A 144,179-nucleotide genomic window follows, 5' to 3' on the forward strand; every position below is an offset into this window, starting at 1 on the left:
CGACCAAGAGTGTCGAGATGCTACTGAAGCCAAGAATACGGCATATAGAGCAACCCTGCAATCAGTAGCAACAGATGAAGGAAAGGTAACGGGAGAAAAGGAGAGAGGAGAAACGTCTATTCCGCAGAAAGAAAAAGGAAATGGAAAGACGTGAGTGTGAGCGAATTGAGATATACAGGAGTCAAAATGAAGTCCGGAAATTCTACCAAAGAATTAAACATCAAACCGATGGCTTTGGTGCAGGGACAAAGAAGGAAATCTGGTAACTGACACAGATAACATGTTAAGGATATGGAAAGAACATTTTACCCAACTGCTAGTGTCCGGCGTTGGTGGCGAAGAGGATACCGCAAAACCAATCCCTGATGATGGTATAGCATGTTTACCTCCTAGTCAGAATGAGTTCCAAGTAGCAGTGACCCGGCTAAAGAACAACAAGGCAGCAGTAGCCGACGGGTTACTCGCTGAATTATTAAAGACCGGAGGCGACACACTGATAAGGCGTATGCATCAGCTTATCTGCTCAATCTGTCTAAAATAAAGCATACCCGATGATTGGAACCTCAGCACACTATGTCCCTAACACAAGAAAGGAGACAAGACGGAATGTGCCAACTACAGAGGAATAAGTCTCCTCCCCATCGCATACAAGATACTCTCGAGCGTACTGTGTGAAAGATTTATCCCTAAAGTCAATTAAATAATTGGGCCCTATCAATGCGGCTTTAGACCTGGTAAATCAACCCTGGACCAGATATTTACACTGCGCCAAATCCTTTGTTGACTACAAAGCCGCCTTCGATACTCCTTGACATTCAAAGGTATTTCCAGCCATATCTGAGTTTGGTATCCCTGCAAAATTAATAAGACTCTGCAGGATGAAACTTGCTGATACGCGTTCCTCAGCAAGAACTAGGAAAAAATCTCTCCGAACCATTTAATACTAAACCAGATTTTAGACAAGGAGACAGCCTATCGTGTCATCTCTTTAATATTCTGTTGGAGAAGATAATACGAGATGCAGATGTGAATAGATGTGGCACACTAATCACAAGAGAACACATACTACTCGCCTATGCCGACGACATCGATATCATAGGTCAGTCATCGGAAGTAGTAACTGCAGCCTTTGAAAGAATCGAAAGAGAGTCAGTGAAAATGGGTCTGGCAGTTAATGGAGATAAGACGAAATGGATGGTTTCAACTCCAAAAAAGCCTTGCACAACCGAGCAGACAAAGAAAATGGAGAAAGTTGGGAACCACAACTTTGAGACAGTCAATAACTTTATCTACCTCGGCACCGCCGTAACCGAAAAGAATGACTCCACTTTTGAGATTAAGCGAAGAATAATACTGGCAAACAGATGCTACTTTGGACTAAGTAAGCAGTTCAGAAACAAAGCCACCTCTCTACAGACGAAGATTACACTATACAAGACACTGATACTACCCGAGCTCTTATATGGTTCTAAAGCATGGGTACTTGTGAAAGCAGATGAGACAGTACTTGGAGTGTTTGAAAGAAAGCTTCTTCGTAAAATATATGGACCAGTTTGCGATAATGGATCTGTATGGGCTGTATGAAGAGCATAGTTACACGCACCAAAATACAACGGCTGCGTTGGCTAGGTCATGTTGTCAGAATAGATGAAGAAAAACCAGCAAAGAAGTCTTTTGAATGCAAACACGGTAGTACACGAAAAACGGGAAGACCAAACGCCCGTCCCGACGACCAAGTGGTGGGAGACACCTCAAAACTTGGTGCCAGAGATTTTAGAATGAGTGCAGAAGATCGAGGCGCTTGGAACGTTATTCAACGTTCGGCTAGTGGAACAAATATTGTGTCATAGCCAATTAAAGTAAGTAAAGTAATTAATAACATCACCATTTGGTTTCAAAACAAAATGTTTTCAGGCTACCACGTATTTTCTAGGCTACCACGTGATTTTCCCCACAACTCCGAACATTCCTCGGGTATTTTGTATGCGGATGATTCCCTTTTATACTCTCACAATGAATCGCCAGCATGTGCTTTGGTCCAAGTCTCGCAATACCTCCATGAGGTTAAAAATTTTTATGATAAATGGGGTATAAAGATAAATACTTCAAAATGCGAAGCCATTTGCATAAGAAATGCATCGGGAAAATGCAAGCGCTTTGTTGTACCTGAGAGCAAATCCTTGAAGCTATTTTTAAATGGCATTGAAATTCCATTTAAAGAGAAAGTTAAATATTTGGGTGTAGAGTTTAACAAACTTTTTAAATTCAACGTACACGCGCGGAAGGTCCGTAATAAGGCCCAGGGAATATTCGCATCGTTTCAAAAAATTCTTGGATACAAATCTTTGCCTGTAAATACGAAACTTTTATTGTACAAGACTTGTATTAGGCCTGTTATCTTATATGGTTTTCCAGTTTGGTTCAGTATATCCCCCATTGTTATGAAAGAACTTGAGATATTTGAGCGGAAAATTTTGAGACTTTGCATTGGGAAGAATTTTAAGCGCATTAACAGAAGATATTCAAATAATTTCATTTATTTGAATTCCAAGTTGAAGCGGCTTTCTTCCTATGTGTGTGATCTTTTGGAGAAATTCAATTTAAGATTAGGGCTTCATGAGAATTCTCATATGATTGACGCTATGAATAGTCAGGCGAACATTGGTTGGTATAATGCTCAGTATTTATCTCCCTTGGGATATATAAATGAACCTGAATCGGGTACTATCGCTTTTTACGAAAAGGCACTAGCCGGCACTCACCGTGGGTAGCTACATCTTAACCTACTTTTCCTTGTTTTTTTTTTTTTTGTTTTTTTTTTTTTTTAGTTATAATTGTTATTATTTTTTGTTTATTTTATTATTTGTAGCTTTAAGTTCAAACCCTAGATTAAGATTTTTCTATTTAATGTAGTAGTCTCGGGAGCAAGGACGTCAATAATTCTAATTTCATGTATCCATATTACATTTTACCTTTTATGCTAAAGCCAGGTGCTGAAACTACCTAATATGTTATTGCGATAATACATTATAGTCATAAGTTTTCTTTATTATGTTTCTAATTCTACTTCAATGTTTAAAAAAAGACTCAATAAATATAAACTAAAAAAACTAAACTAGGCTACCACGCTTTGATCGTCTCGATTTTCTGAGTCAAACTATCCATGTTCCTCTATCTGTCGAAATCACGATAGCGGTCGAACGCGTAGAGCCAGCCGTTGAAATTTTCCACAGATACTTCATATTGATGTAGGTCATTGGGTATTGCAAATGGGCCATATCGGTTCAGACTTGGATATATCTCCCATATAAACCGATCTCCTGATCTGACTTGTTAACCCCTTACGAGCCGTAATTTTTGTCCAATTTGGCTGAAATTTTACATAAGTGTTCTGTGTTATGACTTCCAAAAACTGTGCCAATTACGGTTCAACTCGGTCTAGAACCTAATATAGCTCCCATATGAACCGATCTCTAGATTTGACTTCTTGAGCCCCAGAACCCGTAATTTTTGTCTGATTTGGCTCAAATTTTGCACATAACTGTATTAAGTATGGTCTAAATCGGTCTATAACCTGATATAGCTCCCATATAAGCCGATTTCCCGATTTAACTTCTTGAGCCCCTGAAAGCCTCAATTTTCATCCGATTTGGCTGAAATTTTTTACATAATGTTCTGTTATGACTGTACGGTCCAAATCGGTCAAGAACCTGATCTCGATCTGACTTCTTGAGCCCTAATAAGCCACGACTTTTATTCGATTTGGCTGAAATTTTGCATGTAGTGTTCTGTTATGACTCTCAATAACATGGACTCCCATATTTAAGCAGAATCCATGGTGGTGGGTTCCCAAGATTTAGCCCGGCCGAACTTAGCACCCTTTTACTTGTTATATCCTACAACACCACTGTGGAACTGGGTATTATAACTTTGTGTATTTGTTTGCAACGCTAAGAAGCAGAAGATCTAGACCCATTGATAAGTATACCGATCGGCTTAGAATCACTTCCTGATTCGATTTAGTTATATCTGTCTTTCTGTCCATATGTGATTGTAATCAAGGAGAAGGTCGCATTTATTGTCCGATTGTCACAAAATTTGGCACATGCCACTTCTATGGCCCTAGGACAAATGCTATTGATTTCTAACAAAATCGGTTCAGATTTAGATATAGCTCCCATATATATCCTTCATCCGATATAGCTTTTTAAGGATGTAGAAACCACAATTCTACAAAATTTAATGTGAGGTGTTTTATAGGGTGATTTCTTGAGAGCTATAGGAAAGTTAAAAAAAACATAGAATTCAGGAAAATGCATGAAATCGTTATTTTAATCGACAGTATGGTCCATATAATTTAATGTTTGATGATTATTTCATGCAAATGTAGACCGTGACTGCGCCTCAATGGTCCATCCGCTCAGTCCAATTTTGGCATACTCCTTCCAACATTTCGTCCGGTATCTCACGAATAAATGCTTCAATGTTGTCTTCCTATGCGTCAATTGAAGCGGACTTGTCTGTATAGAAACCAGCTTTAACATAGCCCCACAAAAATAGTCTAAAGGCATTAAATCGCACGATCTAAGTGGCCAATTGACCGGTCCTGAATGTGAAATTAAATGTTTACCAAACTCGCCTCTCAATAAGTCCATGTGTGGCATATGGCACCGTCTTGTTGAAACCACATGTCATGCAAGTCAAGCTCTTGTATTGGGTTGCCCAAAAAGTAATTGCGGATTTTTTAAAAGAAAGTAAATGCATTTTTATTAAAACTTTGAATGAACTTTAATCAAATATACTTTTTTTACACTTTTTTCTAAAGCAAGCTAAAAGTAGCAGCTGATAACTGACAGAAGAAAGAATGCAATTACAGAGTCACAAGCTGTGAAAAAAATTGTCAACGCCGACTATATGAAAAATCCGCAATTACTTTTTGGGCAACCCAATATTTTGGGTACAAAAAGTTGGATATTCTCTCACGGTAGCGCTCACCATTCACAGTTACGTTATGATTCGCATCATCTTTGAAGAAGTACGGTCCAATGATGCCACCAGCCCATAAACCGCACCACACTGTGACTTTTTCTGGATGCATTGGTAGCTCTTGCAGTGCTTCTAGCTGATCTTCACTTAAAAATCGATAATTTTGCTTATTTACGTATATTGAGCCAAAAATGGAAAAAAATGCAAGCCATAAAAAGGAAGTATTGCGCGATGAAGTTTCTTAACTTAGCACGCATTTTGATAATAATATTCAATAATTTGCAAGCGTTGTTCGTTTGTAAGTCGATTCATGGTTAAATTAAAGACCAAACTTTTGACAGTGAAAAAATAAACGTGAAACGTGCATGAGCTGTTTATACCAGTATTGCCAAAAATATAATAGGTACAAAATCACCCTTTATATAGGAGCTATATCCAAATCTGAACCAATTTTTTCCAATTTCAATAGACTTCGTCTCTACGCAAAAAATGTATGTTCCGTGTTCGACCCAGAACGGTGGTGCTCAATTCATATATATTCTTATTCTCTTGACTTCAGACTTTGTTGAGACAGCAACGAATGAGTGTACACATTATATTATACCCTCCACCAATGATTGGGTGTATACTAATTTCGCCATTCCGTCTGTAACGCATTGAGATATTGCTCTGAGACCCACAAAGTATATATATTCTTGATCGTATTGACGTTCAAAGTCGATTTAGCCAGGTCCGTTCGTCTATCTGTCGAAAGTACCCTAACTTTCGAAGAAGTAAAGCTAGGTCTTTAAATTTTGCACAAAAACTTCTTATTAGTGCAGGTAAGTTGAGATTGTAAATGGGCCAAATCGGTTCATGTTTTGGTATCGCTGCCACATACCGATTTTTAATCTCGCTTATTGACTTCTTGAAACTCTAAAGGACGCAATTCTTATCCGATTTGGCTGACATTTTGCACGTAGCGTTTGGCTGACATTTTGCACGTAGCGTTGTTGGTGACTTCCAACAACTGTGCTACATATGGTCTCAATTGGTTCATAACCCAATGCAGCTCCCATATAAACCGATATACCGATTTGAATTCTTGAGTCTCTGGAGGACGCAATTCTTATCCAATTTAGCTGAGGCAATCCCATGGCAGCCGGTTGTACGTACCGGATTGACCCGATGGAGTACTTCATCGGCAAGGGCTGCCACCTCAGTGTATAACCCACTGCTACAACAACAACAATTTAGCTGAGACCTTAAACAATGACTTCTCATACGACCTTCAGCATACATGCCAATCGGTCTCATACCTGATATAGCTCCCTTATAAACCGATTTTACAAATGCACTTCTTGAACCTCTAGATGACGCAGTTCGGATCTGATTCGGCTGAAATCTTGCGCAAAGACTTCTCCCATACAAACCGATCTCCCGGTTATACCTCTTAAGGCTCTATAGCATTATCCAGAAATTTTCATTAATGACTTCTGCTATGATTTCCATCATTCAAATTAAATATAGCCCTAATTTGTCCTTCACCTGATAAAGCTCAAGTAGCATAGCAATTCTCATCCATTATCCTTTGTTTGTCTATAAAAAGAAAGAACTTGACAAATGGTATCCAAGGTGGAGGGTATACAAGATTCGGCCCGGCCCAACTTAGCACGCTTCTACTGTTCTGTTTTCAATCTAGACTCAATGTTTTCTTTTGATTTAATGCTAAACAGAATAGAAAACTTTACATAATTTTCTTTTTTCTTTCATTGAGAGTCATGGAGAAAATTTGAGTAATTTTAAGAGAGTGGCTCACGCATACAATCTCATTTTCATTTTGTGAACATCTGATTCAGAACCATTCCTTGCCAAGGACTACTTCCCCCAAAACTAAAAAAATTTCTGGTTTATATGCTTTTTGTGTGTGTTTACCTAATACTAAACCACTAATATTTTTAAAGGACGAATTTAAATATGACAGATTATCTCGTTGAAATCTGACATTAACATCATCCTAACAGTGTGCTACAGTTTACAAATGTATTCGTTTTAATAACAAAATTATATGTTATATTTACAACAGCCCAAAAATATGTTACAAACTTTAATACGAAAATATTCCAGAGATGAATGCACGGAATGCTCCAAATCTTAGCATAGATAAATTAAAGATAATGATTTTGTAGTTCCCAAATAACCTGATTGATGGCGCTTGTGAGAATAGATAAATGGGAGCACTTAGATTAGTGCATGCCTTAAGTGAACAATATTTTTTTCCGGGATATTGGTCTCTATCGGGTAAGGATGTTGAGAGAGCCAAAACTACTCACTATTCTAAATTTTGTTAATTTGCTTTATGGGTTCTAATACAACACACCATATAAATACAGTTCGATCTTGACCGTACTCGGCACAGGTATCGAGGGGCCTAATTCAACTCAAGGCCACCGTGGAACAGAGGTAAGCCTGTCCGCCTTTGATGCCGAAAGCCTGGTTTTCTCATTCGAAAATTTAACTTTCTTACTACGTAAGAAAAATATATGTGAACCTGTCTCCAATTTACACATAGGCATACTGCGGGCGGACAGGCACACGGGCATCGTTAAATCTTCTTAGAATTGTTACGACAATAAAGTATTGTTAGGGTCGGAAATGGATATTTCGATGTGTTTCAAACGGAATGACTAAATGAATATATGCCCCCTATTCTATGGTGGTGGGTACAAAAATGCAAAATCTACCAAAATCGAAATGGGTCCATCCGACCGAGCTTTAAGGTTGAAAGTATATCCTACCAAATTTGGTAGAAAAAGCCCAAAGGGGCAACGCTGGTTTAGTGTCTCGTGACTTCTGAGTATCTCGTGAGTTGTAGGCGTTTCGTAAATAATGAATTTTCTCGTGAGTGGCTCCTCCGTCGTAATTTTCTCGTGAGTAAAATTTATGTTTCGTGAGCGTTAGTCGATATAGAATAGCCATGTGTGAGTAACATTTTTTCTCGTGAGCATGAGCGAAAGTTCATTCACGTGAACATCTCTAACACTTACCGAACATGGCAACATGGGGGTGGGGCGGGCTCCCAGACTCTTGGCACCAGAATACCAGGATACCAAATCCTTGTTCTACTTCCAAATACATTTTTTTCGAGTTACATTTTACCAAGGTCGATAAATATGGTAGGCTTGTGAGGTGTTTTGGAGGTGGGCGGCCAACAAGACTCTTGGTCCTTAAAATATACATCAGTTTCCTGCTCTTATTTCAAATACCTTTAATTTGAGTTTCAGTGTGTAATGATCGGTCTGTATGACTGATTTTAAGGGGTTTTGTGGAAGGGTGGCCCCAGAAACTTTGGTGCAAATTTAAATACCATATTCGTATTCTACTCACCAAGATCTTTCATTTGAGTCCCCAATTGCTATTATCGGCCAATATGGGTGTTTAAAGGAGAGTTTAGGGTGGAAACGGCTCCCTAAATACTTGGACACAATTTTTAATATCAAATTCGTACTGCACCCTCAAATATCTTTCATTTGAGTTCCATATTGGCCCGATCGGTCCAATTTTATTTTTGGGCGGCGCCTTTGTGGTAAAAGGCAGGGTCCGCCCCCTTCCGATATCAGCAAATAATATGCGCATTACTTCTTCCAGACCGTATTCGTAATCTACTCTTGAATACATTTCACTTGAGCCCCATATTGTCATGATCGTCCAAAATGCCTATTTAAAAGGGTTTTGTGGTCGGGGCGACTACCTAAGTACTTGGACCCAATTTTTAATATCGGTCCACTTTTATTTTTGGGCTTTGCTTTTGGGTAACCTACACAATCTGTGGAAATTTCAAGAAAATCGGTTCAGCCGTTTTTGAGTTTATACTGAACAAACAAATTTACAAACTCGCTCCCAAATTCCTTTTACTTCAATCTCACATTGACCTATATGTTCGTTTGGGATTCTTTGGATGCAGGGCGGCTCCCCAGACAGTTGAGTCCGAAATTCTTTTGGCATCCTTTTCCCCAACACATTTGCCCATTCTGTGTTGATGGGTACAACAGAACATAATGAAGTATTTAAAAATATTCCCTTTGAAAGTTTAAGGCTTAAATCAATCAACCCTAGAGATGGGTTTCTGCTGGGCAAACAACCAATGCTTGAGTATTTATTGGGTTAATACCCAATAACGATGTCTCGGAATTTCCTCTCGGCCACTAGCACATCCGAGGGGGATGGCAGTTCACTGAAGCATCGATTGGTATACTCTCTGAAGCCAGCCCAATCGGCCTTCTTCTGATTGATAAACGTCCGGCGTTCAGAGATTATGAAGTCGGGCGGTCGGTCGATGGTGGGAATTATGGGGAGAGGGTCTGACCCCAAAGAGATGACTGCCTGCGAGGATACGTCACTCAGAAGATCAGGGGATGCAATGGATATGTCTGGCGAGCTGCTGCACCTCCTACTAATTCTAGTGGGGGCATCCTCATTCACCGTGCAAAACGTGGATCCTTCAATCTGCTCTGCCAAAGCTATACCACGCTGGTCGTTACCTATGGGAGAATGCCATGAAGTGTGATGCGCATTAAAGTCCCCCAGGACCAGACGATTATGGCCAGATAGTAACCCACATATGTCGGGGTTGTAAGCTTGGCCATTAAACGGGACACAGCTACCAACCGGCGGTATGTACACGTTGTATAGCTCTATCTCGGCAGTACCGAACCTGACTGCTATCTCCATGCACTCCATGTAGGGTTCACTAGCGCCAGGCGCAGGCGAGATGGGTCTACATTGCACGGAATGGTGTATCACGAAGGCCAATCCCCCACCTCCATTCCTTGAGCGATCCTTACGTAGTTTATTGTTGGCACGAAAAGCTTAATAGCAAGCTACAGGACGCGTCCACAGGTTGCGGATACCTGCAACGGCAGTCGCAGACAATCAGCGGTATCGAGCGGAAAGTCACAGTGAGAGGCCGGGCGGCACCGGCTTTTGCACAAATACTGAGTGGCTATGATGCTCGATATGACAAAGCGGGTTATTGGCGTCTTTAAATAACCAATGGCCACCCTTTTCCCTCGGCGATCGGTCCTTTGAACTGGAATGAGCTTGCTCAACTGCAGGAACTTGACGAGGATGGCCACCTTCACATGAAAATGTGGCTACAACAACAACAATGTATGCGGGAAGTCTCTTATAATAGATACAGATTTTATCCTTAGGATATGGAAAGGATATTTTTCCAGCAGGTGATATTCGATAGTAGCGACGATGGGGATTCCTCAAATCCAATCACTCAATAATTTTAGTAACCCCTTTTAAAGCTTATTTTACCTCTCCCTCTCCCAGTGTTGTTAAAATATAATTTGGACTTCATGTTTAAAAATGGAATTTTATTCCTTAAAAATATTTTTAATTTAGGTATGCGAATAAAAATATATTAACACAACTTTTGTAAAATTTAAAAAAATACAGGCCTTGCAAGTACTTAAACTAAGGAATATAATATTAAAAAAAAAACTTTTTTTTTAGTTTTCTTCAACACAAAACGTATACAAAATGTGAGCAATCTTTTCTATCAAAAGACATGAAAATGAATGGATTTGTCGTAGTAAAAATGAATTTTCAAAAAAAAAAATATATTTTTATCAAAATAAAAAAATTAGAATGTGATAAAAGTGTATCTCATAACGAATGCCTTCTTAGTTTTCACTAAAATATTTTTATTTTTAAAAGAAGATGAATGGACAAAGAGAGAGAGAGAGAGATACGGAAATTGAGAAGTTTTTCTTTTAGTTTTGAAAAAGCTCTGTAAATTGAGAGAAAAAATGTAGAAATTAATACATTTTGTTAAGTTTATTTATTTTACATTTGTTTCGATGTATAAAAACAATAAAATAATTAGCAATAGATTAGTTTTATAAATACAGTTTGCAGAGTTATTGGTCTTTGTAGATAGGATCTCATGTCGTTATAAAAAATAGAGTTTATGCGTTATTATTATTATTTGTTTTATGTATAACTTAAATGACTATAAGCGGCGTTTATTTTGTTTTGTAGTTGTTAAATTAAATTTTATATATATGCATATATACAAACAGTGTTTTCGGATAGGGGAGGTTACGAGTTTAGGAAACATGTTTTTTTTCAGCCGATTAAGCGGAACCCATCAATGTTTCATTGCCCAGCATTTCTCGTGACACCAAAGCGCCGGGCGCAACTCGTGTTCGAGATCGCGGTCGACTCAGTTGTGCTCGTCGTTCGGCTCCGGCCGGTCGTTGTCTTCTTTGCTGTCGACTATTGCGATTGCCAAAAGCTGAACCAGTCTGTAGTGCTTCTAGCAAACTATCCATGACACCTTCTTGGGCATGGGCAGCATCCATATCGACCAAAGCCAATTTACGCTGCTGCCTTTCCATTTGTTCGCGAAGCGATTGTTCACGAGCCTCCTGTAGGCGTCTCTTCTTTTCCTCCTCTTCACGTTGGCGTACGATTTCCTGGTGAGCATGTACAAAGGCATCCTTAAAGGTTTTTATATCGACAAAGAATTCCTCCATGGTATATTTAGCGGGATCAAATGCAAAGTACTCGCCAAGCTCTTTGTAAAGTTTCTCCATTTGCACTTGCATTTTACCTAAAAATAGAAAAACAATGCAAGTTATTACAACAGTGACATTTTATTTAAGATTAGCGCAAGACGATAAGCAATCCCTGCACGGGATAGCTGTGAGATTCACACAGTCTGGAACTTTTTTGAGTTCCAATCTGTGTGGTGCTCACAGCTGTCACGAGACGCTTAGCTGCGAGCTCTCAGGTGCGTACAAAAGTTGCAAATAGTGTAATGCTCCATACGGAGTAGCTGCAATTGCAGTCACGGACAATCAACGGTATCGAGCGGATAGTCTCAGTGAGAGGCCGGGCGGCACCGCATCGTTCTCGATATGTCAAGGCGAGTAATTAGCACCTTTCAATAACCAATGGCCAACGTGTTTCCGCGGCGATCGGTCCTTTGGACCGGAACGAGCTTGCTCACCTACAGGAACTTGACGAGCATAGCCATCTCCGTATGCAAATGTGGCTACAACGTCAACGACGTCGATAAACAATCTAAAAGAAGTATTAGACAATAGGTCTGATCGCGTACTTTTCCTGTAGCTACATTTACATTTTTTGATATCCGAAGGGGGCGAGGACGCTCCCCCTTACCCCAATTTTCAAAAACGCCAGATCTCGGAGATTTAAGCGAAATTTTGCATACCACCATATGGTACCCCAAAAACACAAAATTGGTATACAATTTTGGGGTCAACTTACTTGGGGGGACGCCCCATCTCAAAACCCACACGAACGGACATGTTTACCGACTAGGACAATATGTGGGGGGTCCCCCACCCCCAATAACACCACCCAACAGGACACTTTTACCGCTTTGCAAATGAGAGGTATATAAGAGCAGAGTACGAACTTGGCATAAAAATGTCACCCTTAGTGTCGGGGGATTCTCCACCCCCAGAAACACCACCCAACAAGACACTTTTACCGCTTTGGGCAATATGGGTATCAAATGGGAGGTATTTAAGAGTAGAGTACGAACTTGGCATAAAAATGTCATCTTAAGGGTCGAGGGGTTCCCCGCCCCCAAAAACACCACTCAAACCAAATCGGGACATAACTACCAACCGGCGGTACATACACGTTGTATCTCTGCAGAACTGGACCTGATTGGCATCATGATACATTCCATGTAAAGGTCACAAACGACAGGCGCAGGCAAGATTTGTCTATATTGCATGGAATGGTGTTTTACGAAGGCCAATCCTCCACTCCTGTGGGATCTGGTTCTAAGTCGAGTAGGATTGGCTGGGCAGTCAAATAGGTATCGTGTTGGCTCTGGTTACAATCGGGACCGACGTCTAACACATTGCCATCATCTACTGGCACGCAGTTGAGTCACAACTACTATGGTTTCCCGAGGGAGGCTAACTTCTTCAAGTGCAATGGGTGGCGGTCGATCTTGAGCTGTTCACCACTTCTGCTACCGCGTCTGCGTAAATTACATTCAGACCCGCCGCCTGATTAAGAGGGTTTCTCTTGTAGCGCTAAAACTCACGCTCTTGATCAAGTAGATCCATCTTGATATCTCTGGGTGATGAACACCTATCCAGAAGGTGGTGTTTGGGACTGTATCTGCGATATCAACCCAGTAAATACTGTTTAGACAGCATATAGTTGTGTCTTCGCATGGGTAGGATCTTGGTTTCCTGATGGAAGTAGTACACAAGAAAATTGACGAGTCAGCCCATCGCAGTACATAGGACAGATAGAGATCTGATAGATCTCAATGTTATTTCACTGCGTGTCAAAAATGTCAACAGTTATAAGAAAATTACGAGTATATATGCCAATTTTCGTAACAATCGGTTGACAAAAGACAACATTATTGTACAATAAATTACTGAAAATCGAACGATCACATATATCTAAATCCAAACCGATTTCGACCAAACTTTTTAGATATTGTGTTAGCCGTTAGGAAAGCGTTGTGCAAAATTTACGCAATATTGGTCAATAAATGCGCTTTCAGTGAAAATCTAGAAGTGAAAATCGTGAGATTTGTATATATGGGAGCTGTATCCAAATCTTTACCGACTTCTATGAGATTTATCAGTAATGTCGAAAATCATGAAAAAATTCTTCCTGTCAAATTTTGAGAGAATCGGTTTACAAATGACCATATTATTGCAACATTGCTCATATAGCTCACATATCTCTGTGAGCTATATCTTAATCTGAATCGATTTCGAATCGAATAAAAAAGTGATTCTGAGTCGATCGGTATACTTATCAATGGGTATAGCTCTCTTCCTTCTGGGTGTTACAAACAAATGCACCAAGTTATAATACCCTATACCACAGTAGTGGTGTAGGATATAAATATGCCGTGTGAGAACGGGTAGAGAAATTTCTCTTTGAAATTTGGAATAGTTAGAGCTGAAGCGCTATCGAGATCGTGCGCAAAATTTCAAGGCACTAGGTGGCCCGGGCGCCTCGGCATTTCGAAAAATTGTTCGGGCTGCCAAATCTCCACTCCATTTGCGAAGTAATTTTTGGTTCGGTTTTCATTTATATGCATAACTTGAATTCGTGACAAAATTTGCAACGAATTCGCCGCAACAATCGTTCGAATCTGATTATTCAATGAAAAGTTATACAGTTTGGAAGCCAAAAAATGTGAAAAAAGTGTATTTTTGCATTTTTTGGTCAAAAAAAAAAATATTTTCATTGATTAGTCTTTATTGAAACAACTTGCTTAAATACCTTAATTTTTTCTTTTATTGTTTGTAAAAAGGACATATTGTAGATGCTTTTTAAGTGAAATTTTAACAAGATATGCCGACTTAAACGGATGCTATATGTACTACGAAATGGGCAATTTTTTATTATAAAAATGGAAGAACTCCTCGAGCTCGAAAATTCCAAACCCTAGGTCCTCCAATTGGGCAAATGTTTTTTTTACTCAAAATGTCCCCTAAACTCATGCAAAAAAATTTTTTTGCACCTCACAATATTTGTAGTCTCCACAGCAAATTTACTAAAAATAAAGTAGATTTTGAAACCATCATTGCCCGAAAGGGGTATTTTGGGGATTTTTGTTAAAAAGTCTTTAAAAATAGAGATATTGAGCTGAAACTTTGCACAGCTTCTTTTTCTCTTTTGTCCATAAGCAGGTTAAGTTCGAAGATGGGCTATATCGGACTATATCTTGATATAGCCCCCATATAGACTGATCAACCGATTTAGGGTCGTAGGCCCATAAATGCCACATTTACTATCCGATTTTGCTGCAATTTGTGACAGCCATGTGTTAGGCCAATCGATATCCTTTTCAATTTGGCCCAGATCGGTCCAGATTTTGATATAGCTGTCATATAGACCGATCTCTCAATTTAAGATTTTGGGCCCATAAAAGGCGCATTTATGGTCCGATGTCGCCGAAATTTGGGACAGTTAGTTTTGCTTGGCTCCTCGACATCTTTCTGTAATATGGCACAGATCAATCTAGATTTGGATATAGCTGCCATATAGACTGATCCCTAGATTTAAGGTCTTGGGCCTATAAAAAGCGCATTTATTGTCCAATTTCGCCAAAAATTTGGGAATTTGATTTGTTAGGCCCTTCGCCAGCCCTCTTTAATTTGGCCCAGATCGATTTATATATAGATGTCATATAAACCGACCTCTCGGTTTAACGCCTTTTACTTGTTCGAAATGCCGAGGTGACCAACTTTAGGGTCCTGCCTAGAGGCGCCCGCACAACTTAGGGCCTTGCACTCGATCTCGATAACACCTCAGCTCTAACTACTACGAATTTCAAAGAGATATCTCTACACGTTCTCATACGGCATATTTTACTGGTTTTTTGGATTTTCTGTGCTGTGCGTCGCCTCTCGATAGGTAGGAGTTGGGAAGTTGAAATTAAACTGAGAAACGAGCTTCAAAATACGACTGAATGCGATGCGTAAGAGGAGATTGGATCGTGATGATTAGTCTGGGATCAGGGATCAGACAGTTATGCCGTGCGTAGAATAATGAAGAACGTACTCAGCGACGGTACTGATCGCGTGGCAAGGGGAATGCGCCGAGAGAGGCGTAAGTAGTATGACGTACTCAATCTAATGCCTTTGCGCCTATGTTTTGAGAGAGCGGCACGAAGTTGTCCCCTTGCACTTAAGTAGTTGTGAAACTGGAGTTACCCGTACTTTGGATTGGATACTCTATCGTTTTGTTGGCAGCTTTGGGGTATATTAGACAAGATTGACTATGTACCATAGGAGTCTTTCCTCGCTGAAGGAATTGTAGGTTTTTCTCTAGGAGGGTGATATGGGATACACCATCTTCCCCTGGACCATCTGTATACACGGACATAATTGGTATGAATAAGAATCTTTAAGTTCTTATGAATGAAGGCTCTAAAGCAACATGTCTTCTTCTATTATTGCAAATTGCAAATTTTGCCCATGAACATTCCGCTAAAGAACAGGGGCAAACTTCTCACATATCAATGAGTGCAGTCCGATTTAAGTTAAAGCTCAATGATAAGGGGCCTCCGAACGGCGTGCCGCAGTGCGACACCTCTTTGGAGAGAAGTTTTACATGGCATAGTACCTCACAAATGTTGCCAGCATTAGGAGGGGAAAACCACCGCTGAAAATTTTTTCTGATGGTCTCGCCAGGATTCGAACCCAGGCGTTCAGCGTCATAGGCGGACATGCTAACCTCTGCGCTACGGTGGCCTCCACCTGTGTTGATTAAAACTCAAGACCAAGTAAAGTTGACTTTTTTTACAAAGTTTTTATTATTTTTTTTTTAATCCAATATTTGGTACTTTCGTTGGAAAACATCATCAGGATAAACCGCGCTTACGCTTTGGTTGTTTTCGTTGCAACGAAACAGCGGCTTAATCACAGAGCATAGAGAAAAGCTCTGTGATTAATTTTGTATTGTTAGCGCTTTTTATCCCAAATGATGTCCTTCAGTGAAAGGACGAAATATTGGATATAAATAAATACCAAAAAGATTTTGTGAAAAAAATCAACGATACTTGGCCTCGAGCTTAAGAATTAATCTACAGAGGAATAAGAATATATAACAATACTCGTTGGTGTTGCATTTCTTCCACTATCATTTCTTGAAATCAAGCTGTTATACCCCTTGAATTCACATGATTATTGCAGATTGCAACTAAAGACTTGCTTACAGTTGTTTCCACTTACCCAACACATCGACTTGTTGCCTGCAATCCGATGCAAATTTACTCATCACCTCGGAAAACTTGTCATCCTCACATTGTGGCACTTTGTTGTTTTGTAAATCGGTTTCCAGATTCTTCACCGCTGCATTAATTTGCCTCATAGATTTTTGAATGGCATCGATGTTGACACGAGAAGCTTTATCCACATGGGTCATATCATCGTAGAAGGACAAGGCATCGGGGAATTTCTTCTCCACCACATCGACTAAGTAGTGTAATAGAGTCTGTTTGTTCTCCGCATCCTTTGTGTTGGTCAATTTGGTCAGATAAGAAATTTCAAAACCATATGCTAATTCATTTTTCGAACCAGAATTCATGAAGTTGCCCATAAGGAGAATGAGTTCAAGTATTTTGGAGAATTTTTTGTTATTTCGTATTTCTTCGCAGGCAGCTGTGCCCGCCACAATATCGGGTTTGATGTCTTGGACCATGTCAGTAAATGTTAGCTTAAAGTTCAGATTGTTCAAGCGAGGCGACAGACGCTTAATTTCACCTGTGTTGAGAAAATTAATTAACAAATTCTGTTATGGAATATTAATCGAACTCACCGATTGTTGCAGCGAATTGTTCAATGGCCGGCAATGGTTCACCCTTCGCCTTGATCTCTTGCAAACGTTTCAATTGATCTGGAGGTGGTAGATATTGTATGAGTTGTTGCAGAATATTGGAAGACAAAATCTCAGTATCACAGCGTAATAGGTTCAACTTTATCTGATCATATGACAAGTGTTTGAGGGATCCTCCCAAGAGAATTGAAAGATTTTGTGCCGATTTGGCATCCAGCACACGCAAATCGACAGTCTTTTTTGTGAGCGTTGTTGGTTTGTCCACAGAATCCTTTTGATCCTTCTTTATGGGCTTCGAAGAGAATTTCAACGAGAGTTCGGCAAGCATGTCGTCCGAAGCCAACTTTTCTTCTTGGCACTTAACCCAAAATGATTTTTCCGACATCTTTTGGGGGACAATGGGTTTCCAGTTGGCACGTTTCATGGGGTTCTTTGCTTCCCACTTCTTCTTAGGCTTCAAGCCATGAGGCAGCACAGGCGCCATGGGTATAAGCATGGGTGGCGGTGGGGGACCTCCCGCCATGCCAGGCATAGGTGGGGGTGGGGGTCCTCCCATACCTGGGAAGGGTGGAGGTGGAGGAGGTCTCGGTCCACCGCCCATACCTGGCATTGGTGGTGGAGGAGGTGGTGGTGGTCCTCCCGGACCGCCCATTCCCGGCGGAGGCGGAGGAGGTGGAGGCATTCGCACTCCTCCTCGAGGAGGCGGCATTGGTATATTAACCTTTGGCAATTTGCTTGGCGATCCAGCCACAGCTCCATTTGCCTCCATTAGTTTTATTTTCTCTTCCAAATGTGCCACCTTTGCTTCAGCCTCCTGTTTGGCAATTTCCAATTGGCCGATTTTCTTTTCATATTCCTCCGCCCGTTTGGTTTCTTTGGCCTTGGTCTTCTCCACAATGTCGTCCAACAACAAAGAAGTGTCTATATTGAAATTTCGATTTTCGAAATTGGGATCACAATATCCCTTGTGAAATACAATTTGAGATATGCACTCCTCGATGAGTTGATAGTAGGCTGGCCGGTAGTAGAAATCATCGCGTATATACAACAGATGTTGCATTATCGACAGGAAATATGGCTCCGCCCGAGTGTCGGTAACTAAGTTCTTAACCACCTCAAAACAGTCCGTCACGTCCTCCATGTTGTAGCTGACATTTTCGAAACGCTGGATAAATTCTTCGAAGTCATCTTCTCGAATTTCATTGAAAATTTTAAAATGCTGTTTCAACGAATCATTGTTACTGGCCTCCACCATCCTCTTGAAGTCATCGAATTTCGCATACAGACCCATACGCATAATTTCGCAACGTAAATGCAGACGAAAATTCAGCTCATTTGGAGTATTTGTGAGAGTATTGATGAAAATTAAGCTATGGCACGCCAGTTCTCTTCGTGGGTCATCCTTTTCCGGTATGAATAACGAATCGACTATGGGTCGAAAACGTTCACTGGATTTGTAAGAAGTTGAGGCTGCTGTTGTTATAGCCCTCAGCACCTTATCATAGCCATTGCGTTCGTGCACCAGACAAAACGAAGCCAACAATTTGACGGCTTCACACATAGTGGTGACCTTACGGGGATCCAGAGACTGTGCCAACAGCAGTACAACCTGGTGTTGATCGGGTGTTAGAACTAAATTTAAACCCCATGTGTTATTCATGATGGCCTTGAGACAACGAATACATTCCAATTCGATGCGATCGTATAAACGATCCCTTTTGCATCGACTCATCATTTTGATGACTTCATCAATGCCATCTTCGCCGAACTCTTCAATCCACGATAGGGGATTGTTGGTGAGCGCCACCCGCAAGCTTTCCAGGCAGGCATAGATTTTAGGCTCACTGTGTTCACTATTGCGCAGGTATTCGATGTAGTCAAGAGGTTTTTCAAATTTTGAATTCGCTCGATGTTCCAAAGAGTTTTTGCCTGTAAAGAAAGAAAATATTCAATACGTTCTGCTGTTATGTTGTGAATCTTATAATAACGACAAATCAGTGGTATGTATGATGTGACGGCTATATCAAAACGAGGACATAGTACTTAAAAACGTCAATATATAGTTTGAAACGAAATCGATTGACAAATGAGACTTAACTTTAGATGATAACGATAAATTAACTTTAGGTGAAATACAAGCAGCAGGAGCCGTTGTATTCTCAGCTCCTTATAAAAAGTCCTTCTCAATGCGACCTAGAAAATCAAAAAGATATTCACACTATGACAAATCCGTCATACAATTCCGGAAGTAATCATTTTTTCACTTAACTTAAAGGCACTATCTCACACATCCCAGGGGAATTGGAATCTGTGGTATGCTATTGGGTTGCCCAAAAAGTAATTGCGGATTTTTTAAAAGAAAGTAAATGCATTTTTAATAAAACTTAGAATGAACTTTAATCAAATATACTTTTTCACACTTTTTTTCTAAAGCAAGCTAAAAGTGACAGCTGATAACTGACAGAAGAAAGAATGCAATTACAGAGTCACAAGCTGTGAAAAAATTTGTCAACGCCGACTATATGAAAAATCCGAAATTACTTTTTGGGCAACCCAATACTAACGACATCTAAACTATGTCTTCTTGATGAGGCTCGAAGAACGAAGTCACAAAGTGGGGATGGGGAACATTCAGCAAAATTATGTAAACAAATCTAGACTTGAAGAGATCTACCGTTTTGTTGTCGTCGGCTAGAACAGAAGTCTCAGTCATTGTGTCCGTCATGACAGGTCACTGTCTGATAGGAAAACATGCTGACGAATTGAAGGTTGCAAGTAACAACTTCTACAGAAGCTGTGAGGACGTCGAGGAAGAAGAGACAATAGAACATTTGCCGTGTCCGCACTGACAGTCAGAAATAGGTAGTTCCTGTGATATCACAATGGATGGAAACGTCCAAGTGAGTCTGATGGCAGACAGGCCAAATGCTTTGTACGTCGTCACAAGTGCTGCCGTAAGTGAATTGAGGACCTCGTGGTGGAGGTGGTTCACATGAGAACTGAGGAGACGGCCCGTCGCAGTTTGAAAGGCGGCATTCTGGCATATCTGAATATTATTCCACCGCTGATGAAACCACACTCGCTGCATAACTTACCACAGTCCGGCCAAATGCTTTGTACGTGGTCACAAATGCTGCCGGTAAGTGAATTGAGGACCTTGTTTCTACTTTTGACTTATGGGATGGAGGATAGATAGAGGTTAAACAGTACCGTAGATATCACCCCACCTTGGGGAACTCCCTGTTTCACTCTACGGTGCTTCGACTTCTGATCCCTTAATTCCACAAATGAATGGCGATCACACAGATAATTTGCAACCCAGCGTTTCAGTCCTGGCTGGACGTATTGGGGATGTCCTCAAAGCATAGTTTGGCATGGCGAATCGAGGTTAAACAGCACCGTAGATATCACCCCGCCTTGGGGAACTCCCTGTTTCACTCTACGGTGCTTCGACTTCTAATCCATTAATTTCACAAATGAATGGCGACCACACAGATAATTTGCAACCCAGCATTTCAAATGTGTGCGGTGATGGCATGCAAAGCAGATGTTGTGCTATACAGTCTTCGAAATCTGTGATGCTGCTCGGCGAATGGAAATTCTCGTACGAGGCTCGGAAGGAGTAGTCTCTCAAGCGTATTGGCTACTGGTGAGAGAAGGGAGATCGGTCTGTACGACTCCCCCTTACTCGGGTCCTTTCCAGGTTTCAGTACCGGAATCACTCTGCCCATCTTGCAGACATCGAGTACTATAAGAGTTTTCAAAGACAGGTTAAGGACAGTAGTAAGGTATTAAACTCCAGTTAAAACCCGATTCTTCAGCGTCAATGTAGGGATTCCGTCGGGGCCCAACGCCTTGGATGACTTGGCGCCACGGAGGACATTCGTCTACTGTAGATTGTGATGGCTGTCCATCGGCTTGGAAACTACGGATTCGACGAATGGCTCTCCCGCAAGCCCTGTCACTCTCGGAATGCACAATTAGTTGACGGTTGAACAACCTGGCGCATTTCTTCGGATTAGTCACAGCTACGTCGCCAAAAGTGACTGAGGTCCTGTTCGAGGGTTCGAGAGTGACTTAACAGTAGACCACAGCTTGTCCAAGCCGGTGCCTAAATTATTCCGGCCGCAAATTCCGCTTATGTTATGTTGACTACCCTCTTTATATCTAGATTCAGCTCGCTGATTCTTGGGGCTAGTGGAGTCTGTGCAATGAATTCCATCACGTTCGTCTGCGAGTACCACTGCCTGCGCCGGGAAATTGGGCCGCACTTGGGGTATAGGAACGGCTGGTATAAACCGAGCGGTTGCTGCATTAATGATGTTTCCAAATTTCCTCTCGGCAACTAGCACATTTGAAATGGGCCTTCTTTTGATTGATTAACGTCTGGCGCTCAGAGGGTGGTCGGTCGATGGTGAGAATTATGGAAAGGTAGTCCGATCCCAAAGAAATTACGGCTTGTCAGGATACGTCACTCAGGAGATCAGGGGATGCAATGTTGTTGTTGTTATAGCAGTGTATTGTATACTGAGGCAGCAGCCTTTGCCGATGAAGGACTCGATCGGGTCAATCCGGTACGTACAACCGGCTGCCACGGGATTGCGAAATGTCTGGCTAGGTGCTCCTCGTAATCCTAATGGAGTCCTCTTTGGCAGAGCATAAATAAGTTATGCTCTGCCAAAGTTATGACCCGCTGGTCGTTACCTAGGGGAGAATGCCATAAAAAGTGATGCAAATTAAAGTCTCCTAAACCAGACGATTATGGCAAGACCACTTATGTTGGGCTTGTAAGCTTAGCTAGGTAGCTACTACCAACCGGCGGTATGTACACGTTGTATAGCTCTACTCGGCAGTACCTGACTGCCCTGACTGCTTTCCCCATGCACTCCATGTAAGGGTCACTAGCGCCAGGCGCAGGCGTATAGCTCTACTCGGCAGTACCTGACTGCTTTCCCCATGCACTCCATGTAAGGGTCCTTAGCGTCAGGCGCAGGCGAGATAGTTCTATACTGCACGGAATGGTGTATCACGAAGGCCAATCCCCCTCCATTCCTTAAGCGATCCTTACATAGCACATTGTATCCTCGACAAGGCTGCAGTCGTTGATCAGCTTTGCCTCCTGGATCGCTGCAACCAATATGTTCTTCCGAATCATAAAATTCACTATCTCGTCGATCTTGCCATTGCAAATCAATTGCAAAAAAAGATACACATAATATTGGGGCTGGGATGCTGCTGTTATGTATATTGCCGCACGGGAGAGGTCGGGGAGGTCACATAGTCTGACGAAGAGGACGCAAAAGGCGACGGCGACGACGCTTGTGACTTACTGCTGTCTATGCTCGCACAGCACCTTACAACATATTTAGTGTGACTATACTCCCGTAGTGACGTATGGAAATGTACCCACTCCATGCGCAGGTTACACCTCACCGACCGATGATGGAGGCGGTTCTGGCAAGCCGAACAGAACCGAGGTCCGGGGTACTTTTCAATCTCGGCACGGACCAGAAACGTGCAAAGAAGGCACTCCAGGGTGTGCCTCTCCCATGAACAAAAAAAAGGACGAACACGTACACTGAGGCGGTAGCCCTTGCCGATGGGGATTCCATCGGGCCAATCCGGTGCGTACAACCGGCTGCCATGGGATTGACGACTCTTTGTCCTTACATAGAACGTGGATGTCACGGAATAGGGATGTCATCAGCATGTAACTATGATTTTTAATGATTTTATATGAATCGGACCTGACATGAATTACTTTAAAAATCCTAGAATAACAAAAAAATTTCAACCAAAATGTCACGTATTTTGTTTAATTATCGCCTAACATGGATTTCCATATATAGCAACAAAGATTAAGAAAATAAATCTGCATAAATTCTCAGAACACTCATTCTTGCTTAAATAATCTTTATTTGAAATACATGTCCAATGAGTTTGGCAAAATTGCCTTACAAGCAATACAAACAGAATAATACACGAAATAGGTGCTTTTTTGGACATCGACTTGTTTAAAAACAAAAAGCTTCAAAAATCCAAATGTTGCAGAAACGGGCAAAACGTTTTTAAACATATATATAGCAGAAGTGGATAGATTAGTATGTCCGCCTATGACGCTGAACGCCTTGGGTTCGAGTACTGGCGAGAAAATCAGAAAAAAATTCAGCGGTGGTTATACCCTTTTAATGATGGAGACATTTGTGAGGAAGTATGCCATTTAAAAAACTTCTCATCAAAGAGATATCAAAAGGAGGCCCTTTATCATTGAGCTTAAAGATGAATTTGACAGCACTCATTGATATGTGAGAAGTTTGCCTCCGTTCCTTAATGGAATGTTCATGGGTAAATATGCATAAAGTCGAGGATCACCTGAATTAGAACAAGTAAGAGCGTGCTAAGTTCGGCCGGACAGAATCTTATATACCCCCATGGATCCCATTTGTCGAGTTCTTTGCGCGGAATCTCCTTTCAGGCAAACAAAGAATAATGAATAAGAACTGCTATGTTATTGGAGCTATATCAAGTTATAGTCCGATTCGGACGATAAATGAATTGAATGCTGAACATTGTGGAAGTCATAGCGTAATATTTCAGTCCATTCAGATAAGAATTGCGCCTTGTAGGGGCTTAAGAAGCAAAATCGGGAAATCGGTTTATAGAGGAGCTGTAACAAACTGTTGATTGATTTAGATCATATTGGACACGTATGTTGAACGTCATGGGAGAAGCAGTTCTACAAAATTTCTGCCAAATCGGTTGAGAATGGCGCCCTCCAGTGGCTCAAGAAGTCAAGATCCAGGATCGGTTTATATGGCAGGTTATGAACCGATTTTAATCATACTTAACACAGTTGTTGGAAGTTATACAAAAACACTACGTGCAAAATTATGAAATCGGACGAGAAAAGCGCCCTCTAAAGGCTCAAAAAGTCAAGAACCAAGATCGGTTTATATGGCAGCTATATCAGGTTATGATATTATACCAAAACACTACATGCAAAATGACAGCGAAATCGGACGAGAATTGCGCCCTCTAGAGGCTCAAGAAGTCAAGACCCCAGATCGGTTTATATAGCAGCTTTATCAAAACATGGACCGATTTGGCCCATTTACAATCCCAACCGACCTACACTAATTAGAAGTATTTGTGCAAAATTTCAAGCTCCTAGCTTTACTTCTTCGAAAGTTAGCGTGCTTTCGACAGAGAGACGGACGGACATGGCTAGATCGACTTAAAATGACATGTTGATCAAGAATATATATACTTTATAGGGTCTTAGAGCATATTTCGAGGTGTTACAAACAGAATGACGAAATTAGTATACCCCCATCCTATGGTGTAGGGTATAAAAAAGGAGGTCCCTTATCATTGAGCTTATATTTGAAACGGACAGCACTCATTGATATGTGAGAAGTTTGCCCCTATTCCTTAATGAAATGTCCATGAGTAAAATTGCTTAAGATTTAAAGGAAAACTTTGTCACAGTGGTTAATAAAGGTGTTCAGTTTGTAGACGAAAAGTTATAATCATGGGAAAGATAAGTTTTTCATTACATTTACAAATATGTAACTGTTAATCTTAGAAACTAAGTGTGATTGCAATTACTAGCCATAGCTCAATATTCCTCATTCTGTGCATTGTACTAGTTATATAAAAAAAAATTTTGCTATTGAAAATGTATTTCCGAAGTAAGTTTAATGACATCAGTCATTACTCAAGTCCACATGAAACGCTTAACAGTATAACACGTACAAAATCAGTATATACCCCACCGTCTACCTTAAGATAATTTTCGTAAAATATTGCAATATTAGTCATCTATTTGTTGTTTTGTATATTATATGTATATATAAGTATTTTTTGTTTTGCTTATTCGTTATCTGCCTGGTGTCATTTCCATTTTAAGCCGAAAATGTTTAGATGTTTAATTTAAAAGATGAATTCATAAAATTACATATTAAAACAGATGAATACTTTTTTTATTCGTATGCCAAGCTAATTAAGAAAAAATATTATTAAGGTTAAGAATTGAAATAAAAACAAGTAAAAAGGCATTAAGTTCGGCCGGGCCGAACTTTGGATACCCACCACATCGGGTATGTATGTAAACCCCCTTTCGTCACACTCCGATGAAAATTGGATAACTTATCCACCCAAATTCGGCACGGGCATTGAGTGGTCTTATAAATATAAGTCACTGTTGAATTTTGTATTTCAAATTTCAACAAAATCGGGTAATAAATAAAACTTTTATGAGCTTCAGACCCTTAACCGGCATATCGGTCTATATGACAGCTATATCTAAATACAGTCCTATTTTTACCATGTTTGGGTCGGATGGCGGGTGGTCTAAAACTACTCACTGTTTCAAATTTCAGTGAAATTGGATAAAAAATAATGCTTTTATGGGCTTCAGGCCCTTTATCGGCAGATCGGTCTATATGGCAGCTAAATCTAAATATAGTCCGATCCAAACCATATTTGGGTCAGATAAAACTACTCACTGTTTTAAATACCAGGAAAATCGGATAAAAAATAAAGCTTTTATGGGCTTCAGACCCTTTCTCGGCAGATCGGTCTATATGGCAGATATATCTAAATATAGTCAGATCTGAACCATATTTGGGTCCTATGTTAGGAGGTCTAAAACCACTCAATGTTTCAAATTTCAGCGAAATCGGTTAAAAAATAAAGCTTCTATGGGCTTCAGAACCGTTATTGGGGGATCGGTCTATATGGCAGCTATATCTAAATATAGTCCGATCTGAACTATATTTGGTTCAGATGATGGTAGGCCTAAAACTACTCACTGTTTTAAATTTCAGCGAAATCGGATAAAAATAAAGCTTTTATGGGCTTCAGACCCTTTATCGGCAGATCGGTCTATATGGCAGCTATATCTAAATATAGCCCGATCTGAACCATATTTGGGTTCGAAGTTGAGAGGCCTGAAACTACTCACTGTTTTAAATTCCAGCGAAATCGTTTAAAAAATAAAGCTTTTATGGACTTCAGACCCTTTGTCGTCAGATCGGTCTATATGGCAGCTATATCTAAATATAGTCCGATCTGAACCATATTTGAGTCAGATGTCGGGAGGCTAAAACTACTCACTGTTTTAAATTTCAGCGAAATCGAAAAAAATAAAGTTTTTATGGGCTTCAGACCGTTTATTGGAAAATCGGTCTATATAGCAGCTATATCCAAATATGGTCCGATTTGGTCCATTCAAGAACTTAACCAGCGTGCATATGTGCCAAATTTTAGCTCAATATCTCAATTTTTGAAGCCTGTAGAGTGATTACAACAGACGGGCGGACAGACACACGCACATCGTTAAATCGTTTTAGAATTTTACGATGTGGTGCAAACGGAATGACTAAATGAATATACACCCTATCCTACAGTGGTGGGTATAACAAGTAAAAGCTTGCTAAGTTCGGCCGGACCGAATTTTATATACCTTTCAACATGTATCACATTTGTCAAGTTCTTTGCTCGTATCTCTTTACAGGCAAACAAAGGGTAGTGGATAAGAGTTGATATATTATTGGAGCTATGGACCGATTCGGGCCATACTTAGCTTGGAAGTTGCAGACCATAGAAGATGTCATTGTGCAAAGTTTTAGCCAAATTGGATAAGAATTGCGCTGAATGGGCAGATGAAGTACAATCGAGATATCGGTTTATATGGAAGCTATATCAGATTAAAGACCGATTCAGACCATATTTGGCACGTATGCAAAAAGTCGTAGCAGAACTCGTTGTGCAAAATTGCATCCAAATCAGACATGTACTGCGGAGGTCAGATCAGTGATCAGTTTTTTTTTTTATTTAAGTCTATAAATAATAAATACCCTTACAGGCTAATAACAATATATTTACAAATGTATTAACCTAAGAATTTAAAAATAATATAATTTTCTTTTTACATTTTCTCGATTCTCAGATAGATCTATTATATCTTTCAGTTGATTAAAATGATAACATAATTGGGTCTATAATAAGAAATTTTCAAAAGATCAAAATATCTGGTAGGTCTGATAGGAACGTTAAAGAAAATATTGGAGCAGTATTATGTACCTTTATAAAATGAGAGCGACATTGAGTTTGAACATAGTATGAAATAATTTGACTATTTTAAAAAGAAAGTGGTTTTTTCTAACAATTTTTGTACAAATTATTACTTTTAACGTAAGTTATACAATAACTATTTATATTTGTAAATGAAAAATAAGGGCAAGTATGGAATAGTTATGGAAGTAAGAACTTATACATACACAATAAGTTTAAATTAGGCCATATCATATCTATATGATATGGATATCCATATGATATGGATCAAAGACATAGCAAGGATTTTATTTTCAGGGGCCCACCCCACCCCTCATTTTTTTTGAAATCGAAAATTGCCAAAATTCTTCTTTTACTGTGAAATTGGTAGATACCTTAATTTTTTTTTTTTATTGTGGTCTCTACTTGTTGCAGGAACTGGCCCATCGGCGGTGACCTGTGGTTAAAGTCAGTTGAATTTTGTACTGCTTGCCAACACACTATTTATAGGCCGATCCAAATCTTTCAAAGCCTCCAAAATATTGTTGTCTTTGCGAATATCTTAGTTTTATGGCGATAGTTTTGACGAATCAGTTTCAGTATTTTGATGAAATTTTTTCACTTGCGTTCATTTTAATTTGCTCTCAAACTAGTTTTATGATTTTAAAAGATTATTGTTTGTGTCGGTCAATTGGTTTTAAATGACTTTTATTGTCATAAAGTTTTACGCAAACAAATTGAAAAAATTAAGCAACTATAAATGTTAAATATTTCAAAAAAATAATTATTTTTTTTTGATCATCTTAAATGATGCCGCTAATTTCTCCTTCGAATGGCTATAATTGGCATCATGTTTTTATAAGTCCTAAAGTTTTCCTATATGTTTGTTGGTGTCAGTTGTAGAAGAAAATATTGTGCAAAATTTTGAAATTGATAAATAATAGAGGTTGTAAAGGCTCTAGAATTTAAATATGGCGATACATATACATGGGTGACATACAATTTAAATGTCAACCGATTTCTATTCTATTCAGTAAATATTTCAAGTGCCATAAAAGACTTCCATGAGCCAAGTTTTGTAAGAATCGGTAGACCTGGGACCACATTATTACAATATTAGCTTAAATTGGACAAAAAAACATATAAGAGCTATATATATATCTCAACCGAGTTCGACCGAATTCTATGTACATAGTAGGAGTCATAGAAGAAGACATTGTGCAAAATTTTATGAAGGTCGGTTGATAAATGTGCTTGCAAAGGCTCTAGAAGAATATATGTACATATATATGTGATCTATATCTAAATCTGGACCGATTTTTGTAAAAGTCACCAATAATCTCAAGAGTCAAGAAAATATTGCATCCCAAATTTCGTGAAGATCGGACGAACATATATAAGGAAGTCATATCTAAATCCAAATAGTTTTCAACCAATTTTTGTATGGTCTGCCACTAGGCCTCACAAGGACCAAAAATTCGATCTGTAGTTTAATGTAATTGATGATGTAATTGCCTTTTTATTGAAAACTAGCCTTTCAATAGTTAAATATGCTTTATTGAACATCTAAAACTCTATGCAGCGTGGTCTGTTGATTGATTCATATTAAATGTTCATTTCATACGAACTGAACTATACCTCCGGGTGACTTCGGGTTGTTGGAAACCAAGCAAATGTTTTGATTGGTTTCAACTTGACAAAATCCAGGCTTATCTTGGTCTTCCCTCATCTCAAATGTGAACAAAACTCCCCGCGGTTTCACCTGGGTAGCTACCTTTAATATTCCTTAAAGGTAGTGAGCTAAAATTTGCTACGAGTTCACCTGTAGAACGATAAAAATATGGGTTGAGGCGACGGATTGTGGTGATGGGCAACCGGAAACTTAAAGAGATTACTTTAAAAAACGAAGATTAAAAAGGGATCCCCTATGTGAGCGACGTCCGCCAACGCTTTGAGAACCATGATTTGCGCCGATGATATAAAAATCGTTCTGGCAGATTGTAATGTGAAAATAGGGAAGGAAACTTCCGATAATGTATTGAGACTAATAGAGTTCGCCCACTTTTCAACGCAACGCTCAATAACAAAGCTCCACGCCAAACAGACCAATAGATCTCCTCCATAACAGCCATGTAAAAACTTCGGCACGCCATTCGGATTCGGCTACAAAAAGAGGGGCTCTTACCATTGAGCTTAAACTTGAATCGGACAGCACTCATTGATATGTGAGAAGTTTGCCCTTGGAACGTTCAAGGGCAAATTTGCAATTTGGATAGATCCCATAAAAACCAATCTATTTATCGTCTTTAACTTTTTTTGACCCTTAAAAAAGAAAGTGCAATTTCTATCCGATTTAAGAAACTGAAAACTTTCAATATTCATATGATGCAGGTCTATAACCTATTGGGTTGCCCAAAAAGTAATTGCGGATTTTTCATATAGTCGGCGTTGACAAATTTTTTCACAGCTTGTGACTCTGTAATTGCATTCTTTCTTCTGTCAGTTATCAGCTGTTACTTTATAATAATAATACAATAATATAAAAATCTTGAAAACCCACCACCATGGATTCTGCTAAAATATGGGAGCTATATCTAGTTATAGACCGAATTGGACCGTACTTGGTGCAGTTGTTGAGAGTCAAAACCGAACATTATATGCAAAATTTCAGTCAAATCGGTTAAAAATTGCGATTTGTTAGGGCTCAATAAGTCAAATCAGCAAAATCGGATGAAACTTGCGGCTTCCAGGGGCTCAAGAATTCAAATCGGAAAATCGGATTATATGAGATCTACATCAGGTTATATACAGATTTAAACCGTACTTGGCACAGTTATTGAAAGTCGTGCAAAATTTCAGCCAAATCGGACAAAAACTGTGGCTACCATGGGCTCAAGAAGTCAAATCGGGAGATTGGTTTATATTGGAGCTATATCAGATTGTGGACCGATTTGGGCCATACTTGGTGTATGGTCCAAATCAAACCAAAACGCTTCATGCTAAATCTCAGCAAATTCGGATAATAATTGCGCTCTCTAGCTGCACAAGAAGATTCGAAATCGGTTTATATGGGAGCTATATCAGGTTATGAACCGATTCGAGCCATACTTGGCGCAGTTGTTTAAATTAGAACAAAACACTTCATGCAACATTTCAGCCAAATCGGATTATAATTGCGCCCTTTAGCGGCTCAAGAAGTCAAGATCCGAAATCGGTTTATATGGGAGTTATATAAGGTTATGAACCGATATGGATCATATTTAGCACAATTGTTGATGGTCAAACTAAAACAATTCATGCAGAATTTCAGTCAAATCGGGTAATAATTGCACTTTCTATCGGCTCAAGAAGTCAAGATCCGAAATCGGTTTATATAGGAGCCATATCAGGTTATGAACCGATTTGAGCCATACTTGATACAGTTGTCGATGGTCAAACCAAAACACTACATGCAAAATTTCAGCCGAATCTGACAAAAAAAAATGCGCCCTCTAGCGGCGTAAGAAGTCAAGATCCGAAATCGGTTTATATGGGAGCTATTTCAGGTTATGAACCGATTTGGACAATACTTAGTAGAGTTAGAAGTAAAACACTTGATGCAAAATTTCAGCCAAATCGGATGAGAATTGCGCCATCTAGAGGCTCAAGTCAAGATCCGATTTGGCCCATTTACAATCCCAATCAAACTGCACTAATAAGAAGTATTAATTCAAAATGTCAAGCACCTAGCGAAAGACAGACGGACGGACATGGCTAAACCGACTAAGAATGTAAAGACGATCAAGAATATATATACTTCGTTGGGTCTCAGATCAATGTTCCGATGTGTTACAAATGGGATGACGAAATTAGTATTGCCCTGTCCTATGGTGGAGGGTATAAAAAACATTTTAAGTTCATTTTATGATGTTCAATTAAACAGGGTATAAAAGATTCGACCTAGTCGAACTTCAGGCACTTTTACTTGTTCGTTTTGGTTTTTACTCAAACAAAAATGCTTACGTACGTATTTTAAAATTTCTCACGTTTCATTCATTCTTTGCCTATACTACTTCTCTCTTTAATGATGTTTTTATTTGTTACAAAAAAAATATCATTTCGTTTTCTTTGTTTTAATGTAATTTATTTATAAATATATGTTTTTGTTTTACGATAAAAAGTCAAGGTCATTGGCAAAGTGGCATTGCTTATGATATTTATAGCGCAAGAAATTTATTTGTATGAAATTTATATGTATGTATGTGTCCCAATCATATGTTTACTATGATTTATATGGGACATTCCAACTCAAATCGGACAATAAAAATTTTAACGCGTTTCGAGCCTTGAAGCCCTTTACACTTAAAGATTTAGATGTTAACCCCCTTAACTTAGGTAAAAACGCGTTCGCGTTGAAAATTTATACAATTCTATGAAGGGGGTTAGCATGTCCGCCTATGACGCTGAACGCCTAGATTCAAATCCAAGAGAGACCATAAAAAAATTCAGGGGTGCTTTTCCACTCCTAATACTGGCAATATTTTTGAGATACTATGCCGTGTAATATTTCTCTCCAAAGAGGTGTCGCACTGCGGCACGCCGTTCGGACTCTGCTATAAAAAGGAGGCCCCTTATCATTGAGCTTAAACTTGAATCGAATTGCACTCCGATTGATATGTGACAAGTTTGCCCCTGTTCCTTAGTGTTCATGGGCAAAATTTGCATTTGCATAAAGGAAATCAGTCAAATAACCCTACTGTAACGCTACTTTAAGTATTTTAAATATGGGCATAAAGATTTATTGATTTTTCGTTAACATATTTGCTAGCCTAGAGACGAAGCTTATTGAAGTTGGAAAAAATCGGTTCAGATTTGGATAAAGCTCCCATATATATGATCGTCCGATTTGGACTAATATTGCAATAATTTGGTCATTTGTAAACCGATTCACTCGAAATTTAGGAGAAATGATTTGTCTATGACTTCCGACAATACTGGGTAATTAGAAATCGGTTCAGATTTGGATATAGTACTCAAGTATATACATATATCGTCTGATTTTCACTTCTAAAGCCATTGCAAGCACATTTATTGACCAATCCACCCAAATTTTTGCACAACGCGTTCCTCTACATCTTCCACAATATCTAAGGAATTTGATCGAAATCGGTACACATTAAGATATAGCTCCTATATATAGGTTAATGAGATTTGGACTTATACTGCAATTATGTGCCCATTTTTGAACCGATTTATTTTAAATTTGGCAGGAAAGATTTTCTTATGGCTCTCGACATTAGTATTGACTTTCCTAAAAATCGGTTAAAATATAGCTCCCATATATTTTTTGCCAGAGTTTTCCTTCTAGAGCCACTGCAAGCACAACGCTTTTTATACCCACCACCGAAGGATGGGGGTATATTGATTTTGTCATTCCGTTTGCAACACATTGAAATATCCATTTCCGACCCTATAAAGTATATATATTCTTGATCAGCGTAAAAATCTAAGATGATCTAGCCATCTCCGTCCGTCTGTGTTGAAATCACGCTACAGTCTTTTAAAATAGAGATATTGAGCTGAAACTTTGCACAGATTCTTTTGTTTTCCATAAGCAGGTTAAGTTCGATGATGGGCTATATCGGACTATATCTTCATATAGCCCCCATATAGACCGATCCGCCGATTTATGGTCTTAGGTCTATAGAAGCCACATTTATTATCCGATTTTGCTGAAATTTGGGACAGTGAGTTGTGTTAGGTTCTTCAACATCCTTCTTCAATTTGGCTCAGATCGGTCCAGATTTGGATATAGCTGCCATATAGACCGATCCGCTGCTTTAGGGTCTTAGGACCATAAAAGCCACATTTATTATCCGATTTTGCTGAGATTTTGGACAGTGAGTTGTGTTAGGTTCTTCAACATCAATTTGGCTCAGATAGGTTTAGGTTTGGGAATAGCTGCGATACAGACCGATCTGCCGATTTAGGGTCGTAAGACCATAAAATCCACATTTATTATCCGATTTTGCTGAAATTTAAGACCTTGAGTTGTATTAGGCCCTTCGACATCCTTCTTCAATTTGGCTCAGATCGGTTCAGATATTGATATATCTGCCATATAGATCGTTCCGCCGATTTAGGGTCTTAGGCCCATAAAAGCCACATTTATTATCCGATTTTGCTGAGATTTGGGACAGTGAGTTGTGTTAGGCCCTTCGACATCTTTCTTCAATTCCAGATCTGTCCGGATTTGGATATAGCTGCCATATAGACCGATCTCTCGATTTAAGGTTTTTGGGCCATAAAAGGCGCATTTATAATCCGATTTCACTGAAATTTGACACAGTGACTTATGTCAGGCTTTTCGACATCCGTGTCGTATATGATTCAGATCGGTTTATTTTTAGATATAGCTACTAAAACCACCAATATTTTGTTATACACAATTGAACAATGACTTGTACTTATTAGTATTTGGTCTAAATCGGAACATATTTCGATATAGCTGCTTTCACCGGATTTTGATGAAAGGGTATCCAAACTTAACGCCTTATTACTTGATTTCACGGGTTTCACGATGTCTAAAGAGTTTGGTCGAAATTGATTTAGATATATATATATATGTTCGCCCGACTTTGAGTAATTTACAATAATGTGCTCATTTATCAACCGATTGTCGTAAAAATTAGCACATATAGTTTCCACATAAATCGCCCTACTTGCACATAGAGAACCTTAGTTTTTAACATATTTGCTCGTAACTGGATACGGTTTGTTTTATAACCCATCTTTAAATCTCACCAGAGGTCCATCAAATTCGGTTCAGAATTAGATATAGTTCTCAATTTCCACTTATAGGGTAGGTGTAGGGTATTATATAGTCGGCACCGCCCCAATTTTGCCTTTCCTTACTTTATATAGAATAACTCAGAGATGTGCTAGGCAGTGCTGCTAGGTTCTTTTTTCCTAAAAATCGTTAAAATTAAAAAAAAAATATCGTAAATTTTTTTTTGAAAAACGTCATATAATGGTCATACTTAAAATTTGACTTTTTCGTATAGTTTTCGTAATTTTCGGAGGGTAGAAGACCTCTGGAAGCTCAACTTAGTAAACTAATATTTGAGCCAAAAATAACAAAGGACTAAATTTAAATATGTCAAATTTTCAAAGTTTTAAGGAGTAATGCGAGAATCAGTCAGCGATCGAAATTCAAAACAGAAGTTTGGGTCCATTAGTTTATAGCGATTTAAATTGAAAGATATCATCCTTTTTCTGCTTCTTGACTCGCAATCATTAACAAAATTCTTCAATCAAGAAAAAATCCTCAATTTTGAGTAATCTTTTTTGCGTATAAGTGTAAATCGGAAAATCCATATATATGGAAGTTATACCTAAATCTGAACCGATTTCTATGAAATTCACCAGTATTGTCAAGAGTCATAAGAAAATTATTGAATTCTTTCAATGCAAAAATTATGGCTTATATCACATGGATCCAACTTTTTGTAGAGCATTCAGCTCTAGATCTCACAAAAGCTGTGAAAAGTGTGAGGATCTGAGAAATCATCGCAATTTCTTCATATAAAGTCAAACATTTTCTAATCTTTCGATAGAAAATGGTCAGCAGTTAGCAAGGTTAATTTTTTATATGAAATGTGATGTCAGGTCCGACTGTAGATTAACAGCATCTAAAAACCAGTCCACTTGAGAACAAACTTTAAGATCATCCACATAAAGCAGGAATTGGTATCAGATAAAACAAGACGAATTGTCAAGAGATAAATTAAATACCATGAAACGCTCCACTGTGAGACGCCAGATGTAATACAGTGGCACAGATAAGTCTACTTACCTTTTCGTAAATCCCAGCTTTGTAACGGCCGTATTTATTTACCTTGATTTTTATGAATGTTGATTATTATAATTATATGTTTGACAATTTGAACTTAATTTATATTTTCCTTAACTGTCCCAACTACCCTCATAAATTGTAATTTTTGTTGAGAGAAAATATGTTTTACTTTTGTATTTCATTGTTTCAAATTGTTCCATTTTAATTCCATTGGATACTAGATTGTTTTCATGATTTTACTTGTCCCTTTATAAGTCAATACATTTAGCTATAAGTTGTCATTCTTTACCGTATCTTGACAAATAAAGAGACTGCAAACCTAAGTCTTCATCGTCTTGTTTTCCTTTTTATAAAATCATATTAAACATAAAAATAAAATTAATACCAAGACACTAGCTGACCTTCGGGACTCCAGTGGCTGGTAATAATCTGAGGACAAATACTGATTATTATCTTATTTGAACCAGATTAATAAATAATAATACTCCTCTAAATAATCATTTATTACAATTGGCGCCCACCGTAAAATTTTTAAATATTTTGCTGAAAATTCTACAACAGTTTTGCATAAAATATTTAAATTTTTGCAAAACATAATTTTCGCAAAATAAAAGAAGAAACGTGTTTCGCAGTTATTCAATTGCCGTCCACTTATGCTGCTGTTGCCGTCGCTATCATCAGGTTGAGTTGTTTGTTGTTGTTACAAAAAGGGAATCACCATACGTGAGTCATCGCCCACGGTTGGTTGTTGTTGTTGTGACTCCCGCATGTTTTAACTCCACATCTCATTGCTGTTGCTTCAGCTCCAGTCTATCAACAGTCTAGGCAAAGGGTTTTGTTGTTGCGAAAACATTTCTTCTTCCCAGCATTTCGTTTTACCAGTGTGTTGTTGCTTTGCTGTGATCATCACATCAAGAGATATACACATTGCCTACCAAGCCGCTGTTCCAATATCACTTCGTAACTTGTGCTTGTGCATATGTTGGTTTCGCTCATCACACACAAGTTGTTGTTGGAGTAAGTCTTGCTTAAAGCTTTAGCTGTTTCTCCCATTGGTGTCGATTAAATTCTCTTGCTCTCACTGGAATTCGAAGTGTTTTACGTTCCATCAATCTTTAAGATTCGAACATACATACATACTCTTCTGGAGAAAGATATTCTCTTAGATAGACTCAACAGGGTTACCATCAAGCCTTAATAAAGAAAATTCTTGCAATGAAGAAAACGCCAAGAACAACCATGAATTCTTTAAGCGCAGGTATTGTGGATAGCCAAAACCCAAATAACACCATGAATTCTAATGGAAATAATGCAGTTTCTACGGTAAATAACGATCAGAATTCGAACATGGGTCAAGTGGCAATTGATCAGTCTGCTAATACCGAAACTAGTAGGACTATGCCATCGACCAGTTCACATCAAAATAATTTCCAATTTCAAGGCTCAGCCCCAGCAAATATGCATCAATCGTCATCTAATATTCCAAATGCTAGTACGGCTTATTCAGCACTGAACGCAGATTTTTCCGATCGGAATAGCCAGAGTTCGTCAAATAATAACAACTTAAACGAGCAGTTAATTGCATCATTGTTAAGTAATGTCCAAGTAAGACCGCAAATTAGCGCCACATTTAGTACTTGCAGCGCACGTTTTAACGGCTCAAGTGATAAGGAAAATGTGGAGGATTTTATTGCAACAATCCTGGTCTACAAGGAATCGACACACATTTCTGATCGTTTGGCTCTTATTAGTATGCCCCTTTTGTTAGAAGGATATGCATCATCATGGTGGCAAGGAGTTAAAGATGAGGCTAGCACATTCGAGGATGCTATTAATCTGTTAAGAAGTGCATTTGCGCCCATCAAATCTGATTGGAGAATTTACTCCGAAATTTTTAAGGACAAGCAGAAACCGACTGAAAGCACTGACAGTTTTATCTGCAGAAAACGGCGGTTATTTGCATTGTTAAAAGAAAAAGTTTCCGAGCGTGCTATTATTGATATGATCTACTATCAAATCAATGTCAACATTCGGGAGAAAGTGCCAAGAGAAGCTGTGAAAACGTTTCAGGACCTTCTCAGTAGCGCTCGAGAAATAGAGCTATTCATGACTGAAAATAAGACAGAAATTGTCATTAAACCCCAACTTTCTCGAGAAAAGACAAATGTTCGTTGTTCATACTGCCGTAAAAAGAACCACACAGCCGATGTATGTTACAAGCGAATAGAGGTCGAAAAGAGGGGAAAGACCAAAGATGAAGTAAAATTGAACTGCTATGGCTGCGGTGCTGCAGGATTTTACAGGTCAAACTGTCCAAAATGCAACTACAAAGAGATAATGGAAAGCCCAAAGGAACTAAACTTAAATAGTATTCAAACCACAATTGTTGGTAGAAATGTTCCAACCATAAATATAAATGTCAATGGATCGGACCAAGAAGCTTATCTGGACACAGCTGCCAGGACAAGCATAGCTGGTTACGAACTTTTTATGTTATTGAAGAAAAAGGAGGTCCCATTTCAAGAAGTATTTGCAGAGGTGACATTGGCTGACGGAAGTTCGAGAAAAGAAATGGTCTTATCGACCATAGCCTGTATTCTTATAGGCAAACGTTTTAAACGAATTCGTTTTGTTTGCTTGCCAAAGGCAAGAAACAATCGAACCCTAATTGGTATAGATTTTCTGGAGCAATGTGGAATGGTTATGGATTTAGCACAAAGGACTTGGCATTTTGTTGACGAACCATCCAAAATCTTTGAATTTAAATGTACGCCATCTAAGGCTATTGAAAAACGTAGTCAAATGAATGCTAGTACAACAAAAACCGAAAGGGAGAAAGAAAACGTTCAAGATTTTTTATCATGGTTTGTAGCATATGGCGAAGAAGACCCAACACATCCAAATAATGTTGCTGAATTTCCCGCCAACGACTACTCTCCAGGAGGTATCACAAAAATATTTGCTGATGCTATACCACAGGATTTTGAAATCCCAAATGAAAATAATTTATTCCCTCCATTGAAGAAAATGAAAAAACAAGCGGAAACTGAAGTTTTACCGCAAGCGGTTACATTAAACGCGATCGATTTTGAATTTCGAGAAAACGAAGCTGAACATTTGACTGAAAGTCAAAAAGATTTATTGAAAAGCGTTATCAATAAGCATAACGACATATTTGAAAATATTGTTGCTCCAATAGCCAACATTGAGCACAAAATTAATACCGGAAATCATCTGCCAATAGCCAATCCACCATACCGGATCTCACCAGCTATGAAAGTGAAGTTGAAGGCAGAATTGGATAAAATGTTGCAAGATGGAATCATAGAAGAAAAGGAATCTCCCTGGGCATTTCCAGTGGTACTTATACCTAAAAAGGATAATGAAATTCGACTGTGCGTAGACTATCGCAAATTAAATGCTATAACTGTCACCGACACATATCCATTACCTCGAATTGATGACCTACTTCATGCAGCTAAAGCAACACCGTATATGTCGACATTAGACTTAAAATCTGGGTACTGGCAAATAAAACTTGCAGAAGAAGATAAGCTTAAAACAGCTTTCACCACACCATTCGGTATATTCGTATTTAACCGAATGCCATTTGGACTCAAGAACGCTCCGGCCACTTTTCAAAGAATAATTGACAAGTTTCGCTCAAGTCTGCCAAAGCTCTTAATACTGGCTTATCTTGACGATATTATTATTTGCTCTCCAAATTTTGAGACCCATTTGTCTGATTTAGATCAAACCTTCGAGAAGCTTAAAAAGTTTGGTTTTCATTTGAATGACAGAAAATGTTTTTTCTGCAGATCAGAGGTCAAATACTTGGGACATATTTTGACTACAAGCGGTATTAAAATTGACCCAGAGAAATCTGCAGCCATAATTAATCGGCCAAAACCGAAGAATTTGAAACAGCTCATGTCTTTTCTTCAAACATGCTCTTGGTTTAGGCGATTTATTCCCGATTTTTCCAAAGTTGCCAGACCCCTATCGAATTTGACAAAGAAGAAAGCTACATGGAACTGGGGGAACGAAGAAAACCAGGCATTTAATAAATTAAAGCAGCTGTTAAGTTCTCCTCCAGTATTGCAACAAGTTCAAGAATCGGCACCATTCCTTCTTAGAACAGACGCGAGCAACTACGCGATCGGGGCTGTACTATTGCAGGGGGAGAAAGATAAAGAACACCCTATAGAGTACGCCAGCCGTCTGCTTATACCCGCAGAACGCAATTACTCAACAACTGAACGTGAAGCTCTAGCCGTTGTTTGGGCTATACAGAAATTTAGAGGCTATGTAGAAGGTTCGGAAATCACCATTTTAACTGATCATCAGCCGCTGAAATGGCTCTTTGCTTTAAAATCTCCAACAGGAAGACTAGCACGATGGTCTTTATTTCTACAAAGCTATAATCTACGCTTCGAATATACCCCTGGAAGGCAAAACGTCGTAGCAGATACTCTTTCTCGTCCACCATGCGAAAGCGAACAATGTTGCATTTCATGCGAATGTAACTCGATTGATATCGATTTTCCTAGAAAAGGATCCGAAGAATTTCGCAAATCCCAGCTTGACGATCCCGAGCTCAAGAAAATCATTGACTCATTTGAACAAAATGATGAAAATTCATACAGACACGCAAGTCGTGGCTACATAATAGTCGACGGAATTCTGTATCGTTATTGCTCTGAACAAGACTCGGAAAACGGCCAGCTTGTCATACCAAACTCTTTACGAGAAGAAATCTTACAAAAATACCACAAAGACGCCACAGCAGGACATTATGGCATAGACAAAACTATTGCTCGTATTGCCCCATTGTTTTATTGGTCTGGAATTAGATCGGATATCACGAAATATGTGAAAGCATGCGACGAATGCAAAAAGTACAAGCCGAGTAATATGAAACCAGCTGGATTGTTGCAAACCGTCAGTAGTAGACAGCGATTTGAAATTATAGCCGTTGACTTATTTGGACCATTACCACGAACTAGCAATGGACATCAATGGATCCTCGCCGTCGAAGACATCTGCAGCAGATGGATGGAATTGTTTGCCCTTAAAGAAGCATCGGCAGAAAATTGTGCTTTAATCTTACTGAACGAAATCATACTTCGATATGGCGTTCCACGCAGAATTCATACTGATAACGGATCTCAATTTATATCTGCCTTGATGCAAAAATTGACTTTTTGTTTGGGAATCCAGCAGACTTTCACTCCAGTGTATCACCCAGAAGCGAATCCTGTGGAAAGAAAGAACAGGGATCTTAAAACCCAACTGTCAATTTGTGTTGGCAAGGATCATACCCAATGGAATTTAATGTTGCCATCAATTCGTTTCGCAATGAACACTGCAAAATGTGATAGTACAAAGCACACTGCGGCATATCTTACGTTTGGAAGAGAATTGAGATCTCCTACCGAAGTGCACTATGACTTCAAAGCCATAATCAAAAGTGAGAACTTTATACCGCAAATCACACCACACTTATTGAGATTAGCAGATACCCTTGAAATCGCTAATGAAACACAAGAGAAAATGCAAGACAAAAATAAAGAAAACGTTGATCGAAAACGCAAATCTCAAAATGATTATCAAATTGGCGACAAAGTATTGGTCTCAACGCATGTCTTAAGCAAAGCAAGTCAAAATTTAACTTCAAAGTTTACACCACGACGTGATGGGCCATATCTTATTATTGGGAAAAAAGGATCAGCTTGTTACACAATAGCTAAGACTGATGACCCAAACACACCAATATCAACACATCATGTTTCAGCGCTCACACCATATGAAGGCGATGCTTCTGCACCAATCTACCCGATTCGGAAAAGAGGTCGTCCGAAAACAACAACCAATACAAACGCACATCAGCAACGGCTGCACACACCAGCAACCCAACACAACAATCAACCGAATGCGGGCACTACTGGAAGAAGCAACCAACACAACACTCACACTTCTACACCCAGAAGGTCCACACGATTGACGAACAAGACTAACCATTAAAGTCCTGGTGACATCATCGAGGCGATTAATGCACCAGAGGGGGAGGATGTAACGGCCGTATTTATTTACCTTGATTTTTATGAATGTTGATTATTATAATTATATGTTTGACAATTTGAACTTAATTTATATTTTCCTTAACTGTCCCAACTACCCTCATAAATTGTAATTTTTGTTGAGAGAAAATATGTTTTACTTTTGTATTTCATTGTTTCAAATTGTTCCATTTTAATTCCATTGGATACTAGATTGTTTTCATGATTTTACTTGTCCCTTTATAAGTCAATACATTTAGCTATAAGTTGTCATTCTTTACCGTATCTTGACAAATAAAGAGACTGCAAACCTAAGTCTTCATCGTCTTGTTTTCCTTTTTATAAAATCATATTAAACATAAAAATAAAATTAATACCAAGACACTAGCTGACCTTCGGGACTCCAGTGGCTGGTAATAATCTGAGGACAAATACTGATTATTATCTTATTTGAACCAGATTAATAAATAATAATACTCCTCTAAATAATCATTTATTACAGCTTCTTAAACTGAAAGTCATGTAATGAAGATATGATATAATCCCATATATATTTTTACTAATTTTTACTTTACTACTATTTTTTACTTTACTAATATTTTTACTAACATTGTAGGCCATGGAGAACAATTTTAGCAACATTCGATACTTGGCAGAAAACTGAGTGGGGTATGTAGACTTTTCTGTGCCACTGTATGTATATTGCAAATTACTTTAAAAAACATTGCTCTCTAATCTTATGTAAAAACAAATTAAAGCGTACTAAGTTCGGCCGGGCCGAATCTTATGTACTACCCTTCACCATGGATCGCATTTTTCAAGACCTTTGAATTACATTTCAATTATATATAAGCTCTATAATGTAATTGACCGATATGGACCGTACTTGTCATGTTGAACAAGTCATAGAAAAATATCACCTCAAAAATTTCAGGCAAATTGAATAATAATTGCGCCCTCAAGAGGCTCAGAAAGTCTAATTGGGAGATCGGTTTATATGGTAGCTATATCAGGTTTTAAACCGATTTAGATCATACTTGACACAGTTTTTGGAAGTCATAATAAAACGGCGTATGCAAGATTTCAGCCAAATTGGTTAAGGATTGCGCCGTCTAGGAATCATGAAGCTAAATCGGGAGATCGGTTTATATGACAGCTATATCGGGATATGAACTGATTAAGACCATACTTAACACAGTGGTTGGAAGTCATAGCAAAACGATATGTGCAAAATTTCAGCCAAGCCGGATAAGAATTGCGCCCTCTAGAAGCTCAAGAAGTCTAGTCGGGAGATCGGATTATATGGCATCTATATCAGGTTATAGACAGATTTAAACCGGAAATTATAATTGACACAGTTATTGAAAGTCATATCAAAACGATATGCAAATTTTCAACCAAATTGGATATCAATTGCGTCCCCTAGAAGCTCAAGAAGTCTTATCGGGAGATCGGTTTATATGACGGATATATCAGGTTATAGACAGATTTAGATCATACTTGGCATAGTTGTTGGAAGTTATACCAAAACGACATATCAAAATTTCAACCAAATTGGATAATAATTGCGGCCCAGAGAGGCTCAAGAAGTCTAATCGGGAGATCGGTTTATATGGCAGCCAGGGACGTAGCCAGAATTTTATTTTGGGGACATTTTTTCAAAATCGAATATTTCAAAAATATTTTCTGTTAATGTGAAATTGGTAAAGATACCTCAAATTTTTTTGAAAATTGTCATCTCTAATGTTTCTATACTATTTTCAGGCTGATCCTAATCTTTCAAAGCCTTCAAAATGTGCTTGTCTTTGCGAATATCTTTTCGTTTATCGTTTTATAGTGATAGTTTTGACGAACCAGACTCATTATTTTGATGACATTTTTTCTGTTGCGCACATTTTAATTTGAACTAGTTTTATGAATTCAACAGGTTGTTGTTTGTGTTGGTCAATTGGATTTAAATGACATTTATTTCCACAAAATTTTTCTCAAATAAATTGAACAAATTAAGGAACAATAAATGTTAAATATTTCAAAAAAAATAATTTCGATCAATTTTTACGACTAGCCATCAACATTCTGCTTAAATGATGCCATTTGTTTAACAACCACAAATCCGCAAAAAAAATGGGTGAGTTTGCTGAGAATGTAAACACAGAACTGACATATTAATATCGTCAAACTGGCCGGCTATTTTCAGCTGTTCGCGTGAGACCACTTTCATTAATTCATCTTATTCTTCTCCAAACTTTATGAAAATCGATCGAAAATCCGATTTCGAAGGAAAAGATGTTCGGTAAAAACTGCATCCAACTATTGCCGTATATGGCTATAATTTGCATCATATCTTTATAAGTCCTAAAGTTTTCCTAATTTATTGGAGATAAAATAAGAAAATGTGGTAGAACTAGAAATCAGAAATACGAGGACATTTCCATGTTATTGCGGTTGGAAACTTTTTTTTCTTTGCCCACTGTGGATGAAATAAATAAATAAATGATGTCAAATGACCTGGCGACAACCGTGAGTGTAAAATAAAACTTGTTCTCATAAATAAAATTCTGCCGACTTATATTATTTTAAATCATTTCCTTACTAAAGGGGGTATTAAGTTCCTTTCGTTGTAATCTCTTCATTGTAAAAAGATTTCTTTTTGAAGAAAATCAATAATTCAAAAAGTAAATTTAAAATTTTTTAAAAAAATATTTCACTGTGTCAAACTCTACGGTCAAAGCCTACAGAACTAATAAATTTCTACTAGAATCAATGCTGCTTGCTATTTTATCCCAAAGTTGTAAAATCCGCCTTTCTTCGCTAAATGGTTATAAAACATTAAAAGCATTGTGGCTTTGGAAATACTAAAAGATTTTTTATTTCTCAAAAATGTTTAAAAATTTCTTTTTAAAATTTTCTTAAAAAAATTGTCGTTAAAGAAATTTAAAAAAATAACTACGTCAATATAAATGCTCTAAATTATGAATATATGGAATTTCATCTAATTTGGACAAGGGAGGCGATGGTCAAGCGTAATGGATTTAAATTTTGTCATCGAGAGAGAGGGAGATATTGAAGCCATAGAAACTGGGATCTGTGGGACAGTAACAAAGGCACCAGTAAGCCCATTAATGTCCAAGTTTGTTGAACATCTATTAGTACCTTTCCCAATTCCTATGTCTCGAATAGCCTTCCAAGTTCTCTTAGAGCCTATTGCAGAAGAAAAGCGTCTGTAATAGTAGTCTTTCTTGGCCATCTTAATCAACTTATTGACGTGGTTTCTTGCTGAGCGAAAGGCATCATGTAACTGAGGCGTCCTGAAACGCCTCCACCTGCGATGCGACATATTCCTCTCGTGAACAGCCGAACGAATATCCCGGGAGAACCACAGTTTTGTTCTGTAGGTCACGGATATTACTCTGTAGAAAGTTAGTTTGTTCATCGATAGTTTCCATACGAAATATCAGATCCCAGTCGATGAGCACAGCACTCGAAAACAAAAAATCATGGTCGAGACTGACAAAATCTCTATATGAATAAGTTTCCTAGTCCTGGTGAGCTCAAATTCATAACATAAAAAGATCAAGTCATGGTTCGAAAAACATGAGGCTGACAGTTGGTCGTATAGGAGGACTTTAGAAGTGTCACTAGCAAAGAACAGTTTGAGAAGCGTGCTGGAGGATGCGGAAAAATGCGTGGAAATTGTTGAATTGACAGGCAAAAAATTTTAGGAAAATATTTTTGTTTGAAAAGATTTTATTGATTTTTATCGATATCTTTCACTAGAAAAAATGATTTCAAGGATGCCCGGCCCTGAGAAACATTTTGCCTTTAGACATATTCTATTGAAATTTTGCATTTAGAAAAAATGTCTTTCAAGTTTTACCTTTACAAAGAAAAACTTTCATTTTGTATTTTATTGTGAGGTTTTCCATTTTGTTTTTGTTTCTATTTGAGACAATAGAAACAATGCATTGATCAGGCGCAATAATTTTATTGAAATTTTGGCTTTATTTAACAATTTGGATATAGGCAGATCAAAAGTTTGTCTTTAGAAATCTTATCACTGGAATATTGTTCTTAGAAAAAAAAACATTAAAATGTAATTTTTAGAAAAACGTTGTCTTTAGGAAAAATTTAAATGAAGTTTTGGGGCCTGGGATGATGAGAACATTATGCTGAATTATTATCATTTTGTGACGAAGTTTTGTCTTACGCTGAAATTTTGTCTTTAGAAAAAATTTCATTAAAATTTGTTTCATTTGCTTGTTCTTTAAATTTTGTTTTGAAAAAAATTTCATTAAAATTTTGAACTTAAGAAAAATAATTTTGAGGTGGTCCTGGTCTGATCAAAATGTTTTCTCTTTTGTAATTTTAAAAAGTTTTACTAAAATTTTGTGTTTAGAATAAATTTAAAATATTTTTTTTCTATAGACAAAATCATTTTGCGGGGGGCTCGGACCCGAAGGTCAAGAATATATATACTTTATGGGAACTTAGAAGAATATTTCGAGGGGTTACAAACGGAATGACGAAATAAGTATACCCCCATCCTATGGTGAAGGGTGAAAAAAAAGGAAAAATAGCAACGCTTTAATAGAACTAAAGCCCTTGACTATAAGCGTGTGTAAATTTCGTGACCTGAAATTATTTCCTACGTAATTTAAAAATTGAAAAACATTTCTTGAGTCATAAAATATTGAAATTTGTAAATAACAAATGCAACCAGCACTTGTAACTAAAACAACAAGATAAATGGCGAATGAATGTGGCTTCTAGAGACTCTTAACTTTATCTATTACGGGATCTGTAATTGATTTTGGTGAGGAATCATAAGTTTACTATAGAAACCAAATTAATGGCAATTCGGAGAAATGTGTAGGCTTCTGTGGTCTCAAAAACTAAATATATAATTGAATAAAGTGTTTTCACATTTTCGAAATTGGTCTCAATTTTTGTTTTTATAACAGAAATAGTGATTTTATTGCACTTTTTCAAATTATTTATGGATTTTCTCACTATATCGCATAAATCTTTTATAGAAAGGTTTCGATTTGGTACGGTTTCAAGGTATGGACATTTTAAAATGCTGTAAGATTTTTATACCCTCCACCATAGGATGGGGGTATACTAATTTCGTCATTCTGTTTGTAACACCTCGAAATATGCGTCTGAGACCCCATAAAGTATATACATTCTTGATCGTCATGTCATTTTAAGTCGATCTGGCCATGTCATTCAGCCTGTCCGTCCGTCCGTCTGTCTGTCAAAACCACGCTAACTTTCGAAGGAGTAAAGCTAGGCGCTTGAAATTCTGCACAAATACTTTTTATTAGTGTAGGACGGTTGGGATTGTAAATGGGCCAATTCGGTCCATGTTTTGATATAGCTGCCATATAAACCGATCTTGGGTCTTGACTTCTTGAGCCTCTAGACGGCGCATTTCTTGTCCGATTTGACTGAAATTTTGCACGTGGTGTTTTGTTGTCACTTCCAACAACCGTCCTAAGTGTGGTTTAAATCGGTCCATGTTTTGATATAGCTGCCATATAAACCGATCTTGGGTCCTGACTTCTTGAGCGTGGTGTTTTGGTGTCATTTCAAACAACCGTGCTAAGTATGGTTTAAATTGGTCCATGTTTTGATAAAGCCGCCATATAAACCGATATTGGGTCTTGACTTTTTGAGCCTCTAGAGGGCGCAATTCTTATCCGATTTGGCAGAAATTTTGCATGAGGTGTTTTGTTATGACTTCCAATAACTGTGCTAAGTATGGCGCAAATCGGTACATAACCTGATATAGCTGCCATATAAACCGATCTGGAATCTTGATTTGACTGAAATTTTGCACGTGGTGTTTTGGTGTCACTTCCAACAATCGTGCTAAGTATGGTTTAAATCGGTCCATGTTTTGATATAGCTGCCATAGAAACCGATCTGTGATCTTGACTTCTTGAGCCTCTAGAGGGCGCAATTCTTATCCGATTTGGCTGAAATTTTGTACAACAGCTTCTCTCATGATTTTCAACATACGTGTCTAATATGGACGGAATCGCTCAATAGCTTGTTACAGCTCCCATAAAAATCGATCTCCCGATTTTGCTTCTTGAGCCCCTACAAGGCGCAATTCTTATCCGAATGGACTGAAATATTCCTCAATAACTTCTACAATGTTTAGCATTCAATTCATTTATGGTCCGAATCGGACTATAACTTGATATAGCTCCAATAGCATAACAATATTCTTTGTTTGCCTAAAGAGATACCGCGTAAAGAACTCGACACATGCGATCCATGGTGGAGGGTATATAAGATTCAGCCCGGCCGAACTTAGCACGCTTTTACTTGTTGTTTTTATAATTGAGGTTAAACAAACAGAAAGTGATAAGAATGCAAGTATTTTAAAAATGCGTAGGCAAAAACATTGGTGAGTTCTTAATCTTACTTGTAGACCTGTTATGTGGTAAGCTTACCATGAAATACTCATATCATAGAATTCATTTAGCAATCACTTGGCTTTCAAAAAGTGATTTTATCTACTTATATTTTCTTGTATAGATGACCGTGGCTTATGTCAACAAACTGTTTAGGAGTTTGACTACACTCTATAGCATGTTAGATGTAGGTCACACGATGAAGGTCATTTGGGCAATAATATTTGTAATAAAAAATAAAAACTTTTTAAATGTTGATACCGAAATGACAAATATTATCAAAAAATTTATTATTTAAAAAATATGTATTCATAACATATTTATGGCATTTTTAACATGGGTAAAATACAAAATATAAATCTTTTTATGCCAAAATCTAAAAAGAAAAACGGCGCAGAAATATGCCAAAAATACATTTGTACAAAATATTGACCTCTGAAAGTTGAATATTTTTGACTTTTTTTCTAAATATTTAATTAGGTGAATTGTTTGTTTTCTATATCATGTACACTAGGAACAAGTTAGAGTGTGCTAAGTTCGGCCGGGCCGAATCTTATATACCCTCCATCATGGATCACATTTCTCGAGTTCTATGCGCGGTATCTCCTTTAGGCAAAAAAAGAATATTTATTAAGAACTCTTATCCTATTGGAGCTATATCAAATTATAGTCCGATTCGGATCATATAGGAATGCTGAACATTGTAGAAGTCATTGTGTAATATTTCAGTTCATTTGGATAAGAAGTGCGCCTTGTAGGGGCTCAAGAAGCAAAATTGGGAGATAGATTTATATGGGAGCTGTATCAAGCTATTGATCGATTCAGACCATGTAAGACACGTATGTTGAAGGCCATAAGAGAAGCCGCTGAGCAAAATGTCTGCCAAATCGGGAGACAAATGCGCCTTCTAGAGGCTCAAGAAGTCATGATCCAACATCGGTTTATATGACAGTTATACCAGATTATGGACTGATTTGAATCATACTTAGCACAGTTGTTGGAAGTGATTCCAAAACACTGCGTGCAAAATTTCAGCCAAATCGGATAAGAATTGCGCCCTCTAGAGGTTTAAGAAGTAAAGATCGGTTTATATGTCAGCTATATCAAAACATGAACTGATTTTAACCATACGTAGCGCAGTTGTTGGAAGTGATACCAAAACACTACGTGCAAAATTTCAGTCAAATCGGACGAGAATTGCGCCCTCTAGAGGCTCAAGAAGTCAAGACCCCAGATCGGTTTATATGGCAGATATATAAAAACATGGACCTATTTGGCCCATTCATAATCCCAACCGACCTACACTTATAAAAATTATTTGTGCAAAATTTCAAGCGGCTAGCTTTACTCCTTTGAAAGATAGCGTGCTTTCGACAGATAGACGGACGGACGGAAATGGCTAGATCGACTTAAAATGACATGACGATCAAGAATATATATACTTAATGGGGTCTCAGACGCATATTTCGAGGTGTTGCAAACAGAATGAAGAAATAAGTATGCCCCCATCCTATGGTGTAGGGTATAAAAAGATCCTTTGAAAATTGTTGTTACTACGTCCATATAAGTGCAAGTCCAGCGATATAAATTTACATCCGAATTTGATGAAATCTCGCAGATATGTTAAGATCAGTAACAAAACAATCCGGGCCAAATTTTGTGCAGATCGTGTTTATTACAGCGTTATAAGTGCAAATCGGGCGGTACATATACATGGGCGCTATATCCAAATCTGAACCGATTTTGATGAAATCTTGCAAGTATGTTAAAATCAGTTGAAAATTGTAGCTACTACGGTCATTTGAGTGAAAATCGAGCGATGCATATATATGGGAGCTATATCTAAATCTGAACCGATTTTATATAAATCTTGCAGATATGTTAAGATCAGTAACAAAAGAGTCCGTACTAAATTTTGTGCAGATCAGTTGAAAATTGTAGTTACTACTACAGCCATTTAAGGGAGCTATATCTAAATCTGAACCGATTTTATAAAAATCTTGCAGGTATGTTAAGATCAATAACAAAACAAACCGTGCCAAATTTTGTGCAATTGTAGTTACTAAAGTCATTTAAGTGCAAATCGGGCGATACATATATATATGGGAGCTATTGGGTTGCCCAAAAAGTAATTGCGGATTTTTCATATAGTCGGCGTTGACAAATTTTTTCACAGCTTGTGACTCTGTAATTGCATTCTTTCTTCTGCCAGTTATCAGCTCTTACTTTTAGCTTGCTTTAGAAAAAAAGTGTAAAAAAAGTATATTTGATTAAAGTTCATTCTAAGTATAATTAAAAATGCATTTACTTTCTTTTAAAAAATCCGAATTACTTTTTGGGCAACCCAATATATCTAATAGCGTTCATCCTTGCGCCAAAAATGCGATATGAGTAAAATTTCGTGACGATTGGAATACATGGACTCACAGACGGACATGGCTAAATCGAATCAGAAAGTGATTCTGAGTCTATCGGTATACGTATCAATGGTATACTTGCAAACAAATGCACAAACTTATAATACCCTGTACCACAGTGGTGGTGTAGGGTATAAATACTGGTATGGAGATGACCAGTATTTTTCTAATTGCAATACAAAACAGGCTATGAGTATGCAATCAAAATGTTTGTCTCCTTGCATGATTTTTATTCACACCTAATACCGTAGAATAGATATACGCAGTCAATGTCATCATGACGCCAGTAATGAGAATGCATAAAATAAATAATTAAAAAATATTAGCAGTGGTTATATATTTCTGTTTTTATGAACATTCTGAAATGACCAGTCACACACAAAAATTGAATATTAAATAAAACAGCGATATAAACAAATACATATGAAAACATTTTAAATATTCCAACAGCGTCTTGCCATTATTTCTTTGTTTTTGTTTATCGAGGTTTTACTTATCGTTTTCTTCAATGAAAACCAATGGATAAACAAAATACACAACGTATAGGTGAAAAAGTAACAAACAAGAATTCTAATGACTTTTTAACATTGCAGTAATGTCTGCGCAGTTTTTAAAAATATAACGGATATTATGATGGAAAAATTTGGAAATCAGCTTGGCAAGGAAGTCTCAATAATTTGTAATTTTTAAGCACTTTTCATTGAACCCGGGAGAGATCCCGGGTTCAATGTATTTCCATCAGATGCTTTAATCCGTCGCCAACTGTGGTGTCAGAATGGACTTTTTTACTCGCCTATGGAAGAAAGTCTGATGGCAGATTGCCACTACTCCCTAACTTGAGCTATTATGTGAAATTTGAATGAAAAGTAGTTTAAAAAATACTTGATAAGTTCTATGGGCGAGAGAACTCGAAAAGAAAAATCCCAAACTTAGTCTTGACGGACGAGAAAATCAGGGGTATTATTTTTCGATATCTGAAGGGGCAGATGAATGAATACATTTTTTCGCATACACAAACGATTAACAGTTTTTTTGTTGTTGGTTCCTTCTTTGATGTGCTACTTCCGAAAACGGCTTTTGTTTTGAGATATAGCTTTAGGCCGTAGTGTAGGATTTTTACCTTAATTCTCATTTTTTTAGCATTAAAAAATATTTTATTGCTTTTATTTTTTTAAGTGTATTCAAAATATATTTAAATAATTGTATTTATTAAATTTAATGTACAGGGTTGCGTATGATTACACATACGCCATAAATCATACGCAACCGTGCTCACTCATTTTTCCTTTACAAAATGTTTGGGAAATTGTTGTTTAAAAATCGGATCGCCATACCTGCGTGGTACGAACTCTATGGCATCATTTTTTTTCACCGAACTATTAGCATTACAATAAGTGGAACCCCTGTCGTAAACATACCGTAAATATAGGGAAACGTGTCAGCTGTTTTGTTTTGACTCATGAATATACATACATGTCGCTAGGGGCTACATGTCGAGCTTGCTAGACTAGGAAGTCTCGCAAGCTCGTCCGCTTTACAATTCCCTGGGATATCTCTGTGGTCCGGCACCCATAACAGGTGTATTTTTAACTGTTCAGCCATCTCGTTGAAAGATTTGCGACAGTCGAGGGCGATTTTTGTGTTCAGAAATACGTTCTCCAGGGATTTAATGGCTGCCTGGCTGTCTGAGCGGCTCAAGTAGGGTGTAATCCACACTGCCTGGAACATCTGATATTGAATCAAGGGTGCTTATAGCCCCCACATGACCAAAGGCAAAAGATGTAGAATTAAATTCAGTGCATCAGATGGTGTCGTCCTCAGTGCGGCTGTGATGCACAAACAAGCCATCCTTTGGATCCCGTTAAGTATTGAGTAGTGGGTGGTCTTTTGAAGCACCGTCCACCAGACCACAACACCATATAGCAGTATATACCCAATGTATGACACGCGGGCTAAACCTCGAACTTTTGCCAATAGCTCTTGTGCAGGTATAAAACCGACGATACCCTGACTAAAATTTTCAAAACAAAAATTTTATAAGGCCAAAAAAGAATCAAGCTGATAGGCCCATAAATGACTGCTTGGCAAGCAATTCAAAATTTTACATGCTCAAGGTGACCAACTTTCAAGCCCCATGGATAAGCCTCAGGATTGACTAGTGTTCCCAAAAACACCTCAACATAGACTATATAAAGTTTCGTGTACATATCCGTTCAAAAGTTCCCGAAATATTCAGAAAATTTTCGATTTGGCAACACTGTGTGGCAATGGATATATTGTTAAAATCAATTTGTGTTTGTGTGTTTCCGTACAGGCCAGTGGTGGACACACACATGTGCAGACAAATTCCAAGCCCATGGATTTATGTACTTGGGAAAACAAAAATTTGATATCCAAATTATGGGGGAGCAGAAAACGAATCCGATATCCAAATGTGGGGCCAAGCGATTGGGGGTTCACCTCGAAACGCCATCAAATAGGTCATATTTACCAACCATGGCAATATGAGGCTCAAACGAAAGTTCTTTAGGAATAGGGCATGGTGTTTATATCCACTTTCGGGATCAAGTGTCCGGAGGCCTGTCCACTCCCAAAACACTCCCTTAACAGAACAAAATTAATCACCATGGCAATCAGGATTCACTAATAGAAGGTTAGGTCACATGCGAAAACACAAAATGGATAGGCCCCATGAACATTATTAAGGATGTCAAATCTGCCGATTGAAAATGACATCATATAGGAGAAAACGTAAATAAAGAAAGAATGTAAAAAGAGGCCTTAATGCCAAGTACTGCCAAAAATGAAAAAAAAAATATGTCGGCTGATCGTTTGGCTTAACGTTATTCAGTAAATCCTGCATAGCAATATGAAAGGTATTTAGAAATAAAGCTCGAATCTTAAATCTTTTATTTCGACCCAAGTGTATTGGTGGACCGCTTAAACACCCTCAAACCGAACATATTTACCAACCATGGCTATATGGGGCTCAATTGAAAGATATTTGGGAGTAGAGCACGAATTCTGTATTGAAATTTGGGGCGAAATAGGAATTATTCACGACCGTGCCAATAAAGGAATTAAATAAAAGATATTAGGGAGTCAAAGAAGGCGCAGCGATGCGGGCCAAGTTCAACTAGTAAATAACACTTTGTAACACCTAGTAATATTGGTCAAGAACCTACAGAGTCCGTCCGTCAGGACTATCCGTACAACGAATCCCGTCACACTCGTCCGCACTTGGGATAATCGATCAGCTGATATAAATTTCCTCTCGGCAACTAGCCCATTCGAGAGGGGTGTCAGTTCACTGAAGCGCTGATTGATGTACTCTCTGAAGCCGACCCAATCGGCCTTCTTCTGATTGATAAACGTCCGGAGCTCAGGGGTATGGGTGGTCTGATCCCAAAAAATTTCATGCCGGGATATGTCACTCAGGACATTAGAGGATGAAACGTGATGTGACTTGAAGTCTCCTAGAACCAACGGATTATGTAAGACTGTAGCCCACTTGTGTAGTAAGTTTGGCTGGGTCACTACTAACAACCGGCGGTATGTACACATTGTATAGCTTTATCTCGGCAGTACCAGACATGAGTGCTATCCCCATGCACTCCATCCCAGCCAATCCCCCACCACCATTCCTTAATGTCCGTACATCTATATGTCTGTCGAAATCACGCTTACTTTCCAATGAGTGAAGCTAGCCGCTTGAAATTTTGCACAAATACATCCTTATAGAGAACACCATAGCGCAAAAGTTACCATGTCCGCCTATGACGCTGAACGCCTGGGTTCGAATCCTGGCGAGAACATCAGAAAATTTTTTCAGCGGTGGTATCCCCTCCTATATTTGTGAGGAAAACCTCCTGCTCAAAGAGGTGTCGCACGCCATACGTGCTTGGCTATAAAATGGAGCTTAAACTTGAATCGGACAGCACTCAATGATATGTGAAAAGTTTGCCCCTCTTCCTTAATGGAATGTTCATGGCCAAATTTGCATTTGCACTTCCTATTAGTGTAGATCGATTGCGATGGTAAATGAGCCATATGGAGGGCGTAATTCCTTTTTGATTTGTATTTCTTATTGACCTCCAACATACGTGGCAAATATGACCTGACGATGCAAAACCTGATATAGCTCAGATATACACCGATCTCCCGACTTTGTCTTGAACCCTTGTTTCTGCTCATATCTACTTGCGCAAAAGCAAACCATTGTCTATTTCATGGGAGATGTCCCATACTCCGCAAGTGGGTATCAAACGAGAGACATATATTCCCTAGGAAACAATCATAAATGGAAAGGCATACGTTTTAGCTATATGAGATGTTCGGCAGCCAGCATTCCGAAAATTCTGAGAAATTAATCATCAAACCGTTTGTTGCTGCCAATTTATTAGCAGTAGTTGTTGGAACATCTTAGGTGAATATTTCGGAATCCTACAAACAATAGGTTGGTGCACTCTCCATGGTAAATGTTCAACAATTCTTGTTCCAACTTCTCTTGTATGCGATTACTCAATTAGCTTGTTGTCTTTGGAAAATTTAATTTCGCCTTCGATTTAATCATCATTCCACTAAAAGTCAATTGCTTCATTTGACTACTTGGTAACGTATTTTAAGTGCAAAGCTTTCAATCGTTGCACTATGGGCCAACGTCAATCAAATTTCTGTTTTCTAGTGAAATAAAGTTGAAGTAAAAAATTATATTGGAAGCATTCCACGAGACAAGTGTACACATTTTCAAAGTTATGTGGCAGTGATACTAATTTATCACTTATGAGGTGTTAAATATTACAAAGAAAATTTAATTAATTAGCTTTGCAAAATAAACTCCATAAACTGATATAGAATTCATATTCGAATTTTTTGTTCAAAAATTAAATTCGTTGTTTAGGCGAAACGTTTGCAAACTACACCCAGCGAAATAAGTTTGCTGATATGTCTGCTAATTTTAAGTTGAAATATTTTTACAATTTTTGTTCGTTTCTCTTTTGAGACGAGCTCACACACCAACCACTATGAAACGCGTTTCGTAATTTGGTTTAGAATTACTCATCAGCCATATAAAGTGAGAAGGCTTCAAGGTTGTACTTATTCTGAATTTATTGCGAAAACGCCTCTATGCTATAAATACCACATTAACCACGCTCGACAACCCTGTCTATTAGCTGTACTTTTTCCCAATACGTTTTTATTTTGTGTTTTTGTGTAATGGCACAAGTTACACTACTCCCATATATTGAGGGCTTCGAACGGCAGACAACGACAACGGTTCTCGCTGTTGCTCCGTATGCCCAGGTTCGAATCCCGGTCGGGCTCTGCCGATTTTTTTCATTTCCACGTTTTTTATCTGTTACAATTTTTGTTTGTTTCTATTTCGAGACGAGCTCAATGATCGGAGATTTTTCTTTGCAAAAGGAAAGCTCATCGCGCGCTTCTTCCATTTTATGGATGATGATGAACCCACTAAAGCGGCTATTCGGGCTATTGTACATTTACATTGTTGGACATTAAATCACCAACACGTTTACGTAGATTACGAACTGATGATCAGTTACTCAACAACGTGGAAAATTTTGAGGAATGATTTAGCTATGAAGCCTTTCAAAATACAGCTGGTGTAAGAATTGAAGCGCAACTCAAAATTTTTGGTGAATAGTCTCTTGGAAAGTTGGCCGAAAATCCACTTTTTATCAAAAAATTGTGTGTAAATAAGCAAAATTGTCGATTTTGGAGTGAAAATCATACAGAAGCATTGCAAAAGCTACCAATGCATCCAGAAAGTCACAGTTTGGTGCGCTTTATGGGCTGTAGGCATCATTGGACCGTACTTCTTCAAAGATGATGCGAATCTTAACCTATCTGTGAATGGTGAGCGCAACCGTGAGATGATATCCAACTTTTTTTTTGCCAAAAATGCAAGAGCTTGACTTGCATGACATGTGGTTTCAACAAGACGGTGCCACATGCCACACAGCACGCGTACCAATGGGCTATTGGCCGCCTAAATCGTGCAATTTAAATTTTTTGTGGGGCTTTGGCAAAGCTCATGTCTATGCAGACAAGCCCGCTTCAATTGACCCATTGGAAGACAACATTGAAGCATTAATTCGTGAGATACCGGCCGAAATGTTGAAAAGAGTAACCAAAATTGGACTAAGGACCATTTGAGGCGCAGCCACGGTCAACATTTGCATGAAATAGTACAACTGATATAATCCCGAGGATCGTTTTCATCAAACCTATCGGCTGTTCAATGGCCTAATCCACCGACAAAATCATAGTCATTGAAAGCATACTCTTTTACAAACAGATTATGATAAACTTAACTTATTGCTGTTTCCTATTGATTGGTATAACATTGTATGTACTAATGATCTTGGTGACTTAGTATCGAAATTTTACTTTGTTCTACAAGAATGCTTTGTTAAATAAGTGTCTCGAATAGTCGTTGTTGATATATGATGGACCACATTGGAATACGAGAAATCTATCAAAATTAAAGAATAGCAAAAATAGACTGCAAAAAAAATTTAAAAATAGAGATCAACTTTTTGAATAATTCCTTAGCAAAGTCGAAATATAGCTTGGAGAACAAGAGAACAAGAAGAATCAATTTGGACCGAATCCAAAATCTTTCTATAAATTTGTCTATTCCAAAGGTAGCTTTAGTGGTTTTCCAAATTATGTTAAATATGGATCTGTGTCCGCTTTTGATGATTTGGATATTCCTAATATATTCGCAGATTTGTTTTTCAGATAAACCTTAAAACCATCATACTAGATATCCCCAAAATATCAACGATACAAATTATGAAGATGCTACTTTTATTGAGGGCACCGTAGCGCAGAGGTCAGCATGTCCGCCTATGACGCTGAACGCCTGGGTTCGAATCCTGGCGAGACCATCAGAAAAAATTTTCAGTAGTGGTTTTCCCCTCCTAATGCTGGCAACATTTGTAAGGTAATATGCCGTGTAAAACTTCACTCCAAAGAGGTGTCGCACTGCGGCACGCCGTTCGGACTCGGCTTCATAAAGGAGGCCCTTTATCATTGAGCTTTAACATGAATCGGACTGCACTCATTGGTATGTGAGAAGTTTGCCCCTGTTCCTTAGTGGAATGTTCATGGGCAATGTTAAAGATACTGTCAACATTTACTGCAGGTCTCGATGGAGTACCGGCATGCATTTTGAGACATTGTGCCGAGCAGCTTTCGTATCCTTTATCGTTAATGTTCAACAATTCATTTAAGACTGGATATCTACCACAAATGTGGAAGGGAACATATATCAAAACTTTATTTAAATATGGTAGTCGAAACGATGCTATTATATATCCTATAAACGGTTTCAGCCCACTATTTCCCAGAAAACCACAATGGGCCATTTACTCTGAAAAATTGGGCATCATATGGAAAAATTACCAAATTTTGCCAAAAATGCCCAATATGTTGATTTCTTTAATACTTAGGCCTCCAAATTGAATAGATTCGGAAAAAGCGTAGTACCTATTACCTGCAAAAAATGGGCATCATAAGGAAAAATTACCAAATGTTGTCAAAAATGTCCAATATCTTGGTTTCTTTACTACTTAGGGCTCCAAGTTGAATAGAATTTGAAAGAGCGTGGTGCACATTATGTTGTTGTGTGTTATACACTGAGGCGGCAGCCTTTGGCGATGAAGGCCAATATCTTGGTTTATTTAATACTTAGGGCTCCAAATTGAATAGATTCAGAAAAATGGTGGTCCATCTAATATTTCCTGTAAACGGGTTTAGCCCACTATTTCCCAGTTGGCCACAGTGGGCCACTTACTCCGAAAAATGGGGCATCATATGGAAAATTACCAAATTTTACCAAAAATGGCAAATATCTTGGTTTCTTTAATACTTAGGCCTCCAAATTAAATAGCTTCGGAAAGTGCGTAGTCTCTATTATATTTTCTGCAAAAAATGGGCACCATAAGGAAAAATTACCTAATTTTGCCAAAAATGCCCAATATCTTGGTTTTCATAATACTTAGGGCTCCATAGTACTTGGGGCTCCATAATACTTAGGGCTCCAAGTATGTAGTTGTAGCAGTGTGTTGTACACTGAGGCGGCAGCCCTTGCCGACGATGGATTTCATCGGGTCAATCAGGGTTTCTTTAATACATAGGGCTCCAAATTGAATAGTTTACTCTGAAAAATGGTGCATCATATGAGAAAATGACCAAATTTTGCCAAAAATGGCAAATATCTTGGTTTTTTTAATACTTAGGCCTCTAAATTGAAAAAATTTTAAAATTTTCGTAACAGTTTTTAGCCCACTATTTCCCAGTTGGCCACAGTGTACCTATTTCTGTTATTATTTTGATTTTTATTATAATTTCATTCTTCGTCATAGTTGTATTTGAATTTCTTTTTATACCCTCCACCATAGGATGGGGATATACTAATTTCGTCATTCTGTTTGTAACACATCGAAATATGCTTCTAAGACTCAATAAAGTATATATATTCTTGATCGTCATGACATTTTAAGTCGATCTAGCCATGTCAGTCCGTCTGTCTGTCGAAAGCACGATAACTTTCGAAGGAGTAAAGCTAGCCGCTTTAAACATTGCACAAATACTTTTTATTGGTGTATGTCGGTTGGGATTGTAAATGCACCAAATCGGTCCATGTTTTGATATAGCCGCCATGTTAACCGATCTTGAGTCTTGATTTCTTGAGCCTCTAGAGGGCGCAATTCTCGTCCGATTTCACTGTAGTTTTGCACGTTGTGTTTTGGTATAGTTTTCAACAACTGTGATAAGTATGTTTGAAATCGGTTTATAACCTTGTATAGCTCCCATACAAACCGATCTTGGGTCTTGACTTCTTCAGCTTTGAGAGGGCGCAATTCTTATCCGATCCCCAATTCTCTATCCGATTTTAACTTTGCACGTAGTGTTTTGTTATAGTTTTCAACAACTGTGCTAAGTATGGTTGAAATCGGTTCATAACCTGGTATAGCTGCCATATACGTTGGTCTTTGATCTTGACTTCTTGAGCCGCTTCAGGGCGCATTTCTCATCCGATTTCTTATCCGAAATTTTGCATAGTTGCGAAGATAAAAAAATTTAATTCGGCAGAAATAATATACTGAAAGAAATTATATAGCCTTTTGGGTCAATTTCAATTTATATATGGCACTTCAACTTCTTTGGTCCCATAGTGCACTGTACTTGAACAGGGTATAGAAAAATAACTATAAATGAATCATTTGTTTATTTTTATGCGTGCTTAACAAAGACTAAAACAATGAAACATTTTACCAAAGACAGCATACTTCTGCCAACGCGTAACTAACTAATTTAATAACTTCGATAGGAAATTATCTTATCTTTTGAATGTCAAGAATTGGAACACAAAATTACCTTGACAAGACAAGGTTTGAAAATTGGTTTTTACTGTGTACTTACCTTTCAGGTGCATAAATATCATTTTCTGTCGCTCTGTTATGGATTTCGAAAGCAGTGGCCCTCTTTTGTCTTTGGGAATATTCATATCCTCAAGTATTTCCATGAATTTAGCATCCACCTCCGAATCGCTTAGCGCTCGTATGGTCTTTTCCAATTCCTGCAAATCGAAAGCAGCTTCGCCATCTGTGGATGCGGGCCGTCCCGCCAGGTTACCGGTGCTGTAGTGGGTGCCTTTGGTTTTTGGGCGGCCAAACAAACTTTCCAGAAGGCCGCCACCCGATTTATTTTTATCATTTTTTGACATTCTGGAAGCAAAAATATGCATTTTGTTACTTGCGATTTTACACAAAATATAAGCTTTGTTATTGTTTTTTGTCTATGTTCAATGATTTATGTAGTAAATGAATGCAAAGTTGTTAAGGTAAGTGGTAGGATATTTGTAAATGGAATTGTCGTTGTCTGAATGGCGAAAGAAAAAATCACAGCTGACGCGACCCGACCAACACCGGCATCTAACTAACCACTATAGTTTCTGCCTTTTCAATTTTCCTCTTTTCCTTTGCTCTTGTTGGGGTAGGGTAGGGATGTGTAGGGAAATTAAAGAAAGCCAGCAACGGTATATTTGTTGGTTTTCCTACGCCTTCACCACTGCCTTACTCCTTTACGTGTCTGTTAGACAGGATGTATTTGTTGATGTTTTCTCAAAAGCCAGTCCCATTGAAGCTCTCTATACCAACCAATTTATGGGTGTTGGTGCTGGTCTGGGTTTTGTTTTTGTTTTGATTTTCTTTTTTCCCTCGTTTTCAGTATTTTGTTTAGCTTTGGTGGGCATCTGGAACTGACTAAGTTGTTTGAAGCATGCAACAGCAAAATGAGAGAGAGAGAGGAAAAATCAAGATGAGAGTAACAGACAATGTTGCCCAATTATCAGATATGCCAATATTGCTATTAAGGGAATTTTGTGAAACTTCAAGGATTAATCTAATCACCAGGATAAATTCACTTACTGTTGGTGAAACCATAGAATGAAATTTTTAAGTAAAACATAGCAAACATTTCGCAAATTTGTTGCGAATTCCAGGTAAAAAGTATTTTTTTCCAAGAAAATTTTGTTTTTAGGGAAAATTTATGGGATTTTTTTCTTTAGACATATTTTCATGGAAATTTTATCTTTAGAGAACATTTCATAAATTTTGCCTTTAGGGATAATTTTATGGAACTCTTGTCTTTAGAGAAAATTTTATGGAAATTTTGTCTGTAGACAAAATTTCAGAGAATTTTTGTGTTGAGAAAACATTTCGTAAAAATTGTTTTGTTTACATTTAAGAACAATTCTATCTTACGATAAATTTTCAGGAAAATTTTAAGAAAAGTTTGTCGTAGGGATTTTATTGTTGTGTTTTCAGAATAGTCACTGAAATTTAATTCACGAGCAAAATTTTGACGGTAATCATTTGTTTTTGTCTCCATACCAAAAGACTTTTTTCATCTGCTTTTTTTTTGCAAACAAATAAAATAACAAAGAGAAAAAACAAACATTTGAAACAATTAAAAATGGAGCGAATTGTAGCCATAATGGTTTAAAACGTAGCCAGTATATTTTTTTGTTTTTCCTCACTATAAGCAGAGTACTACTTTTCACCTAATTGTCTCCAATGTTTCGCCGAAGTTTTGTTATATGAAGTTTGACAGCATTATACGCTGCTTTCAGGTGGGTATTAAGTTCGTTCACCAGTGGCATTTTTCACAGAACGTTGTTTCACTAATTGTAGAAGTTTAGTGAAGTTTGCTTTCATTTCTGTAAATTGCGTTATTTACAAGCAAAATAATATTTGGCAACCCCATCATATGTTCCACCACCAACATTTACTTTGGTTAATTAGATTTTTTGTGTAGTTCCCTAAAAAAAAATAATAATAAGTAAAAAGGTCCGGCCGAACTTAGATTACTAACTCATTTTGTAATTGATTTATTTAGTGACAATCAAATCGAGAATTGATTGTTGATTCTAAGGTCACATTATATCAGTATATAGACCAAATCGTATTATACTTGGCACGCACAGAAAAAAAAATAACTCGTAGAAAAAACCAACTAAAATTGCAAATTTTGCTCATGAATATTCCACTAAGGAACAGGGGCAAACTTCTCACATATCAATGAGTGCAGTCCGAATCAAATTTGAGATCAATGATAAGGGGCCTCCCTTTTATAGCCGAGTTCGACACTTCTTTGGGGAGAAGTTTTACATGGCATAGTACCTCACAAATGTTGCCAGAATAAAGAGGGAAAAACCACCTCTGAGAAAAAAGTTTTTTTCTGATGGTCTTGCCAGTATTCGAACCCAATCGTTCAGCGTCATAGGCTGACATGCTAACCTCGGCGCTACGGGGGCCAACTACCAAATTTGCATGTGAAACTTTAAATTCTCAACGAATTTTAGCATTGAATCGAAGACATTTTTTTTTTTGAAGTACATACGTAAGTAAGTCTCTACAAGAGACTTGACAGACAAAATATTAAAATTTTGTTGACTTTCAACAAATTCTTTAGTTGGGGTAGTTGTAAAAATTGCCGTACTACCATGTAGAGCACAAAACTCCCATGCCATTGCAAACATAGGTTCGAGTCCCCCGGTCGGCCAAAAAAAAATATTATAATTTTTTTTATTAAAGTTATTTTAGAAAATTTGGAATAAAAATATAAGAATTTCGTATTCATAAAAAATTTTTTTAGAAATGTTAGCAATTTTTATTTCTTGAGTTCACGATAGCATGTTCAGAAGTAAGCATAATTTAATAACTGTAAATTAGTGTTGAACTTAAATTGAATTTGCTGACTCTAGCATTCTCATCTCCAAATGTGTCAGCCAATCTCCATATAATCCTTAGCACCATAAGAAGTTCAATATTTCCCAAATTTAGTTAATTTTAACTAGTGTTGAGGTTTAAAATTTTTTGAGTGCAATGGAATTTTCCCTAAAAGCAGATTTACGAATTTCTCCAAGGTAAAACCCATTGATATATTTCAAAAACTTAAATTTCAGTTAGTGAAAATTATCAGAAAATATCCAGAAACTAATTAGTACATTGAGCTCAAAAACCTGAAAACCCGTTTTTCAAAAACCAAAAAACAAATACCCATCTTACTAGTGAATTTAATTGAAATTTAGACTTTAAAGGGCATTTCAGAGATTGAGCTTCAGAAAAATTTATGAGAATTTAATCTTCAGATCTTAAGAATTTTTTATCTGAAACCTGAAAAAAACCAAACTGATCACCCTAGTTAATATCCATCCTTACTAGTGAATTTAATTGAAATTCGGACTTTAAAGGTAATTTCATTTTATGAGAATTTGATCTTCAGATCTTAAGAATTTTTCTCTGCAGAAAATTTTTTTGAAATTATAGACATTATAGCAAATTTTAAATAAATGTTGACTTTTCATGAAAAATTTGATTTTGTTAATACTAGCTTTTTATTTTTTTTTAATAGTTTAACCTTTTTCTTATTGGATTTTCGTTTAGAGCTTAGACCAATGGGTATTTGTTTTGCTTCTATTTCGAATGGAAAAGCCAAACGGCAATAAGCCTTTATTAGTCACGGCAATGTGAGTTGCAAAATGTATTGGGCAAGTTACAGTGATCGCGATTTCGGTCTTACCAGGGGCCTCATCAGACTATTATGCCACTAAAAGATTACATGCTTCCACCTACTCACTAATTAGTGAGCAGTGCAATGGTAGAAACTAAGCAAAAGAAACGAAAGAGAAACAAAAACCATAAACCCATTGGTCTAAGCTGAACGAAAATGCAATAACAAAATGAAATATTTTGTGAGCAAACGAACGAATTGCAAAAACAGAATTTTCTTTCAATAAAAAAAGTAAATAGAACCACCTGCACTCATCATAGAATTTTGAGTTACAATTTTATATTATAAAGTTTTGTGTTTGGCTGCATAAAATTACCCAAGAATTTTGTAATGGTTGCATTTCACTAATATTGAACTCCACTCATTTGCAACCACTTCCATAATTTATACCATTTTCTGTTGTAAAAAACGGTAATATTTTAGAGCATTACAAATTGGATGCACATAATTATTTTACCACATGTGTTGCAATGAGCTTAAACCGAAAAACAAGCATCCAAATTGAATGACGTTCTTTTCGTACCGAAAGTGTTGAGTGTTCACTAGAGCATGACCACCAACCCCAAAATGAAAATAAACAAAACCAACTTAGCGGATAAAAAATTTCAAATAATTTATATGAAAACTGAAAACAATAAAACTAACGAAAGAACAACGTTGTATAAACTGATTTAAATGCACACCATCTATGTACATTTATTTGCTATGGCTCGAAATGGAAGAGGAAAAAATTCATTCAAAAATAAAACCGTTTTTGATATCTATTGGGTTGCCCAAAAAGTAATTGCGGATTTTTTAAAAGAAAGTAAATGCATTTTTAATAAAACTTAGAATGAACTTTAATCAAATATACCTTTTTTCACCTTTTTTCTAAAGCAAGCTAAAAGTCACAGCTGATAACTGACAGAAGAAAGAATGCAATTACGGAGTCACAAGCTGTGAAAAAATTTGTCAACGCCGACTATATGAAAAATCCGCAATTACTTTTTGGGCAACCCAATATTTAATTACACTGTGCAACAATCTATCAATTGTGTGCATAAAGCCTAACGATGGATTGACTTGTCTGAACCGGCTCATATTGAGCAACAAAGAAGTCGTACCACAATGATGTTGCACAGTGTGTCATATGAGAAAACACTAAATTAACCGTAAATTCTCCATAGAGATAAAGAAATCATGTAACGATTGTTTAATTGTTAACTGAAATCGCATATTTTAAACTTTGGGTAGAAGTTAAAATTGTTTGGAAAATAAAATAACGATCCGTAGAACCAATCCCTGCTGATGGCATAAAATATTAAAACATAACGCCTTGTCAGAATAAGAACTCGGCACCACCGAGTTAGACTAAATAAGCGAACCATACCAGTATTGAAATAAAATAAACAAAATGAATATTGGCTTATATACGCTATTTTGGCATCGTTTGGACCACCGTGACGAAGAGGTTAAAATGTTCGCCTATGACGCTAAACGCCTGGTTTTGAATCAGCGTTGGTTATCGCCTCCTAATGCTGGAGGCGAAAAAAAGGAAAAGGGAGGGAAACGAAAAAAGGACCATGATTTGTGGAACTGCACCTGGAATGTCTGCGCTCTCTACAGAGAAGTTGCAGTATACGCGCTGGCGGAAGTATTGGTGAAGTACAAGGCAGATATTACCGCCTTACAGGAAGTGCGATGGACCGCGAATGGCGTCACAACAACACCAAATGGTGACGAACTATACTGTAGCTGCCATAACACAAGGCATGAATTTGGCTGTGGATTTGTGTTTAGTCGGAGACTGAAACACCTTGCCTCAAGTCATAACACAAGGCATAAATTTGGCTGTGGATTTCTGGTTAGTCAGACACTGCAACTCCTTGTCTCAAGCTTTACTCTGGTGGATGAGAGGCTTGCCACAATCCGCATAAAAGCCAAAATCTTCAACATCAGCCTTATTTGTGCCCATGCCCCGACGGAAGACAAGCACGAACAGACTAGGGATATTTTTTCTACAAGCGCCTAGAAATGGAATATGAACGCTGTCCCGCCCATTATATTAAAATCGTTCTGGGTGATTTTAATGCGAATATATATTTGTCCCAACAGTTGAAAAATTAAGCCTACACGAATAAACTTGCGATAATGGATTAAGGCTAGTAGCAGCATCAGATTTCAACATCGAAGGATTCACACTGCCACATGGCGGTCACTCGATCAAAACACGAGAAACCGAATAGATCGTGTTGTGATAGATGGAAGGCATTCCACCAGCGTGTTAGATGTATTATCCGAGGGGGGAACATCGATTCGAATTATTACCTTGTTGCAGCATAGGTTCACACGCGTCGTAGTGTGGCGAGAAACGTACGATCTGACACTGCACCTCAGCATACTATGTCCCGTACACAAAAAAGGAGACAAGACGGAATGTACCAACTACAGAGAAATAAGTCTCCTCCCCATCGCATATAAGATTTTTTCGTGCATACTGTGTGAAAGATAAAAACCTAAAGTCAATGAGATAATTGGGCCCTATTAATGCGCCTTTAAACCTGGTAAATCCACCCTGGGCCAGATATTCACACTGCGCAAAATCCTGGAAAAGACCCGAGAAGAACAAATCAACGCCTACCATATCTTTGTAGACTATGAATCCGCTTTCGATACCCCTATAAGTTTAAAGGTATTTCAAGCTATGTCTGCTCACACCAAAATATAAATTTTTGTGTCATATTTGTGTTGTACTTTTAAATACCTTTCATTTGATACCCATATTGCTCAAAGCGGTTAAAGTGTCTTGTTGGGTGGTGTTTTTGGGGGTGGGGGGGCCCTCCGACACATAGGGTAACATTTTAATGCCGCATTCGTAATCTACTCTTAAATACCTTTCATTTGATACCCATATTGTCCCAATCGGTACACATGTCCTTTCGGGTGGGTTTTGGGATGGGGCGTCCCCCCAGGTTATTTGACCCCAACATTTTTTACCAATTTCGTGTTTTTGGGGTACCATAAGGTGGCATACAAAATTTCGCTTGAATCGGTGCACCCATTTCCGAGATCTGGCATTTTTGAAAATTTTGGATAAGGGGGAGGATCCGCCCCCCCTTCGGATATCAAAAAATGTAGTACCCTATTTTCTCCGGGGGCTGAAATTTTCATGTAAATCGGTTCAGCCGATTTTGAGTCCATACGGAACAGACAAACAAGCAAAACCCAACAATTTCATTTCTATATAATAGATTATCTTATTTTAATAGTTTATTTACCATACAGAGATTGTATTGACTTGGAAAACGGCGCTGAAGACGGAAGATAACATATGTGGATCTAGATTTCGTGGTATTGTACGTAAAATGCTAAGATTGGAATTTTAAGTTAGTTTGTTTATGATACTCTTCACAGACAATGACCCCGACAGTGAAGAGAGGCTCATATTGGAAACGACAATTTTTCTTCTTTTTTTGAAGCCTGGGATCATTAAATCAAATGTGTTTTATTAAGCAATACATTTCATGTTTTATACACAATCTTATTCAATGAAATAAAAAGATTTTCATACATGTGAAAAATGCCAATCATTTATTTTTATTTAAACAGTAAAATAGATGCTTTAAAGAAAGGGCAACTCTCAAATAATTGTTTTGTATAGTCAATAACAACTTTAATCAGGTTTTTGAGTTTATCATAAATCCAAATTTAAAAATTGTTAATCAATAGTACAAATGCTTTTATAGGACCTATTTCAGCAAATTTTTTCACTGAATGTACATACTTTTTAATCGAAAGTACAAATTTCTTTATTGAACCTAGTTGTTAATTTTTTCTGTGATGCTGTCAAATGATAAGGTACCTCCGTTTTAGTCGGCTTATCAAAGGGTATACATATATCTTCACCTTTCAGAATCCTCTAACAAACCATTTACTAACTGCATTAACCCGACCGAAAGGCAGTTTCTTGGTTTAACGTATTTATTTCCAGATTCAAAACAAGACGCTCTGCGCTCTCAATATATATGAGATTGGTATTGCGTTTGAGTTTCACTGTGTCTCCACCAAATAAACATTAAAAGTACCATCGATATTATATGTATGTATTAAAAAAAGCGCGATAATGAATTTGAATACACAACGTATCGAACGATCCCAAAATATAAAAAAATACCTACATATTCAAGATAGAACAAAAAATTTATAAACATCGGCATCAACTTTTGGTAATGACATCATAACCATAGAGAATAAAATAAACAAAAGTGCAAATTGAGTAGACATGTACAACGACCACTTCACCACTACACCACTACAACTACAATACAGTTTTTTTCGAATGTGGGAAAAAAGTAGCACATGGTGTGTTGTTGGGGGGAGGTGCAGATGACGACAGCGGCAATCTTCGTCATCTGGCTTTGGAAGGCCTTAATTGTTTCATTGATGATCGATCAAACGAAAGGTGTGAGATAATTTCACTGCAAGTTTTGGGAAACTATTACGCCCCTTCTACGAGTTAGTTTTGTATATATGAAGCTTATCCTTATGTTAAAATATCTGTGCAGTATTAACAAAATGCCAATTTGTAAATACGATTTCTTGGAATTTGCCTAACGCGGTGCATCAATTAGTCAGTGCTCTGCTATCTTAGGTTTATAAATCTTTTAAAATTTGTTGGAGCTCTGGATTTCCAATGAAATATCTTAAATCTAAACAAATTGTATTTTAGTAATAAAAACATAAAATCGATAAAACTAATTAGTGTAAATAATAAATTCTAATAAAAACGTTGATATTTGAAAGACATTCGTCGGCAAAATATCAAAAACAACACAATAGCTGTGGGAAAATCTGTATAGTTGTCTAAACAAATTTACAGGGTCTACACTGAAAAAGATTTGAAAATTTGTATGATTTTCTAAACAAACTGACAGAGCTTACACTGAAAAAGGTTTTGCTCTAGCTTTAAAGATTTCAGCCAAATATAACGATAGGCAACATAAATAAATACAATAATTCAATTTAAATATATTAATTTTTTAACCTATAAAGGAAATATTACTGCTGGTGAGTAGATGGAGTTATTTGATCACAATTGGCTTATCCAACTAATTAACTGCGTATTTCCAGAAATCGCGGTGTGTAACATTACATATTTCAAGACAGAAATCATTTTATCTATAGCAAGACTATATCCTGTTAAAATCAACAAACGACCAAATTTTACATATGTACATACCCGGGAAATAAATGTATATCGTGAGGTCCATTTATATCTGGCATCAGATATAATTGGATCCGAAAACTGGTTATATATAACTGGATCTAATTGTGTCAAACTAAAACTAATTGGATGCAATCTGAAACATTTTGATACAATTAGATAAAATTATATCTCGAAATTGTCCCAGCTATAAACAGAATCAATTATATAATAATTGTTCTATTTTTAGAACAAACAGCATTGTATTTTGCTCCCGTCGATACTCCTTATTACACCCTCCACCATAGGATGGGGGTATACTAATTTCGTCATTCTGTTTGTAACTCCTCGAAATATTCGTCTAAGACCCCATAAAGTAAATATATTCTTGATCGTCATGACATTTTAAGTCGAACTAGCCATGTCCGTCCGTCTGTCTGTCGAAAGCACGCTAACTTTCGAAGAAGTAAAGCTAGCCGCTTGAAATTTTGCACAAATACTTTTCATTAGTGTAGGTCGGTTCACGTTTAGATATAGCTGCCATATAAACCGATCTGGGATCTTGACTTCATAAGCCGCTAGAGGGCACAATTCTTATCCGATTTGGCTGAAATTTTGCATGAAGTGTTTTGTTATGACTTTCAACAACTGTGCTAAGAAAAGTTCAAATCGGTCCATTGTTGACTTCCAACAACTGTACTAAGAAATAGTTCAAATCGGTCCATAACCTGATATAGCTGCCATATAAACCGATCTGGGGTCTTGATTTCTTGAGCCACTAGAGGGCGCAATTATTATCCGATTTAGCTGACATTTTTTACAACGGCTTCTCTCATGACTTTTAACATACATGTCGAAAATGGCATGAATTGGTTTATAGCCAAATGCAGCTCTCCTATAAACCGATCTCACTATTTTACTTCTTCTGCCCCTAAAGTGCGCAATACTTACTAGATTTGGCTGAAATTTTTCACAATGACTTCTACTATGGTCTCCAATATTCCGTTCAATTATGGTCCGAAATGAGCCATAACTTGATATTGTTCCAATAACATAGTAATTATTTTCTATTATCCTTTGTTTGCCTAAAAAGAGATATAGTGGCAAGAGGTCGACAAATGCGATCCATGGTGGAGGGTATAAAAGAATCGGCCCGGCCGAACTTAGCACGCTTTTACTTGTTTTTTGTTTACTTTTGGAAAGTACCCAGTGGGAAACCGACGAATGTATTGCATTTGGAATACATAATATAATTCGATATAGGATTGACATTTTATAAGATATCTTAAACAATAAAGGGAGTAATTTCATTCATCAGACAAAAATTGTACATTGATTACCATGTGTAATACCATATCAAATAACGTTGGAATGTTATGTTTTTATGAGTGACGATTCTTCTTCATTTTGAAATTCCGTTGTCTGTTGTTGCCGTCTTGCGTCAAAAAACAAACATGATTTGGTTTGCTTTGCATCGTGTAGAATGACGTTTCTAAGTAAAGGATTTATTAAAAATTAAATTTTTCTTTAAAATCAGACCATTTTTGTGTCTTTTCATTTCACATTATGAATCGTACCATGTTAGAATAATTATAAATTCTTGCCTCCTAAAAGAGCAAATTTTTACAAAATTATTATGGTGGTTAAAATTCTAATCTCAAAAAATTTTGAACCTCAACACTAGTTAAGCTACGTAGCTATATTATAGAATATGATGGAACATATTATGAAGGCTCAAATTAATGAGCATATTTTGAGGGAATCATTATTACATGACTGCCAGTCAGGATTTAGAAGTGGTCGCTCAACGACGTCTGCCCTTATAGGCTTAACTGATAATATTAAAAGGACTATCAGTAGTCATGAGAACTGTGTTGCGCACGTCCGTGAGGATAAAGTTTACTTTAATTAGCAGAGACAAAAACCAATTCAATCTTCAGCATGATGTTAACACGTTAACAGAGCTCTGTTATAAAGTTAAAAGCAAATATTTAATAATAAAAAAAGAATTTAGCTCCATATTCCGCAAAAAAAAAAACAATAAAAAACCAAAATATATCACAAAAGCTTCAAATTTCCCAAAAAAATATTAAAATTATGTAAATATTTACCATTATCACATTTTTTTTCTCACGAGTGCTATAATAGATAAAGATGAGCCCACTGTGGCGGACTGAAAAATAGTGCATCAATCACCGCTTGGGGATTTATTATATGGTGATTTATTATATGGACCAAGTGCTTTCGAGAAATGCTTTACATCCAAAACTATTGAAGGAAAAAAGATATTGGCCATTTTCGATTGTATTGACCATATCAGAGGAATTTCACTTTAGGGAAGGATGAGCTCACTGTGGCGGACTGAAAAATAGTGCGTCAATCATCGCTTGGTAATTTATTATATGGACCAAGTGCTTTAACCGACACCCAAAGTATTGAAGGAAAAAAGATATTGGCCATTTTCGATTGCATTGGCCATATCAGAGCAATTTCACTTTAGAGAAAGATGAGCCCACTGTGGCGGACTGACGGATATTGCGTCAATTATCGCTTGGTGATTTATTATCTGGACGAAGGGCTTTCAAGAAATGATTTAACCGACACCCAGAGTATTGAAGGAAAAAAGATATTGGCCATTTTTGATTCAGTCCGCCACAGTGGGCTCATCTTCTCTAAAGTGACACTTCTCTGATATGGCCAATACAATCAAAAATGGCCAATATCATTTTTCCTTCAATACTCTGGGGGTCAGTTAAAATATTTTTGGATAGCCCTTGGATCATATAATAAATCCCCAAGCGGTGATTGACGCACTATTTTTCAGTCCGCCACAGTGGGCTCATCTTTCTCTAAAGTTAAATTGCTGTGATATGGCCAATACAATCGAAAATAGCCGTTTTCTTTTTTACTTCAATACTTAGGGTGTCGGTTAAAGCATTTCTGGAAATCCCTTGGTCCATATAACAAATACCCAAACGGTGATTGACGCACTATTTGTCAGTCCGCCACAGTGGGCTCATCTTTCTCTAGAGTGGAACTTCTATGATATGGCCAATGCAATCGAAGATAATGGCCAATATCTTTTTTCCTTCAATACTTAGGGTGTCGGTTAAAGCATTTCCGGAAAGCCCTTGATACATATAATAAATCCCCAAGTGGTGATTGACGCACTATTTTTCAGTCCGCCACAGTAGGCTCATCTTTATCGAGTATAGCACTCGCGAGAAAAGCTTTTTTTAATTATGTGGTAATGGTAAATATTTACATAATTTTAATATTTTTTGGGAAATTTTAAGCGTTTGTGATATATTTTGGGTTTTTATTGTTTTTGCGGAATTTGGAGCTAGATTGGTTTTTTTATTATTAAATATTTGCTGTTAACTTTATAACAGAACTCTGTTAACGTGTTAACATTATGCTGAAAATTGAATTGGTTTTTGTCTATACTAGTTAAAGTTAACTTTATCTTCACGGATATATTGAATTATATAGCATATCTCTTTGGATATAACTATATATAGCAGATATAATAATATCTGGTCTCATATTCAATTATATCTGCCAGATATAGTTATATATAGCAACAGATATAATTATACATAATTGGATATGGTCATTTGGATCTAACTAGATCCAACTTTATCTTATCCCAGATACATTTAAATTTGTTGTACTCGAGTATATTTTTAAATTTACACAATTAATAATAAAATCAATTTAAAATGGTAGTCTCTCAACAATCGAGTTATCAGCTTGAACTACTTTCAATGCTTGTGCCAATGAACGTATAAAATAGACTTGTTTTAGTGCAGACGAATCAAGAGGGCAAGATTCAATGCTGAAATACACAACGAAATTATCTTTTAATAAAATTGAAGCTTTGCAAGAAATAAATGTATTTGTGCACATACAATAGTGAGTCATTGCAAAATAAACAATAAACTCACACGCTGTCCAGATCATAACACAATAGGAATCACAAGCAATTATATTATGTGACTGGAGAATCTAATGAACATACATATTTTCGGGGGGACCAATAAACAATTAAAAACAAATCACAAATCAAAATAAGTTTACCAAAAGTAATAGAGCCAAAAGCAGTGTACGACCAAAATTGATACAAGACCAACGACGGCGATAACAAATATGAGTAAGTCACTTTCTAAATACTGTTTCCAAATATAGCAACAGTTCAATTATTTGCTGCCGCATTGCCAGAATTTCTTAGACGAGTTTTAGTGAAAAACCAGTAAGGAAAGGTAAAAGTCGGGCGGAGCCGACTATATAATACCCTACACTACCTGGTGTACGTAGTACTTTTTATATGTAGAACTTATCTCGAAATCTAGTCAGACTTTAATTTGGATACCTATTGAAATATCAAATAGAACCTTGTAAGATTTTCCTATGATAGGACAACATATTTGGATTTGCACATCCTTAAAAGGCCATATCGGAAAAAAATTATATGGGAGTTACATCGAAACCTGTGCCAATTTTGATGACACATACTGGGACGTCAAATAGAACCTCCCACGTCCTGTATTGTAGAGATGTGACCAAAATTGTGGCTTTTACTGCCATAAAAGTCCATATCGGATAAAATATATACATTGAAGCTATATATAAATCAGGACCGTTTTTAATTAAATTTTTCGCACGTATCGGAACGTCAAATAAAACGTCTCATGCATAATCGGACGAAAATTGTGGTTTCTACAGGTTTAGGTCTATTTCGGATTAAAGATATAATGGGGATCTATATCTAAATCTAAACCGAATTTTATGAAATTTTGCACATGTATAAGGACGTTAAATAAAACACCTTCTAGTTAGGATCGGACTAAAATAGTGGCTTCTACAGCCTTAAAAGACCATATCGGACAAAAGATATATATGGGAGCTATGTCTTAATCTAGACCGATTTATATGAAATTTTGCCCTCGCTTGGGACTTAAAATAAAACAACTAACGCTAAATTTTGTAGGAATCGGTCCAAAATTGTGCCTACTACAGCCTTAAAGTCCAAATCGGACGAAAGATATATATGGGAGGAATATCTAAATCTGAACCGATTCTAATGAAATTTTGCACACATATGAAGACGTCAAATAATGCACCCCCTGCCAAATTTGGTAAAGATCGGACCAAAATAGTGGTTGCTACAGCCTAAAAAATCCATATCGGATAAAAGATATATGTGGGTGCTATATCTAAATTTGAACCGATTTTTTTTGAAATTTTGAAATCGTATTGAAACTTCAAAGAAAACACTTCGTGCTGAATTTTGTAAAGACACGATTAAAATTGTGGCTGATAGCCATAAAATTCCATATCGGATGAAAGTTATATATGGGAGCTATATCTAAATCTGAACCGATTTTGGCGAAATTTTGCACACATATGAGGACGATAAATGAAACACCCCACGCCAAATTTTGTAAAGACCGGACCGAAATTGTGGCTTCAACAGCCTAAAAAGGCTATATCGGATGAAAGATATATATGGGAGCTATCTCTAAATCTGAACCGATTTTCATGAAATTTTGCACACATATGAGAACGTTGAATAAAACACCCCATGCCGAATTTGGTAAAGATCGGACCAAAAATGTGGCTTCTACAACCTTAAAATACCAAATCGGATGAAAGATATATATGGGACCTATATCTAAATCTGAACCGATTTCGTTCAAAATCAATAGCGTTCGTCCTTGGGCCAAAAAAGAGACTTGTGCAAAATTTCATGACGATCGGACAGTAAATGCGACCTGTAACTTGATCACAAGAATACATGGACAGATAGACGGACGGACGGACAGGCGGACATAGCTAAATCGAATCAGGACGTGATTCTAAGCCGATTGGTATACTTGCCAATGGGTCTAGCTCTTCTCCTTGTAAGCGTTGCAAACAAATGCACAAAGTTATAATACCCTATACAACAGTGGTGGTGTAGGGTATAATGAAATATTTTAAAAATCTTCCAGTCATCTTCTATTTGTTTTGGTGTTTATTGTCTAAAAAATGTAATGTATTTAATCCTTTTGGCCAGCAGCACCTACATACATAGATGGCAACAGGTTTTTAATTACAAAATTAAGTTAAAAAAAAACATGCCTTCGTTCACACACAGACACTTGGGCCAGCGTAATAAGCTCCCGCTTAATAATTGTGAATGGAGTCTAGCTTAGCTGTCTTCTAGCTTGGTAAGTTGCTTGGCACAGCAAAGCTGAGCGCCCAAACAAAAAATTCAGACATTTCGAAATAATCAAAAGCTAGTTACTTGATTAATTTTCGAATTGGGTTACTAAAACTAAACGTCCAACTAGCCATAGAGAAAGACAAAAAGTCAATCCCAAGGCAGCCGGTTGGTTGTACGTACCGGATTGACACGATAGAGTCTTTCATCGGCAAGGGCTGCCGCGTCAGTGTACAACACACTGCTACAACAACAACAACTACGAATACGAGGATAGTTCACCTGAATACGAGGATAGTTCACTGGCTCTAAAGGAGCATCGTTAGAGCAATACTTATTTACGTCTCAATAGTTTGGTGGACTACTATGGAGAAAAAGTGCAACCTCAGGATAATACAACAGGTTTAGAGAACATGCTTCACAGATGGAAGATCAGGCTACACAGATGGATCAAAGCTAGAGAACAAAGTGGGCCTGGGGTCTGCATTGAGAACCCAGGGACTTAGATCTTTTTCAGACTGCCTGACCATAATATAGTCCTGAAGGCGGACAAAAAGTTTAACTCTTTAAAAAACGAAATTTTTAAAGTGCAAGTAATTTAACGTTTAAAATAAAGTGAAACAAGTAAAAGCTTGCAACCAATCAAAGCTTGCAACCAGTCAGCCAATTCGAATAAGAATTACACCCTTTGGGGGCTCAAGAAGTAAAATAGAGAAATCGATTTATATGGGAGCTGTATCGGGCTATAGACCGATTCAGACCATAATAAACACGCATGTTGATGGTCATGAGAGAATCCGTCGTACAAAATTTCAGACAAATCGGATAATAATTGCGACCTCTAGAGGCTCAAGAAGTCAAAATACCAGATCGGTTTATATGGCAGCTATATCAGGTTATGAACCGATTTAAACCTTATTTGACACAGTTGTTGAAAGTAGCTCAAGAAGGCAAGACCTCAGATCTGTTTATATGACAGCTATACCAGGTTATGAACCGATTTGAACCATACTTGGCACAGTTGTTGGATATCATAACAAAATACTTCGTGCAAAAATTCATTCAAATCGGACAAGAATTGCGCCCACTAGAGACTCAAGAAGTCAAGACCCAAGATCGGTTTATATGACAGCTATATCAGGTTATGGACCGATTTGAACCATATTTCGCACAGTTGTTGAATATCATAACAAACACGTCGTGCAAAATTTCATTTCAATCGGATAAGAATTGCGCACTCTAGAGGCTCAAGAAGTCAAGACCCAAGATCGGTTTATATGGCAGCTATATCAAAACATGGACCGATATGGCCCATTTACAAAACGTACCGACCTACACTAATAAGAAGTATTTGTGCAAAATTTCAAGCGGCTAGCTTTATTTCTTCGGAAGTTAGCGTGATTTCGACAGACAGACGGACGGACATGGCTAGATCGACATAAAATGTCGCGACGATCAAGAATATATAAGAATATACTTTATGGGGTCTCAGACGAATATTTTGAGTAGTTACAAACAGAATGACAAAATTAGTATACCCCCCATCCTATGGTGGAGGGTATAAAAACGTATTTTGGAAGGTTTAATTTCTACAAGTTGCGGAAATTTTCATGAATCACCAACATATCACATGGAACACATGGATTTCATATTTATCATACTTTAGTAGACCACTCAACAAGGTGGCTGTGGTTTTCAGCAAAGTATGTTAGAACCACAAACAAACGTCCAAGTATTTTAAAATGAAATTAAGATTTCATGTCCACAACAGTAGAGCGAAATACATTTTTTTCTTTCTTTTAGAGTAATAGAGTGGTATTTTGATATGAACCGCATCTTAGGAGGGGATATATAAATCCCATCATTTCTAATACAATATCTGGCCATATGTTCATTATTTGCTAAAGTTACCTTCAGATTTTGAAGAAATTTTTGGACATATCAGGAAACAGATATCATCAATGAATTTGTTCGCACTGGCTTCAATCACACAATTAGGAACATGTAATCGTGTATTAAGGCTGAACCGAATCTTATATACACTCCGCGAAGGGTTCAAATTCTTAGAACATTTTCCCTTAATAAGCCGAAATTATGTAATAAGAGATCATAAAACAAGAAATCCCATAGCCTTTTTGTACCCTTTACCATAGGATGGGGGTAAACTTAATTCTTCATTTCGCTTGTAACTCCTCGAAATATTCGTCTAAGGCCACATAAAGTAAATATGTATATTCTTGGCATGACATTTTAAGTCGATCTAGCCATGTGCTAGCCATGGTTGGAGAGAATGTTCCATCTACAGAAAGGACAGGAAATTGAACTTCAACTCCAATATTTTGCAAAGGGCAAGAAAGGCCACTCTTGCCTTATACACCTGCAAGAGAGCCATTGGCAAAAGTTGGGGATTTAGACCGCATGTCATGCATTGGGTATATACTGCAGTTGTCATACCTATTATGCTATATGGTGTTGTGGTCTGGTGGACGGCGCTTCAAAAATCCGCCCACTGCTCAATACTTAACCGGATCCAAAGGATGGCTTGTTTGTGTATCACAGCCGCACTGAGGACGACACTATCTGATGCACTGAATTGAATGCTACATCTTATGCCTTTGGACATTGTGGCTACCCAAATTGCAGCGACCACTGCCGTGAGCTTAAGGGAGCTTTTTCATTGGTCATGTGGCGGCAACGGACCCTGTGTTATCCTTGATACAATATCCGATGTTCCAGGCAGTGTGGATTACACCCTACCTGATCGTCTTTTTGATAAAAAATTACTATACCAATATTCCTGGTAGAACCGATTGGAACTACGATATCCCTGGTAACAGAAGTTACATAGACGTCTATACGAATGCTTCCAAACTAAACCAGGTGGGATTTAGGGTGTACTCTACAGATTTAGAACTGGTCATATTGAAGAGGTTACCCGACCACTGCAGTCTGTATCAAGCAGAGATCCTTGCAATTAAGGAAGTGGTGGAATAGCTAAGAGATAATGTCATTACGACGATTGGCATAAATATCTTCTCAAACAGCCAGACAGCCATTAAATCCCTGGAGAAGGTATTTCTGAACACAAAAACCGCCCTCGACTGTCACAGATCTCTCAACGAGATGGCTGAAAAGTTTAAAATTCCCCTGTTCTGGGTGCCGGGCCACAAATATATCCCAGGGAATTCTAAAGCGGACTAGCTTGCGAGACTAGGAACTACATTACACACTCCAGGGACACTGGAATCTGTGGGTATGCATCTAGCGACATGTAAGCTAAGTTTTCAGAACCAGGCCCGAAGGCCAACGAATGATAGATGGTTGCGGTAGTCCTCCGGCCTTCCGTTACGGTTTGTAACGGTAGTCCTCTGGCCTTCACTGCCATATCGTCTGCTCTTTCATTCCCTCTTACTCCATGAATCGGAAACCAAACGATGCGAGACATGCCATCCTAAGAGAGGGCGTTAATCTTCTACAATATTTACACTCCATGACTGTTTGTGACCTTACCGTCCTGGTTGTTATTGCCTTATGGCCAGTTTACTGTCCGCAAAGATGTTCACACTCGACGTCCTCATGACGCCTCGATTACGCGATAGTATGACCTGCTCCTATAATTTATCCATTCTCCCATCGCTGCAGTGGCTGCCTCACACTTAATCTGTATGTCTATGGATCGAATATCTAGAATACTCTTTAGTGCCCTAGTGGGAGTGGTCCTCGCACCACCTATGCCAAGACAACATGTTCTCTGAATCTGTTGTATTACCTTATGTTGCACTTTTTCTCTATCACAATCCACCAAACTACTGAGACGTAGGTGAGTACTAGTCTAATCAGGCCCCATTTTGAGCCTACGACCCGTCTACATAGTGCCCAACATTTGTGAGCCTTCTTAATATACTCCTAAATGTGATACTTCCAATTCAGTTTCCTGTCCAAGATCACTCCTAAGTATTTGACCTGGTCAAATATTGAAATCCTTCTATTGAGGAAACGAGGTGCGTCAAATTGGCCCAGCTTCGTCTTCCTCTTGAACAGGCTGATTTTAGTCTTCTCCGGGTAAAAATTGCTGTATGTTATCTGTAAGACCCTCTAGGTCATTCTGTATAGCTGATTCGCATCCTGACACCTCAGAAGTATTATAACATTGGCGGTTTCAAATCCCCCTTCAGTCAGCATCCATCGTCAAGCCGCTTTAGGTGAACAAGCTCGTTTCGGTCCGCCGCGAGAACAGTGTGACTATTGGTTATTTAAAGGCGCCAACAACTGGCTTTGTCATATCGAGCATCATAGGCACCCAGTATTTGTGCAAGAACCGGTGCCGTCCGGCCTCTCACTGAGACTCTCTGCTCGTATCGAGTTATTCGCGTTATTCGCTTTCCACAATTTATTCTCCTAATCATTAGCTTGTGGTTTATCCAGAATCTAAGGATCCGGTCCACCTGGTATTGGTTTAAGGATTGGATAAGTGTGTCCTCAGATTGTTAAAAGTCCAATGTCAACGCATACCGCCAATGGGTACAAATTGGCATCAAATTATACTTCTATTTGTTGCACAACCTCGTGCAGGGTAGTCTCCAACGACCTTTTATTGACATAGGCATGCTGGTTGTATATCCTACTCTTTATCATGGTATCCATAATACATTCTATGGTTTTGAGTAGAAAGGACGTAAGGCTTACGGGCTTTCGGAATATATATATATATAGTGAAAATAGCGGCCAGATGGGGCCGCCGGTAATATTCCATCAAGTCCGAGCGACTTAAATGGTTGGAAGCTCCTCAAGGCTTCCTTTGCCTTAAATTCTGAAATGATAAGCCTTCCATCAACCTCATTATTCCGAGATTCCAGTTTCTCCGTTCTTTGCAATTGTACCAACCTGAAATTTTAAAGGAAGATGCTTCTGAAATTTTCTTCCAGAGTAAACAACAAACGCCGAATATTGAGTTAGGCACTTTTTATATTAAGCCATCGATATATTGGTACGATATGACTCAACACATGGCTTTGTAGATCTCAAGCTTTGGAAATTCTATTCTTGAGTCACATAACAAATAACGATTTGTACATAATTCCATGGATAATACTTTATTTAATTAAATCTCCCCCTTAAAGGTACAATGACATAGAGCCAGGCGAAAGCAACCGGCTTACGCTAGCAAGCAAAAGCATTCTGATGCATCTCTGTTTACATATTGCACCGGCAACAATAACAAACAATTGTATTCATGTTCATTGATGGGGGAGAATGTAAATGCAAAATTGCACTCTGCCATTCCAACGCATCTCGCTTGGCATAGATCAGAAAGAAGCGAAGAGAAAGTGGGAGCTTGAAAAGTGGTATTATCACCTACACAAAAACCATGAACATTGTTTTTATACTGAAGTGAATTATAATAGGAATAAAACATCATAGCTTGGTGCTATGCGTATTTATATAAACTTATTTATTATTTACTTGTGTACCTGTATAAATTTATTTAAATTGAGGTTTTTTAATACAAAACGGGGTAACAAATTTGAACTTAATACAAATATTTACGGAAATTATTATCCAATCAATTATCAGTACTTCCAGAGTATCATAAAGAGACACATAGAACTTCGACTCACTTAGGCAAAATCGGTGTGGCAAGTTATAGCATGTGAGGATGATAATGAGACGATATAGAGATGTGGCTACATCCCGACACGGGACGGCTGGAAGCGCCACACAGGCGCTGTCATGAGAAGCTTAGCTGCGAGTTACCGGGCGCGTACACAGGTTGCGGATAGTGAAATGCTTCATATGGAAGAGCTGCAACGGCAGTCGCGGACAATCAGCGGTATTGAGTTGTTGTTGTTGTTGTAGCAGTTTATTGTGTACTATCTTTCGTCTGCTTGATTCTGTTGAGTGTCAAGACCCAGGAACTCCGCGACTAAGATGGGGTGCGTCCACAGGGATCTGGGTCTGAGTCGAGTGGGTCTGGCCGGGCAGTTAAACAGGTGACGTGTATCGTGCGGTCCCTGGTTACAGTCGGGACATACATCTTGCACGTCGGCATCAATCCTAGCTCTGTGGGAATTGAGGCGGCTGCATCTGCCGGAACGTAATTGAGCCAGAATCACTCTGGTTTGCCGGGGGAGGTCGATTTCTTCGGGTGCAATGGGTGGCGGTCGTACTCCAAGGACTACATTCACCCGGTAGCCAGTTAACGCGTCTGCTACCGTGTCTGCATGAATGTTGTTCAGACCCGCTTGATATGCCGCTTGATCTAGAGGTTCTCTCTTGTAGCGCTGGACCTCACGCTCTAGATCATGTAGATCTACCTTAAGGCTTCTGGGCGGTGGGTATCTATCCACAAGATGATGATTTGGATGATTTCTGCGATAACAGCCCAAAAGGTATTGCTTAGACAGCATGTAGTTATGTCTTCGCACTGGTAGGATCTTTGTCTCCTGGTGGAGGTGGTCCACATGAGAACTAAGGAGGCAGCCCGTCGCAGTTCGGAGGGCGGCATTCTGACAGATCTGAATATTATTCCACTGCGTGTCACAAAGCTGACGTGACCACACTGGCGCTGCATAACTTACCACAGACCGGCCAATTGCTTTGTACGTGGTCAACAAGGTTTCTTTGTCTGCACCCCAAGTGCTGCCAGCGAGTGACTTGAGGACCTTGTTTCTACTTTTGACTTTATTGCAGATTGCTGTGGCATGTGGGGAGAAAGTGTAGGAGCTGTCAAATGTGACGCCAAGTATTTTGGGACACTTGATGGTCGGAATCAATTCTCCATCGACCATCACAGTCAGCTCAGAATTCACCTCACGCGTATTTGTAGTGAACAGTGTGGCTGAAGATTTGGTGGCGGATATCTTCAGATTTCTTGCAGCGAAATATGAGGCAAGCTCGTTGAGGTAGACGTTCAACCTATCGCAGATGTCATCAATGGGTGGGGGGCCTGATGCCAAGATCGTACAGTCGTCCGCATATGATACGATCTCTATGCCGTCTGGAGGAGGTGGGATGGAGGAAAGGTAGAGGTTAAACAGAGCCGGAGATATCACCCCGCCTTGGGGAACTCCCTGTTTCACTCTACGGTGTTTTGACTTCTTATCCCTAAATTCCACAAATGACTGGCGGCCACACAGATAATTCGCGACCCAACGTTTAAGGCCTGGCTGGAGGGACGTGTTGGCGATGTCCTCAAATAATTTGGCATGGCTGACCGTGTCGAATGCCTTCGATAGGTCCAATGCCACGAGGACCGTCCTATCACATGGCCTGGGTTGATTGAAGCCACGGCAAATGTGTGTGGTGATGGCATGCAAAGCTGTTGTTGTGCTGTGCAGTCTCCGAAATCCGTGTTGATGCTCGGCGAATGGAAATTCTCCTACGAGGCTCGGGAGGAGTAATGCCTCAAGCGTCTTAGCCACTGGTGAGAGAAGGGAGATCGGTCTGTACGACTCCCCCAAACTCGGGTCTTTACCAGGCTTCAGTAGCGGGATCACTCTGCCCATTTTCCAGACATCGGGAACTATAAGAGTGTTCAATGACAGGTTAAGGACAGTGGTAAGGTACTCAACTCCAGGTAAATCCAGATTCTTCAGCATCAATGTAGAGATTCCGTCGGGGCCCAACGCCTTGGAAGATTTGGCGCCACGGATGACATTCGTAACTTCGCCCACGGTAAATTGTGATGGCTGTTCATCGGCTCGGAGGCCACGAATACGGCGAATGGCTCTCCTCCTTGCCCTGTCTCTCTCGGGATGCACGATAAATTGACGGTTGAACAACCTGGCGCATCTCTTCGGATCAGTCACGGTTAACTCGCCAAAAGTGACTGAGGTCCTGTCGTCCCGTCTACCGGGGTTCGAGAGAGACTTAACAGTGGCCCACAATTTGCCTGCACCGGTGCCTAAGTTACATTGCTCCAAGTGTTCCAGCCACAAATTCCGCTTATGTTCGTTGACTACCCTGTTTATTTCCAGATTCAGCTCGCTGATTCTGGGGTTAGCGGGGTCCATAGCACGAATCCCATCACGCTCGTCTGCGAGTACCACTGCTTGCGCCGGGAAATTGGGTCGCACTTGCGGTATTCGACCGGCTGGAATAAAGCGAGCGGCTGCTGCGTTGATGATGTCTCGGAATTTCCTCTCGGCCACAAGCACATCAGAGGGGGGTGGCAGTTCATTGAAGCGGCGATTGGTATACTCTCTGAAGCCAGTCCAATTGGCCTTCTTATAGTTGATGAACGTTCGGCGCTCAGAGGTTATGAAGTCGGGTGGTCGGTCGATGGTGAGGATTATGGGGAGGTGGTCTGACCCCAAAGAGATGACGGCTTGCCAGGATACGTCACTCAGGAGATCAGGGGATGCGATTGAGATGTCTGGCGAGCTGCTGCACCTCCTCGTAATCCTAGTGGGGGCATCCTCATTCACCGTGCAAAACGTGGAGCTATCTATCTGCTCTGCCAAAGCTATGCCACGCTGGTCGTTGCCTAGGGGAGAATGCCATGACGAGTGATGTGCATTGAAATCCCCCAGAACCAGACGACTATGGCCAGATAGCAACCCACTTATGTCGGGGCTGTAGGCCTGGCCATTAATCGGGACACAGCTGCCAACCGGCGGTATATACACGTTGTATATCTCTATCTCGGCAGTACCAGACTTGACTGCTACCCCCATACATTCCATGTATGGGTCACTAGCGTCAAGCGCAGGCGAGATAGGTCTATACTGCACGGAATGGTGTATAACGAAGGCCAATCCCCCACCTCCATTCCTTGAGCGATCCTTACGTAGCACATTGTAGCCGTGACAACTGTGCAAGCTGCAGGTGTTAGTCAGCTTTGTCTCCTGGATCGCTGCGACCGATATGCTCTTCCGACTCATAAAATCCACAATCTCATCAATCTTGCCTCGCAGTCCATTGCAGTTTAACTGCAGGAACGATACATTTCCCGACACTGGCCTGGCAATAGTAGGGCTAGGGTGCTGTCTTTGCATAAATTGCCGTACGGGAGAGGTCGGGGGGGTCACATAGTCCGACGACGAGGACGCCGAAGGCGACGACGGCGACGCTTGTGACCCACTGCTGGCTGAGTTCGCACAGCACCTAGCGACATAGCCAGTATGACTATACTCCCGTAGCGAAGTTAGGCCAGAGCAAGAACGGAAATGTACCCACTCCAAGCACCTGTTACACCTCACCGACACTGACCGATGATGAAGGCGGTTCTGGCAAACGGAACAGAACCAGGGTCCGGGGTTCTTTTCAATCCCGGCACGGACCAAAAGCATACGGAGAAGGCACTCCGGGATGTGCCTCTCCCATGACGAAAAAAGACGAACACGTACACTGAGGCGGCAGCCCTTGCCGATGAAGATTCCATCGGGTCAATCCGGTACGTACAACCGGCTGCCATGGGATTGAAGTGGAGAGTCTCAGTGAGAGCCCGTTTGGCACCGGCAAATTCACAAATACTGGTTGCCTATGATGGCGCCTTTAAATAACTAATGGATACCTTGTTCCCGCGTTTATGGGTCCTTTGGACCGGAACGAGATTTCTCACACAGGATCGACACCTCTACGTGAAAATGTGGCTACAACAACGACAGCATGATGAGGCGTTGGAGCATTTTCTACTTAGGTGGAGACATAATACCAGACATGAACCAACATAGGGTATCGAAAAAATTAGTAGCACAAAATTCTTAGCTTAGATTTTCTTTTCCGAGATTACTTTTTAGTTGTTGTTGTAGCAGTTTATTGTATTCTATATTTTGTCTGCTTGATGCTGTTGAATGTCAAGACCCAGGAATCCTGCTTCATAAGATGGGGCGCGTCCACAGGGATCTGGGTCTGAGTCGAGTGGGTCTGGCCGGGCAGTTAAACAGGTGACGTGTATCGTGCAGTCCCTGGTTACAATTGGGACATACATCTTGCACGTCGGCATCGATCCTTGCTCTGCAGGAGTTGAGGCGTCTGCATCTGCCGGAACGTAATTGAGCCAGAACTACTCTGGTTTGCCGGGGGAGGTAAATTTCTTCAGGTGCAATGGGAGGCGGTCGTTCTCCAAGGACTACATTCACCCGGTAGCCATTTACCGCTTCTGCTACCGTATCTGCATGAATGTTGTCTAGACCTGCTTGACATGCCGCTTGATCTAGAGGTTCTTTTTAGTATTTTTTAGTATTTACTTTACTTTAGTAATTAGGACGCACAACAAGCCGATTACTGGCTTAGGAGTATGTCCCTTGTATATATATCCGCACCCTCTTGTCAACCTAACATATCCTCCAGAGTGACACACATAAATCTTTCAATGTGACTGAAATTGCATGCGAAAAGGAGACTGGGCCAAATCCTAGTATCACCCAGTGGGCTGTGATGGCGCATAACTTAGATTACATCAATATCACCTCAAGATAAAACACAGGCAAAATGTGTATTTTATGTTCCAAAATGTCCCTAATTAAGCAGCCTTAGATTTGAGAATTTTAGAATTTTAAAGGGTGATTTTTTTGAGGTTAGGATTTTCATGCATTAGTATTTGACAGATCACGTGGGATTTCAGACATGGTGTCAAAGAGAAAGATGCTCAGTATGCTTTGACATTTCATCATGAATAGACTTACTAACGAGCAACGCTTGCAAATCATTGAATTTTATTACCAAAATCAGTGTTCGGTTCGAAATGTGTTCATTCACCGTAACGTTGCGTCCAACAGCATCTTTGAAAAAATACGGTCCAATGATTCCACCAGCGTACAAACCACACCAAATAGTGCATTTTTCGGGATGCATGGGCAGTTCTTGAACGGCTTCTGGTTGCTCTTCACTCCAAATGCGGCAATTTTGCTTATTTACGTAGCCATTCAACCAGAAATGAGCCTCATCGCTGAACAAAATTTGTCAAAATTTGAACACATTTCGAACCGAACACTGATTTTGGTAATAAAATTCAATGATTTGCAAGCGTTTCTCGTTAGTAAGTCTATTCATGATGAAATGTCAAAGCATACTGAGCCTCTTTCTCTTTGACACCATGTCTGAAATCCCACGTGATCTGTCAAATACTAATGCATGAAAATCCTAACCTCAAAAAAATCACCCTTTATTAAGCAAGAGCCGGTACCACCCGTTCTCTCACTATAGCTGGCAAACTACCATTCGCTCCATTCGATAGTTTCGATAGATTTGTTCTTAACTATCGATAGTACCGACAAATTTGTAAATTATATTTGTTAAATATATATATTATGCAAATTTTCAAAGAAAACATTGGACCGAGCATTGAATTCCCACTACATACCTTGATACCCGTACATCAGCTATGCTCCAGCTGCATTTGAGAGATTGCTTAACCCGTCTTCGGTCAAGTTGTATTCAAACCGCCTGACAAATGTTTGGTCTGAGAACTCTAAACTCTTGTAAAGCTTTGCTCTCTTAATACTAACGTTTGGCTTATGAATTATGGGGAATTGTAGGTAAATCCAATAATTTTTATTAAAATTATGGTAAATTTCAATAAAAAATTCAATATTAACGAGAGTATTGATTGCGTTAAAAACTATTGATATTGATGCAAATATTAAACTATCAATAGGTATCGATAGTGCCAACGATAGCTTGCCAGCTCTTGGTGAGTCTTGTAGGACCTACCGTTGAATCAGCCAGATCGCTAATAACATGTGAATGTTCACATCTGCTAAAGTGGAACTTCTTAGTCTTGAAAGTGAGGGAATAGCTCACAGCGGATGTTCGACATTACCGTAGGTTAGGTTAAGGTTGAAAAGAGGGTGCAGATATTAATCCTCTCCATGCCACTAGGGACATACACCTAAGCCAGTAATCGGCTTGTTGTGCACTCTAAAAACTATAAAGTAACCTCTAAAAAGTAAATTTTAAGTTAGGAAATCTGTGCTACTTACAAAATCCTTAATTTCAATACCACTCCCCTAAGTTGGTTCATGCCTGGTATTGTGTCTCCACCGGTATCTGTTAGACGCGAAAGCCGGGCAATGACAAAGGAAATGCTCCAACGTCTCATTATCTTCCCCGTATGCCCTACACATGCTATCACTTGCCGCACCGATTTTACATAATTAAGCTCGTAGTCCTATGTGTCTCGTTATGATACCAATAGCTGTACTGACCTACTTCTTACTTCCTTTCAGTAATAGCCTCGTCTTCTCACGATCTGGATCCCCCCATAGGATTTTCGCCGTCCTACCGACCGTTTCGCTGATCCACAATGTTGCATGCGCATTAGTCGCCCACTCCCTTAACTCGGAGTGCGTTGACCCGAATGGCTTCGTAGCTTCCGCAGATATCGTTACTTGCAATTTTAGGTCTTTCCGCATTTCTTCCAATCATAGGCCAAAATGAAAAGGAGAAATTTCATCGAGTTCGTATGAAAACGCCTTATATGCTCTAAAGAGGTATATTAATTTGTATGGAAACCACTTTCGAACGGAATATGGGTCCAAAACCTTAGATTGAGAGATTGGACTATGTGGCAGTTGAAAAAAAATGTCGAAGAGTTTAACACAACTCTCTGTCCAAAATTTAGGCAAAATCGGGTAATAAATGCGCCTTTTATGGGCCCAAGACCTTAAATCGAGAGATCGGTCTATATGGCAGCTATATCTAAAACTGGACCGATGTGGGCCAAATTGAAGTGAAGTCGACTGACCTAACACAACTCACTGTCCCAAATTTCAGCAAAATCGAATAGTAAATGCGGCTTTTATAGGCTTGATCGGCGGATATGGGGGGGCTATATCAAGATATAGTCCGATATAGCCCATCTTCGAATTTAAGCTGCTTATGGACAAAGAAAGAATCTGCGCAACGTTTCAGCTCAATATCTCAATTTTGAAAGACTGTAGCGTGGTTTCAACAGACAGACGGTCAGACGGACGGACATGGCTAGATCGTCTTAGTTTTTTACGCTTATCAAGAATATATGTACTTTATAGGCTTGGAAATGGATATTTCGATGTGTTGCAAACGGAATGACATAATGAATATACCCCCATCATTCGGTAGTGGGTATAAAAAGATCTTGGGAAATAGTAAGAACGTAAAGTCGACATAGAAGAAAATTAACATAGAAGCTTCAAGTGGAAAATCGACAAAAAATTCTGCAAGAGTATGACGAAAACTCTTTAAAAAAAAACAACTTAAATGGTCACAAATGGCGTACAGCGCTCAACCAATATATTGGGTTGCCCAAAAAGTAATTGCGGATTTTTCATATAGTCGGCGTTGACAAATTTTTTCACAGCTTGTGACTCTGTAATTGCATTCTTTCTTCTGTCAGTTATTAGCTGTTTCTTTTAGCTTGCTTTAGAAAAAAAGTGTAAAAAAAGTATATTTGATTAAAGTTCATTCTAAGTCTTATTAAAAATGCATTTACTTTCTTTTAAAAAATCCGCAATTACTTTTTGGGAAACCCAATGTGTCACTTTGAAGCTACTAAACATGCAATTCATTCATAACTCCCCCAATTTATATTTCACAGAAGCGGTTAAACTTTGGTGGTCAATGCTATTCCTCATTACTTCCCAACGTGTAGGAAAAGAACAATCTTTGCCACTTTGGGAGTACATAAAATGCCGTTCTTTTCCAATAACTTTCAATTTATTTTGCTGGACAATAGCTCAGACTGAAGCATATAGGAACATCGCCTCAGGTATATTGGCCAGAATGACTCAGAAAATATTTCTATGACGACTGCTTGAATGAACGCATAGCCCAGCTAATTTACATTTGTCTTTAAAAGAATAGCGTGGAGTGTAGGTGTCTGCGCATTAGACTTTAGGCGACACAAATGTTTACTTTAACAATGAACTTTTTGTTGTTGTTGTTATTGCCCTTATACCTAATTATTGATATGATTATAGTTAGCAGTGATAATACACAGATCACGGTTAAAGCAAAGAAAAGGCAAAGAAGTGAATTAAAAAAGTAATCGTTACGGTATGGACAAACGAACGCACATACATACATACATTTTTGTATTTATACATAGTTCTTATTCGCATGGTGTTAATGGCATACGCCCTACGTCTGACATCAAGTATGGCAAGCGAACAGAGGCAAGCAAGCAAACCAATCTACCAGACTGGCTGGCCGGGAAATAGCAGCGCAAGAAAAGTAAACAAAAAACCTAGAAAGCATAGCATAAAGAGTAAAGGATCAAGGTTTCATGTAGTATGTGCGCCTTCGTTTCAAAGAAATAAACAAAAACAGAAAACTCCGAGTTGCACACTTTTGTGTAGTGCTTTTCAACCCTTCGTTCAATCGATCATATACTGCATGAGGTATGTATGCTATCTCAAATTAAGTCAACGGTGATGTGTCTAGAAATACCAGGAATTCTTATAGAAGATGGAGAAACACAACAAAAATGGGGGAAAAGCGAAAAGTAACGCCGAAATGAGAGAAATAAATTATGAATTCTTGTTTGACGCGAGTTCTTTCTTACCTTTAGGAGATGAAGGTTTTTTTGTCGATCGATAATGTTGCTGGACTTGTTGTTAAGTCAATGTTTTTGCTAATGTTATTGTTGTTCTATCTGCTTCTACTAAATAATCGCGATGTTTGGTTTACGTCATAGACATAAATATAAAGAGCCACAGCAGACTGAGGCGTCAAGGTGCGAAAGCACTAAAGATCACGCGGAAAAAGTCAACAACGAGTCTTAGCGCGTCCGCCGCACAGATATTAAACACGAATGGCGACAAGTACTCAAGCAACGGCTTTTGGCTCAACGAAACGAACCGCGAATAGAACTCAGTACTGGACTCTCAAGAAAAATTTTGGCTGTACAAATTTAAAACTACAGTTTTGTTTTTAAACTAATGTTATAGCACTTTTATGAATTTTGTCACTATAGCAATGAAGATTTTTTTATCGGCTCAATGTAGAATATGCACTTGTATGTGTGGTATTGGCATTCTTTGCTGCCAAGCAGCTTGCGCAATATAATCAAAAATATTGGAAAAAGGCTTACTCATGCACACACTAAACAACTCGTCAATTTCCACAAAAAAAATAAACTTCTTTTTTATTTTTCTTCACAACCACCTTCTCAAACATTCATATTGAAGATGTGGCGACCAAAACTTATTTCGCTTTTTTATCGTTTTTGTTGCAAAATAATCTCATTCCTTGCACACACACACACACACAGATAGAGATGGCCTTTTTATACAAACACTTGTTGATTGTTTCAACAAAAAACAATTAGTATTTAAAAGGACTTTCTGCTATATTTTCACCTATCCATTGATTCACTAAAAAAACTTCCAAATATTTAATATTTTAGCTTTGCTTAAAGATTATTAGATGTTGCTTTGTTGGGTGCAACAACAAAAAAAACAAGCCCGTGTTTCGTGTTCGTGTGATCTAAATGTTGATTTTCGACTAATCGATCATTGGACTTTTTGTGGAAGCCGCCGCCGAAACGTCGAAGGCGAGTAATCGAAAATCGATTATCAAGGAAATGACTTTTGGCGCCTTATGGCAGTTTACATGATACATCTAAATTTAAATCCGTGCGTGTTGAAGGTGGATTTAAAATGTGGTCTGATTTCAAAGCGAATTTAAAAAGGAGCTAATGCAGATAACGACAATTTGTTAAAAAATCTCCTGTCTAAAATATCACAGGTTGCTTCAGATTACAATAGCCACTCCTCTAAGCTTTCATTTGAGGTATAATTCAACTAAATAACCAAAGGAATTTGAAGGCCGAGAGATTTGTAAATGAAGCCCTCTTTAGTTTCAAGAGTTGGACAAATTAGCTCCTCTATGTGCCCAACAGTACGAATTGGTCAATAATGTTTTAAATAAAATCCTCTTTGCAATCTAAAGATGGACAAAATTGCCTGCCTTCGACCGGATTTAACAGTTTTTTCTCATCCACATGACCTACGGGAGAAATAGCCAAGAGCATTTTAAATAAAACCATTTTTGCTATCTAAAGATGGACAAATTTGCCGGCCTTTGGCCGGTTTTAAGATTTTCTATTCCTCCATATGTCCAACAGTAGTAAATCCCATGGCAGCCGGTTGTACGTACCGGATTGACCCGATGGAGTTCTCCATCGGCAAGGGCTGCCGCCTCAGTGTACAACACACTGCTACAACAACAACAACAGGCCAAAGGCCAAAGAATTTCGATGACCAACAATTCTAAAATACTTGCTAGTGCCAGTGGGATGCTAATACAAAAACTTTACTGACTACGTACAAAGCAATTGACCGATCAGTGAAAAACTATGCAACGTCTATTAGGACTGGTCAGCCGAGCGACTTGCATTGGACCCTACCCGGGCGAAAACACAACTACACTATTTCTAAGCTGTATCTACTGGGCTTCTATTGCATAGACCATTCCAATCACCATCTTATGGATAGGCATCCACCGCCCACAGAAATTAGGTGGGATCAATTTACATTATCGGGAGCGTGAAGTTCAGCGCTGCAAGAGAAAATCTCTTAATCAGGCTGCAGATTAAAAACATTGCTGACTACGTACAAAGCAATTGACCGATCAGTGAAAAACTATGCAACGTCTATTTGGACTGGCCAGCCGAGCGACTTGCATTGGACCCTACCCGGGCGAAAACACAACTACACTATTTCTAAGCGGTATCTACTGGGCTTCTATTGCATAGACCATCCCAATCACCATCTTATGGATAGGCATCCAAGCATGTTGGATGTACATATATCCCAATTTTAACTAGGGACTACACGACATACGCCACCTGTTTAACTCCCAAGCCGATCCTACCCACTAAAGACACATTCCAACTTAGTCACAGAGTTCATAGGTTTGGATATTTTACAAAACCCAGCAAACAAATGGATGAAACAAAACACACTGATACAACTATAACAACAACAGATGCGCCAGGTTATTCAACTAACAATTTTTCCGTCGACAAGGGTACGAATGTCATGCATAGTACCAAAGCGCTGGGCATCGACGGAATCTAGATGCACCGGTAGTCAAGTACCTCACTAGGTATTAGAACTGTCTCTGGACACTAAGAGACTAGTTTAAAACCTGGCTTCCGCTACTGAAGCTTGCTAAGGATTGCAATCCTCACATGCAAACTTGTGACTATAACAAAAAGACACTCTTACTTCTTTCTCCTGGAAAATTAAGTATGCAAAAGAAAGAATTCAGTTAGGTAAGGTTGATAGTTCCAAGCACAAGGGTAAAGTAGTTCAAATGTTTATTCCATAAACTATACAAGTAGATTTTTCGATAAAAACTTTTTTGTCATTTCGTATAATTTTTTTAATTCTCTTTAGTTGATTTTAATCTGAAGTCAATATATCTGAACCGGCGTCTGTTATCAAAATGGTATGTTCAAACTGAGCGCTTCTTGCCCCATCGACGCTTATTGCTGTCCAACCATCATCTTGTATTTCGATATCAGGTCCACCCAACGTTAGTATAGGCTCAATGGTAAATGTCATACCTGCCTTCATGGCACCGGGAACATTATTTTTGAAATGCAGTATTTCGGGAGGACCATGAAAATAACTCCCAATGCCATGGCCAATAAATGCCGGTATTGTGTTTAGGCCGTTTTGCTGGCAAAATTTTGCTATGAAATTTCCTATGATTTTAAATTCTTTATCTGGACGACACAAAGCTACACATTCATGGAGGCATTCCTCTGTTTTTTGTACTAAATATCGTCCACGCTCATCAACTTCTCCCACCATAAAGGTTTTGGAACAATCTCCATGGTACCCATTAAGGTATACTGTAATGTCCACATTTATTATATCGCCCTCCTGCAAGGGACGATCGTCCGGGATGCCATGACAAGCGACATTGTTAACAGAGGTACAGATTGATTTGGGAAATCCAGCATAACGAAGTGGCGATGGGTAGGCATTGGCTGATATTATGCTATTGTGCACAAATTCATCAATTTTATCTGTGGTAACACCCACCTTGATCACATCAGAACAGGACTTTAGAATGCTGGCTGCTAGTTTGCAACTATTCCGCATATGTTCAATCTGCTCACAAGTTTTTATTTCTGGTTCACCCAAAGTAAATCCTGGAGGCATGGGTTTGTAATAGTATTCTGGCTTCAATATGTGTTCCGGCACCTCTCTCTCGGCGGACACATTGCCCAGCTCCACAGTGTTACAATTACCAAAATTTGGTTTCTGTTTTGTGAAACGTGACATAAATTTTCGTATGGGATATTGAAGCAGTTTTGTCCTCATTTTTATTTCTTGGACTATTGTTTTCGAGCAAACAATTTCCTTTCCTTGGGTATTACGTGTCCAGCTTCGTCTCTAGCTAAGTTACGTATGAACGGCATATGTATGTCTGTCTGTCTGTCCATTACTAGACGTAAACAATTTCATTTTCTTTTTCTTTGCAATTTCATATGCCATATGCAAAGAGTTGCCACATTACACCTTTATGAGGTTATATGAAGCACCACTTAGCACAGGCACACAGGAAGGCAACGCAAGTTTGTGTGACAGTTGTCTGGCATTGTAAAATTGCTGTATATTACAAGATATATTCATTTACAGTTAATGGCAGTTGCCCAACAACAAAATATTGAGTGCTGGCTGTGTGTCGAATGTTAGCAAAGTTGTAGGGCAAGGCGGATTTAAAAAGTTTGTCGCGAAAAGCTGTTAACATCCGGTCGAGTTTTACGGTACTAAGATGTCAGATTTTTGTTTGCATTCTCTTTGTTGTCATCTTCTTTCTTGCATATTCTCTGTATACACACACGCACACAAATTGCTTTATGTGTGCTGTAAAAACATCGATCAGCTTGATGGCAAGATGGCGGATTGCACCACATGATATGTGGTTGTTGTACAAATGAGACCACCTTTAATTGTTTCACCATGGTTGTAGGGATAGTAAAAATATGACGTTAGAATGGTGAATTATTATTGAGTAGCCCAGGGGCTACTCAATAATAAGTTATGCGTGCGGCATAACTTAGCCGCCTACATTGTGAGCAGACGTACGAATCCTTTTTGGGAGAAATTTTTACATGGTCTCTCCAGGATTGGAACCCAGGCGTTCAGCGTCACAGGCTGTCATGCTAACCTCGGCGCTACGGCGGAGATTACTTTAAATCAAGTGGATTTGTGCTCTTGTGTAACGTGGTTTAACTAAAAATACCACTTCGTGCGGCAGCACTGAATGACGCTCGCTTTCAAGCTTCAAACTCTAAAATTTCTTTACACTTTAACTTTCCGTGTTGCTTTTGTGGTATTTTTGTGCAGAATTGTATTTTTGCAACGCAATGCTCAAAAACAAAGCTCAACGCGCTCATTCTGTTTCGGCCTCTAATTATTGGTGACCAACAAACAATGCGTCTGGCAACTCTTGCTTTTCGGTTATCCCTCATTCACATGTTCCGCTTAAACAAAACATTCCTTTTCCTTTCGTACATCCTCCTAAATAGTTGGAGCTAATTCCAGGGAAATAGCTGCTAGAGAATAATTCTTTGCAGAATATAATGGATATGGCCTCATATAAACGTCAAAAGGTACCCAAAAGGGAACAAGCATTCGATGAAATACGTAGGCTGGCCTATAAGTTCGTGGGTAAATCTGTACCAGATGATTTTCAAAACATCAAAGAAGAACATAGCAATAACGATGTCGGAAAGGAATCATTTGAAAACTCTCGTTTAAAAATGGAGTTACTTAATAAAAAGGAATCGAATATTTTTAAGAAAATCTTTGAGAAACGCCTAAAATTGGCTGCAGTGCAGAAGGGCTTTGAGTTTCTGGAAGCCTATAAGATACATCAAGTACTACTGGTAGTGGGCAGTAAAAAAAGTGGAAGGAGCACCCAAATACCGCAGATACTTTTGGATGAGTATATTTTGAATAACAAAGCATCGGAGTGCCGAATTGCTTGTGTACAAATAATGGCACACAAGGTGGAAACCATGGCCAAAGAAGTAGCCCATGAGCGGGACGAAGTTGTGGGAAAATCAGTTGGATATCAATCAAAGAGGGGACAGTAAGTATTGAATATCAATGGGGCCCAACTGCAAGATGTGACACCTTAAAACCCATTAGGCGACAAAGCTCCCCAAACTGACACTCAAACTGAAAGTATTGGATCTTGCATTACGACTTCTCTGGTTGAGGTGTTTGTAGCTGCAGCGTATGATTTTCATATATGAAGTCATTTAAAACTGAAGCTATTTGCCATTTACTTACTGCAAAATACCCTACCAATCCTTTCAGTTTGAGCATCTTATACAGTTTCGCGTCCATATGCACCAGGATTGATTCGGGCACCCGCTTACCCCGAATCAAATCTCGAATACCTATTACAATTATGTTTAAGTGGAAGTGGCGTAAATATTAAGTTTAAATATTGTTCCTTGTAAGCAGCATTGCTCTGCATGTTGGTATACGCAATAGTAGCTGGAATGTTGCAATTTCCTCACCAATTGGCATGCTACGAAAGCAATATGGCATATAGTGTTATATCTAGCCTACAATCCAAATTTTACATGGAATGGAATTCATAGACATGGACATGGGATTAGATTATAATTTTTATAATCTTATAATTATTTTTATTTACATTACAGTATACCGCCACGTGATAACGGTTCAATTTTGTTTTGCACCGCTGGTATGTTATTTCATAGATTCAAGGACGATCCGTTCTTGAAGAAATTTTCGGCCATAATATTGGATGACATGCAAGACAGAACTTTTGAATACACGCAAGTCATGCGGCTGTTGTCCATTGTAATGGTTTTTATCCGTAGTAACGTGTAAAAACATGTAATTTTAAAAAATATCTTATTACAGATGTTACCTTTTCGCCGTGATTTTAAAGTCATTATGTTAGCCTCCCATCAGTGCAAGCGAAAATTTGCAGAGTTTTTTAAACACTACGACATCTTCAACATAGATGAAGGTGATGAGGACAAAGTCAACAACGACTCAATATTGGAAAACGATTTCAAGTCTCACGATGGCCGAGCAAATAATTCGCCTAAAGTGGGATCAACACCATCATCGGACTATTTGGATAACTGGAATTTAAAAAACCCACAGGAACATAAGTTTTCATCAGCAGACATATCTGCCACAATATCGGATATTCTGGCAAGCAGGCGTTCAATGATGGATGACAACAATGTCGATGACGACAATGTCCTGGAGGGAAAATGCAAGAAAATGGAACATGAATATAGATGTTCCATAGAATTTCTTTCATTATATATAGACTCTGATCTCCAAACGATATCAGATTTGGATAGGGCTTTGATCAATAGTAATCGCAAAAATATAATCAAATTCGAAAGGAGGTATCCTCATTTGGCGGATAAAAAATCCGTCTTCATTCTTGAAAAAACAGATCTCAACTCTGTATTTGCCTCGGCGTTGTCTCAAAACCAAAGCGCCACTGTAAGTAAAGCCGACACGTTCAAAAGCGGCTCCAGTTCGCGAACATCCACAACAGCAGTTCATGATTTGTTAGCTAATCGTATGCAGCAAACACGTGATGTGAGTTCATTAAAAAATGTAGAAACAAACGAAACACGCCGTTTCTCCGACGGCACAGCAGTTAAAAGAACTGTACCTTCAAATGAAACCCCACAGTGCTCGAAGAAACATAAATCTGCGAATCACGCTGTTCCAGATTCTTATAATCTTCAAGTAGCTATCATCGATAGGGCAGATCTTGATGGTAATATCTATCCTGCCAATTGGCTTGTGCTGGAAGAGAAGCTGCTCCAGGAGATGATATCTGACAGATGGTGTGATGAAATTATATCTTTTGATGGCACTGAATGGTCAGGCGGAGTGAAAGTCATCAAATGTGCCAATGAGAAGTCATTGGAGTTTCTTAAGGCTACTGTTACCGGTATTGGCGAGCTTTGGCCGAGAGCACAACTCGATGTGATACCTCAATCACATTTGCCCATACGATCATTCATCAGCATGTGGATACCGCCCCCTGTACCCGCTACCAGACATGTTTTCGAATTACTGGGTAGGCAAAATAAAGATCTTGTAACAGATAATTGGCAAATACTTTCGACCATTCCCTGTGAAAATGGAACAACATTTCGACTTGCCATCGATGTCATATCTTTTAGGAGATTACAATCTTGTCAAGGTCGTGTCAGATTTGGTTTTGGATTTATTACCATTCAGCCAGAGTAAATTATCGAATAAACAATTAAAATGTTACAATTAAACTAAAAAAAAATAAAGATCTAATCATTTTCTTAACTATTTTAGTCAGACATGTATGTTTTTTTTACGACAAAATATATTTGCACAAAACACTTTATTTCTACAAAGTTTCAGTTTAAAAATTTGCAATAAACAAGTTTGTATAACTATGGCTGGACCTTTGAGCTCCGATTTGTGTGTTGATCTTTGTTATCACGAGGAGTTTAATTGCGAGCTACCGGGCGCGTCCATAGGTTGCGGATAGCGGATAATCAACGGTATCGAACGGAGAGTCTCAATGAGAGGCCGGGTGGCACTGGCTGTTGCATAAATACTGAGAGCCTATGATGCTTGATATGACAAGGCGAGTTATTGGCGACCCAAAAACCAAAGGCCAACATGTTCCTGAGGCTATCGGTCCTTTGGGTCGGAACGAGCTTGCTGACCTATAAGAGCTAGAAAAGGATCGCCACCTCTACATATAGACATGTGGCTATAACAAGTTTAAATTTTTTGGATAACTTTCTTCAGTAAGAACTTGGTTATCTTTGTATATGTACACTTCGGCCAACGAGAGGTCTAGCTAACTCGGCAGTGGAAAATCATTCACGCACACATCTCTACTAGAGGCTACATTTTGCTGAATTGTGGCTGCTAGGGCGGTAGGCACCTCAAACGAAATTTTCGTTGTCATAAGAAGTGTATTGACATATGCCAAGCGAAAATTTCGGTTTGCTGTGTGTTACGGGGTGACATTAATGGTGGCCATTGGCTATTCAAAGTCGTCAAGAACTCGCCTTGTCATATCGGAGTCATAGGTACTCAGTATTTGTGCAAGAGCCGGTGCCGCCCGGCCTCACTGCGACTCAACGCTCGATACCGTTGAGTGTCCCCAACTGCCGTTGCAGCTACTCCATATGGAGCATTCCAATCTCCGCAACCTGTGGACGCGTCCGGTAGCTCGCAGCTAAGCTTCTCGTAACAGCAATGAACACCACACAGATCGGTTCTCAGCCTGTGTGGTGCTCCCAGCTATCCCGTGCCGGGCAGGCTTGGTATTCTAATCTGCTTTCGGAAAATCACTGAAATTTGACAGTGGTCATTTGCTTTTATTTTCACACTCAAATATTCTTTTTTTATTTGCACTTATGGTTTTATATTTTTTCCCGAATCAATAAAACATAACGTTTTTTATTTGGAGTTTGACAGCATTCCGCCTGAAAAACTGAACAGAATACCCTGCTTTAGAATATGTCAATTCTTACATAGTACAACAACCCCGTTTACATTGAGTCCGGATTTAATGGCTCGACCATCAGTTTTTCCTTTATAAAATCAGCTGACGAGAGCCTTAAATCCGTATTTAATGAGCAGTTTAAACGGGGTTTTATGGTGCAATCCGCCATTAAGATCATCGATGTTTTGTCAACACATACAAAGAAATTTGTGTGTTTGTGTGTATACGTGTACGTACATGAGCAGAGAACATGCGAGAAAGGAGATAACAACAAAGGGAATGCAAACAAAAATCTTACATCTTAATACCGTTAAACCTGGCCGGCTGTTAAAAGCTGTTCACGTAAAACCATATTTTTAAATCCGCCTTGGGATTTATTATGGGTTTGTATTCTATTTTGCTTTCGGAATACCAGATGAAATTTTTAATTGTTCCGCGAGCGGAATTTGCCTGCAATCAGATGTTTTTCTTTCCATACCAAAGCACGTTTCCTTATCTGCACTTATTGTTTTCTCTATTTTATATAAATTGCTCAAATAAATAAAGGAAAACGAACTATTGAAACCAATAAAACAAACGAAAATATGCCGGCAATAGTTTCAAGTGTTGCCACTATAATAGTTTTTTTTTTGCCATTTTCGTCACTATAAACAGAGTACTACTTTTCCGCCTATTTTCAACGTTTCGCCAAGGTTTTTTTTTTTGTGGAGTTTGACAGCATTCCGCTCGAAAAGCCAAACAAAGTACTCAGCTTATGGCAGCGAAAATTTCGTTTGAGGTGCATACCGCTCTTAATGGAAATTCCATCTACCTTTTATTAATGTACACTGTAAAGGTAAGAAGTATTTGAAGCACACACAGACACACACTAACACCCATTTTGTTTTGGTCTCACTTTCTTCGAGAAACTTAGTTTACGTTGAGAATTCCTAATGCCAATATAAGAAAGGCAAAATGAATCGTCTTTTTAATGGATGGGACACGTCTAATAGTGAGCTCTCTCCTTCTTGGATGGGAGTAGAAGAAACAACGTTTTCGATGGATAATGATACGGAATATGATGTGCGTCTGGAAGTACTTAGAAAAGTGCGGAGTTTTGGAGCGCATACCAGCAGAGCTGCAAGTATTTGTTCTTGGTCTTCCTCAATGAACAATAATATGCAAATGCCAGGTTATAACAACGCGAATTTAAAGGAAGAGTTGTTGCAAAAGAATGAGTCAAGGATATTTCAGGAAATTTTTCAAACACGTAAAGGACTAACTGCCGTCCAGCAGTGTCGAGACATTTTAAGAGCCATAAGAGCCCATCAAGTGGTAATGGTCGTTGGGAGATCGGGATGTGGCAAGACAACACAGATTCCCCAAATGATACTGGATGATTTCATCTTCAACAATTGTGGCACAGATTGTCGCATTGCCTGCATTGAGACTAGAGCAACGAGGGCAGTTTCGGCAGCGGAGCGTGTGGCTTATGAAAGATTGGAATCAGTGGGAAATTCAATTGGACTTGAAATTGAAGGGCAAAGGTACGTATGTTTGTTGGTTGGCGATAATTAGGCAGTATGAAAAACATACAAAACATGTTTGTATAAGTGCATACGTTTTGTGCACTAAGATAAGTTTGTTGTGGGCGCAGAATTTCGGAGTGGTAGCAGCCCTTCGCTACGATTGATCCTGAATCGATATGAACATGTAAATCCGACTGTAGTAGGGATCGGGGCGCTCAGATGACAAGTGATAAAAAATTTTATCTATGACCCGACAAGATAAACTGAGATGTTTGCTAGATTTTGCCAAATATCCAGATTCAGGAGCTCTGCGACTAAGCATGTAAGCATCTAGAGAATAGAGAATAGCATTGGAGTGGGTTTCGTTGAGTTCTTCTCCCGGTATATCTTTTTAGGCAAACATATGATAAAAGGAAAAATTGCTATGACATTGGATCTATAATATTGACCGATTCGGACCATAATTGAATGTTGGAGACCATAGTAGAAGTCGTTGTGTAAAATTTCAGCCAATTCGAATAAAAATTGCTCCTTTTGGGGGCTCAACAAGTAAAATAGGGAGATCGGTTTATATGGGAGCTGTATCAGGCTATAGACCAATTCAGACCATAATTGACACGTAGGTAAACGTCACGGAAGAAGTCGTTGTACAAATTTTAAGCCAAATCGGATAATAATCACGACCTCTAGAGGCTAAAGAAGTCAAGATCCTAGATCGGTTTATATGGCAGCCATGTAAGTCATAAGAAAACACTTGGTGCAACATTTCAGCCAAATCAGAAGAATTGTGCTCTCTAGTGGCTCAATAAGTCAAAATTGAAGATTGGTTTATATGGCATCTATAACAGGTTATGAACCAATTTAAACCATAAATAGTTGTTGGAAGTCATAACGAAACATCTCATGTAAAATTTCAGCCAAATCGGATAGGAATTGCGCCCTGTAGAGGCTGAAGAAGTCAAGACACCAGATCGGTTTATATCAGGTTAGGGACCGATTTTAACCATACTTAGCATAGTTGTTGGAAGTCTCCTCATGCAAAATTTCAGTCAAATCGGATATGAGTTGCGCCCTCTAGTGTTTCAAGAAGTCAAGATCCAAGATCGGTTTATATGGCAGCTATATCAAAACAGGACCGAGATGGCTCATTTACAATCCCAACTTGGCTACACTAATAAGAATTATTGGTGTAAAATTTTAAGCGGTTAGCTTTACTCCTTGGAAAGTTAGCGTGCTTTTGGCAGACAGACAGACGTACGGACATGGCTAGATCGACTTACAATGACATGACGATCAAGAATATAAATACTTTATGGGGTCTCAGAGGAATATTTCGTGGAGTTACAAACAGAATGACGAAATTAGTATACCCCCATCCTATGGTGGAGGGTATAATAAAAAGCAAATTTTCAGGGAGACTCGAAAGGAAAGATTATAAAATATGACAAAATAAAACCTATGGCAATAAAATACAGCAACAGTGTCTTTAGCTGCTTAAAGAACGGAAATAAAGCATTAAATTTCTTTTGAATGCTGAAGGGCTTACAGCAAAATTTTTGAAATTTTGCGATTAGCAATTCCACAGACGAGAACCCCGATTATGGTAAGATCTTTCAAGAATCGTACTATTGTAGCGTTCAATAAGTATATGGGAGTTTCTGCTTCTAGTTAGAAAGTAGATGGTGAAAATATACAACATCAAAATATAATCTATATTTTACGTTCCCCTCCCCTTTAAGTATTATGCCGCGTCATACTGGCCACATTTTGTTTTGCACCGCCCATATTCTGACCAAAAAATTTGAAAGTGATCCTTTGCTTCAAAGCGTAACAGTTGTTATATTGGATGACATACAAACCCAAAATAGTGAAGAACTTCATCGGCTAATGGATCTTTTACAAACTGTAATGTATTTTCTAAAAAGCAACATCTTAAGACTAATAACCAATGTGCCTCTTTTTTGAACAGATATTACCCCATCGAGCTGATTTGAAAATTATTCTATTGAGTACAACTGCTTCTGAAGACTCATTTTGTGACTACTTTAAAGACTATCATGCAATGTTTATACATGAAACAATACAACCGAAATTATCTACTGCGTCTAGCATGTCAACAATACCAGAAATTATACAGGATGCTGAGAGCATCATAACAATTTCGGATGGAGACTCGACTATAATGGAGAACAACTATAGAAAATCCATGAATATTCTTAGGAGATATGAAGGCAAAGATGCCAGTGTGCTTTCTAGAAAAGAAAAAAATCTCATTAGAACACACAAGAGAAATGTAAAACGTTTAGAAAGAATGTCCGCCCTAAAGAGTTCGCCTAAAATGAACACAACACCTGGCATGCGCATCAAAACCCGGCAGAATAGTATGGATATTTGTAATGATTTACAGGTAGCAATAATTGATAAATCTGATCTACATGGAAGACTTGATGACAACTTATGGATGAAGCTAGAAGAAAGATTGCTCAGCGACATGATATCCAGCAAATGGTGTAACGAGGAAATATCATTCGATGGAGCAAATTGGTCTAGAGGTGTGAAAATTGTCAAATGTGGCAACCATAGATCGATAGATTTTTTAAGGGACACTGTAGCGAGTGTTTGTGAACGCTGGCCGCATCTTCAACTTGAAGTAATACCTCAGTCAATGTTGCCCTTGAGAGTATTGGCCAAGATGTGGATACCGCCACCAGTTCCACCGACAAATGCTATTCTATCACTGATTGAAAAACAGAATGCAGGCATCGATACAAAAGATTGGAAAATACTAAATTACATTCCATGTAAAAATAATTTTGGTCAAATTTATCGTCTTTACATAGATGGTTTGTCGGCCAAGGTTATACATGAATGTCAGGGTCGCATTAAATTTGGACTGAACTTTATAAGAATTCATACTATGTTAAAAAAATAGAATCATAACGAAAATAGTCGAAATATTAACAAAATCGGAGGCAAAACTATTAGTTTCGTCTCCTTCGTCCATTACAGTCATGCTGTTGTTAATATAAATTCAATTAACAATGAAGTTCCAAACGAATTTGTAAAAAAAAAACATTTTTTTAAGGCAGTACTGCCAAATTGATCTTTATTTTAACTAAAGATCGGTACTAGATCCCTGTTTTAAAATGGAAATCAAAATTTTTCACAATTACTACTTTTTGGAGTAAAAAAATATACTGTTTTTATTTGATGTGGGGACTGATGTGGGAAAGAACATTTCTTTCTACATAATGGGAAAAAATATAATAATCACGTTATCATTAAGAATTTTTTTTGTTTTTTGTCTTGATTTTCACTGTGAATCATGAACATAGTACCCGCCTTAAGACAGAACATAAATGTATGGAAGTTGTTAGCCTTAATTTTTTACTATATGGAATAGAACGAAATGTAAAAACCATTTTTCATTTTACATATGAATTGTTTCCTTGTTTCATTATTTTCGTTTTTCATTTGTTTTTTTTTTACTTTAAAAACAAACAATGCATTGATTTGTGGATCGATTATGGCTTGTAACCAAACTTCAGTTGCGTTGGCAATGGACAAATTTGTTATCGATAATTTTCTTCTCCGCATTGAACTGCATACTTTTTTACAATTAACCAATTGGCTCAACATTCAAAACACTAATATTTGATGAAACTGAAAAAAATTTCCAACTTTATACTAATTTTTAATTAATGCTTTTATCTTTTGGCAACCCAACTATAGTTGAGTTGCAATCAACAATCCCAACTCATTTGTAAACATTTTAAAATATATATTTTCGCAATGATATATAATGTAAATTTATTAATAATACAAAAATAAAATGCAGTACAAAAATTCTATGAAGTTAAATAAGCATATAAGAAAAAGAACGACATAACATCGGCTTAATCATAAAAACTGATCCCAAACGAACTCGAAAAGGGCGTGCAAACTAAAATGAATTAAAGCCGAATAATATTGCAAAAATAAAAAATATTAGCATAGACTATATACAATAATTAAAATGTATATATATCTGGAATGTGATCTATATGACCATTGATCAGCTATCTTTGGAGTTTTTTTTTTTACAAAGTTGCAATACCCACCTGTTTCTAAAACAAATTGTAATATTTTAAACAACTTTTAATTCAAGTAAATATTTACAATAATTAAGATACACTGTGTACATACATATATTTGTAAAGAATTGACTATATTTTATTTTAATATAATTTTTAAAAAAGAAATTTGACAAAAAAAAATATGGGGATTAATGACGTTGCGATGTACTTAAGAAGCTATCATGGCGAAACAATTAAAGGTGGTCTCATTTGTACAACAACCACAAATCATATGGTGCAATCCGCCATCTTGCCATCAAGCTGATCGACGTTTTACCAACACACGCAAAGAAATTTGTGTGCGTGTGCGTACATGAGCAGAGAATACGCGAGAAAGTAGGTAGCAACAAAGAGAATGCACACAAAAATCTGACATTTTAATACCGTCAATCCCGACCGGATGTTAGCAGCTGTTCGCATGAGTCCACCTTGTTAAATCCGCCTTGGCGTGTGCCACTCAAGGTAGTTTCGTTTGGGGTACATTTTTATTATTGTGCTAATGACCCTACCTCTTAATTGTACCATGGTTTTCATAATTGATTCGGCTTCATGGTACAATTAAGAGGTAGTGTTATTAGCAACAACAAGAATTTACCCTCAAAGAAACTACCTTGAGTGGCAAGTGCCGTAAATTGAAATGTCAAAGTGGTTTTAGAAATAAACTTTGTTTTGTAACTTATCTTCTTCAAATATGTTTTATATATGCATTTTCATTATGAAACTGTTTTGTTGGTTATGTGTGGAATATCCAATCAAATAGAACATATTTTTGAGATTTTAGAAAAATATAACAGCTGTGATATCAAGCCTTCGACATTTAGATTTGGTGTAAAAACAAAACAAAAATAAACAAGTTTTACTCAGCTGTAGGATTCACTAATAGAAGGTTAGGTCACATGCAAAAACACAAGTTGACATCCTCAATGCCAAGTACTGCCAAATATTAAAAAAAAGTATATCGGCTGATCGCTTGGCTTAACCTTATTCAGTGAATTCTGACTCAGCTGTTCGCATGACCTCACCTTATAAGTGCATCCTGATTCTGGTATACGTTTTTAACTCAACTTTGAATTTGGCTCTCATCGGTGGGCGAACAAAACAATAACTTTTGAATTTCTCTGGGCCAGAAAAATTATTAAACTTTTTTCTTCTTCTAACCTCTGCAGATATACTGCTGCCCAGGCGGCATTTGACATTACGAGTTGTAAATAATCCACCAGGGTTGCGCAGAAAAATGTTGTAGTTAGGCAAATGACCCCACCTTCTAAGTTCTTGTACCATGAGCAGGATTCACTAATAGAAAGTTAGGTCAGTTGCGAAAACATAAAGTGGATAGGCCCCATGAACATCATTAAGGATGTCAAATCTGCCGAATGAAAATGGCATCAAATAGAAGAAAACGTAAACAAAGAATGAATGTAAAAGGTCATGGCGAAACAATTAAAGGTGGTCTCATTTGTACAACAACCACAAACATATGGTGTAATCCGCCATCACGCTGATAGACGTTTTGCCAACCCCCCCTTACAAATTTGTGTGCGTGAATGAGCAGAGAATACGCGAGAAAGAAGATAACAAAGAGAATGCAAATGTCATCTTAATACCGTCAAACCTGGGCGACAGTTAACAGCTGTTCGCGTGAGACCACCCTTAATAAATCAGCCTTGACATTTTCGATGTCAAACATGTTGTGTCTTTAACTTTTGTAGTTCTTGATCCCATAAATCGCGCTAAAGAGCACTCTTCTGCAATCAGAGTAAAGAGGGTAAAAGAAGAAGAGTTAGCGAAATTCGGGATGACCAGTGACAAAAGTTAAAGACGCAACATGTTTGAATTGCTTACGATATTTCGTTTTTCCTTTTATTCCAACTGTCGGTTGCAAAGAAATAAATCAAAATACGAAGAAATGTTCGAACAAATGCCCGAATCAAAACAGAAAAACTCGAAAATGTTGCAACTCTCAAAGTGAATCCAATTGGAATACATCGAACAGGTTGTGTCTTTAACGCGAGTTTTTTTACTGTATTGGCAAGATTAAATAGAAACCCACTCTTTTTCTCTTTCACGCACTTTGGTCAAAAACATCCCTGTTGACAAATGCAAATCACTTTAGTTGTAGTGTAAACGGGTTTTGGAGATTATCTCAAATCAAGTGGATTTGGACTCTGGTGTAAATGTGATTTCAGAAACTCTTTCAAATCAGAATATGTACTAAATGAGCATCAACGCTAGCCTCAAAGAAAATTTAGTTTTGTGCACCACGGATTTGTAGACTCATTACAATATTCAAATGTGAACAGTTCAATAACGGACAATCGCCAAGTGTTAGCGAACCATTGCCATTAATGTCACGCACTAGTTTAGGTACTTCCGCAAAATATAAACAGAAACATTGGTCAGCTGGTATTCGCAGCATTAATTTCGTGGAGTATTATTAAGTTTTTTTTTTTTTTTAATTAGCACTTAGAGCTCTTTAAATGAATCGGAATCGCCGATATCATCGTGGTGGTGGTGGTGGTGGTGGAGGCCGTGGACGTGGTGGACGGCCACCTGGTTTGAGTGGCCGTGAAATAGGAATGTACTATAGAGATTTACAAAAGTCCAGAAAGGAAGAGGAACATCGCACGGGTGGCATACGGCTCAATCCTGGCATGGATGTACCACCCGGTGTACTTAACCAAATTTTCAAATGCTTGGAAAGATTTGAAAAACAAAATCAGGATGAACGTGTTTGTAACGAATTTCAGGAGTACTTTCACCGTCTGCTCAATGTAAGCTTTGAAGAGTTTTTGAACGAATCCAAGCGAAACTATGGCTCCGTGGATGTGGACCAGGGAGATGCACACAGTTTACGTTTAAAAGCGGAATTGGAAAGAAAAGGTGACAGCGAAGAATATAAAAAGAAATTAAAAATGCGCCAAAAACTACCCGCCATGCAACAGAAAGATGACATACTCAAAGCAATACAGGATAACCAAATTGTTCTGGTAGTTGGAAGTACGGGGTGTGGAAAAACTACACAAATACCGCAAATGATATTGGATGCTTATATTCAGGCAGAAAAAGGGCATGCATGTCGAGTTGTATGCACTCAACCAAGAAGAATATCAGCAATATCTGTTGCCGAACGTGTTGCCTATGAAAGGAATGAGTCCTTGGGAAGTTCTGTGGGATATCAAATACGTTTAGAAAGGTAGGTAAATTGTTTTTTTTCAGATGCCTTTATTTCTTTGCTATTTAAACTACATGAAGGAGCATTTTTCATCCCATCTTGAAGTTTGAATAAATAAGAGGAGGACACCGTAGTGTAGTGGTTAGCATGTCCCCCTATCACGCTCAACGCCTGGATTCGAATCCTGGCGAGAAGATTAGAAAAAATGTTCATCCGTGATTTTACCCTCCTAATGCTGGCGACATTTGTGAGGTACTAGCCTTGTAAAAACTCCTCCCAAAGAGGTGTCGCACTGCGGCACGCCGTTCGAATAATGTTATAAAATGGAGGTTCCTTATCATTGAGCATAAACTTGCATCGGACAGCACTAACTTATATGTGAGAAGATTGGCAAATTTGCATTTGCAAGTTAAACTAGACCATAAAAAACGTGTCATATTTGAATAGTTGCTATGTAAACCATTGTAGAACATGGAGAAGGTATTTAAGATGTCTCTGAAACCGCTTTACTCCTCTCGGATTTCGGAAGAGTTGGGGGTTTATTTGGGCGAAAAAAAGTTCTTACCACCACCTTCTTAGTGTATCTCTATCTGCTTTTCTTCGTCTTCTTTTATACCCGCGACCATAGGATAAAGCGAATACTAATCTAATCATTCCGTTTGTAACACTCCAAAAATTTGATCCGCGATCCCATAAAGTACATATATTTTTGATCGTCTCGACATTCTCAGTCGTTCTAGCCATGTCCGTGCGTCTGTCGAAATCACGATAGCGGTCGAACGTGTAAACATAGCCGCTTAAAATTTTAAACATATATTTCTTATTGACCAAGGTCGTTTGGGATTGCAAGTGGGCTATATCTGATCAGATTTAGATATAACTTTTATGTAAAGGGGTCCGTGTTCTTTTTGTTCACCTCAAGATTCTGTTTCGGTTTAGCCATCTCCGTCCTTCTGTCAAAATCACGATAGCGGACGAACACGTAAAACTAGCCGCCTGAAATTGTTCACAGAAACTACTTATTGATATCGGTTGTTGTTGCAGCCATATTTGTATATGAAGGTAGTGATGCTTGTCAAGCTCCATGGTTGAGCAAGCTCGTACCGATTTATTTAAAGGCGTCAATAACTCGCCTTGTCAACACGGGATAGCTGTGAGCACCACACAGGCTGGAACTTTCAGGTACAATCTGTGTGGTGTTCATCGTTGTCAGGAGAAACTTAGATGCGTGTTACCGGGCGCGTCCACAGATTGCCGACAGCGAAATACCCATACGGAATAGCTGCAACGGCATTCGAAGACAATCAGTGGTATAGAGTGGAGAGTCTCAGTGAGAGGCCGGGCGGCACCTGCTCTTGAATAAATACTGAGTGCTTATGATGCTCGAGACGACAAGGCGAGTTATTGGTGTCTTTCAGAGCCGGGGCCATTCGGCCTCTCACTAAGACTCTCCACTCGATACAGCTGATTGCCCGTGACTACAGCAAACGACGCTACGACGGAAAGATATACGAGCCAACAACGAGTCCAAATTATTAAAATTGACTACCGAAATTCGGAGTCATCTTCACCGATTAGGCTTATTTCTGGCCGAATGGCTTCGTCAATAAGCAAAATATGCGTTACTGGTCAAACAGCAATCCACACGTACTCCATGAGTCATTATTGCCTCCCGAAAATAACGGTTTGGTGCAGTTTATGGGCCGGCGCCGTCATTGGGCTGTACATCTTCCGTGTTGATCAAGACCGGCTCGTTACTGTGAATGGGAATCGCTACCGTTCAATGATAACAGAATATTTTTTCTCCAATCGGATGATACGGACTTGGAGGATATATGGTTCCAACAGGACGGCGCCACAAGACACACAGCGAAAGCTAAAATCAATTTATTGGAAACCATGTTTGCATAACGTGTTATTTCATGAAATGGTCCTATTGAATGCCACCGCTGTTTTGCGATTTGACGCCGTTTAACAATTTGCTGCGGGGCTACGTCAAATCTATGGTCTATGCCAACAAGCCAGCGACGATCGATGAACTTCGTACGAATATCGAACGCGAAATTGCAGCAGCATCGGCCGATTTATGCTTGAAAACCATCACAATGTGGGTTCAACGTCTGGACTTCAACAAGGGAGCCCGTTGTGGCTATGCAAAAAAAAAAACCGATTTCCATTCATAATGGCATCTTTTACAGAAATAAAGAATTTCATAGATATCGACAACAGTTTTTTTTTTATTTTAAAAGAAAAAAACTTTTGTAGCTAAGGACAAACGGCGTACCGCAGTGCGACTACCACCTCCAAATATTTATCTGAAACCTTACGTTCTCCATGACCGCTAATTTTTTGTCTGTCGAAATCACCATAGCGTTCGAACGAACAAAAATGTCCGCTTTTTTGCACATATACTTCTTATTGATGTAGGTCGTTGGGGGCGCTCCTTCCGGCTATTTTTTGCTTGCCTAGGACTTGCATATATTCCGTAAGCCTGGTAGGAGGAAAGGATGGTATTTATATCCAAGCCCGGCAAGGCAAGGCAAACCTTACGTCCTTTCTACTAAAAACCGTGGAACGTATTGTTGATACCATGATAAAGAGTAAGGCATGCAGCAATCTGCTTGATGTCAAAGTCAAATACTTAGGAGTAATCTTGGACAGAAAACACATTCAGGAGAGTACCGAGAACGCTCTCAGATGTTGGGAACTTTGTAGACGAGCCGTGAGCTTGAAATGGGGCTTGAATCCGAGGATAGTCCACTGGCTGTACAGAAGTTATTCAAAACAGCAAAAATGTTTGCTAAAACAACAGTTTTTTTTTTGCTGAAAAAGCAGCTATTCCGTATGGAGCATTCCAATATCCGCAACCTATGGACGCGTCCGGTAGCTCTCACCTAAGCTTCTCCTGATGACGAAGAATACCACAGGTTGGAGCTCAAAGTTCCAGCGTATGTGATGTTTATAGTTATCGCGTGACCGGGCGTTGTTGTTGTTGTAGCCACATGTGAAGATAGCGATCCTTAACAGGCTCCGATTTCACATCTGAAGCCTTGTACGGCTCTTAGGAGCTTTAATTTTTCTTGGTTTTTGCAGAAATTTGTTACGAAGAGTAAGATTATGCTTTTCAACCAAATTAATTTTGTGTACATTTTTAAAAGAATCAATGGTGGTGTGTTCCCTAGATTCGGCCCGGCCGAACTTATTATATTTTTTGGTGGTTGCGTGCTATTCAATTTAACCTAACTTAGCTTTGCGATTTACCCACAAGCTGCTCTTTAGTCAACATAATGTCTGTTCCGTTTAATCCCATTACATATTTTTCCTTGCTTTAATTTTGCTTTCGAATTTCAGTCGCATGCCCCGCGATGATGGCTCCATTTTGTATTGCACCACTGGGATTCTATTACAAAAAATGCAAACGGATCCTTTGATGAGTGGACTGACAACAGTTATTCTAGATGAAATACACGAGCGTAGTGTGGAAACTGATCTTCTAATGGGACTTTTGAAAATTGTAATTCTTCTTCTCTTTTCTTCGTCTCTTCCCAAAGCTGTGTTAATTTTTTGTGACAACTTTTGTTTTTTAGATTCTTCCTTACCGTCCAGACTTGAAAGTGATTTTAATGAGTGCCACTGTTTCGGAGGAAACATTTTGTGAATATTTTAATAATTGTCATACAATCTATATACACGGAACGCTGTTTCCTGTCGATGTGCTGTATTTGGAAGATGTATTGCAGGAGACTGGCTACACCAACTTTCAAAACGATATTATGGCGGCAACTCGAAAAAATGGACGCCAAAGAAATAATAGGGAACAGCAAGATACACAATATTCCAGTATGATCAACTCGTACTTGCCTTCGATAAGGGATAAATATGATAAGCAAGTAATAGATACCTTAAGACGCTACAGCGATACCGAGGGATGCGGAAATTTGAACTTTTTGGAGTATTTAATTTTCTACATATGCGAGCATAAACCTCCAGGAGCCATTCTGGTGTTTCTGCCAGGCTATGAGAGAATATCCAAATTAAATGATCAGTTGCAAAGGCCAACGAATCCGAGTCATCAACGTTTGGTCGAAGGAATACAGGTTTATCCATTACATTCTATGATGCCTACAGTTAATCAGCGTAGTGTGTTTGAGCCACCACCGGCAGGCACGCGCAAAGTAATTCTTTCAACTATTTTGGCAGAAACTTCTGTGACAATAGATGATGTTGTGTATGTCATCAACACAGGCCGAACTAAGGTGAGTGATTATGACATCGAACAGAATATACAGACCTTGCAGGAGCAATGGGTCAGCTTAGCTAACTCCAAGCAGCGTAAAGGTCGTGCGGGACGTGTTCAACCAGGCGTATGCTACAATTTATTTACAAGGTAGGTCTATCTGCATAATACGAGAAGTATTACTAAATTATTAGGTTTTTATTGTTTCTAGGGGGAGAGAACGTTTGATGGATGACATACCTTCACCTGAAATTCTACGCAACAAATTGGAATCTATAATACTGCATTTAAAATTGTTGCACATCAAGGAGCCTTTTGATTTTCTAAAGACTTTAATAAATGTACCAGATATACGAGCAATCAATCATGGCCTGCGTCTTTTAAAATGGTAAACATCTCTTTGTACTCCATTATATTATGTGAAATAACACCTAATTCTTGACATTATTCAGCATTGATGCTTTGGATGAAGACTGCAATTTGACACCATTAGGACTGCATCTGGCTCGCTTGCCCATAGACCCGCAAATGGGTAAAATGATTCTTATGGCGGCTCTTTTTCGTTGTTTGGATCCCATTACATCAGCCGCTGCTGGCATCTCATTTAAGAGTCCCTTCTACACACCATTGGGTTTGGAACATAAGGTTGACAATGTTAAACGAGATCTATCTTTGAATTCAAAAAGCGATCATTTGTTAATACACAATGTCATAAAGGGCTATCGCGAGAACCGGCAGCAAGGTAGTGATATGAATTTTTGTTATAGGAATTTTTTGAGTAAATCCACTTTGTCTCAAATTGAAAATATGAAACAACAATTTGCTGATATTTTAAAAAATTCAAGGTAAGTTTACCATCTTTCTGGAATAACAAGCAAATTCTATTTTTGATAATTATTTAAAAATAAAAATGGTATTAAATTCACCATGCAAATGCAAATTTGCCCATGAGCCTTCCATTAAGGAACTGGGACAAACTTCTCACATATCAATGAGGGCAGTCCGATTCAAGTTTAAGCTCAATGATAAGGGACCTACTTTTTATAGCCGAGTCCGAACGGCGTGGCTCAGTGCGACACTTCTTTTGAGGAGAAGTACATGGCATAGTACCTCACAAACGTCGCCAGCATTAGGTGGGCATAATCACCGATGAAAATTTTATGATGGCTTCGTATCCAGGCATTCAGTGTCATAGATGGACATGCTATGCTCTGCGCTACGGTGGCCTCCTGCATGACTGAACTTAAAATGGGGGTCAATTTTGTATATTCACCACCATGTTTGCACTGATAACTACAGTTGTTCTAAAAATACACAAAAAAAAATAATAAATTATAAATGTTCCGCCTCGACTGAATTTCTCAAAAGAGAAACGTAGAAAAATAAAATCCGGATGGAGTTTCTTCGGTTAACCCAAATGTTTTTCATGTGAGGGTAACCTTTCTAATGCATCCTGAATATTTCTTATGCTTCCCCAATATCGATGCCGTTGCAAACTTCCAGTGGACTGTTGTAATAGGGTGTTTTTTATTGGGTTGCCCAAAAAGTAATTGCGGATTTTTTAAAAGAAAGTAAATGCATTTTTAATAAAACTTAGAATGAACTTTTATCAAATATACTTTTTTTACACTTTTTTTCTAAATCAAGCTAAAAGTAACAGCTGATAACTGACAGAAGAAAGAATGCAATTACAGAGTCACAAGCTATGAAAAAATTTGTCAAAGCCGACTATATGAAAAATCCGCAATTACTTTTTGGGCAACTCAATATTTATTTAATTCTAGTTGTAATACAGAAGCCACCAGGGCCAAAAATCGAATTAGATTGTAGCATAGCCCAAATTAAAAGCATACATACTAAAAGAAAATAAATTTAAATTTAATATACTGAGCCAGTAACGAGTGGTTCAACAACCACAATTAAATAATTTAGCAAGAAACAAGTAAAAGCGTGCTAATTTCGGCCGAGCCGAGTCTAGGGAACCCACCACCCCGGACTCTGCTAAAAATTTATACAAACTAAATTAAGTTGTAGGGCATAATTTATTCTACTTACCAAACTTCTGTCAAACCAGCAAAAATTAAAGCTTCTAGGAACTGAACAAGGATGATCGAAAGACCGGTTTACATGGGAGCTATATCAGGTTATAGATCGATTTTGGTCGTACTGGGCACAGTTGTTGGAAATCGCAACAGAACATCGCATGCAAAAATTTCAGCCTAATCGGACAAAAATTGCGGGTTGTGAGGGCTCATGAAGTCAAATCAAGGCATCGGTTTATATGGGAGCTATATCAGGTTATAGACCGATTTGGACCGTACTTGACACATTTGTTGGAAGCAATAAAGGAACTGCACATGCAAAATTTAAGCCAAATCGGACAAAAATTGCGGCTTCCAGGGGCTTAAGAAGTCAAATCGAGAGATCGGTTTATATGGGAGCTATATCTAAATCTGAACCGATATGGCCCATTTGCAATCCCCATCGACCTACATCGATATTAAGATCTGTGCAAATTTTCAAGTGGCTAGCTTTACGCGTTCGACCGCTCACGTACAGGAGCTTGATGATTTCTAAAAGGTGACGATCCGAATCAGCTATGCAGAAGGGCCGAAAGGAATTTGCAGATGACATACGACTTAAACCAGGGAAGACTGCAATCTGCCTCTTCACGAGGAAGACGAAATTGGATCAAATTGACGCACCACGCTACCTCAATGGAACGATTGCGATGTCAGATGACAAGGTAAAATACTTAGGAATGATCTTGGACAGGAAACTGAATTGGAAGTGTCACATTCAGGAGCGTACTAAGAAGGCTCGCAGGTGTTGTTCACTATGTAGATGTATACTCGAAATGAGGCCTAAATCCGAGGATTGTAAACTGGCTCTACAGGAGCGTGATTAGACAAATACATACTTACGAATCAAAAGTTTGGTAAACTTCGATGGAGAAAAAGAGCAACGTAAGGATAATACAACAGGCTCAGAGAACATGTTGTCTTGGCACAGACGGAGCGATGAGAACCACACCCAACAGGGCACTGGAGACTATTCTAGAATTGTGAGGGAGTCACTGCAGCTATGAGACTTTAGGCGATGGGAGAATGGAAAGAGGATAGGAGCAGGTTATACCATCGCGATATAATCGAGGCGACGATAAGAAACCTGGATGAAATAAAAGAGGTTTCCGACCGGATACCTGAGAATCTCAGGCTGAGATGACACTTCGGGTCGAGTGGGAGACATTCAGAGAACATGTTGTCTTGTTAGGAATTCCGTATAAGTAGCACGGAATTCCTAACTTAAAATTTTCTTTTTAGAAGTTACTAGCTTAGGTGTAGGTGTATACTGGCTTAGGTGTATGTCGAAAGTGGCATGAGGCGGATTTATATCTGCACCCTCTTTTAAACTTAACCTAATTTAACCTTCGTGCGACACAGTCCGAAATGAGGGCGCGGACAACGAGCGCGCATGTTACACTGTGGAACAGCGAAACGGTCGGTAGGATAACGAAAATTCTATGTGGAGATCCGGATCTTGAAAAGACGATGCTGAAAGGATGTAAGAAGGAGGTCAATATTGATTTCGGTATCATACCGGCACTTATAGGACTGCGAGCTCACTTATGCAAAATCGGTGCGGCAAATGATATCATGTGTAGGGGATGCGGGAAAGATGATGGGACGTTCCTGAGCCATTGGCCGGCTTTTGCGGCTAACAGACAGATATGAATCAACTTAGGAGCGTGGCATGGAAGACAATTAAGGATTTTGTAAGTAGCACGGAATTTCTGACTTAGATTTTCTTTTTCGAGGTTACTTTTTAGAGGACATAATAAGCCGATTATAGGCTTAGGTGTGTGTTCATATTGTAGTTGTTGTTGTAACCACACTTTCATGCGTAGGTCGCGATTCTCGTCAAGCTCCTGTATGTGAACAAGCTCGTTCCGGTCCAAACGACCGATCGCCGCGGGAACAGGGTTGCCATTGGTTATTTAAAAATGCCAATAACTCCCCTTATCATATCGAGCATCATAGGCACTCAGTATTTGTGCAGGAGCCGGTGCCGCCGGTCTATCACTGAGACTCTCCGCTCGATACCGCTGATTGTCCGCGACTGCCGTTGCAGCTACTTCATATGGAGCATTCCACTATCCGTAACCCGTGGACCCGCCCGGTAGCACAGCTAAGCTTCTCGTGACAACAATGAACACCACACAAATTGGACCTCCATGTTCTAGCCTGTGTGGTGCTCACAGCTTCCCGTACCGGGGGTGTATGTTCATAGTGGCATGAAGCGAAGTAATATCCGCACTCTCTTTTCAACCTAACCGGTGCCGCCTGGCCTCCCACTGAGACTTTCCGCTCGATACTGCTGATTTTTCGCGATTGCAATTGCAGGTTTTCCGTACGGAGTATTCCACTATTCAATTTCAATAGGCTTAGAATCGAGGCCAAAAAGATGCCTATGAAGGTGGTCGGGGGAATTGCGACCTGTACTTTGTACACAAATTAAAATGAACAGACAGAAAGACGAATAGACAAACGGACATAGATAAATCGGACCAGAAAGTGACTCTGAGTCGATCGGCATACTTAACAATGGGTCTAGCACTCTTCTTTATGGGTGTTACAAACAAATGCACTAAGTTATAATACCCTGTTGTTGTAGCCATATTTTCCGGTGGAGATGGCGATCCTCGTAGGTGTGCTGCAAGCTCCTACCGGTCCAAAGGACCGATTGCCGCGGGAGCAGGGTGGCCATTGGTTTTTTTAAGGCGCCAATAACTCGCCATGTCATATCGAACATCATAGCAATAAGTATTTGTGCAATAGCCGGTGCCGCCCGGCCTCTCACTGAGACTCTCCGCTCGATAACGCTGATTATCCGCGACTGCCGTTGCAGCTACTCCGTATGGAGCATTCCACTATCCGCAACGCGCCCTTCTCGTGACAGCAATGAACACAAATTGAATCTCAATGTTATAGTCTGTGTATTGCCCAAAACTATCCCGTGCCGGTTATAATATCCTGTACCACAGTAGTGGTGTAGCGTATAAAAATATTGTCAACTGAAGTTTATGGCAACGTTTGCCATTTTTTATTGCGTTAATTTTTAAATATTTAATGAAATGGTTTTTGTTTTTTTTTTCTTATTACAATGAGTTTAAATTTTTACTATAAAAGTTCTTGACAAATAGTTTTCTAGAATCCTCCGATTGCTGTGCTAAAAACTCAAATATTAATTCCAACAACATACCTCTACTAAGAGCTATAATAGCTTCAGGATTATATCCAAATCTGGCATTTCTGAGGTATGTATTTTTCAAGTTTTTGTTTCAAAACTTGCTTTTAAATGAATGATTTTCCATAGGAAAGTAAAAAGAGTTGGTCGAAGAGTTCATGCCATTCACAGTATGTCTACGCCGGTGGATCGAAAGGTAAATTTTCATCCATCTTCAGTGAATAGTGGCGAAGCATCCTTTGATTCCAAGTATGTATATATACAAATTCCGTACAAATTTTATTGCTGGTCCTTAACATTCTTGGCTTGGATTGCAGTTACTTTGTATATTTCCAAAAGCAGCGTACATGTCAAGTTTATTTACTGGATGCCACAATGGTTTTTCCCATGGCCTTGCTGATATTTGGTGATGGCGTCAAACAGGGTGAACTATCTGCTAACGAACCCTATATTAGTGTTGCGGATACCTATTAGTACGTTGTATGGAACTGACCCATGAACAAATTAATGATAGTAAAACAATTTTTATATTTCAGTTTCAAATGTGAGCCGGAGACATCATCGGTTATTTTGAAATTACGTCAATTGCTTGGTGTTTTGCTGAGGAAAAAAGCTTTACATCCTTCGCCCATAGAGATAAACAGTGACGACGAACAACTGATAAGGTCCGTTTCATATATTAAAAATGCAAATTATTTTTATTTTGTTGTTAGTAATATAACAATACTAAAGTGTTGATTTGGTTAGAGAAATGTATTTATATAAAATGTTATTTTATTTTACAGAGCCATACACCTGCTGCTTTCTTTGGATGATATTGGTAGTCATCTCGATCAGTATCCTAGTGATGATGAAGATGACGACGATGATTTTGATATGGATCATGATGGTGTTACCCCCTAAAATTCCAGCTGTAATTTCAAGTTGAAAATCAAATATAAAAATGACAAAGACAAGTTAACGCAGAAAATACTGGAGTGTATGGAATTAAAGATCGACTGTTGTTCTTCGCTTTAGTCATCTTCGAGTAATGCAAAGGCGTTGCGAGAAGTTGAGGGCTGTGTCGATTGTTCAGCGGCTTCATCATCTTCATCGGCATTAGTTTCATCATTAGATGAACTGTTTTCGTCCGATTCATAGGCACCTAAAAGAAAAGCATCATAGTATTGAAACCCAACTCTTCAAACAATAATTGATGGTATGCACTAACTTTCTGAGTTAATCGAAGAGGTGTCTCCGTTATCGTGAATATCTTCTTCCCCTTGGCCATCCGTAGCCAGATTTTGGTATTTCTTAACTTCTGCTACATCAGTATGTTCCACCCACTTTTCTCTCTGTGCATTAAATTTGGGTGGATAAAATTGCAATATTAGCTGGAACTGTCCGCTTACACATGACCTTAGCAAATGATTAGCCGCTCTATATATATCTGGCCGGGCCGATTTGGCTACAATAAAACCTCGCTTGATGGCCCAAGCATCACATATAGCTACCGGGGACCACTCATCATAGTCTTCGGGCAAATGTATCTTGAGAATTTTTGGCAAATCCAGATGTTCGGCCATAAGTTGTATGGAACGATAGGGAACTTGCAACTGAGATATGGGAAAGCTGCCCAAAAGAACTTGCAAATATTTCGAAGTTGATGATGGAAATACTAGGCCAGGGCTATCACAGAGACGTACCACATTCGTAAGGAAGATTGTCTGGAAATGTTTGGTATGGCCGGGTGTGCGGCTTACACTAACCACTTTTCGCCCTTTTAGGGCATTTATCAGTGATGATTTGCCCACGTTAGGAAAACCAATGCAACCCAAAGTTAATATTCCTTTATAGTATTTGGTTCTGTTTTCACTTTCGCCTTCATGTGGCATAGTGGAGATTTCCTCTTCTTCCGTCTCATCAAAGTACTTCTCGGCTATAGTTTCTGCTTCGGATTCAAGATAAGCATGATCGCTGGCCATGTCTTCTAGAATCTTTTGTTCCCATCCTGTCAGGTCTATTTCGGATTGGACAATTTTTTGACATTCCTTGAAAATGTTATGGACTCCTTCGATGCCACGTTTGTAGTTCATGCGACGGCTTTGTTGGGTACCTTAAAAAAAGCACAAAAAATGTTTAGCAAATTAACGATGTTTTCTTTTGTTAATGCAAAGTAAAGCATTTGTATCTTGACAGAAAATCAGGAGTTTTGCTACTCGCCAGTGGATGCATCGAATCTTTATTGCCCACGAACATCCTATTGAGGAACAGAAATGAGACTTCATCTCGTAAGAGTGTCAAAAAACATAAGCGGGGTCCTTAAAGGACAGCAAACATCAGTATGGGTAAGTTGTCAAGTCATTTTCAAAAATAGTAGAAGGAATGACATCACGCCAGTCCCGGCACGGGATAACTATGCGCACCACATGGGCTGGAACTTTGAGCTCCGATCTGTGTGGTGTTCGTTGTTATCACAAGAAGCTCAGCTGTGAGGCACCGGGTGCGTTCACAGGTTGCGGATAGTGGAATGCTCTATACAGGGTAGCTGTCGCGGACAATCAGCGGTAATGAGCAGAGAATCTCAGTGAGAGGCCGGACGGCACCGGCTTTTGCATAAATACTGAGTGCCCATGATGCTCGATAGGACAAGGCGAGTTATTGGCACTTTTAAATAGCCAAGATTTCTGCGGCGATCGGTCATATGGACCGGAACGAGCTTGCTCACCTATAGGAGCTAGACGAGGATCGTCACTTCCACATACAGACATGTGGCTACAACAACAACAACAACATCACACCAGTTTGCAACCATCTAGCCGACAAGTTATCAACCGCCATTTGAACACTGGATGTTTACAACGGATGTTCGGCCGGTGAGAATCAAATGTCTAGTATGGTATGAGGCTCGGAAGAGCTGCCTCAAGATGAACATGGTGATCGGAAAAGTCCTGTATGATCTGCTGCCACTCTATCGGGAGGCCAAGTGTCTGGCCGTGATTAGTGACCAGAGACTAAGCTAGAGAAGGAATGTCGAGGAAAGGGTCAAACGGAAGTGTCGAAGGCTATGTTTTATTTTAGGCTGTTTGCACCGGTATGTTGGGTGTGTAGCATCGAAGGTCGCCCTAAGACTTAGGGAGTATGGAATCAAACGCCCCTCAAACTTTGGGCGTTCTCCTGTTCTGCTGGGCAATGGCGGTTCGACGTGGTGGAATGCTAATTGCGGAGCGATTTTTTTTTATCTGCCGGTATCTGTTAGCCGTGACAACCGGGCAATGATATAAGAAATGGTCCAACGTCTCATAATTTTCCCTGCATGCCCCACACGTGCTTTTACTTGCCACATCGGTTTTGCATAAGTGAGCTCTTTGTGTAGTTCTTTGTGTCCCGTTATGATACCAAAAGCTATACTGACCTCCTTCCTGCTTCCTTTCAGAAATAGCCTCGTCTTCTGACGATCTGGATCTTCCCATAGGATTTTCGCCGTCCTACCGAGCGTTTCGATGTTCCTAAGGGTTACAAGACTGTACGTGATATTACCGTCCTTGTTGTTATTGCCCTTATGGCCTGTTTACTGTCCGTAAAGATGTTCATACTCGACATCCTCGCGGTAACACCACACCAGCTCACGTATTCCGGGCCATAAAGGGATAGCTGATGAGCGCTGATCGTGCTAATGAATCAAAAAAGCGTTCCCTGTGCGAATTTTATGAACAAGATGTCACTTGTTTTGAGGTTGAGAAAGTATGACCTCGGCTACTGTAAATGCCTAAAGTGGGAGAAACCCATATCGATTAGAGCTTCTCTCCGGTAAGCCTGCATCCTTTTGTTTTTGTTTGACGCGTTGGTTTCCCTTGAACAAGAAGGCCCTTTTTGGTTTACTACCTTGCAAGGTAATATGGTGGATATTTATTTGTATTCTTTTTTTTACATTCTTCGTTCCGATCCATAGGGCCGATCACCGCGGGAACGTGGTGGTCATTGGCTATTTATAGGCTCAAATAACTCGTCTTGTCATATATAGTCTCAGTGAGAGGTCGGGCGGCACCGGCTCTTGCTTAAATACTGAGTAAGCAAGATCCACTCAATACTGCCGATTATCCACGACTGCAAATACAGTTACTCCCTATGGAGCATTCCATTATCCGCAACCTGTGGACGCGCCCGGTAGTCCCCAGTTAAGTTTCTCATGATAATGATGAACACCACATAGTTCGGAGCTCAAAGTTACAGTACTTGTGGTGCACATAGTTATCCCGTGCCGGGAGACGATTTATTGGCAGGACTATGCGGAATTTAATATAAAATGTTGTTGGTTTTTTGTAGCGACATTTTTATGTGGAGGTGACGATCCTCGCCAAGCTCCTTTAGGTGAGCAAGCTCGTTCAGGTCCAAAGGACTGATCACAGAGGGAACATGGTGGCAATTGGTTATTTAATGGCGCCACTAACTCACCTTGACATATCGACCCTCATAGGCAGCCCAGTATTTATGCAAGAGCCGTTGCCGCCCGATCTCTCACTGACATTGTCAACTCGAGCTACTCCATATGGAGTATTCCACTATCTGCAACCTGTGAACACGACCGGTTGCTCGCAGTTAAGCTTTTCGTGACAGCTATTGGCACCACACAGTTTGGAGCTCAAAGTTCTAGCCTGTGTGACGTTCACAGCTATCCCATGTCGGGATAAAATATTCCAGTCTCGTAAAGCGAAACCACGAGTTTCCCAAGGTAGGGTGATGTATCCGGCAAAATTTTGGGCCTTCTATTCGATTCCTTTCTGAATGAACTGAGATAATGTTATATAAAGATCATTGTTCGATTAGGCATAGGCTCCCCCTCCCCCCCCCCCCCAATCAATGACATCTGCTATGGGAACAAATTTTTCCTGTTTATATTTTTTCCAAGTAATATCTAATGGATTATTTGCCCAGTAGCCATCCCACTCAACAGCCACCAAGAGTCGTCACCGAACTCAGCGATACAAAAGTTAGCATCTAAATAGTGAATTAAGCATATATAACAACTTTCACCTTGGCAAGGTAGCAGAACGGTAAACAGCTATCGAGTTAATGCTATTATTGGAGAATTCTCATAGCAGGAGAGAAATTATCTGCCAACAACAAAGAGAATTTGTTTGGTGTTAAAGGCGATTGTTTGGTGTTAAAGGCGACAGAAGCAGCTGCCTCAATGCTTATTCATCGGAGATGTGTTTCCCCTGAAACCGGGGGTGATACACCGCCTATGCATATGCTAGGAAAAATGCTACTTAGCACATTATTATACCACCCTGGATGCCCCTCACCCTTTGTTGGTTCCATAACACCTATTATTTAGTAAATTTGCTTCCAGGTTTACGATAGGATAAATCGATATAGATAGAGTGAAAAGTTTTACATAGCCGAATAATAATAAAAACGCCCCTGCATTTTTTGTTTTCTTAAATCCCTCATCTGATTTATATTCCTAAGCTTCCTAAGAGAGCAAATTCATTTGTTAGCTAAAAAAATTTCGCACAAAAACTGATCTAATTAGTGAGCATTTTCATCAGAATCCATGGTGATGAGTAACCAAGGCATTTTTACTTGTATTTTATTACCTTTCTTTGATTGCAATGGATTTGAGGCAAATATCACAACAGGCAAGCCAGGGTATGTTTCGTGGAAATAACAACGCCATGCCACAACAACTTCAGGTGCGACCAAGTCCACTTTGTTTAAAATCAATATGGCTTGTTTACCAATTTTGTTAACAATGTAGTCATACAAATAGGGAGGGAACATCAAAGTCTGTAAACATTATAGAAGTAAAATACTAAATGTGCTTTGCATTTATTTTTGTTTTCAACTTACCGCATATCGAACATCAACTATAATCAAAAGAATATCTGAGAGTTCCAAGACACGCCACAATTGCCTCCATGTCTCCAAATTTAATTCGAATAGAGACAAGTCCTTGTTTTCCGCCTTTTGCTTTTGTTGCAAATGTTCCACATATTCCTAAAAATATGCATGTTTGGAGACTACCAAATACCTATCGCTATGACTTTAAAGTAGACTAAGTAAAGCCAGCAACAGTAGGTTTATAGGCATTTGGTTTAAAACAATAGCTGTTTCATAGAATTTGGATTTACAGTTTTAATATTTTTAAGTAGAGTTTACATTTATCCCACTGACACACTTGGGAACTTTAAATCGGCTTTAATATCCCATAGATTCCCTCCGATCATCGTTTCGCTTTTAATTTTCAACAATGCTTTTAACTTTCTCCCCTTCGTAAATAGCTTAATTGAGCCTTAAAATGGATAGCAATATATGGATTATTCCTACATACCCGAAAATATTTATTCTCATTACGATCCAGAGTGGCCTTATCCATATTGTAATTCCAATCGGGTCTTATAGGAAAATCATATCCCTCATAGAAGCCAGCGTCAATTTCTCGTTGTTCTGGAGTCGCCGGTGAGTAAGATTTGAGGCCGTCCAATTTCAAACGCTCCAATTCCTTTTTTGATTCTTGATAGAAACATAAATTATAGCGATTGCTATTTCTATTGCCACTGCCTGCTGTTTGGGAACGCATCATTAATTTGCGCACGGTCATCTCGTTGTCTTCGGTGGTTTCCCCATCATCACTGCGTGTTCGCAAATATTTTTGGGGACCTTCAATGCGACACCATAAAAAGTTTTTGAGAATCCATGATAGTGTTTTTTTTTGCTGCCTACCTTTCAGTTGCCGCTTCTGCAGCAATTGATCCTTCTTTTTCTTGCCACTGTAAGGGACCTTTCGACGGGCTTGAGGCATTTTGTTATTGGAATTCAGATATAACCTTTATTTTATGTCTGCTTTCTGGGACAGCCCAACAACAATACATAAAATAAACAGCAATAAACAACAGTTAACAGCTGGGCATACACAGTTGCATTGCATTGTAACCATCATATGGCTTAATCTGCAAGTAATGCCAACGTAACGTAGTAAGCAAAATTCGTTAAGCAAGAATACTCACCTTGAAGTAAGATGGTGAGGGGAAATGTTGGAGTAGGTAAAATAGAAAGTGTATTTCATCTTTTATAAAATCAGATATTTAAAGTGAATGCCGGAATGACGAAGAATAATATTAGGTTTGGTTGAAGAGAGGGTGCGGATATTAATCCGCCCCATGCCAGTATGGACATAAACCTAAGCCAGAAATCGGCTTGTTGTGAGTTCTAAATACTTAAAGTAACATCGTTAAAGAAAATCTAAGGAAATTAGCACGTTCCGCCTTTGACACAGAACGCCTGGGTTCGAATCCTGGCGGGAACATCAGAAAAAAATTTCAGCAGTGTTTATCCTCTCCTAAAAGGTGGATAACTAAAGCCATGTAAAAACTTCTCCCAAGGAAGTGTTGCACTGCGACACGCAGTTCAGACTCGTCTATAAAAAGAAGGTCCTTTATGATTCTGCTTAAACAAGAATCGGACAGTACGGATATTTAAGAAGTTTGCCGCTATTCGCAGGTACGTCACACTGCTACAACAACAAAAATATTCACCTTAAGGCCTCTGGGCGGTGGATACTTATGGACAAAATGATGACTTCGATGGTCTCTGCGATAACAGCCCAGAAGGTATAGCTTAAACAGCATGTAGTTATGTCTTTGCACGGGTAGGATCTTTGTCTTCTGATTGAGGTGTTCCACATGGGAACTGAGGAGACAGCCCATCGCAGTTCGAAGGGCGGTATTCTGACAGATCTACAATAAATATTAAACCACTGTGTGCCACATTTCAGACGAGGCCACACTGGCGCTGCATAACTTACTACAGACCGGCCAATTGCTCTCAACAAAGTTTCTTTGTCACCAGCCAAGTGCTGCCGCCTAGTGACTTGAGGACATTGTTTTCACTTTTGACCTTATCGCAAATTGCTGTGGCAAGTGGGGAGAGTGTGTAAGATCTGTCAAAGGTTAAACAGTGTCGGACATATCACCCCGCCTTGGTAAACTCTCAACAGTGTTTCGACTTCTTATCACTAAATTCCACAAAAGACTGGCGAATATACAGAAGATTCGCTACCCAGTGTTTCAGGCCTGACTGGAGGGATGTGTTGGAGATTCTTCAAATAGTTCGACTTAGCTGACAGTGTCGAACGCCTTCGATAGGTCCAGCGCCACGAGGACCGTCCTATCACATGGACTGGTCTGATTGAATCCACGTCAAATGTGTGCGGTGATACCATACAAGTATGTTGTTGTATGACTCCTCCTTACTCGGGTCCTTTCCAGGCTTCAGTATCACTCTGCTCATTTTCCAGACATCGGGAAATATAAGAGTGTTTGAAAACAGGTTGAGGACAGTTAAAAGGTACTCGAATCCAGATAGATCCAGATCCTTCAGCATCAGTGTAGAAATTACGTCGGGGCCCAACGCCTTGGATGATTTGGCTCCACTTATGACATTTGTAACTTCGTCCACAATAAATTGTGATGACATTCTATAGGGTCGAAGACCATGGATAAGACAAATGGCTCTTCTCCTTGTCTTGCCACTCTCGTGAGGTACAATAAATTGACTGTTGAATATCGAGGCGCATGTCTTCGAATCAGACACAGTTACCTCGCCAAAAATGATTGAGGTCCGGGCATCCCTTCCTCCGGGGTTCCAGAGTGACTTAACAGTAGACCGTAAGCGTAGAAAGGCCTCTAGGGGGTGGGTTAAGCAACCCCAGAAAAGTTTTAGCCCCCAGAATTTTAAAAATTTCATTGTTTTCGGTAAAATTTTCTAATTTTATTGCTATTTAAAGGGTTTTAGCCGCCCCAGAAAGCTGGAATGGCTAATGCAGTAGACCACAGCTTGCCTAAGCCGGTACCTAAGTTACATTATTTCAAGTGTTCCAGCCACAAATTCATTGACTACCCTGTTTATTTCAGTTTCAGTTCTCTGATTTTGAGGTAAGTGGGGTCCGTTCAATGAATCCCATTACGCTCGTCTGCGAGTACTACTGCCTGCGCCGGGAAATCGGGCCCCACTTGGAGTATTCGACCGGTTTCGAGCGGCTGCTACGTAATGATATCTCGGAATTTCCTCTAGGCAACTAGCACATTCGAGGTGATTCACTCAGGAGATCAGGGGATGCAATGGAAATGTCTGGCGACCTGCTGCACCTACCTGTAATCCTAGCGGGGGCATCCTCATTCACCGTGCAAAATGTGGAAAATTCAATCTGTCTTGGTAAGACTATGCCCCGCTGGTCGTTACCCAGGGGAGAATGTAATGAAATGTGATGCGCATTAAAGTCTCCTAGAAGTAGGCGATTATGGCCAGGCAGTATGCCACTAATGTCAGGCCTGTAAACTTGGCTATGAACTGGGTCACAACTACCAACCAGCGGTATGTACACGTTGTATAGCTCTACTTTGGCCCATTTACAATCCCAGCCGACCTACCCTAATAAGAAGAAATTGTGCAAAATTTCAAGCGCCTAGCTTTACTCCTTTGAAAGTTTGCGTGCTTATGACAGATTGACGGACGGACAGACATGGCTAGATCCACTTAAAATGTCATGACGATCAAAAGTATATATTAGGCCGGGTTGATTTGTATGGATGAAAAAAAAATGAAAAATCGTATAGCAAAAACGTAAACTGCATACAATTTTAAGAAGTTTTTCCGAAGAAACCATGTATCTGAAATAAAATCCAAATCCGCGCCTCTCGATTTAAATTTTTTTATACCCACCACCAAAGGGACCTAACATCTCGATATATTCCTCTAAGACCCCATAAAGTATATATATATATTGTTGATGGTCTCGACGTTCTGATTCGATCTAACCATGTCCGTCCGTTCGTCGAAATCACGATAGTGGTCGAACGCGCAAAGCTAGGCGCTTGTATGGTTGCTCAAAAAGTAATTGCGGATTTTTTAAAAGAAAGTAAATGCATTTTTAATAAATCTTAGAATGAACTTTAATCAAATATACATTTTTTACACTTTTTTTCTAAAGCAAGCTAAAAGTAACAGCAGATAACTGACAGAAGAAAGAATGCAATTACAGAGTCACAAGCTGTGAAAAAATTTGTCAACGCCGACTATATGAAAAATCCGCAATTACTTTTTGGGCAACCCAATAATTTTCCACAGATACTTAATATTTATGTAGGCCGTTGCGGATTGAAAACGGACCATATCGGTCCATGTTCCGTTCTGACTTCCAATAACTGTGGTAAGTACGGTCAAAATCGGTCTGTCATCTACGGATGATTAAAATATATATGGGAGCTATATCTAAATCCGAACCGATTTTGTTCAAAATCAACATCGTTCTCGTTGGACCAAAAAATGACTTGCAAAATTAGACGATAATCGAACAATAAATGCGTCCAGTACATTGATCACAAGAATATCAAATATCGAAAGAAATATATTTTGAAGTCGTAAGGATTTATTTTTCATACATGGTTTCTTCGGAGAAACTTGACGTTTTTATACCCACCACCGAAGGATGGTGTCATTCCGTTTGCAACACATCGAAATATCCATCCAACCATATAAAGTATATATATTCTTCATCAGCGTAAAAATCTAAGACGATCTAGCCATGTCCGCCCGTCTGTCCGCCTGTCTGCTGAAATCACGCTATAGTCTTTAAAAATAGAGATATTGAGCTGAAACTTTGCACACATTCTTTTTTTGCCCATAAGTAGGCTAAGTTGGAAAATGGGCTATATCGGACTATATCTTGATATAGCCTCCATATAGACCGATCCGCCGATTTTGGGTCTTAGGCCCATAACAGCCACATTTTTTTTTTGCTGAAATTTGGGACAGTAGTTTGTGTTAGGCTCTTCAAAATCCTTCTTCAATTTAGTCTAGATCAGTCCAGATTTGGATATAGCTGTAATATAGACCGATCCGGCGATTGAGGGTCTTGGGCCCATAAAAGCCACATTTATTATCCGATTTTGCTGATATTTGGGACAGTGACTTATGTTAGGCCTGTCGACATCCTTCTTCTATTTGGCCTAGATCGGTCCAGATTTGGATATAGCTGCCATATAGACCGATCTCTTGATTTAAGGTTTTCGGCCCATAAAAGGCGCATTTATTGTCCGATTTCGCTGAACTTCTGAACAGTGACTTAAGTTAAGCCCCTCGAAATACTTCTGCAATATGGCACAGATCGGTCCAGATTTGGATATAGCTGCCATATAGACCGATCTCTCGATTTAAGGTTTTGAGCCCATAAAAGGCGCATTTATTATCCGATGTCGCCGAAATTTGGGACAGTAAGTTAAGTTAAGCCCCTCGACATAATTCTGCAATATGGCACAGATCGGTCCAGATTTGGATATAGCTGCCATATAGACCTTCTCTCGATTAAAGGTTTTCAGCCCATAAAGACGCATTTATTGACCGATGTCCTCGAAATTTGGGACAGTGAGTTGTGTAAGGCCCTTCGACATCTTTCTTCAATTTGGCTTAGATCGGTCCGGATTTGAATATAGGTGCCTTATAGACCAATCTCTCGATTTAGGGTTTTAGGGTCATAAAAGGCGCATTTATCATCCGATTTCGCCGAAATTTGGGACACTGAGTTGTGTTAGGCCCTTCGGCAACATTCTTCAAATTGTTCAGATTTGGATATAGCTGCCATATAGACCGATCCGCCGATTTAGGGTCTTAGGCCCATAAAAGCCACATTTATTTTACGATTTTGCTGAAATTTGGGACATTGAGTTGTGTTAGGCTTTTCGACATTTATCTTGGCCCAAATCGGTCCAGATTCAGATAAAGCTGCCATACAGACCGATATCTCGATTTAAAGTCTTGGCCTAATAAAAGGCGCATTTATAATACGATTTCACCGAAATTTGACATAGTGATTTATGTTTGGATTTTCGACATCCGTGGTTCAGATCGGTTTATTTTTAGATAGCTACTAAAAGATCAAAATTTTTTTATACACAATTGAACAATGACTTGTACTTATTAGTATTTGGTCCAAATCGGAACATATTTCGATATAGCTGCTATGGGGCATAAGGTATGCATTTTTCATCGGATTTTGACGAAAGGTGGTTTGCATATATACCCGTGGTCGTGGGTATCCAAAGTTCAGCCCCGCCGAACTTAACGCCTTTTTACTTGTTTCTATACGATTAAAAAAAATCGACCTGGCCTTATATATATTATTTATGGGGTCTTAGACGAATATTTCTATGTGTTACAAACAGAATGACGAAATAAGTATACCCCCATCCTATGGTAGGGTATCAAAAGAGTTTCAATGGACGTTGTACCAAATCCTTTGCTTGGTTAAAATAAGATCTTCAATTAAGATATTCCCATGGCAGCCGGTTGTACGGACCGTTGTGATCCGCTGAGATCCTTCATCGGCAAGGGCTGCCGCCTCAGTGTACAACACACTGCTACAACAACAACAACAAGATATTCAAACTGCAGTTTTAATTTTTTTCTTGAAATATTTTATTTCATAAAATTTTACATATTTATTTATTTTTGGGATTTCATTTGGTTTTGGTTTTTATGTATTTTCACTAAATATTTTATTTAAATGTATTTGTGTTTGTTTTATATGTTGTCCTTTACATATTTCTGTATTTTTTCGGATTTTTTTCTTTGGGGTATTTGTTTCGTGGGTAATTTATTTAACTATGTAGAAATTGTCGTATGAGTGTGTATGTGTGTTTGAATGTTTTACAAATTTTTTATAGCCCTTTTTTTACTGGTTTATTTTTTATTTCGTAAAATCTATTTGCTATTGTTGTAAAAAATATCAGTAAAAAAATGTGTATAAAATAAAAATGGTAAGTAGAGGAAAGATGGGTTTTGGTGATGGAGGATAGATTGTTGGATTGCATAAAGGTGATGTTGGCTATTAAATCATTACATGGTGTTTCAACTTTTATTTATGCATGCATGTATGTCAATGAAAGTATGGTTCATAGCTGGTGCAATGTTAGTTTGTTCCATATGGCACTTTATTGATTTTGAGATAAACGCACATAAAGTTTGAAAATTGCATTGAAATTGGGCATATTTTCTATATTTGCACCTCATTATTTTGCTAGTCAAATGTGCTTGAAGATTCTGGAAATACTTGTCTTAAAGATGCAAAAACAAAAAACTGGCTTACGAAACATTAGGGACGATATAATAGCCCAGTAACTTGAAACTCTCTTTATTAACGATACAAATGTAACGGTGACAAGGATGCCTTAGAACTAATCCTCAAAAATGGTGTTGAGTGCCTAGAAAGAACGGAGTCTAAATAGCGGCTATATGAATAGAAGGCACCAGGAGTCGATGAGTTGCCAGCTTAACTATTGTAATATAGAAGGCCGATAGAGCGAATGCTTGTTTGTTCAATCTGGTTAGAAAAATGCATGATTGGAACTTCAGCATACTATGACTAGTGCACAAGAAGGTAGGTCAAAGGAAAAACAAGTAAAAGCTTGCTAAGTTCGGCCGGGCCGAATCTTATATACCCTCCACCATGGATCGCATTTGTCGAGTTCTTTTCCCGGCATCTCTTCTTAGGCAAAAAAAAAGGATATAAGAAAAGGTTTGCTCTGCTATTAGAGCGATATCAAGATATGGTCCGGTTTGGACCACAATTAAATTATATGTTGGAGACCTGTGTAAAATGTCAGCCAATTCGAATAAGAATTGCGCCCTTTGTGGGCTCAAGAAGTAAAATAGAGAGATCGATTTATATGGGAGCTGTATCGGCCTATAGACCAATTCAGACCATAATAAACACATATGTTAATGGTCATGAGAGAATCCGTCGTACAAAATTTCAGGCAAATCGGATAATAATTGCGACCTCTAGAGGCTCAAGAAGTCAAGATCCCAGATCGGTTTATATGGCAGCTATATCAGGTTATGAACCGACTTGTACTTTATTTGACATAGTTGTTGAAAGTAACAAAAAAAAAACGTCTTGCGAAATTTCAGCCAAATCGGATAGAAATTGAGCCCTCTAGAAGCTCAAGAAGTCAAGTCCCCAGATCTGTTTATATGACAGCTATATCAGGTTATGAACCGATTTGAACCATGTTTGGCACAGTTGTTGGATCTCATAACAAAATACTACGTGCCAAAATTCATTCAAATCGGATAGGAATTGCGCCCTCTAGAAGCTCAAGAAGTCAAGTCCCCAGATCTGTTTATATGACAACTATATCTGGTTATCAACCGATTTGAATCATACTTGGGACAGTTGTTGGATATCATAACAAAACATGTCGTGCAAAATTTCATTTCAATCGGGTAAGAATTGCGCCCTCTAGAGGCTCAAGAAGTCAAGACCCAAGATCATTTTATATGGCAGCTATATCAAAACATGGACCGATATGGCCCATTTACAATACCAACCGACCTACACTAATAAGAAGTATTTGTGCAAAATTTCAAGCGGCTAGCCTTACTCCTTCGGAAGTTAGCGTGCTTTCGACAGACAGACGGACATGGCTAGATCGACATAAAATGTCACGACGATCAAGAATATATATACTTTATGGGGTCTCAGACGAATATTTCGAGTAGTTACAAACAGAATGACGAAATTAGTATGCACCGCATCCTATGGTGGAGGGTATAAAAAATGGGATAATTGGCTCTACGAAAATTGGGATAATTTTTATACCCACCACCATAGGATGGGGGTATACTAATCTAGTCATTCCGTTTATAACACCTCAAAACATTGATATAGGACCCCATAAAGTATATATATTTTTGATCGTCGCGAAATTCTGATTCGAACTTGCCATGTCCGTCCGTCTGTCTGTTGAAATCATGATAGCGGTCAAACGCGTAGAGCTACACGATTGAAATTTTCCACAGACACTTATTGGTATAGCTCGGTGGGGATTGCAAATGGGCCATAGTTGTTCAGATTTGAATATAGCTCCTATATAAACCGATCTCCCGATTTGACTTCTTAAGCCCCTGGAAGCCTCAATTTTCATCCGATTTGGCTGAAATTATTCACATAGTATTCTGTTATGACTCACAACAATGGAGCCAAGTACGGTCCAATTCGGTCTATAGCTAGTAATAGGCACCCATATTTGAGTAGAATCTATGGTGGTGGATTCCCAAGATTCGGACCGGCCGAACTTAGCACTCTTTTATTTGTTCATCAATAAGTTGAGGATGACGGAACACTGGTCCTCACAGATGGCTCCGGAGGTATGATTGGAAGTCAAAACCGGCAAACACGATTTCGGCTAGTCGTATAGACAGCTGGATGAGTGTACGGTAATTTGTATATCCACCATCATAGGATGGGGGAATACTAACCTAGTCATTCCACATGTAACTCATCGAACTGTTGATCTACGATCCCTTAAAGTTTATATATTCAAAATCGTCCGTCCGTCTGTCGAAATCACGATAGCGGTCGAACGCATAAAGCTACCCCCTTTAAAATTTTGCACAAATACATCTCATTCGGGGATTGTAAATGAGCCATATCGGTTCAGATTTGGATATAGCTCCCATATAAACCGATCTCCCGATTTGATATATTTAGACCCTAGAAGAATTTTGCACATAGTGTTCTGTTACGACGTCTAATAACCGTGCCAAGCACGGTTGAAATCGGCCTATAAACTAATATAGCTCCCATATAACCCGGTCTCTCGATTTGATATCTTGAGTCCTTGCAGTCCGAAATTTGTCTGATTTGGCTAAAATTTTGCTCGTGGTGTTCTGTTACGTAGCTTCCATTAAAACTAATCTCTCGATTTCACGTCTAGGTCCCCTGGAAATCACAATTTTTGTCCGATTTGGCTAAAATTTTGCACGTGGTGTTCTGTTATGACTTCCAACAACGGTGCCGAGTACGGTTCAAATCGGTCTTTAACCTGATGTCGCTCCCATATAAACCGATCTCTCGATTGTCCTTGTTCGGTTCCAAAAAGCTTTCATTTTTGCTTGGTTTGGCAGAAATTTGGTATTTAAAGTAAAATGATGCCTTTTAAATAATTTTATTTTCTGAAAATTTTACGCAGTTTTGCATGTTTCAAAGATTCAGCCCGGCCGAATTTTACACGTTTTTGCTTGTTTGGGGTTCATTTTGTATTAACAGATTTGTTGCCATTTTTCTTCAATAAGTTGAGAACGCTAGAACAGGGGTCTGCATTGATGGCTCCAGGGGCGGGATTGAAGACCAACACCGATGTACTCGATTCCGATAAGTCGCAGGCTCTAGGTGAGGCTGGTTTCCATACCGAAGCGCGTATTAATATGGCCAACAATGCTGATGTAGATGTTGTGGCAAAAAGTTCGGTGCTTCTAGAAGCTGATTGTTTGGACAAAGTATGGGATATAAAGATTAACGATGTGTTTTGTGTTTCTGATTTGGCTATTAATTTACTCTCGGTAAGCGAAGTTTGCCAAAGGGGGTTTGAAGTCGTTTTTAGTAAAGATTAATGCAAATTAATCACTTCCTTAAACGACGTAGTTGCTGTTGGTGTTGAAGAAAGAGATCTTTATAAATTGTCGGAGACAAAGAAAGGTTCAGCGAATCTGGTTCAGAACAAAGAGCATGAGTTATGGCATCGTCGTTTGGGAAACCTTGTAGTCATAGAGTTAACAAGGTAAAAAAAATGGTGACTGGAATAGATTTCCAAGTTCAGAAACCTGAAAAATGTATATCATGTATAGAAGGAAAACATTTTCGTGAGTTATGGAAACTGTGTCTATGGGAGGCATTCTCTATTTTCTTACATTCACTTTCGGCTTTCTAAAACAGAAGTGCTTGAAGCTTTTCAAGATTACAAGATATACAGGTCTTGTTGGAAAGTAAACTGAAGCAACTATTAAGCGTATTCGCACCGACAACGGTAAGGAGTATGTCAACAGAATATTTCAGAATTATTTGCGTAAACAAGGCATTCATCATGAAACATCTGCTGCTTATAACCCCCAGCAAACATGGTTTGCCGGAACGAATGAATGGAACATTGGTGGAAAAAACAAAATGCATGTTATTCGATACAAATTTAGAAAATCGTTTTTGGGCAGAACAATAGAAACTGCATGCCATGTAGTCAATCGTTCGCCAACAAAAGGTTTAGAAGTAACTCCTGAAGAAAAATTTACTGGAAAAGGCCCAGATTTGTCCAATTTAAAGATATTCTGCTCAGACGCTATGGTACATGTCCCAAGAGAAAAGTGCAAGAAATTGAATAGGAAGTCCAAAGCATGTATTTTTGTCGGATACTGTGGAAGTTCGAAAGCTTACAGAATATATAGCAAAACCAAGATGTATTAGTTTTTTTGAACGAAGGCATAATGCGAGGCGAATCAAAATTGGAAGACACATCAAAAACCAAACCCATTGAACTAATAATTCAAAGCGATATTGAAGAAAGCGAGGGAGCAAAATGTGCTGGATAAGACAGTCTACAGTGATGCAGAGACAACGGTCAATGATGAAACTGAACAGTTTGAGCTCCCATCTCAACCAGATAATATTCACTCGGTATTAAGACGCAGTGCAAGGGAGCACACAATTCCTGGGAAGTATTATGATTATATAATGAATTGTAAAATTTTCCTTGAAAATGACTCCCAACCTGAACAGGTCCATCTCGTTGTAACGAATAACGAGCCCATTACACACAGTGTAAGAGATGGTAACAAATGGATGGAAGCCATGCAAGTGTAATGGAATTCCAAACGAAAAACCAAACCTGGGAATTGGTAGATCTGCCGAAAAATAGAAAACCTCTACAATGCAAGTGGGCCTACAAGATTAAGAAGAATTCAAATGGACCTCTGGAGCGATACAAAGCTCGCTAAGCCATAAAAGGATTTTCCCAAGTACAAGGTGTACATTATGACTATACATATGCCTGTCTTGCGATATGCCAAAAATTCGATATCTGCTGTCGATGGCTACCAAGATTGGGCTTTTGATGTATGAACTGGATGCGATCTCGGCTTTCCTGCAAGATGATCTAAGAAAAAAGGAAATTTATATGGCACAGCCGAAAGGTTTTGTCGATCAAAATTTATCCAATACAGTTTTTTGTTTGACAAAGGCACTTTATGGACTTAAGCAAGCTATTGGAGTTTGGAATCAAAAGCTTGACAATGAATTGAAACGCATTGGATTACAGCGATCATAATATGATTCCTGTGTATATTTCAAAGTGAAAAAGGGATCCATTTTGATCATGGCTGTATATGTGGTTGACAAGATTGTTTTTTTTAAATAACAGTCATTGGGTGGATGAGCTGAAGAAACAGCTTATGACAAAATTTAAAATAAAGGTTTCAGTGAAGCTGGCTAGGCTAAAGAAGCAACAGATTTAGAAACTTATATTGATCGTTTGTTGCAGCGTTTTAATGTAGTTGATTGCAATGTGGCCACTACTCCTGCAGATCCCAATCAAAAGCTAGCAGAGGATGTGTGTCCTAAAACAGAGGAAGAAAAGAATTGCATGAAAAATATTCCATTCCGAGAACTAGTCTGTTGCCTGCAGTATTTGGCACAGAACACACCATCAGACATACGTTTTTCGGTCACATGATTAGCTAATTTTTTGAGAACCTAGGTAAAGCCCATTGGGTGGCGGCCACAAGAATTCTGCGATATCTTAGAAGAACGAAAGCAATGAAACTAACTTATTTAAAAGATGCAAATGAATGTTTCTTTGAATTTAGTGACGCTGATTGAAGAAACGATTTAGAGACTCGTCAATCAATCACAGGATAGTTGTATATTTTTAAACAATCAGGAGATGCGGTTTCGGGGAGCTGTCGCAAGCAGCCTGCTGCTACATTGTCCACTATGGCAGCAGAATACCTGACTTTACCGTCTGCTACTCAAGAAGCCTTGTGGTGGAGTGGAAAAAGTGGACACAATTCCCATTTATTGTGATAATCTCAGTGCAGAGCTTCTAGCGAAAAGGAACGTGGAATAATCAACTCGTAGCAAACACATTGACATACCACATCACTTTGTGAGAGAAAAGCTTGAAGAAAATACCATAAGCCTACACCATATCGAAATGCAGGAGCAGGTTGGTGATGTTCTCATTAAGGCTCTCCCAAAGATTAAAATGGCGGAATCAAAGAAGGCTCTCGGAATCCATGATGTGTTTGTTTTATTACTTTGCATGCAATTTTTATACCCTACACCTATACTGTGGTACAGGGTATTATAACTTAGTGCATTTGTTTGTAACAACCAGAAGGAAGAGAGAAGACCCATTGATAAATATAACAATCGACTCAGAGTCACTTTCTGTTTTGATTTAGCTATGTCCGTCTGTCAGTCTGCCTGTCTGTCCTTCTGTCCATGTTTCTTTGTGTACAAAGTACAGGTCGCAGTTTTCATCCGATCGTCTTCAAATTTGGAACAGGCAGGTTTTTCGGCCTAGAGACGAAGCCTATTGCAATTGGAAAAAATCGGTTCAGATCTGGATATAGCTACCATATATATGTTCAGTAATAATGCAATAAAATGGTCATTTGTTAACCGATGATCTCGAAATTTGACAGGAAGGATTTTCTTATGACTCTCGACATTACTGGTGGATTTCATAGATACATACAGGGTGGCTGATGAAAGCCGCTACCAAAAAAAAATGTAATAACTTTTTTTCTATTTAATAATAATAATTTAATAATTAATTTAATTAATTAATTAATTAATTTAATTAATAATAATTTAATAATTAATTTAATAATTTAATTTAACATGAATAAAAGAAAAATGTATTCCATACACCGAAAAAAAAATGTAGCAATATTCATCATTGTAGCAATATTCATCAGCCACCCTGTATATACATATATCCCCCGATTTTCATTTTTAGAGCTATTGCAAGCGCGTTTATGGACCAATCTTCCCAAAACTTCGTGCAACGCTTTCCTTGACGACTTTCACAGTATCTGAGAAGTTTGCTCGAAATCGATTCAGATATAGGTATGGCTCCCATATATATATTCGCCCGATTTGCAGTAATATAGCAATAAAATGGTAATTTTTTAACCGATTCTATCGAAATTTGGAAGGTAAGATTTTCTTATGACACTCAATATCATGAAAATCGGTTCAGATTTAGATATAGCTCTCATATATATTTATATATTGCCCGATTTTTAACTTCTAGAGTCACAACAAGCGCATTTATGAACCCATTTTGCTAACATTCTGCAAAACGCTTTACTCGACGACTGCCACAGTATCTGAGAAGTTTGCTCGAAATCGGTTCAGATTTAGATATAGCTCCCATATATATGTTTGTCCGATTCTGAAAAATATTGCAAAAAAATGCTTGCTTTTTAACCGATTCTCTTGAAAGAAGAATTTTCTCTTTGCAGGAAAGATTTTCTTATGATTCTCGACATTATTGGTGAATTTCATAGTAATCGGCCCAGATTTAGATATAGCTGTCACATGTGTATATCGCCCGATTTTTCACTCCAAGAGCCACTGCAAGCGCATTGTCTGACCAATTTTGCCAACATTTTGCACAAGGCTTTCCTCGACGATGACTATTTTATCTGAGATGTTTGCTCGCAATCGGTTCAGAATTAGATAAAGCTCCAATATATATATTCGTCAGATTTTGGGTAATTTGCAATAATGTTGTAATTTGTGAACCGTAGCTATTAACATATTTGCCCGAAATTTGATACGGATTGTTTAATAACCTATCTAAAAACATCCGCCGAGGTCCATCAAAATTGGTTCAGAATTGGATATAGCTTCCACATTGTACTTATGGGGTAGTTGTAGGGTATTATACAGTCGGCACCGCCAGACTTTTGCCCTTCCTTATTGGTTTATTTTTAATAAATACCTACTCTTATCAATCCTTTTTTAGTTTCTAACTATAAAAAGAAACCGTGAAAAATTCGATGCATGGTGGAGGATATATAAGATTCGGCCGATTTTAAAACACTTTTTTTTGTTATTACTCCTATAGTCGTTCAAAATCATTACATGCTCTATCTTTCGTTAAAGGTCGTGTGAAAATAGAAAAACAAAGCTTCCATACCAACATTTTGAACAAGGTCAACTCCGAATATGGAGGAAGAAACACCCGCTTACACTAGTGCAACGAAATGCGCTAGTTTCAGCACTAAATTTTTACTGGATCGTCTATCTCCAAACTTACTAAAAAGGAGTGCTGCATAACAGATATTTTTCTACATATAAAGTCAAAACCAAATTGCATAAATTCCTTGATTTTAACTATTACCATAATTTCAAAGTAATATCCTTAAAATTTAGCGTGGCCGATGAATATTTCAACATTTAAAAGCATTTTTATTAGCCACCCTGTATTGACACTTAGCAAGCATAACTCATTAGGGGCATACAAATCTCACCTGTTCAAAGTTGAATTATTATGAGCGCAGTGGTGTTTTGGGAGGGAGGAAGGAGGTGTGTTTCGTATATGGGAGTGTGTTTGCAAGTACTTTTTAATTTAAATGATTTTTTTTTTCAAATATATTATCTAAAATTTATTACTAAAAATCCTTTCCAAATTTTTTTTCGTGTTTCTTAAATTTAAGTTTTATTATTATTTTTGTTTTTGTTGTTTATCAGTTTTTCCTTTTCTAAAGTTCATTTGAATTATATTTCAAAATTGGGATTAATCTTATATAAATGTTCACAATTTCTTAGTATTTATTCAGATTCTACTTTAATATATGTATGTTAGTGAATGTGGTTGTGTGAGTGTGAGTGTTTGCATGGGTATATGTATGCATTTGCATTTGTGTGTGATTTATTACACATTCATATAGAGTATGGTTGTGGTGATGCCTTCAGATCAGATATTTAATATCTTAATGATAAGATTTTCTTTCTTGCATTAGTTTATAAATATTTCATAACTTGTATATTTTCTTAGTTTATAGTTCGATAACATGTACAACATTAAACTATTATCTGTATATATAATTTATATAATTTTATCCTAAGACTCACATACAACGAAACAATATTTTATATATGTATTTGCAATTTAAACTCTATATCTTTTACATTTGTTTATATTTATTTAATATTATGTGATAAATTTAGCCTAAGTGGTTTCTTTCTTATAGAAAAAACTGAAATAAATAAAGAAAAAACCAAAATGATAAAGAGTAACACATGATAAGAAATAGATGTCCTATCTTTGTTGAGGTTTCGTGTTTTTGTTTTCTTTTATGGATTTGTAATAAACTTTAGAAGTTTTTTTTTTGAGTGTTGTTTTCTTTTAAAAAGATTGGAATATAGAAATTCTCAAAATAAAAACTTAACAAATGTCCTTCAGAGAGAACTCACTTCTAATTCAAATCATTTACTCCCTTTTCTATGATCTGATTAAAGTTTTTCATCTTAAAGTTTAGTATTTAGTTTTACTACATCTGTGTATGTAAAAAACTTAGACATTTTGTATTATCTTCTTATTGAGCTAATATTTCTATTCGTTTGTTGGTTTTTAACTTTGTTTTTACTTTTTGGTAGGTTTTTCTTTTGTTTTTCGAAGGTACAGAGATACTGAAAGTGTGTATAGGTTTTTTGTTTTGTAGTTTGAAATGTCTATATACATATTAATGTAAGCCAAGGTTTAGGTGAAATGTGCTTAGTTAGTTTTAAAATGATTTATGGTGGTTTGTTTTGAAATGAAAAATAACATGAAAGTGTCTTAAAGAAAAAACCAGTAAGGAAGGGTAAAAGTCGGGCGGTGCCGACTGTATAATACCCTACACCTACTCTATAAGTACAATGTGGGACCTATATCCAATTCCGAACCAATTTTGATGGACCTCGGCGAGCAAATATTGGGTTGCCCAAAAAGTAATTGCGGATTTTTTAATTGAAAGTAAATGCATTTTTAATAAAACTTAGAATGAACTTTAATCAAATATACTTTTTTTACATTTTTTTTTCTAAAGCAAGCTAAAAGTCACAGCTGATAACTGACAGAAGAAAGAATGCAATTACAGAGTCACAAGCAGTGAAAAAATTTCTAAACGCCGACTATATGAAAAATCCGCAATTACTTTTTGGGCAACCCAATATGTTCAAACTGTAAAAACTACGGTTGACAAATGACAACATTATGGCATATAAACCAAAATCTGACGAACGTATATATGGGAGCTATATCTAATTATGAAGCGATTCCGAGCAAACTTCTCAGATAATGTGGTAGTCGTCAAGGAAGGCGTTGGGCAAAACTTTGGCAAGATTGGTCAATAAATGCGCTTGCAGTGGCTCTTAAAGTGAAAATCGGGCGATATACATATATGACAGCTATATCTAAATCTGGGCCGATTTCTATGAAATTCCAAAGTTATATTGAGAGGCATAAGAAAATCCTTTCTGCAAAATTTCGACAGAATCGAATAAGAAAAGATCACTTTTTTGCAATATTTCTCAAAATCAGACGAACATATATATAAGAGCTATATCAAAACCGATTTGGAGCAAACTCCTCAGATTTGGCAAAATTTTGGCAAGATGGATCAATATTTGCGCTTGCTGTGACTCAAGAAGTTAAAATCAGGCGATATATATATATGAGAGCTATATCTAAATCTGAACCGATTTCCATGAAATTCACCAGTAATATTGAGAGTCAAGAGAAAATGCCTCCTGCCGAATTTCGAGAAAATCGGTTAACAAAAGACCATTTTATTGCGATATTAATGGAAATCGGACGAACATATATATGGGAGATATAACTAAATCTGAACCGATTTTGACCAAACTCTATGTATATTGTGGTAGTCAGCGAGGAAAGCGTTGTGCAATATTTTGGCAAGATTGGTCAATAAATGTGTTTGCAGTGGCTCTAGGAGTGAAAATCGGGCGATATATACATGTGAGAGCTATATCTGAATTTGAACCGATTTCCATGAAATTCACCAGTAATGTCGAAAGTTGTAAAAAATCCTTCCTGCAGTCCGATTCAAGTTTTAAGCTCAATGACAAGGGGCCTCCTTTTTATAGCCGAGACCGAACGGCGTGCCGCAGTGCGACATCTCTTTGGATAGAAGTTTACATGGCATAGTACCTCACAATCGTTGAAATTTTTTCTGATGGTCTCGCCAGGATTCGAACCCAGGCGTTCAGCGTCATAGGCAGACATGCTAACCTCTGCGCTGCGATGACCTCCCAAAATATTATAGGTAAATCAAACTTCCCATGTTTGGAATTGAGGAAATTAAGGAGAACCGTAGATATATGTGTATAAACGGATCAATCAAGCCATAGTATGTGGGGATTGGAATAGCTGTAAGCAGTCTGCTACGCACGTGAATTCAAGAAGGCGTTCGAATTCTGTCTATTCGTAGGGAGGATGGTGAACAGACACATGCTTGGAGCCAATGAGCAATGAGAATCCCCTGATAATCGAGACAAACTTATGCTGAAGTATTTTGATTTAGCAGGACCTGTCAACTGTTGTTGACCGGTCATAGGAAGATGACGTTGTCGAAAGATGGGCAGAGTGAAGCCTGGAAAAGAACCGAGAAAGGGGGAGTCGTACAAATCGATCTCCCTTCTCTCACCAATAGCCAAGACGAGGAGTAGTCCCTCCCCAGCCTCGTTGGAGAATTTCCATTCGCCAAACATCAACATGCATTACGTAGACTGCACAGCACAACAACTGTTTTGCAAGCTATCACTACACACAATTGCTGTGGCTTCAATCAGGTCAGGCCATGTCATAGGAGGGTCCTCGTATAACTACCTATTCATTCCATCCTCCATTCCATCAGGACCAAGAACATGCTGTCCAAGCAATACCTTCTGGCATATTATCGCAGGTACCTTCCAAATCAGCTTCTTGTGGATAGGTATCCATCGCTCAGAAGCCTTAAGATAGATCCAGATGATCTAGAGTGAGAGGTTCAAAGCTACAAGAGAGAACCTCTATATCATGCGGCATATGAAGCGGTTCTAGACAACATTTATGCAGACACGGTAGCAGATGCGGTAAATAGCTACCGGGTGAATGTGGTCGTTGGAGAACGACCGCTTCCCATTGCATCTGAACAAATTGATCTCCCACGGCAAACCAGAGTAGTTCGTCCTTAATAACGATCCGGCAGATGCAGTTGATGTGTAGCGTAGTATGGTACACGACGGTAGAACTTTAAAATGAAGTTGAGGTGAGAAGGTGTATCAACAACGTTTTATTTTCTGCTGTACCACCAAAGTGTTAGCACAACACTCTTACGGTAGTTCTGCTTATTACCCTACCGGTAGTTGTGCTAACTTCCATACCGAAGTTCTACTAACCCCTTGCCGGTAGTTGTGCTAACTATCTTTCCGGCAGTAAGTACTGCATATAAAATTTTCACATACCACTGACGAATTCGGAAACCGAGGTTCGAGTACCCCGAAGTGATGTCCTGTTCCGCGAAAGACTCTTTGCGCGGTTATCGAAAAAATTACAAAAAATTTGCTCCATTGCTTCGTACTTACAGACCCTGGAGGCATTCGCCTCCCCTTGTGTCCACTGCGACGCCAAAGAACTGACGTTGCATTGAACAGTCAGGTATCCTATCAGCAGTTCAAGGGCATACATTGTCAGCCCCGGGATAAGTGATGTCCTGTTCTGCGAAAAAATTTTCTTCGCGCAGCTATCGAAAAAATGACACAAAATTTGCTCCACTGCCTCGTCCTTACAGACCTCGGAAAACTGCGACGTCAAAGACCTGATATTCGTATTGCATTAAACAGTCGGGACTCCCATCAGCAGTTCTAGGGCATGCTTCCTCAGCCCCAGTATAACCGTTGTCCTGTTCCACGAAGGCTCTTCTTCGCGCGAAAATCGAAAATATTATCCACCATACTAAGAAGCTCGCGCAGGGGTTGGTTTACTGGATCAGTATCACGATTGGCACTTTTCAGCGATCCATTCCTGGCTGGCTTGTCGGCCGCCTCGTTTCCGCCAAACCATGATGGTCCGGAATATAGCAGAGAACGGCAGCTATTGCTAGCACTTCTCGATTTCTCTTGGCCTGACTCCAAAACTTTAAGCGGTGCCTCACTATATGTACGTGTACAGTACTTTCAGTATCGCGGAGACCTTCATCTAAAAAACGCTACAACCGCCTAGAAGCCTATACGACTTCCTTATACCAAGGAACTCAATATATACTACTGTCGCGGTGCCCCTATGCAATTTTTGACCCATTCGTGTATACACACAAAATCCAGCGCAGAAGTTAGCATGTGCATCTATGACGCTGATCGCCTGTGTTTGAATCCTGGCGAGAACATCAGAACCGCTTTCATGTATTGTTTGTGAAGTACCCCATATAATATATGGGATACATGTGAGTGTCTATTGAACTTCTGATTCTCTGTCCTTTTTTAAGGCTATGTAATTACAGTGAAAGGCAAGTACTAATGTTAAAGAAATATAAACTTGGAATTTGGAGACCTGGCCTCGCGGATCCAAGAAGAGGAATGATATCAGGCCTTGAAGTCGCCACCTTTTCCCACTGGTTTCTCGTGTAAAAACTTCTCCCCAAAGTGGTGTCGCGCTGCGGCGTCTTTTAGATCCAGCTATAAAAAGGAGCCCCTTGAAACTGTTGAGTGTCCTGATCTAAGAATTCTGCGACAAAGATAGAGGGCGTCCAGAGCGATCTGGGTTTGAGTTGAGTGGGTCTGGCTGGTTAACTGTCCAGCCCCAGGTGTCGTGCCTAGTCCCTAGTTACTATCGAGACATGCATCTTGCACGTCGACATCAATCCTTGCTCTGTAGGAGTTAATGCGGCTGGTTTACCGGGAGGTCAATTTCCTGAGATGCAACGGGTGGTGGTCGTTCTCCAAGAACTACATTTACCCGGTAGCTATTTACCGCATCTGCCACCGTGTCTGCATGTATGTTGTCTAAACTTGCTTGATATGCCCTTTGATCTAGAGGTTCTCTCTTGTAGCGCTAAACCTCACGCTCTAGATCATGTAGATCTACCTTAAGGCCTCTGGGCGGTGGATACCTATCCACAAGATGATGATTTGCATGGTTTCTGCGATAACAGCCCAAGAGATATTGCTTCGACAGCATATAATTATGTCTTCGCACCGGTAGGATTCTCTTTTCTTGATGGAGGTGGTCCACATGATAACTGAGGAGACATCTCGTCGCAGTTCGAAAGGCGGCATTCTGACAGATCTGAATATTATTCTACTGTTTGTCACATAGCTGACGAGATCACACTGTATGTGGTCAACAAGGTTTCTTTGTCTGCACCCCAAGTGCTGCCGGTAAGTGACTTAATGACCTTGTTTCTACTTTTGACTTTATCGGAAATTGCTGTGGCATGGGGGAAGGAAGTGTAAGAGCTGTCACATGTGACCCCAAGCATTTTGGGACACTTGATGGTCGGAATCATTTCCACATCGACCATCATTATCAGCTCAGTATACACCTCACGCGTATTTGTAGCGAACAATGTGGCTGAAGATGTGGTGGCAGATATCTTCCGATCTCTTGCAGCGAAATATGAAGCAAGTTCGTTGAGGTAGATGTTGAAACTATCGCAGATGTAAACAATGGGCAGGGGGTCTGATGCCATGATCGTACAATCGTCCGCATAGGATACGATCTCTATGCCGTCTGGAGGGGATGGAATGGAGGATAGGTAGAGGTTAAACAGTGCCGAAGATATCACCCAGTCTTGGGGAACTCCATGTTTTACTCTACAGTGCTTCGACTTCTAATCTCTAAATTCCACAAAAGATTGGCGGCCCCACAGATAAATCGCTACCCGGCGTTTCAGGGTTGGCTGAAGGGACGTGTTGGCGATGTCCTCAAATAGTTTGGCATGGCTGACCGTGTCGAATG

General features: G+C 38.7%; 6 protein-coding genes and 1 long non-coding RNA gene across 11 annotated transcripts; 4 read left to right on the plus strand and 3 right to left on the minus strand.

Annotated features, from left to right (window-relative positions):
* Positions 1 to 10,953: 10,953 nt before the first annotated feature.
* Positions 10,954 to 90,038, minus strand: LOC106088915 (protein diaphanous). 2 transcript variants are annotated; one of them, XM_013254630.2, is made up of 6 exons: positions 89,105 to 90,038; positions 60,100 to 60,420; positions 59,579 to 59,883; positions 17,317 to 19,263; positions 16,731 to 17,261; positions 10,954 to 11,590 (listed from the first exon to the last, which is right to left on the minus strand). In XM_013254630.2, the coding sequence occupies exons 3-6, from the start codon at positions 59,880 to 59,882 to the stop codon at positions 11,112 to 11,114; spliced, it is 3,261 nt and encodes a 1,086-aa protein (XP_013110084.2). In that variant the 5' UTR covers position 59,883; positions 60,100 to 60,420; positions 89,105 to 90,038; the 3' UTR covers positions 10,954 to 11,111. The 2 variants fall into 2 exon arrangements, with proteins under 2 accessions (XP_013110084.2, XP_013110083.2); XM_013254629.2 differs by lacking the exon at positions 60,100 to 60,420.
* Positions 61,460 to 66,792, plus strand: LOC106088916 (uncharacterized). Of its 2 annotated transcripts, XR_009397509.1 has the most exons (3): positions 61,460 to 61,506; positions 66,481 to 66,567; positions 66,626 to 66,792. It is a non-coding gene; the product is annotated as an uncharacterized LOC106088916 (long non-coding RNA). The 2 variants fall into 2 exon arrangements; XR_001221528.2 differs by lacking the exon at positions 61,460 to 61,506 and having other exon boundaries at positions 63,067 to 66,567.
* A 1,782-nt stretch (positions 90,039 to 91,820) lies between the features above and the next one.
* Positions 91,821 to 93,270, minus strand: LOC106088914 (methionine aminopeptidase 1D, mitochondrial). Its single transcript, XM_013254628.2, has one exon. It carries the CDS (start codon positions 92,877 to 92,879, stop codon positions 91,950 to 91,952), a length of 930 nt encoding a protein of 309 aa, XP_013110082.2. The 5' UTR covers positions 92,880 to 93,270; the 3' UTR covers positions 91,821 to 91,949.
* Positions 93,271 to 94,012: 742 nt separating this feature from the next.
* On the plus strand, positions 94,013 to 96,907 carry LOC106088920 (uncharacterized). The gene is made up of 3 exons (XM_013254633.2): positions 94,013 to 94,656; positions 95,240 to 95,402; positions 95,466 to 96,907. The coding sequence occupies exons 1-3, from the start codon at positions 94,145 to 94,147 to the stop codon at positions 96,828 to 96,830; spliced, it is 2,040 nt and encodes a 679-aa protein (XP_013110087.2). The 5' UTR covers positions 94,013 to 94,144; the 3' UTR covers positions 96,831 to 96,907.
* A 2,046-nt stretch (positions 96,908 to 98,953) lies between these two features.
* Positions 98,954 to 103,743, plus strand: LOC106088913 (uncharacterized). Of its 2 annotated transcripts, XM_059365879.1 has the most exons (4): positions 99,167 to 99,250; positions 99,313 to 99,605; positions 101,327 to 101,492; positions 101,557 to 103,743. In XM_059365879.1, the coding sequence occupies exons 2-4, from the start codon at positions 99,397 to 99,399 to the stop codon at positions 102,517 to 102,519; spliced, it is 1,338 nt and encodes a 445-aa protein (XP_059221862.1). In that variant the 5' UTR covers positions 99,167 to 99,250; positions 99,313 to 99,396; the 3' UTR covers positions 102,520 to 103,743. The 2 variants fall into 2 exon arrangements, with proteins under 2 accessions (XP_059221861.1, XP_059221862.1); XM_059365878.1 differs by having other exon boundaries at positions 98,954 to 99,605.
* Positions 103,744 to 106,086: 2,343 nt separating this feature from the next.
* On the plus strand, positions 106,087 to 117,314 carry LOC106088917 (ATP-dependent DNA/RNA helicase DHX36). Its single transcript, XM_013254631.2, has 10 exons — positions 106,087 to 106,895; positions 110,226 to 110,388; positions 110,462 to 111,261; positions 111,323 to 111,499; positions 111,564 to 111,956; positions 116,315 to 116,428; positions 116,488 to 116,607; positions 116,676 to 116,831; positions 116,895 to 117,023; positions 117,144 to 117,314. Exons 1-10 carry the CDS (start codon positions 106,180 to 106,182, stop codon positions 117,259 to 117,261), a joined length of 2,886 nt encoding a protein of 961 aa, XP_013110085.2. The 5' UTR covers positions 106,087 to 106,179; the 3' UTR covers positions 117,262 to 117,314.
* On the minus strand, positions 117,025 to 123,203 carry LOC106088918 (guanine nucleotide-binding protein-like 1). Of its 2 annotated transcripts, XM_013254632.2 has the most exons (7): positions 123,064 to 123,203; positions 122,672 to 123,000; positions 122,191 to 122,337; positions 121,938 to 122,127; positions 117,569 to 118,453; positions 117,332 to 117,502; positions 117,025 to 117,269 (listed from the first exon to the last, which is right to left on the minus strand). In XM_013254632.2, the coding sequence occupies exons 1-6, from the start codon at positions 123,140 to 123,142 to the stop codon at positions 117,372 to 117,374; spliced, it is 1,761 nt and encodes a 586-aa protein (XP_013110086.2). In that variant the 5' UTR covers positions 123,143 to 123,203; the 3' UTR covers positions 117,025 to 117,269; positions 117,332 to 117,371. The 2 variants fall into 2 exon arrangements, with proteins under 2 accessions (XP_013110086.2, XP_059220903.1); XM_059364920.1 differs by having other exon boundaries at positions 117,025 to 117,502.
* Between the last annotated feature and the right edge of the window lie 20,976 nt (positions 123,204 to 144,179).

This window comes from Stomoxys calcitrans, chromosome 3 (assembly GCF_963082655.1).
Source record: "Stomoxys calcitrans chromosome 3, idStoCalc2.1, whole genome shotgun sequence".
NCBI classification, from domain to species: Eukaryota; Metazoa; Arthropoda; class Insecta; order Diptera; family Muscidae; genus Stomoxys; species Stomoxys calcitrans.

Coding starts and splice junctions, on each gene's coding strand:
- LOC106088917 (XM_013254631.2), top strand. CDS start 106,180: ATGAATCGGAATCGCCGATATCATCGTGGTGGTGGTGGTGGTGGTGGA. Junction 111,957..116,314: donor GATATTTTAAAAAATTCAAG/GTAAGTTTACCA, acceptor CTTGACAAATAG/TTTTCTAGAATCCTCCGATT. Junction 117,024..117,143: donor GACGACGAACAACTGATAAG/GTCCGTTTCATA, acceptor TTTATTTTACAG/AGCCATACACCTGCTGCTTT.
- LOC106088914 (XM_013254628.2), bottom strand. CDS start 92,879: ATGAGGACAAAACTGCTTCAATATCCCATACGAAAATTTATGTCACGT.
- LOC106088915 (XM_013254629.2), bottom strand. CDS start 59,882: ATGTCAAAAAATGATAAAAATAAATCGGGTGGCGGCCTTCTGGAAAGT. Junction 19,264..59,578: donor GATATTTATGCACCTGAAAG/GTAAGTACACAG, acceptor CTTTCTTTACAG/GCAAAAACTCTTTGGAACAT. Junction 17,262..17,316: donor ACAATTCGCTGCAACAATCG/GTGAGTTCGATT, acceptor TTCTCAACACAG/GTGAAATTAAGCGTCTGTCG.
- LOC106088918 (XM_013254632.2), bottom strand. CDS start 123,142: ATGCCTCAAGCCCGTCGAAAGGTCCCTTACAGTGGCAAGAAAAAGAAG. Junction 123,001..123,063: donor GCAGAAGCGGCAACTGAAAG/GTAGGCAGCAAA, acceptor GTCGCATTGAAG/GTCCCCAAAAATATTTGCGA. Junction 122,128..122,190: donor TAGTTGATGTTCGATATGCG/GTAAGTTGAAAA, acceptor TAATGTTTACAG/ACTTTGATGTTCCCTCCCTA.
- LOC106088920 (XM_013254633.2), top strand. CDS start 94,145: ATGGATATGGCCTCATATAAACGTCAAAAGGTACCCAAAAGGGAACAA. Junction 94,657..95,239: donor TATCAATCAAAGAGGGGACA/GTAAGTATTGAA, acceptor TTTACATTACAG/TATACCGCCACGTGATAACG. Junction 95,403..95,465: donor TCATGCGGCTGTTGTCCATT/GTAATGGTTTTT, acceptor ATCTTATTACAG/ATGTTACCTTTTCGCCGTGA.
- LOC106088913 (XM_059365878.1), top strand. CDS start 99,034: ATGAATCGTCTTTTTAATGGATGGGACACGTCTAATAGTGAGCTCTCT. Junction 99,606..101,326: donor CTTGAAATTGAAGGGCAAAG/GTACGTATGTTT, acceptor CTCCCCTTTAAG/TATTATGCCGCGTCATACTG. Junction 101,493..101,556: donor TAATGGATCTTTTACAAACT/GTAATGTATTTT, acceptor TTTTTTGAACAG/ATATTACCCCATCGAGCTGA.